Below are 116,001 nucleotides of genomic sequence, written 5' to 3'. Positions count from 1 at the left end.
ACACACACACACACAAGCATGCACATCAGCCCGACCATGTGCTCTGACATGCCATGAACTCATGTGCAACGTGGATCTGCTCTGCGTGACGAACCGGGGACGATTGTTGTTGTGCCAAAGCAAAGATGGTCGGCTCATCTCTGCAGCGCAGTAACGCGATCGTTCTGAGAGACTCCGAGCGGGAGACATGCAACACAAGGCTCCGTGTGGAGATCTGGTTTCCATGAAACAAGTGTGTGTGCGACAGAGAGACACAGAGGCAGCGAGTCTCTGGATGTGATTAATTGTTGTTTTCCAGCACGGTGGCTTAAGTGTCTCCATGCTCTCTGGATCAGGTGGCTTGTTGTTCTGCAGAAAGAAGAAGGAAACAGGAGCGTATCGTTCCACAGCAGCTCCACTGAGCTCACTGTGATTCACGTAGAAAGGATTTGCTTGAAGGAAGCAGTTGATCAGGACGGTCTCATACCAAAACATAAGACGCCGTAATTCATAGATATCCCACCAAATGATTTAGTATTGTGAATGGATCATGAAGGAGGAAGTGTAGAGATCACTGAAGCTCACAAAGGGCGAGCGGGAGGTGAGGATGGATGAGTCCAACACCAGAGATCTTTCTGCTGTTTGTCCGAGTGAAGCGAGAGGTCAAAGGTTTATTCGTTTCCGTACTTCAGTAACGCCACGATGCAGTTATCTTCACCCGAACGACGATCTCTTCCTGAACCTAACCAAGTGTTTCATGATCTGTTTCTACACCAAACCAAGTAGTTCTGTTTCCTAAACCTAACTGAGTTCCCTGTGACGTTTATTTAAAGCAAAGTCTGCGTGTCACGATTGCTGCCGGCTTTCGTAGGAAAACGCACAAACAGAAACTTCTCTTGGCTCTTAAATGTTTTTGATTGTATTTCTATCTCTTGATGTTTTATGTGAAGCGCTTTGAATTCCCTTGTTGCTGAAATGTACGATAGAAATAAACTTTGTAAAATCAGCAGAGTTACCCTTTAAAGACAGCTCAGCAAATACTGTTTGGAAATTCAATCGTAAGCATTGATTCAATCTGAATGGATTTTTAAAATCAAAATGTCTGAGATGTGCTTTACTTGACGTCCCTCTCTTGTGTAAGTGGACACCAGTGTGTGTGGCACATGCAGTGATTCTGTAAAAGCTCTTCTGAGATGGGAGGAGATAGGCGTCTGGCCCTCGGGTGTGGATTTCAGGCAGGTGCACTGGCCTGTCCCGCGGCTCCTCAGGGGACAGGAGGAGGAGGAGGAGGAGGAGGAGGAGGAGGAGGAGGAGGAGGAGGAGGAGGAGGAGGAGATCTGTGCTCTCTGCAGTCGCACACACACAAACCCAAGATCCCCAAACTCAAAAGACTGGTCTCCACCCGTCTCGGCACCCCCAACCCCAGCACCCCCCCCCCCCCCCCCCCTCACTCCCTGCCATATCCCTCATTGACTGGAATGCGTCGGGACAATAGAACTGTCCTGGTCCTTTTCGGCTGGCGTCCCCCCCCCCCCCCCGGGCCCACACAGGCCCTGACAGGAGGACAAAAGTGCACCTTGCACCTCTCAGCACCACCAGCAGAACCCCGGGGGTGAATACCTGAATACCTGTGGTAAATAAGAGGGGGGGGGGGGGGGAGAGAGTGAAGTGCAACACATTTACAGGTCCGAGATCAACACCAAAGATCCCCTCATGGTATAAGTCACCATGTCTCCCTCTCCGCTCCAACGTCTCCTCATACCATTCATACCATTCATACCATATCTCACGGGAAGTTGCTCCTCGATTTACTCTGAAAGGCCAGCAACACGCGTCACCGTACGCTCGTTACATTAATACGTATTTTCAAAATGAACGTCCGTCTTCACAACTCAGTTCAGTTTAAAGAGATCATCGTTCAGTCACTGACTTCTCATCTTTATACGTCGTACAACGGTTGTTATTCTTCCTCGTTCATGATTATGTGCACAACATACGAAATGATTTTGTGGGATATCTATGAATGATGTGTTTTTTGTTTTTTTCCTGGTAAGGCAAGAAACGGCTTTATTGGAATGAAATTAAATAAAAATAATGTTACCAAAGCATCAACACTAAAACACAGTAATATTAATATGAATATCAACACAACATGATGATTGTTATCCGGTGTTACAATTACATTACAAACCAACATCTTGAGCTGATTAAACTCTTTGATAACAGAGCATCTGTGCTCCTTCATGTCAGGAGGAGGTGCATCTCTGTCAGTTCTCTCTGGACTCCTTCATGTCGGGAGGAGGTGCATCTCTGTCAGTTCTCTCTGGACTCCTTCATGTCGGGAGGAGGTGCATCTCTGTCAGTTCTCTCTGGACTCCTTCATGTCAGGAGGAGGTGCATCTCTGTCAGTTCTCTCTGACTCCTTCATGTCAGGAGGAGGTGCATCTCTGTCAGTTCTCTCTGACTCCTTCATGTCAGGAGGAGGTGCATCTCTGTCAGTTCTCTCTGACTCCTTCATGTCAGGAGGAGGTGCATCTCTGTCAGTTCTCTCTGACTCCTTCATGTCAGGAGGAGGTGCATCTCTGTCAGTTCTCTCTGACTCCTTCATGTCAGGAGGAGGTGCATCTCTGTCAGTTCTCTCTGACTCCTTCATGTCAGGAGGAGGTGCATCTCTGTCAGTTCTCTCTGGACTCCTTCATGTCAGGAGGAGGTGCATCTCTGTCAGTTCTCTCTGACTCCTTCATGTCAGGAGGAGGTGCATCTCTGTCAGTTCTCTCTGGACTCCTTCATGTCAAGAGGAGGTGCATCTCTGTCAGTTCTCTCTGACTCCTTCATGTCAGGAGGAGGTGCATCTCTGTCAGTTCTCTCTGACTCCTTCATGTCATGAGGAGGTGCATCTCTGTCAGTTCTCTCTGACTCCTTCATTGTCATGAGGAGGTGCATCTCTGTCAGTTCTCTCTGACTCCTTCATGTCATGAGGAGGTGCATCTCTGTCAGTTCTCTCTGACTCCTTCATGTCAGGAGGAGGTGCATCTCTGTCAGTTCTCTCTGACTCCTTCATGTCAGGAGGAGGTGCATCTCTGTCAGTTCTCTCTGACTCCTTCATGTCAGGAGGAGGTGCATCTCTGTCAGTTCTCTCTGGACTCCTTCATGTCAGGAGGAGGTGCATCTCTGTCAGTTCTCTCTGACTCCTTCATGTCAGGAGGAGGTGCATCTCTGTCAGTTCTCTCTGGACTCCATGTCAGGAGGAGGTGCATCTCTGTCAGTTCTCTCTGGACTCCTTCATGTCAAGAGGAGGTGCATCTCTGTCAGTTCTCTCTGACTCCTTCATGTCAGGAGGAGGTGCATCTCTGTCAGTTCTCTCTGACTCCTTCATGTCATGAGGAGGTGCATCTCTGTCAGTTCTCTCTGACTCCTTCATTGTCATGAGGAGGTGCATCTCTGTCAGTTCTCTCTGACTCCTTCATGTCATGAGGAGGTGCATCTCTGTCAGTTCTCTCTGACTCCTTCATGTCAGGAGGAGGTGCATCTCTGTCAGTTCTCTCTGACTCCTTCATGTCAGGAGGAGGTGCATCTCTGTCAGTTCTCTCTGGCTCCTTCATTGTCAGGAGGAGGTGCATCTCTGTCAGTTCTCTCTGACTCCTTCATGTCAGGAGGAGGTGCATCTCTGTCAGTTCTCTCTGACTCCTTCATGTCAGGAGGAGGTGCATCTCTGTCAGTTCTCTCTGACTCCTTCATGTCAGGAGGAGGTGCATCTCTGTCAGTTCTCTCTGGACTCCTTCATGTCAGGAGGAGGTGCATCTCTGTCAGTTCTCTCTGACTCCTTCATGTCAGGAGGAGGTGCATCTCTGTCAGTTCTCTCTGACTCCTTCATTGTCATGAGGAGGTGCATCTCTGTCAGTTGTCTCTGGACTCCTTCATGTCAGGAGGAGGTGCATCTCTGTCAGTTCTCTCTGGACTCCTTCATGTCAGGAGGAGGTGCATCTCTGTCAGTTCTCTCTGACTCCTTCATGTCAGGAGGAGGTGCATCTCTGTCAGTTCTCTCTGACTCCTTCATGTCAGGAGGAGGTGCATCTCTGTCAGTTCTCTCTGACTCCTTCATGTCAGGAGGAGGTGCATCTCTGTCAGTTCTCTCTGACTCCTTCATGTCAGGAGGAGGTACATCTCTGTCAGTTCTCTCTGACTCCTTCATGTCAGGAGGAGGTGCATCTCTGTCAGTTCTCTCTGACTCCTACATTGTCATGAGGAGGTGCATCTCTGTCAGTTCTCTCTGACTCCTTCATGTCATGAGGAGGTGCATCTATGTCAGTTCTCTCTGACTCCTTCATGTCGGGACTTGCCGGTCGCTGACTAGCTCGCGCCTCTTTCTCGCTCCGCCCTTTAGCCTTGTCGGCTCACGGCTGAAATAAATCAGAGTTGCTGTTGTCCACTTATTGCGTATGAACCGACGACTCTCAGGAAATCAAAATGGTTTGTTTCCAAGAAGTTCCTGTATTTCACTGACTGCCCCCCTGTCCTCTCTCTCTGGGTGAAGCTGGGCTAATCAGTGGAATGAAGTGTGTTAAGCCGCGGTCACATTACCGCCGATGCAACCACAATCACTTCGCTCCGCGCAACAAACGTGGGGCCGTGAGGTCACGCTACTGGAACAAGGGCTCTGGAGTGGAAACAACTTCTAACCTCCCACCATTGGAAAACACCAAACGCTCAACAGACGCAGTTCTAATAAAAAGAAGTTCACGGAGCACACGTCTCCTCCTCGTGGAGCAAACCACGCCGTCTCCTTTGTCCGTTGCATTACATAACATCAATCAGATAACGTGCGATCGTACCAGATGGCGGCAGCCTCCGAGATCGGACTCAGAGATGTGTGACATTCAACCCCCGAGGCCGCTGTGACACGGAGTCCCTCGATGTGTCGTCCTTGTGTGTGCTGTTAAGAAATAGCAGGCAGCAACTCAACTACTCCGTTACAAGTAACTGATTAAACAGCAAGTTTGCTGTTTATGGTTTTGCATACATCTGGATTCTTTATTTAAAAGGAATAGTCATGAAAATTGATATCAATACCTGATAGAAGACTTCATCCATGAAGACTTTTGCAGCCGACGTCGTGATTACGTCGTCAGCTGGAGGACAAAACAAAGGAAAGACAGAAGTCAAACATCAGTGGACTAAAGTTACAGATCAAAGAAGTCATCGTCATGTGTTGTTAGCTTCACACACACACGTGTAGAGTACCGAGAGCGCCACCGCCACCGCCGGTGTGTGTCCGTCAACAACTCAAACTACAGTGAAAGACAGATGTGATCATTTCCAAAATTCGAAACTAAAATATTGTGTGTATGAACACCGGATCTTTCCTCACACTGAACAGTTAGCAGGCCGTGAGGAGATGTTGACATAAAAAGGTTACAGGATTATAATCACAGACTCCGCCTTCAAATGCATCTTTAGCCTTTATTCATTATTATAATTTAAAACATTTAAATGACGGGTTATAATAGATTATGACGGGAATTTTTCCAACCCTGTACGTCAAAATGTCGAACAACGAGAAAGTCGAACGCAACTGTGCTTTGGACGATTTGGGTGCGATGGAAAAAGCTGCATGTCGGCACAACGTTGGAAACGTCAGTTTCACACAAACGCATCTCGTCTGTTCACCGTCCCTTTACGGCTCATCCTCTCGACCCTCTGACCTGTGGGACACAGAGGCTCTGTGTTTGGCAGGAAACACAGCACCAGCCACATAACACACACATAAACACACACCATTGAACGAGGTGGGGGGGGGGGGGCGGGCAGGAAACAGCGTGTACCCCCTACTAGAGACCATATCCTGTCCTTGGGTAGAAACGGGTTCATTTGTCCAGAGATGTCAGCTCTTTGTGTGCAGAAGCATGCGTGTCGGTGAGCGTGTTCAGGACGTTGAGGTCCTGAAAGCCTCCAGTGAGCGTATCTCTCGGCCCTCACAGCACAAGTCATTGATCAAGTCCACATTGCAACATGTGGCATTCCTCAACAAATGCAACTCCCTACTGATTTGATAAACGGGCCGCGAACAGAAACATTCATTCTTCACCAGACACCCCCCCCTCCCCTCCCTCCCCCAATGTCCCGATCTCTTCTCTCTCGTTTCTTCGTCTTCTCCTCCTCCCATTATCGTCTTCTTATCCCCAGTTCACCCTTTCCTTCAGACCTCCTGCCATCAGTTTCCCTACATCGCCGTTATTTCACACAGGCTGGAGAAATGTCGTCAGCCCGTAAAGATCTCGGTGCTGAAGCTTTGGACTGTGACGTTGGGCAATTTGCACTCGTTCAACGGTTCATTTCATCATCTTACCAAAAAGTTACTCCCCATTTTTCATGCATTTTCTCACAAAATTCCAGCGATTTCCACTCGTTACATCCACAAAACCTTTTCATTGTGAAGTTCCGTTTTTACAGGAAACAACTGAGTTAAGTTTAGACAATAAAACTACGAAGTTAGGTTTGAGAAAACATCGTGATATATTGAGGTTTTGGAAAAGATCGTGGTATATTGAGGTTTTGGAAAAGATCGTGATATATTGAGGTTTTGGAAAAGATCGTGATATATTGAGGTGTTGGAAAAGATCGTGATATATTGAGGTGTTGGAAAAGATCGTGATATATTGAGGTGTTGGAAAAGATCGTGATATATTGAGGTGTTGGAAAAGATCGTGATATATTGAGGTTTTGGAAAAGATCGTGATATATTGAGGTGTTGGAAAAGATCGTGATATATTGAGGTGTTGGAAAAGATCGTGATATATTGAGGTTTTGGAAAAGATCGTGATATATTGAGGTTTTGGAAAAGATCGTGGTTTATGTTACAATAACTCGTCGTTGCTGAAGTCACGTGAGAAATGAATCAACATCGTCTTCTTGTTCCACACGGAGCACAAACAGCTGTCTCCTGAGTGCCAGACCTGTTTTACTTCGGCTCATCCATCCTTTTTGCGGTTGTGCACGTGAACACGTTGATTCCACACAAATTGCTTTTGTGGGGTCGATGAATCACAGCACATTATTTTACCGAAGGTGAAGCTCCGCGCGCTGGATGAGCGCAGCCTGCGTTGAGGAAGATCTCTGCAGCTTGTAAGAGGGTTTGCAACTTTAACCCAGTGACTGAACCTCCTTGGCTCGGATTTGATCCTCCGGTGATTCAGCTCTGCAACCTCTGCCAGCTCTGATTTCAGCAACATACTGTGCCCTCCCTCTCCTCGCAACCCCCCAGCTGCACCCACCGACACATTCATACATCCGTGTGCACACAAACGGCTGTAGCAGCGTACAGATGCTTCATATCAGCAGTTCTCTGGAAGAGCTGTGTTTGTACAACACTGACAGGCCACTTCCTGCGACCCAAACATCACCGCAAACACATACACTCAGAGCTGAAGGAGAAAACTGCAATTTCAGCTTCCAAAAATGTTTGTGTCTTCAGTTGCATGCAACGCTGCTTCCCATTGCTCAGATCAACAGAGTGGATCTCATGCAGCCCTGGAATCTCTTCTGCTGCACACGTGCGAAGAAGCTCAGCTACGATTCTCCGCGAGTCGATTGTTTAGAGTGACGCATATATTTAGTTTTTCCAGGAAGACGGAACTCTAACAAAATAAAAGTCATCCGGCTGCGAACGGTCAAACATCGGCTTTTGTGTACACAAGTCCAAGTCGAGCTCGTGAAGCAACAGGCTTCCAATTTACTGGTATCTGTGAAAAGAAGCAACTGCATTTATTTGGTTTTAATTTATTAATATGAATCATATTGATAAAGTTAAATCATGTATTGGCTTTCATACAGGGGGAGTAGTTCAAAGTGCTTTACCACAAAGTGAAGAAACAAGTGATGGATAGAAACAGATTCAACTTGTAAAATATGACACAGATTTCAATTTTTGTTTTAAAATGTTCACCAAGCCTCTCTATATCCTTCTCCAGGAATTTCATAGTTTTGCCCCGAGACGCCGTTGTAGAGTAAAGCATCCCCTGCTTTATGGTCTGTGTGACTCTAAATGGACCATAATGTACTAAATGAACATCATGCTGTATTGAAGAAGACTTGAAACTAGAGATTGAGACATAAACTCATGTTTACAATGTTTACTGAGGGAATAAATCAAGAGAGAAGTAGAGTCATTTTCTATAGACTTCTATACAACCAGAGGAGTCGCCCCCTGGTGGACACTAGAGAGAATGCAGCTCTAAGACGCTTAAGGCTTCAGTTCTCTGAACCCGAGGTTGCCGCCTGGTTTTGGCGCAGAGTTTAAAAGAAGACTGAGCTTCTGATATTCTTATTTGTGTTATATTTTGAATTTAAAACAAAAAAACAGCTTCAGATTATCTAAGAGGCCGTGAATGATGATTAAACGACAAAGAATAGAGCGAGGCAACAATGCCTGTCTGTGGGAATAACACACGTGAGAAATTGAAACGAGCGGCAATCCCCTTTTCTTCATAATTAGGTCAGCATAACATTATTTCCCGTTACTGGAAAATCCAATTATTGACTTTGACTCCAGAGCCGACTGCAGGGCCGGCAGACAGAGCAGCCCTCTTCTTCTGTTCGATGGTCGTATTGTATGTCTGTCACTAATGGCTCAGGAATGTCACATTAGTCAAGGGCCGCATGCGTGACGCCGCAAACATTAAAACACTTTGAGGAGACCAATATGATATGACGCTCGCTGGAAAAGAACGGTGCCAGGTCCGGTGATCTCATTGCCTCAGAGCTACAGAGTGACAGGCGGCCTCCTACACACTGCAAAGCAGAAAAATGTCCCTCTAGCAAGGTGTCAAGAGTTAGATTTCAAAAAGGCCGAAACATATCAGAAATGACAGCGTTTGGTGCAATGTGGAGAAAAAACATCATCGAGCAGTATTTAACGCATTGTGTGGCTCCATCTTTGAACTTAATCGGACAAATGAAATTACTTGTCATGCTATTATTTATCGGTCTGATTGTTTTGGTGTGAGATGCAGAGCGACTCCTCTGGTTGTATAGAAGTCTATAGAAAATGACTCTACTTCTCTCTTGATTTATTCCCTCAGTAAACATTGTAAACATGAGTTTATGTCTCAATCTCTAGTTTCAAGTCTTCTTCAATACAGCATGATGTTCATTTAGTACATTATGGTCCATTTAGAGTCACACAGACCATAAAGCAGGGGATGCTTTAGGGCGGGGCTACACAGTGATTGACAGGTCTCTACCACAGTGTTGTCCAGTCCGGGAGTTGTCCGTGTTTTCGTCTTTCACCTTTAACCCTTTCACGGTGCTTTTTCACTTCATGAAAGTTGATTGTAACATTTTGGTAGCCTTTAAAATGTCTCATAGCGCTCCGTTGTATTTAGCTCCGCCCTCTTGTGTCACTTCTGAATGCAAAAAGCAAAAAAGACAGCAACATTCCAAAACCAAGATGGCGACAGCCGAAGTGCTAAAATCAAAGCTTCGTAACATCAGTCCACAAACCGACGGGTGACGTCACTTCTTCTTATCTACATTCTACAGGACAAATGTGCTGTTGGTGTTTTGGGGTGGACTGTCCCTTTAAGGCTTAAAGGGACAGTTTAAGCCATCAGACCCCGCTGCAGCGTCTCTGTGGCAGTTCAGGCTGAGTTCAGTCCCTGTGGCTGCTGCTGCCTCTCTGCCTCTCTGACTCTCTGACTCACTACCTGCGTAGGTGTGCAGCAGCTAAATGACTCTCGCGTCAAAACAGCCCATCGGCAGACAAACGAAAAACCCCCTCCATCAAAGTAAAGCTCTTTATTCAATATGCCTGTGTGTGTGTGTGTGTGTGTGTGTGTGTGTGTGTGTGTGTGTGTGTGTGTGTGTGTGTGTGTGTGTGTGCGTGTGCGTGTGTGTGTGTCACATAGCCTTTTCGGGGTGCTGTTTACATTTGGGCAAGCTAAGTCATGCAATCTGATCCTGAGCCTCTTCAAACCCCCCCCCCCCCCCCCTCACACACACACACACACACACACACACACATATGTGCATCCACCTCTCAACACAGAGCTATCGGAGGAAACGCGTTGTTACCTCACTAAGACATGCTGGCGTCGATGTGTGTGTGTGTGTGCGTGTGTGTGCGTGCGTGTGCGTGTGTGTGTGTGTGTGTGTGCGTGTGTGTGTGTGTTGGGGGGGTCAGGAGGGCAGTGGGGATTGCAGACACATTGCTGCCATATGTGCACCCTGGATGTTCCCTCTCAGCTGAGCAGACTTCCTGCAGAGGTTCCTCTCAGGTAACCAGAGTGTTACGGAGCAGATGGATCTGTGTCGGTCCGGAGGTTCTGCTGGAGTCGGACTCTCTGGGATTTCTTTGCTTCCATCTGTGGTCGCTCCTGCAGCAGCAAGTGGGTCAGTGGGATTCCCACACTCCGCTAATTTCACACTGTTCCAATCCCAAATCTGCACTGACTTTGAGGTGCCCCCCCCCCCCCCCAAAGTTTGTGAGGGTTTAGTTCTGTCTTCTGTCTCATGGTGTTTGAGGTCTCTCTCGCAGGCTTTTTGAGTCCTTTATGAACAGTCCGCTTTTCTGCAGACTTTGCCTAAGGGAATTACCCACAATTCATAGCGTTGTGACGTTAACACCGGGTTACCAGTTGAAGTTGGACACGTAAAAAACCAGACTGGAATATTAAATGTACACAAACACTCGGGATTATAGATGGAACATAAAATCAGAAGAGATAGGGACTATATTACAAACCTGCTTCTGACAAAGAGATCATTTGACCATTACCTCGTCTTCTGAGGCAAACGCCTGGAAGACGTTGCATCATGACAATGACCCTCAATCCTGGAATCATTGGGTTGTTTCTTTAAAACAACCCAAAATTGTTCATAAGATATGTTGTCAAAGTAGCGTTATGTGTCGCAACCGTTCACAACTTAATGTCACATTTTTATTTTTACCATTTCCAGCTCTCGCAGCCTCTCACGCTGATCGCTGAGGGTTCAGGGTCCGAGGCCTCAGAGGGGACATTTGGATCGGGCCACAGAATTTTACTCTGCCAACTCTTGCTCAGCATCGTCTTTAAAACCACAAATGATTCCTCCCACCTGCAGTCGCACCGTGCCCCCCCGTCTCTTTAGCATGAGCTCCTCTCTGTGTGTGTGCTGACAGCCGGGCAGGTGTGTGCAGGTGTTCCCCCCCCCCATCACTCAACATCACACAAACCTCTCCCGCTCCTCCGAACGCACACACGCAGCACCGTCTGCCACGTCTGTCCTGATGAACTCATTTAGAGTCGGCAGTTCATACGACACCCGTTGAAATACTAATCCATCTTCAAGCACAAAAGTTCTTTCTTTTTTTAAACAAAGCTTTTATTTACATGTTGCAGAAAAGAAAGGCACAGTCTTCCATTTGAATTCAACAGAACGGATCATTAAAACGGCAGGTCACAGCATTCCCAGAAGAACACGTCTAAATAAAGACAGTTTAGACTGTAAAACCACAATATTGGTGCCGGTGTTCTGGTCAGGTTGAAGTGGTCCTTTAGTGTGTGTGAGCGGGCGGGTCACCTGTTGACGAGGTCACAGCTAACACGTCTCTCAGCGCCCTGCCTCTGCAGTGCACCATTCACAGACAGCTGTCCCAACACACACACACACATGCCATGTATGTATAGTATGAGTGAGGAATGACATCCCCACACACACACACACACACACACACACACACACACACACACACAAGCAGCTGCAACATGGCCCGAGTCCCGGACCGGCCGGCACCGATGGAGCTTCCTGGGAATTAACTGGATGTCCAGCTGCCCTCAAATCACACAAACAGAGTCCGACAGGACGCGGCACAGATGAGCCGACACGACCGCAAACAACACCGACCTACAGCGTCCTGCAGAAAGGCACTGAAGGAGTCATTTCATAAAAGCAACAGAACTCCAGTTGTCTCATCATGGCTCACTGCGCTCTGGGTATAATGTCTCTTCTTAGGAGGGAAACTGGCTCACGAGAAGAACAGTTTCGGGGAATGTGAACGTCTACGAGGCGGGGCAGCATCCGGAGGCGCTGTGCTTGTGCAGCAGCGACATGCGGCTGAAGGTCCGCGAGCAGGAGCCACACTGGTACTTCTTCACCTCGGAGTGGGTCTGCAGGTGGGCGCGCAGGTTGGAGCGGTCGGCGAAGGCCCGGTTACAGTGCTGACAAGCGAAGGGCCGCTCACCTGGTTGGAAGAGACAAGAGACGTTCAGGAGTATGCACTTTGTTAACAGGCCAGGGAACAGAGAAGGGCCCTCGGGTCATTGTTTTTCAAATGATCTGCAGATAAACTAACAAAAGGGCAGGAACGACCTAACTCACTTCTTTTCATGCGTAGCCATTGTGAGGCCCAGATTAGATTGTGCCACACTGAGCAATAACATTTGCTCACACGTCAGGAGACGTCAATGAATATCAATGAGCGCGACCCGCTGTTACATTTACAAGCCAACAGAGCTTGTAAGTCAATGGGATTGCTCCCTTTGACATGTGAATTAAAGCTGCTTTCTGGTTGCATACCTGTGTGTGTGCGAATGTGTCCTCTGAGCAGCCACGGTCTGGAGAAGGCCTTGCCGCAGGTGGGGCACACGCAGGGCAGAGTGTGCGAGCGGATGTGCATCTTCAGGGCGCCCAGGCTGGTGTACTCCTTGGGGCAGTGTTTGCAGTGGAAGGCCGGACGTGCGGAGACCTCTGCGGGCAGGGACGGAGTCTGCTGCTGCGGAGCGCAGTGGGACGGCTGGTGATGGGACAGTGCAGAGAGGCTGGTGTAACTGTTGGTGCAGTGCAGGCAGTGGTATATGTGCTGGATGATGTCCGGGCTGGGGGGATCCGAGGTGCGCCCGCCGTCCTCCTCTTCCTCGCTGCTGCTGGACGGAGAGCTGCTGAGGTCCAGAGGGCCGAGCGGCGAGGGGGACGGAGACACGGGCGTGATTGGGGAGAGAGGTGCAGGCAGGGTGTCCATACTGCTGGAGAACGCTTTGGTCGGGGAGCAGGTCAGGGCGATGCTGTTGTTCTGCGTTGGGAGCTCGGCTTGTGCAAAGCTTTCTGGGACAAAAGCTGTGAGACACAGAGAGAAGGGAAGTCAGGTGAGTTGGAACGGACTGATAATCGAATGAAGCACTAAACTTGTTTTCATTCTTGGGTGTCCTCTTACAGCCTGCTTTCAATATACCCTGATCCATCTGGCTTTTCCATTAGCAGATTATCAAGGTGACCAGAAACCCAGGAGAGCTACATGCAAGGTAAGAAAGCGGCCACATGGGTCTAAAGGGAACTTCTATCTGTTCTGTCTGACTGGGATTCAATCAACATTCCAAATATTATCACAGATGCATCCAATTATCCAATCCACTCAATCAAAGAGCAAATAAAACCCACCAGTTTGGCTCTCCAGCTGGCTCTCCCTGTAGACGGGCTTCTTGCTGGAAAAATACTTCTTGACAAGGAATGACCGAGGCATGTTGAGGTCTGGCTTCACCGATCAATTCAAGAAAAGAATGATAATTCCCGAGTTTCTCCTCTTCGGGCTGCTGCAGGTTGTAGCTGAACGGAGAGAACCGCTGACCGGGTTGAATGTATCTCGTCTCAAAGTTGCCTCCTCATATAGTAACCAGAGGGGAGAAGCAGCGGGGTGGGGGTGGGCGTGTCTCCGCCCCAAAGACACGCCCCGCGCGTCGGGGCGCTCGCCACAGGTGACCGATGTGCCAAAAGCTGTGAGCGCTGATCTAATGGTGCATTTCGCGGCTCTGATGGCTCACTTCACCTGCAGACAGACACCTATTGTCATTAAATGTGATCAGATGGTGCAACTCCAAGGAGAGTTCGGCAAACATGAGTTTCCTTTTGTTTTACTAAAACGATGCACAAGAATGCTTTTCTCCACCGTAGAAGAAGGAGAAGGCAGCCAGGAGTATCTTGTGTTTAACTTCCTTCCACCTTGCATTGCTCCACTGTGTCCATTCCTTCACTAAACGTGCAAAGCAACCTGAAGCTGGAGCGTCCTCTGTCGGCTCGTACGTTACGTGTGAGGTGGCAGACTGCTGTTTATTTCTGCACACCTCTGTAGAATAATGCTGAAAATAAATGCAAATAAAGTAATTTGCGGAAAAGTGTGAAAATGGAACGAGATAATCCAACAAAACGTAGCTGTCAACAACGAACTCTCTAATGTTCTCTTAGTATTTGAACCGGTGTACTTGTATGTGATTGAAATCCCTTGAACTTGTCACGATGTGTCCATTGTGCGCCTGCGCCTCGAGGCTTTGGCGCACCCCTGGTGAGGTGGAGACGTTTTATTTCAGAAGGTGCAGGAGACAAACGCTCTGTTGTCTTCACTCAACACTCAGGACAGAAGGTCCATCCGACCCCGTCTCTCTTTCTCTGCCTCTCTGCGGGAAATAAGTCCGCTCATCGAAGAGAGAGGCGCTGTCCCGCAGCCCGCAGCCTGCTCACAGCACGAGCTCTGGTGAAATGAACCGAGCTCACAGGAACAATATGTAGCTTTAACCCACCTCGTGCCTTCAGGTGGCATGAAATGCAGCAAACCCCGTGATGGAAAGAGGGTTCACTTAATGTTGCGTCCTTTTTTCTTTTCATCGAATGCGTAAACGTGCGTAAAGTTTGTGCGTAATTGAAACCACACTCCTAAATCAAACTTGTACCCTCATTATCTGCATAACTAAGATGTGCAATGGTTAACAGAATGTATTAGAAAGTAATACAAATGAAAACAAGGAAAGAGGATGTTGTTGATTTCTCTTTTTTTTTACTTGATCTCGTCCAGAATTATTTAATATTGTCCAAATGTTCTCCAATATTTTATTTTACAGTTCAGATGATTTGCTTTATGTTTCTATTGTGTTACTTCTTTCAACATCGTGCAGTAACATTTCAATATCATGTGCAACATTATTTTCATAACTTTTTACTACTTTGTAAAACCCTTCAAAATATGATGCTGAATATTACTTTTCTATTTGAATGTATATTATATAGTTACCAGTATTACTTCTTATACACTTCATCTTTTTACTCTTGTATTAAATCTGTGTTGTTGTAATTTACTTTGACCTATTTCAGTTGATTCATGTATCCACTCTTACTGCTGGCTTATTCTATTTTGCAACGGTGTCAGTATTATTCATTTTACACTTTAAAATTGTTCTTTTATGGTTCATGTTTGTAATTGTATTCTCTTGTTTTTGTGTTTCTTTGTGTTTTTAATCTCTGGCACAACAATTTCTTTCGGGATTAAAAAGTTCTATTTCATGTTCTTGACTTTTGTGTAAAGTCGTTTGTTTTGTGTGATTAGATCAATGAAAGTAGGTTGTACACAGGCCCTGGTAACTGTTTACACCGACGGACTGGTGGGTGATTCAGTCACGTGATCGGAGGATATGAGGCCTGTTGTTTTTCTAACAGTCTGAGAATCAGGTGCCAGCCATTAGACAGGAATGTCTCCGTCCTCATTTGTCCTCTTTAGCATCGCAAAGAGCCTCAGCGCTCACAGAGTGAGTGGTGTGTGTGTGTGTGTGTGTGTGTGTGCGTGTGTGTGTGTGTGGGGGGGGGGGGGGGGTAAATGTATGCACCTGTCCAAAAGGCGCCATTCTCGCGGCATGCCCAAAAGTTCACACGTCGTTGGAGCGCTCGTTGACGCCGACGCCACGTAGACTGGAGGTCACGAGGGCAGAGCAGCAGTGAAAACACTCAGAGACGCACGCACGTGAAAGTAATCCGAGGTGTGCGCGCTGCTGCTCGAGGACGATGTTGGAGAGCTTAAAGAGGTACTGAACTTATCAACATGCTTTTTAAAGTGACACATTCACGCTGGTGGAACATTTGTTTTGATATGAAAATCATTATTTCTTGGTTGAAAATGGCTCAAAACACCATCTGCTGCTTTAGATCTTTCATGGTCAGTTCTGAAATGGAGTGGACCGCTTGGCACAGATCTACGTCATGAAATAAAAGAATGTTAACGTCCTCTCATCAGAACAACTGTCTGTTTCACTGTCTGTTTCACTTGTTCAGTAACACTACAAAACAAAAGCTTGAGGATCAAAATCAATGTTGGGCTTAAAATAACGAGTTAGATAATTCACATTAGTGGTGTGTGTGTGTGTGTGTGTGTGTGTGTTCTTATGATGTTGTGTGCTTTTGTAATTCTCACTCACATAAACAGAAAAATAATGAAACATCCACCTGACCTGACACACGCTCACACACACGCTCACACACACACACACACACACACACACACCTACACACACACACACACAGTGTAGGAGGCTGTAAACAGAAAACAGCTGATTACACAGTGTGTGAATGTGTTCTCCCCGAGGAGACGATCTGTGTTACAACAGGGCCGAGTGACCTCGTGACACTCGGAGGAGCAGAGGAGACATGAGCTCAGAGCAGATGTTCGCTGCTCAGAGCAGATGTTCGCTGCTCAGAGCAGATGTTCTCTGCTCAGAGCAGATGTTCTCTGCTCAGAGCAGATGTTCTCTGCTCAGAGCAGATGTTCTCTGCTCGCCGGCCTCGGGATGAAGCTGTTCAGACAGAAACAGAATGAAACCTTCCAGTCTGATCTCAGGGAGGTTTACCACGAAATACACACAGCAACAAGGTGGCAGTCAGGTCAGGATGACTGTAACAGTGGACGCCTTTTAAAACAAAGCAAGAATCGTTTTACTGAACAGAGGAAAACAAGAAGAGCCGGGTAGCTCCTCCTGCAGCCATTGATAGAGTTTGTAACGTCTTTCTATTTTATTTTTAACAGATCAAGTTGAAAACCAGAGTTTCTCAAAAGATTTGTTGAATTGATTTGCCGTCGAGGTTTGAGAGTGTCTCTGAACGTGTTGCTGATTGTTGCTGGTTGTTGTTTTTGATCACACTGGAACACGTGTTGTGTAACATGGCTGTCGATGACGTTTGGTTGGTTCTGTTTGTTGTTTTGTGATGATGAAATGATTGTATGTATGAAATGGATCCACCGTGCTCTCAATGGATCGTCCCTGGCTTAAAGTTTGCTGTTTTTTAAAAAGTAGATCCCCAGAAAATGTATTTTGGGAAAAGCTACAGAAACCCAAATCTTGTGCAGAAAATGTCTTCGTCTCGTCGCACAGACAGTAAAGATTTCACTCACTTCTATTTCAAATTGAAGCAACGTTTTGTTTTGACAAATCTGGACTCGTTCAGCAGAAAAGATCTGCAGAAGAACGTTCTTCTGGGGAACATGTGCCCGAAAAAAACAGCCACATTTCCTGAAGGACCACCTTCACATGAACAACAATCAACACGGGACTCAGATGAAGCACTTTAAATGAAGGCGTTCTGCAGAGGACGATGAAACATGCTGAACAAGATGTGTGACATGAAGGTAATGGCTCCATGTCACGCTGCATCGGCGTGTGCATGTTGTGCATTATTGTGCAGACGAGCACCGTGTTGTGTGTATTCATGTGTCGGTTTGATTTATCGAATATAAAGTTGTTGCAGGATCTCTCATCACATGGAAGAGGAAACTGCTGAGCTGGTGACTGTTGATGGCAGAAAATTGATCTTGCAAAAGAGAAACAGAACTTCAACCAAAGTAAGAGAAAGATACAAGCTGCTGTGACAGAGGACTCCCCGACGGTTCCTGTCTGAAGATGCAACAGGACGAGAAAATACAAACTAAATCTCACAGCATCGTTGAAGATTCATGTGTTGTCTTTCTTTGTCTGAGAGGATTCTTTTGGAATTGTCTGCAGAAACAATTTCCTCTTTCATGTCACTGAAGTTGGAGTGCTCTGATTGAAGGTGGCGGAGTGGTGACCGTACTCCGGTCTCCTTTCATGTGGATGAGTTGAAGCCAACTCCCAAACACCTTCTCCTGCTCGTACACATGTTGCTTTTGTTGTTGCAGCTTGAAACCACGTTTTGCATTTCAAACAGTCAGGTGCACTGTTACCGCTCAGACGACAGGTAACGGCCACTCCAGGGCATTTACATCTGATCTGTTGTGCGTGTGGTGAGTCAAAGGAAGCCACAGATCTCCCAGCATGCCCGTCGGTGGGAGGAAGTGACGACGCGGTGATGCTGCAGTTGAATCTGAACGATGTCGTCATTGTCAGACAGTTTCCAATGTGCATACATCGCTTTGTACTCTTTCACCTTCATCTCAGCTTGTTGATAGATGCATGTGAACTGGACTGTGTGTGTGTGTGTGTGTGTGTGTGTGTGTGTGTGTGTGTGTGTGTGTGTGTGTGTTGCCCTACAGTTCAGAGGTCCGTAAACTCAGCAGGAGGGAGATAAGATTATCCCACTGGAATGCAGCGCTGCTTGTGTGGACAACACACACACACACACACACACACACACACACACACACACACACACACAGGCTTCTGTACACTCTAACATGTTTTTAGGTTAAAAATCCATCTTGCTGACGGACACGTTGAGAGGTGCTGCACACGTGACCTGCAGACTGCGTCTCCATCTGCTTCACACAGCAGATTAGATATTTGTGCTCAGCAGCTACGTGACAGACGATGGTGATCACTGTTGGAATAATTCAGAATGAGTTCATCTCCTGTTTATATCTCCTCCCAGCATTCACTGGTTCCCATAGAGAGCTGCAGGGATGACGTATTTCTGGAGGCCGAACAGGAAGTTAGCGTCGCACTGGTTCCCTCCACATGAATCCAATGAGATTCTTCTCTTCGATTTTAGATTCAAACGTTTATGATGCTGAAACGTTTTGTTCATCATCACCTATAAAGCCTATATTTCTGTTTATTTCTAACATTTCTGTATTTGTTTATTTGTGATCCTCCTCAACTTGAAACAATCCTGTAAGTTGAGATGTGAATGAAGCCTTTTTTATATTAACAAATGAAAAAATAAAGAATATTTCAGGCATCTGACCAAAAGCTATTTGACTTCAAGAAGAGGGAAGCGGAGGAGTAGAACGACTGACTCATTTCCTGGTTTGAGGACTCGATCCTTGCAGCACCGTAATGTCCAGAAAATATCAATTCAGGCAACAACCAATAATCTGTCCGAAGGTGAAAGACTGAGCAACAGATTGTGTTTACATTATTTCGTGCAGTCAGTCAGGATCTCAACAAAACATGAGTACCTTGATGATACTTTCAAGGATCATTTCAGGAGCCACTGAGGCTTCGACGTTTGAAATCTCTTCTCTACTTTGGAAGAGAAAACAATCTGTCGCGTCACATCTCAGCTCTCAGAAACAGGAGGTGAGTTCAGACGCGCTGTAAACACACGGCCGCTGCATGTTTCCTGAAGAGTTGATCGCCTGTGGTTCGAATGAATCCGTCAACACCACATCATTAAAACCACGTGACTGGATGATGAACAAACATTTGACAAAACAAATGATGATGAATCGTATTTCTCTCACATGGAAACATTTTCTATTGTTATAAGAGGTGGTGATTGTGTGTGTGTGCGTGCGCGTTCATTATTTAGAATAAGTCGATATTTTTGTGATATGAAGTCATTATTTTCACATTGTTTCTCATTGTTCTGAAGGGCTTTGTCATTATTTTAAGATAGTTTCTTATTATAATGACTTACAGGATCTTTTTGTCCATCACAGTGTCAGTAATGGACCTCCACAGTCTCCACATCTCCCTCAGGATCACTTTTGGGGTCAAGAAAGAAAGAAACTATGAAGTGGCGCCACCTACCGGTCACACGGTGAACTGAGCACAGAGAGACAGTTCTGAGCTGAGCCACAAGGGGGCAGTCGAAGACCAACGAAGACTGTCATCGGGCTTTCACAAGGTTAGTTCACAAATCAGAAGTCACACCCAGTGCATTGTGGGTAGCACCGATACACAGCAGGTCCGTGAGGGAGCAGTGATCTCACTCAGAGGACTAGAGTTTCACTCTGTCACAAACAACTATGACCTCACAGGTGGCGCGCTGTTAAATCCTAAAACCTGCACGTCATGGAATAATTAAAGACGAGACACTGAGGGGTGTGTGCGTGTGTGTGCGTGCGTGTGTGTTCTGCCAAGCCCTCAAGCTCCAACAGTTTTCACATACACATCACATGGAACTATGCACACAATTCTGAAAGATAGCCTGTAAGTTAATGTTGTGTTAATATTCACATTGATATTATTGTGTACTTTCTTATTTTCAATATTTATTTTCTTCTGAGACTTTCATGACATTAAAACTACATGAAATTGAATTATTAGTGTAGCACTTCAGACTCCAGACTCTTAAATTGTCATTAAAAAGTCATTATTTTGAAATACTAAGTCATTATTTTGAGATATGAACTCATTATTTTGATATAATAAAGGATTATTTTGAGATTCTGAGTCATTATCTAGAGATGTGAAGTAAAATATAAACAATCAAATCTTACTAAAAATAGATTTGATTCGGTGTAACGTTTACTAAAAACAGAATTCTTTCACATAAACATACTCTGATATTTCAGAGCAGTGCATTGAGATCAGAAGGTTGTTAAAGATTAAGGAAAAGACCAAAATCTGTGGAGATGCCGGGGATTGAACCCGGGGCCTCATACATGCAAAGCATGCGCTCTACCACTGAGCTACATCCCCAGTCTGGTCACGAGCCATAACATAGTGCATATAAACACTCTATGAGCAACAGATGGCAGACTTGTGTCACGTGACGGTTGTTGAGTGAGATATTTTTGCACTGACTGTGGCCAAGTTATGTAATACATCAACATGTAGGCTATTTATTCTGCGTGTGTGTGTGTGTGTGTGTGTGTGTGTGTGTGTGTGTGTGTGTGTGTGTGTGTGTGTGTGTGTGTGTGTGTGTGTGTGTGTGCGTGTGTGTGTGTGTGTGTGTGTGTGTGTGTGTGTGTGTGTGCGTGCGTGGGTATGTGGGAAAGTGAAGTAATTCTTGAATGGGTTAAAAAATAAATCCTGCTGCGTGTCAAGAGACTGCGCTGTTTTTAGCTGTGGTTTGTAATTGTTGTGTTTGGAGCTCTTTTTTCTTTTTCATCCGTTGCTCTGTGCTATCTTTAGTCTGCAGGTCATGTTTGGGTTTCAGTTCGGGGATTAGGGGACACATCTGATGAAGGGGCTCCTCTTCCTCACACACTAACTCATTGAGGAAGAAGACAAAATGTCCTTCAGCTTTAAACTCAGTGAGACACAAGTGGGCCCCTGAATTAGTTCTTTCTCATCACCCAATGCACCTTAATCCCTTGGGGGGGGGGGGGGTTAAAATAGCCTCCCCCCGTTCTGTTTCATAACATGCTGGAGGGGAGCCTCTGGAGAGCACAGACTGTCCTCACTCATACTCTGTTTATTTGCACACCCCCCTTTGCCAAGGACAGCACTTCCATCTCTGGACTGCAGGGTCCTCTGAGGGCAGGAAGTGCAGACATGAAATATGAGCTGCAGAGAGAAATTCTTTATCTGAGGCCACAGACCTGCAGACGTTACAGTAGACAGATCCAAACGGGACCGGTGAGGGTAGAAATACATAACACAGTAACGCAAATGGCGCTTTTATTATGTTGATTGCATAAGAAAAATATATATATGAAAGTACTGTTTATGCAGAAAGATGGCCCCTGTAAGTGATAATGACATATTATTTCACTGCTGCTGGTCGAGATGGAAGTTTGAACAACTTTACGTTCATTGCGCTGCACGCAATCAACCATACGCTGCCGCAGTTCTGCAATTACTCGCACACAAACCACGTCTGGAAAAGATCTCTGCCGATCTGCGTTTCATAGTGTACGCCTTGCACGAACTCGGTCCCGGAGGAAATGGCGACATATTGTGCAGTCCTTTTAAAACCATTAAAAGCATCAAAACATAAGGCAAAAGAAAAGGAGATTTAACAGCAATTAAGAACAGTGTTAGAAATAAAATGCAGTAGTAAAATGCAGAAATGCAGGAAATTGATTAATATATGAATTGAACGTGGTTCAATTAAAGGCAGCAGCAAACAGAAAAGTCTTCAATCTTGATTTAAATGAGCTGAGGGTCTCAGCAGACCTGCAGCTTTCTGGGACTTTGTTCCAGATATGTGGAGCAGAACAACTGAACGCTGCTTCTCCATGTTTAGTTCTGACTCTGGGAACAGAAAGTAGACCGGTCCCAGACGACCTGAGGGGTCGGGATGGTTCGTAAGGTAGCAGCGGATCAGAGATGTATTTTGGCCCTAAACCATTCAGTGCTTTGTAAACCAACAGCAGGATTTTAAAGTCAATTCTTTGTTGGACAGGAAGCCAGTGCAAAGACCTCAGAACTGGAGTGATGTGATCCACCCTCCTGGTCTTAGTGAGGACTCGAGCTGCAGCGTTCTGAATCAGCTGCAGCTTTCTGACGACTTTTTACAGAGACCTGTAAACACACCGTTACAGTAGTCCAGTCTGCTGAAGACAAATGCGTGGACAAGTTTTACCTGTTGAGCCATAAGTCCTCTAATCCTTGATGTATTCTTCAGGTGATAGGAGGCTGATTTTGTAATTGTCTTGATATGGCTGTTCAGGTTGAGGTCTGAATCCATAACTACACCTAGATTTCTGGCTTTTATGGCGATGCTGTGTGGTTATCTCTTGTTTAGACTCCTCTTGTGTCTCGTCCTTGGCAGTAGTGACAGACGGGTGACGCAGGAAAAATAAATGGAAGTATCTCAAAGTTGTACTCATGAACAGATAAACACACTTGGAACAAACATCGAGGGCCTGCAGCAGTAAAGACTCATATTCTGCATCAGTCGAATCGACTGTTGAACTTTTTTACAGGTTTAGTTTTTTCCATATTCCCCTCTGAGATTTATAAATCTTGATATTTTGCATGTTCAGGTTTGTCGTTGTCTTTTGCAGAAGGCCTAAACATGGATTTTGGAGATCTTGATGTCGATGCAGATAGAGATCTCTTTGCCAGTGTTTTAGGAATAGTCTGACATTCAGGGAAATATTGTTATGTGTTGAATAAGTTAGATAAGAAGACTGACCGCCCTCTCACATTCGTGCAACAACTCTGGAGTAAGAGCCGTAACTCCTTTAGCTCATGGACACGGCGAACTCTCTGAAAAGTTTACAAATACGTCCAGCAGCTCTTCTAACGTCCTGGTTCATCGGCACGCAGACCAAAATGTGGTCGCTAACAGGTCTGGCAGGTCTGACCTCGTCTCTTCTGGAAGTTGCTGTCTTATCATCTGCCAGCAGCCAGCGGAGAGAAGAGGCACCAAGGCTGCAGAGGAAAGGAGTCACAGTGTGATAAAGAGATGAAGTCTCGTCCTTTCTGGTTTCCTCTTTGGAACTTTCATTTTTCTTTTTAAACATAGACTGTGTATGAGAAGTGAACGGAGTCACAGTCTGTCTGTGCACTGGTGTTTTGAAGCCTCGAGTTCGGCATTTTGGCCGTCGCCATTTTGACTTTTTGAAGCCAAAAGTTACACGAGAGGGTGGAGCTACAGTAAGTACAACCGAACACAGAGTAAGACTTTCATGGAGTGAAAACACACTGTGAAAGGGTTAAAGTTGTAACACGAAAAACACAGACAACAAACAGGACAAGAGAGACTCATCAATCACAAAGTAGTATTTGACTCTAAATGGACCATAATGTACTAAATGAACATCATGCTGTATTGAAGAAGACTTGAAACTAGAGATTGAGACCATAAACTCATGTTTACAATGTTTACTGAGGGAATAAATCAAGAGAGAAGTAGAGTCATTTTCTATAGACTTCTATACAACCAGAGGAGTCGCCCCCTGGTGGACACTAGAGAGAATGCAGCTTTAACGCATGAAGCTTTGGCTTCAATGGCGAGATATTATGTTTGTTCGCTGACATAAAGTGAAGCCCGAAGAAGGCCGATGAGTGGACAAACCCTCACTATTTACTTTTCCTTTGCATATTTTCACACTTTCTCTTCTTCATGCAGTTTTTCCTTGTTTGCCTTTACTTCGACACAGAAATTTAAGAAAACAGAAAACTGTTAAAAAACTTTCGAGTGTGAGTACTGACTTCTACGGACACAGCGTCCCCTCGCAAGCTTCTTTGTCCACACTCAAGGAAGGAAACATTTGCAGAATCAATGAGTCATCACAAACAAGTTACTTTACTGTCTGTTCCAAGTGTCAACACACTCACACGCGACAAGCCAGACTTCTGAGTCATCTCGTCCAATCGACACACCTTCTGTCCTTACCCACAGACAGAATACAATGTCGTACAATACGTGTTTGCAATGCACGGTTTGATTTGTTTGAAGGCTTCGGCATTGACACGCCTGCAGTCAGCTGCGGCCAAGGACTGGCATGCTGTTAAACAAGAGCTGCATGTCACATTCATGAACATAGAGAGAGAGGGGGGGGGGGAGAGAGACAGAGAGAGGGGGGGGGAGAGAGAGGCATCGCTGTGACCTTTCACTTATTTCTCCAAGCAGCTTTGGGAAACTGTGGGAATCCTGTGAAGTCGGGCAACTTCAGTGAAAGCTCAAAGAGAGGGAGAGACAACGGAAAACCCTAACTACAAATATCTCCTACATTGTGCATCACCGATATGTTTGCCGAAAGAACAAGTTCCACCAGGCCTGTGACATCTTCTGACCATAGTTTGAGAACACAAACATTAACACAGATGCACAAACTGTTCTGTGTTTGCCGTGTTACCGGAGGGGGGGGGGGGGGGGGGTTGGATATCACCGTCGCTGCAGGTCGATGGTGTGCGAGTGTGAGTTGCTTAGCACCTGGTAACCGTATAGCCTGAAACCTTATCGTCCTGCGTTTTAAAGAGATCGTGCTGTGCTGGACTCTCTCTCGCTCTCGTCTCTCACTCGCTGTGATAATAACGTGACAAAGGTCAGAGAGGAGCAGCTGGATAAGCTATGACATCACATGCTGTAGAGTGAGTGTGATGTGTGGTCCTGAGACACAGGGTTAGGGTTCACTGCAGGATGCTAAAGAGTGCTGCATCCTTCACTCTAAAATGACACAGAAAGCATCATTTTTGAAAATGACCTTTGAGAGTAAAACCTCAGCTCAAGTCTCCAAAACTCCAAACACATTTTCCTTTGCACTTTAAAAATGCATTGATGTGTTGATTGATTTTGCAATGCGGAGAGAAATACATACTGTGTACTTTCATCAGTGTGCAGTATCTGGTGTTGTGTTTTGGTCAATATATTCACTTCACTCTAACAACATCGCTGACAATCAATTTTAAAAACAGGGCTTTCAGATTGAAACAATTCTACTTTTCGAATGATAAAGTCCGGGTTTGATTTGGCAGCGATATTGTTCGAGTGAAGTACATGAATATATTGACCAAAACACAACACACACTCAAAAAACAATGCTTTAAGCAAGCTTAATAAAGTCATGGAAAGTATCTCCACGCGATTGAACTGCTTTCGTTAAGCATTAGGCAGTTATGTTGGATCAACTTAATTTAATAGGGTTGGTTTAACTTATTCACTCGGGTTTGGTCCGACTTAACTTAATAGGATTGTTCAAACTAATTTTACAGTTTAAAATTACAGTCGTAAATTAAGTTGGGCCAACAGAATCGCTTCATGCTTAAAGAAAGCTGTTTAATTGTGTGGAAACACTTCACATGATTTTATTAAGTCTGTTGAAATCGTTTTTTTTGAGTGCACAAGATCAGCGCTGCACACGGAGGAAAGTACTTATTTCTCTCCTGACTTCCAGTCAGGGTGCTTTCTGCTGCTCCTCTGATAACATTAACAACACTTGGCACAGAAGTGTGCATGAACACAGGCAAGCTATAGCTTAAAAACACAGTGAAGTGCACTTGAGGATTCCGCATCATACTCTATAGACTTCATACAAACACGAGACACGGTGATCCCTCACCTAGAGAGACACACACATGCATGAACACACACACACATATACACACTAATGTCAACAGTCATCAGTTTGCACAATCTGCAACAATAAAAGGCAGTGAGTATTCTCAAAGCTTTACAGACTGCAGACTTTAAAGTGACCACCAGGGGGTTTCAAAACCTCTCCGCGGCTCATTGGTTGCTCAAATGCTGCATTCGGAAAGAGCACCTCTGATTGGCTGATGCAGATTGAGTGGCACATGGAGGTCCCGCCCCAAGCCAGGGCGGAGTGAAAAGATGGACAAATGAAAATGTAAAGTAACATCACCAGTATCACAATGAAAGCGTGAAAAGTTTGTGAACTGTTGCGGTTTAATAATTTTAATATTTAAGGTTGACTTGAGCATTAAGTTTCTGCACAAGAGGAGAATATGGAAGAGGTCAGAGGTCAATATTCAGCACGCTAAAGTAAAATGATGCATGAAGATCTTAAAATAAACAGTGACACAATGCGGCACAAAGATAAGTGCTCTGTCTAATATTATACACAGCAGGTTAGTTGCAACTAACTTCTTTTCCAGCATCAATTTGACAATTCAGTCACTTTCCTCTCAGCAGATCATCTTTCCCTGTTATATTATCGAGCACAGACTCAGGATCAGTGCACCATCCCCTGGGCGTGACCTCAAACAGCAGGGGCGGTGAGAGCAGCAGCTGATCGCGGATCAGTCTCTGAGTGAAGTGAAGTCACCGTTTCCATCTGGGCTGCAGGTTCACAGCCCCCCCCCCCCCCCCCCCCCCCCCCTGTTACATAGAGGCCCGGCTTGTGGCTCTGTGTAATATTCTGATTGGCCGGTTTATTTTCTGTGGGCGGGGGAGGGGCGTGGCCAAACGTATTGCGATCTCACGATCAGCTGTTTTGTACGTTCTACATTCTGATCCGAGGATCAGCTGGCAGCAGCAATAAACAGAAGGAAAACATAGAAAATCTGCAGCGGACACAATATATATAAATATATAGAGAGGAGGCGAGAAAAAAAAGCTGCAGATGTTTTGATCTGAAAGAAACAAACGTGTAAAAAACATTTTTTTACACGAAGCCCTTCTTCTGAGAAGAAAGCCTTTTATTTTTGTGGCTATAATGGTGTTTTAACTACCTCACTTACAGGCTATCTAAAGCTATGCTTTAAAGAATTGTTGTCGTTTCTACTGTGTGTGAGATCTCGTTTACAACTCGAATAACACTGCAAAGGCAGGTAAGCCATTCCTTACTCTTCTTTTCTGTGTGTTTTGTGCTTCAAGTGTTCTGACCGTGTCAGTGTGTGTGTGATCCGAAGAGGTATCGGTTGTCTCTGCAGTCCTCTTTATTTGTTTTAGCCTGCAGAGGATCAGCCGTCATGACATTATGTAGAACAGGTTACAATTCTCATTAAGAGGCTATCTGTGACCGCTGCGCGTTATAAATGACCTATTATTAGGCCACGGGTGGATTTGAGAACACCAGACTGTTTAATCAGGTCGATTCGACGTCATTTAACACCCCAAAAAATGAAAAATGACACCATCCTGCATCCGTGTATCGAGGCTTTTCCAGGACAGCAGCAGCCGTGGTTTGGTAAATTGCACCAAATGCTGATGTGGAGTCGATGGCGGATGTTGATGTGTGTGTGTGTGTGTGTGTGTGTGTGTGGGGGGGGGGGGGGCGGAGGATTTAATTTATTTCATATTTATCATGTAAAATAACAGTTTCATTGGATTGTCAGCTGCATAACCCGTCGATGTGTTTCGTGCACTGAGCCACAAGCTGTCATTGCTGTGACCCTTCAGCTGGAGAGCTTACGCGGATAATTCATGTTGAGCTGGATTCTCTCTGCAGAACAGCTCTCCCACAGCCCGAGCCCGAGGTTTTATTCTCGCTTTATTAATTATCTTTCTATATCTTTGAACGTTGTTGCTGTGTGCAGCCTTTATTTATTTTCATTTTTTCCCAACGATGACCGTCGACACTCATAAACAGCCATTTAAACAAACGAGTTGTTTTGCAAAAACATGCAGATGGGACAAAGCGACACGTATAAAGGTCATAATATCGTTTATTTCCGTGTATGTCCTCAGATGTCTTGTTGTTCTCCGGTCGCCTAAAATAAAAAAAAAGCTGGAGCCTCTCTGGCAGCTTCAGTGACGTTTGCGTGACGTCACGGGCGTCTTGTTTTTATTTGGTGAGTCTCCTCCCATCCGGCTCCGCTCCACCTCCTTGTTAAAAGGACCAGTGTCGAAAGACAGATCCATCATTCAATGGCCCTTTTTTGTGTTTTAGGATTTGCAAATGTTCCTGTGAAATGTTATTCATCTTGAATTACCGAACCATAACCCAGGACGGTGAATATCCACCTGCTGAGCCAGATGTTAAAAATACATCCAGTTTATGACCTATTTTGTCAATTTGAGCATTTCTTTTTTTTTTGCATTTAGGAGGATCTATTGGCAGAAATTAAATGTCGTATTAATATGTATGTTTTCTTTAGTTTTAATCGTCTGAAAACAAGGATTGTTGTGTTTTTGTTGGCTTAGAATGAGCCGTTCATATCTACATACAGAGCGGGTTCCCGTCACTGAGTCGGCCATGTTACTACGGTAGCCCAGAGCGGACAAACCAAACACTGGCTCTAGATGTCGCCATTCGTAGTTTCCCTTCACGTTTGGCACACGGGAGAAGTTTCAGTTGTAACCTCACCACTAGATGTCGCCAGATCCCACACACTGCACATTTAAAAAGGCATCCTAAAAATACGGGTTTAATGACCTGTCTTATCAATTTAATTTAACAACATATGCACAAGATGGTTTGGTAAACATTCACCATTAATTATTACCACAGTGGAGTTACCGTACTACAGCTGCAATCTATTTTAATCAGGACAAATAAGGACAAAAAGACCACCATTAAAAACACAATAGGACTGACCAAGACAGAAAAGACAAAAGAGGACAGCCAGACGAACATTATCTTCACTGAAAGTGTTCAAAGAAATACTTTTTACCCTCTGCTTTCTCACATGTAAAACATTCAGCCTCAAAGGATATTTATCAGTGTTAATGGGTGGTAGCTGTCAGATAATACGTGTAAACAAGCCATATATTTAGGAGCTGTCTCCTCCAGGATATAAGTCAAATCAGTGGTGGTTATCTGCAGTATCAATGGCTATATTTACACTCGTCAGATAGTCCTGAAAGAGCTGGTACAGCAACCCAACTGATAAAGCTCATTTATCAGGGACGTGCTGCGTGTACTCAGTGTTGAGTGTGTTTTGTGGATGTTCGCTGCACCTTATGCAAAGCCGCCCTCAGGCCTTGTCACCGAAATGTTGTTTATCTGGATGTGTCATGGTTCACATGACTTTCTGTTCGTTCAGGAATGCATTCAAACCTTGTCAGTGTTGAGGACGGACTCCGTTCAGACACAGTTTGTTGTTGTTTTTTTGGTTTTCCTTTGCAAAATATCCCAACAACCTTTGCGTGCGACTGGAATCGTGTTTTTAACACGTGACCTAGAAATTGAGTCCAAATGAAGGAGCATTAAAAAAACATTTTGCAGCGTTTGACCCAATTTTCTCCCCTAAATTCATCTCAAATGTTCTCTTATTTTAAACCCATGCAACAGTGACAGTGACTTGTTCAAATTATTATGGACGAGCATGTGTCTTCCCTCTTTTTGTTACTGGTGTCCATGGTAATTCTCCAAATAAGGACAGAAAGTGTCCGCTTCCCAACAAAGCAGCCATGCATATCACCTTCCACGTCTCTGCAGATGAATGTCTCTGTCGCACGCACTCCGTTTCACCTTTTAATCTGCGCTCCTTCGTTAATACCAGCCTCCGTCGTGAAGAAAAAGAAAAGAATATGGGAAGAAACCAATTTAACCTCAAATTCAAGCGATATCTTTGAGTATTGACAGAAGTTTTCTCTCTTCAGTCATTCCAGTGAATAGAACTCTGAACATGAAAGGGTTTGTCTTGTGAGCTGTGGTTGTTCAAACATCTGCTCAACATTACATCAGCGTTCATATTTAGATCAGACACTTGTCATCTGCCTCAGTGCACAGACATCGTGCACACTCACTTTGTTTGACGTTGAGAGAGTCCAGGTCTGTGGATCACTTCCTCCTCTTCTTCTCTGGCCTGTCCATCTGTCCTGAGTCTGTGCTGAGTGCTGATCTAAAGTTCTCGGGGGAAGGGGGTGCAGACATTGTCCACCATCTTCTTGCTTGATGATTCATTTAAATAATCATTTTTACGGAAAACACATTATTTATTACAAGCCAGCTCAGCTCTGCTGATCCCTCTCACAGTTAAGGTCACTATCAGGTGGAGGTTTCATGATTGTTTTTCCTCTTTAGTCGGGGATCTAAATATTCCTGTCTGGGTTGAGATTCAATATGAACAATGTGAGACGGTGCATATAAAGCGTAGTTCACCATTTACACGTCTGAGGATTTTGCAAAGAACGCCAAATTGTTTTTAGATGCTTTAGAAATCTTAAAAATCTACATTTGATTAAGTCTTTTGCAGTCAAATCAAATAGTTTACAGAAGTATTTGTCAGTAGGTCAGAAACACTAAAAGTGTTGCTTATCCGAGCTGATCTTAAGAGTCCCACCTCATCTATGATGCACGTTACCGAAATAAACAGCTTCTGTACTTAATGGCACATTGTTTTGTGTCAACATGTCATTAGAATACAGGTCAGAACGCTTCGAGGTTTGAGCCCAAACAACAGTTACAACTTGTTGTAATGTGTCTTGAAATAACTCTTGCCACACACATTGCTCATTGTGATTATCTGATGTACCCTGACTAAGCAGTGCAGTGCATTAACCCAATAAGGGACTTCTCTTTTTTAAGATGTCTTGTCAAAGAAAATATGTTGACCTTTTCTTCTGATTACCACTAACCCCGCTCCTCCTTCTCCCTCTCCAGGCCTTTGCTCCGAACCAAGTGAAACCTTATATTTGCACTACTGACGCCTGTCCACTCCTGTTTGTCAAAACCGAGATCCAGCAAAGGGCTTCAAAAAAAAAAGAGATTCAAAAAATCTGATAAAGAATTACTGCAAACCGCAACAAGCGACGACCTAAACACAAATAGGAAATTCAAAACGGCAGCTACAGCTTTTTCTTTGTGGACGACGAAAAGCACCTGAGCCACCGACACTTTGACAACACAAGCGGTCATGTTCCAGCGTCTGAGCAACCTGCTGTTTGGGGAGGTGGAGGAGGTGGCGGCTGACCTGAAGGGACCCAACCCCTGTGTGACGGAGGCCGACGAGGAGGGATGGATGCTCGTCAACCTGCCTGGTGAGTCTCTTTAGAGCCAAACTTTACCGAACTGGGAAGGAATTGTGTTTTATGTTCAAAGATTGAGGTGGCTGAGAAGTACTTCTGTTCCCCTTTGCATGACTATAATACTGACTGACGCCTGAAGTAATGACGGGGATGATGGGGTGAGGTGACGAGTCAGTCGGGGTGTGGGCGCAACCGCACCGGTGCTCTCCCACATGGCTGCCGTACCAAAAAGAAACATAATTCTCTGTGAACATGCATCTCCTCTTCCTCTTTGTTTATGATCTCAATCATGACGAAAGGCAATTATTGAGTCTGAAAATGTGCCAAAACAGCAAAAGCGACATCAAATTCAGAATCAAGGCAAAACATTATGTCGCTGACATAATCGCAACCTTAGAGGGTCAACACAACTAATGATGTGACTCTTTTATGTTCTGTTTCCTTACCCCCCTCTTCTTCCCCTCCTTATTTTTTTTTAAACACCCTTGCATTCCCCCCCACACTGGTATGTGTGCGCGTGCGTATGTGATCCCTTAAAAAAAATTGCCCCCTTTCAACCCACATATTTTTTTTAAATTTTTTATTTTTTTAAATCTACCACATTTGCATTATTATTATTTTCTGCAACATCCACATCTGTCTTTATTGGCCGTCTCATCCCCGATCCTCCTCGCTGCCATGTGCCCAGAAGATTCTGACTGCATGACGTGGGCGGAGGATTTCATGGGATCCCCACTGATTGCACAATCACTCCCAGACACTAACCAATCAAATCATCAAGTCACACATGCGAGGACTGAATGCCCGGCCCCGATTTCCCACCCACCTCACAAGCGCCGTAGGATGCACAAAGGTCGGGCAAGGGGTGCCGTAGCACCATCGGACCCCCTGTTTTGTCCGAGCGCTAGCACGTCACACTCTGGTGCCACCACACCCGTGACCCTGCCGAGACGGGCCAGACTGTCCACGCCCTCCTCCACCCCGTCGGTGTCCCCCGGCTCTGGAAGTGAGTGCGGGGGCCGCGGGGGTAGCAGTAGGGCAGGCCCAGAGAGAGGCTGCATGGATGAGAGCTGGTTTGTCACCCCTCCCCCCTGTTTCACTGCAGAGGGAGCCACAGCGGAGGCCAGCCCGATGGAGGACCTGCTCATCGAGCACCCCAGCATGTCTGTGTACGTCTCCCAGAGTAGCTTCTCCATGGTCTCCAACCTGTCTGTGGTGGGAGAGGAGAGCATTGTCAGCCTGGCGAGCAGCGTGAGGTGAGATCATGAGCCCGCTTTTATGACGGCTGTACTTGACCGTTACCTGCTTCTTTTTTCCAGCACCAATCACAATAATCACACCTTTTTATTACCTTTACAGCAGAGTGGCAGAACCAGCTGCCGTCCCCGCCACCCGCAGCACGATGCCCACCAGGGTGAGCCGCGGAGCAGCTGCCCAGGCCGGAGCTCTGGCTAAGGTCACCCAAGTGGCCCGGGTCCAGCGCGGCAAAGCCCGCATCGAGCGGCGCCATCTGGGCCGCAACCGCATCCAACGCCAAAACCGCACCAGGGAGCAGCAGGTCCCTCGCCACGCCAACCACGCCAGAAACACCTTCCTTCACCAGCCCAGCAAGCGTAACATCTGCCACTGAACTCCCCCGAAAACCATGGGGGGGGGGCGTCGTTTACTCTGAGGGCATTCGTAGAGCATAGTCAACTCCAAGACACACAAGATAAATGTATTCACCCACGGCAATTTTTGCTTTCATTTCTGCACATGATATCAAAATTACACTCAGATACCGGTAGGCCGGTAGCTTTTCTTTTGTTTTGGTCCAATCATAAACTGACCTGGTAGATTTATGCCCCATTCTGCTGTTGTGAACCAAGCCCTCTGAGTAGATCCGTGTAGACATTTATACTATTTGTTGTCCTTTGCAGTATCCAAACAACAACAAAAATATTTATACAGGTTAAAAAATGTCTGAAAAACAACAAAAAGTTTAGCATTCTTAGTCACATATAATTTTTTTCTTTCACTCTTCCCCAAGGCATGTTTTTTATTGATTCATTCAATCATTAAGTTTTAACTTTGGAGATTTTAAATTTAAATAACCACTTTAAGACGATTCTGGTGGAAACCATGCAGACAAGACAGAGACAAGTTCATCCTTCGTATCTTTGCAGAGAAAACAACTCATCGCGTCTTCGAAGCTTCTACTTACTTTGGGTTTTTTCAGAAAAAGGGGGGACGGATATACAGAGTGTGAGAGGAAAAATCACCACACATTTAACTTCTCTCCAGTTTGATCCGTCAACATGTAAAGTAAAAGACGGAGGCGAGGAAATGTGGGGCAAGCCCGTTTCATCACAGGAAACAAATGTGGTGGCATTTCTCTCTTCTCGCTTCGTGGAGGATGAGAGCAAGTAGAAGATGGAGAGTATGAGCAAAACAGACTAAAGAGTAAAAAGTAATGTCACGACGGATTAGAACGAGACTTTATTAAAAAGGATGTGACAGTCATAGGAATGTGTTATGTAACCCTCTGAGCATTTAGGAATGTTTGGAATATTTCATCAAATTTCATTGGTGATATGAGCAACCATAAAGATTGAAATATTGACAAGGAGTGTAAATGCAGGGCTTGTCTTTGGGTTACAGGGTGTGACAGGTTATAGTCGGTGTAAAGCGGTATCGATGGCAACTCTTTATTTTGTTTTGTGACATTGTTTTCTGCTCATTTAGTCTCAAAAGCGTAGAAACGGAACAGGAGTAGAACGGACATTTGAAACTGTTTTGACTTGCACAGAAGACAAATGGCGATTGTTGTTCTGTCGTTGACAACACATGTCAGCGGACGCAGCTACACAGACGGATGGCTGGCTAGCTAGCTAGTTAGCTCGGTAGCTTCTCCTTGTCCGTAGCGCCAGTGAGTTAGACCTCCAGCCCGCTGTGATTTCCCCTGAAACCAGAGTAGCATTAAAGCATGGTGGAATCAGCAAGCAGACAGGTGGCTATTTAGCTAGCTAGCTAGCTGGCTACTTCCACCATGGCATTGGCAACAATACGCATAAAAACTGGCCATCCAACTACGTTGATTTGAACGGGAATGTCCGTTACATTATTTTAAAGTCTCTCCTTCTCCCTGCACGGTTCCACCAGAAGAAAGAAAATAAAGCTTGTTCCTTTCAGACAAAGAGAAAGTACACTTCTGGCTTCTAAAGCCAACGAATAGAAAAAGGAACCGCTCACTCAGCATGATGATCATTACACGTGTGGTCTGTAAAACTAAAGTAAAGTGCCCGGCACACATCCGCCATTTTCCATCCACAGTGTGTGTGTGCTGTGATCTTACGTTATCCATGTTCAACACCAAAAGTAGAAAAAGTATGACCTTTTTTTACACACCAGTCACTTTCATTGAAAAGTCACGGAGGATAACTTTGGAGAAAGGGGAAGAAACGTCTGCTTAAAGTCTGACAAACATCTTCCCCCTTCAACACATTCAAAGCCGTCCTCTTGCATAAGATCGTGCAAGTGCAACCCGTCGCTCTCTAACATGTACTCCACTACCGCCCCTCCCTAGCACATCCAGCTCTAACAGTTTCCACTTAAAGATCTCGCTTACTGATATTCTACAACAATAGTAAACAATGGTGCTGAAGTGTATACTAATGTTTGTAAATTATTTGAAACATGGATATAAGTTTGCACTGTCACACATTTTGTGAGTCAAAGTTTTAGCGGTGTGCTGTGTGCTTGTTTTGTTTTTTTTCTTCTTCTTTTGTGATGTTTTGTTTTGAGTCAAATTGTGTGGGAGAACGGTGTACGTTAAAACGCTAGAAACTCTTTAAAAAAACATGAATAACGATCATTTATTTCTCTTGTAAATATTACAAAAAAATATTTTATAACTGCTCCGTTAGATGTCAAAGCCTCTCAGGACTTGAGTCCGCAGCGTAATGAGAATCCTCTCCGCCTCACCTCTGAGCTCGTTATCAAATCAAGAGGGCATTTAGTGGCCAAAAGTGGTGTCTTTGCCTTCAACTGCTGTTGTATCTCTTTGAGATGCACCATATAAAAACCAGTGCTAGGCTCAGAGTTGATGTGCCATAGAAGAACACTGCCCTCCAGAGGTTTCACTATAGCACAGCTGTATGGATGCTGGAGATGATACAGAACACAACGACATGGTTTTAAACATCTGTTGTGTGCAAAAGGCCTGTCTGTCTGGGATTCATGTCACATTGTTTGGAAAATGGAAATATCTTGCCTCATTTAGATCATCGAGATAAGAGAAATACATTATTTTCCCTTGATTCACATACCACTAAGTTTTCATTTCTGCCAACAGTCATGTACTCTGTTTTATTCAAAATCTGTTAAAGGGACATGACCAAAAATACACATTTTTCCTTTAGTGCTGTTTTTCAATCTGGAGCTGTTGTTTTTGTGTGAAATCATGGCCTTGTTACGCAAGAGAATTCACAGACCTTGATGGGAGCAGGTTCATGTCGTGATTTCTGGAAAGAGACATTGCTGTTGATTTTTGTATTTTATTATTTTTTTGCCGCTTTGAGCACCACAAGCATGAGTGACATATAGTCCATTATATTGGCGAGGAGGCAGACATCTCTTCCCCCAAAACAATTGAGATTGATATATGTAGCGCTACAGGTCAGAGCAAATTTTTTAGATTTTTGGTTGAACTGTCCCCTTTAATATCTGTTAATTTATTACATAATTATGCATTTTATCTTTTATTCTGTTTAAAGGGGACTATTATGTGTCCTGTTAATTTCTCTGTGCGGGAGATGGATCTGAGGTGATGAGTCAAACATGCACAGACACACTGCAAGTCACACACAAAATCACAGACACACACACACACAACCTCTTCTGTTTAGACTTCCTCACTCTTGAGGTTTTACAACTGATTGTGTGTGATGTTTGTATTCTGTTGTAAAATCGTACATATAGTGTGAAAACAGGCTGATACTGAGAGATCACAGCTGAATGTGTGTGTGTGTGTGTGTGTGTGTGTGCGTGCGTGCGTGCACGCTCGTGCGTGCGTGCACAAAATGTAAAGACCACCACAAACCCGTCCTGTTTGCCTCAGTTTTATTTCTTCCTTTCTCACCCGTGTCATGTAAAAAAGAAAAAGGAAATGTGTTGTCAGTATGTTGTGTGTGATTTTTGAACGGTGTGGTTTCACGGTGGAAGTCATCCAACAATGGGGAGAGGAAGCCTATATGATGTGGACAGGGAAAGGATGAGGCAGGAGATAGTTATATATATATATCTATAAAAAAAAAATAAAAAAGAATGAAATATATCCTAAAAAAAATACAATAGAAAATGCTTGTATTTTCCCGTATAGTCATGAGAGGCGCTGAATGTCTGGAGTTGCATATGTCTTATGTTGTGCCCTGAAATGATGGCAGTTTAAAAACACTTCGGGTTTCGCCTACGTCACATCTCGATGCGTAAACCCGTCCCTTCATAAAAAATGAAATACATAGACATATAAAATTTGGTGTATCTGATATCTACAGTATGGCGTGTGCCTTTCACTATTTCTGCATGGTTTTTGTGATGTACAGATTTTTCCATCCCCAAAGTGGACAGTCGTCCACTGACAGGCAAGACCTATGCAAAAATCAATGGATGGGTTTTTTTCCAGCGTCCATTCAGAAAAACACACAGGTACCCCGCCAAAAAAAAGAGAAAAAAAGAAACAACAAATAAATACTCAGGTTAACACCTGAATCTTGTGTCATTATTTTCATGTTGGAGAGCAGGAGGGAATGGGAGTAGAATGTGGATCCTTTACTTCAGTAAAAACCGCAGTACCAGTGTAAAAACACACATTTCAAGTAAAAGTAAAAGCATTCCAAACGTAAAAGAAAGGAATAATTATGAGGAAATGTGGTTCAAGTATCAACAGTTAACAGTTAAAATACTGTCAGTGTGATATGATTATATTATTTGATAATTATTACCGATGCATTAACATGTAAGCAGCATTTTAAACCTGGTCAAGAGAGAGAAACATTTAACATGCATTTGGGTAGTTTAAGTTTTTTACCAATGCATCATAACAGATCAGAAGTATTTTTTAAATTTACAGTTGTTACATTTTTGAATAAAAATATATACGAACATTAAGAATGTACGAAAAACTGAATTATTTTAAAAATATGTGCATTGTACTATATATATAGCAACAATTAATATGAAAAATATTGGTATAATATGTCATAATAATATTATGACATATTATAACATATAAATAATATGGCATAATAATATTGGTATAATATTGGTAAAATATGATATCAAATGGGATCTATTGTTTAAGTTCAAAATACAGGAATTGTCTAAATTTGCCGTATACATACACATTATTAATGCCAGCATAAATCAGAGTATTGCACAGTTAAGTCAGCATTGCACAGTTTAGACATAAATAAATATAATGATGGGGTTCTAGCTGCTGACAGGGTTGAAATAAACTGAAGAACGACTTCCTGAGGTGCTCTGTGCTGCATCTCGGTGGAATGACGCTTGCGAGTCGTCTATCTTGCGGGGCATGCATACTGTAAACTTTACAGTATGCATGCCCCGGAACTGGAAGACTGCTCGGCCCATTTTCTGTATCCAGTGTAGCATTAAAGCATGGGGGAATTAGCAAACCAGCTAACTAGCCAGCTGTCCGCTAGTTAACGTGATAATCCCACCATGTTTTGATGCTACACTGGTTACAGAAAATAAGCCAAACTAAGTTGTCGATCATGTGGCGATAGCATTGTGCTCTCCTACGCTTTACAAATAGTGTGTAGATGAAGCATTAAATCGTAATTTTACTAATTGAACAGCTGTCGAGTCCGCTAATGCCGAGGTTGCTAATTCCGCCATGCTGTCATGCTACACAAACTGAAGTCCGACACTTATTGTGTGCTTTCCTACACTATGAAAAGAGTGTGTGGATGAAACAGTAAATTGTTAAAGTTCCACTCATTTATTCTATGCTTCTAAAATAAATAATTACTACACTCCTCATTTCAGTCTTTATGTCAAAGTTAGCCCGCTACAACGGTCGCAATGGCAACACATATGGCCGCCGCTGTGACCATCCTGCTACATTGATCTGAATAGGAATGTCCATTCTACTTCTTTCTGTCAACTGTATATGTTAATGATCTTCTAATACTGGAAGAAAAGAAAAGGCTTCAAGGAAGGACCTGAGGGTGTGTAATTGGATCAGGTGAAGTTCTTGAAGTGGATTGACAGGAAAAGAAAACATGGGAGGGACCTCGTGTGTAATTGGAGCAGGTATTCTGCAGACCTGCCATAACCTGTCCAGCCGCTTTACTAGTTAGACTTGGAAGGCACCTGGTGGAGTTTTATCGTCATTAAAATAGCGCACTGAAGAGGAAATGCACCTGTGCTGGTGGCAGTGATTTAACCGTCAATGGCTCTACGACAACTACTGTGAAGCAAGTCTGATATTGGTAATATGCAGCCATTAGCTGTATCTCCAACTGCTAACATGTGTTTTGTAAGAATTTTGTCTTTCGTGGGTTGTACATTTAAATCGTTTCCGGTTGTATATGTGCTGTGCTGTCCAACTGTCAGTTGACGCGACAAGTCTTACCGGTTTCTCTGACGTACAACATGAAGCTAACTTCCCTATAACCGTGTGGCGGTGTCGTGATTCAGGTCATTTCTGTTGTCTTGGTGACTGGGCGGAGAGAGCTGCGCACGCCTCACCTGCCATGTTAACAGAAAAACCCCCAATATAATACCAACAACAATGTAACGCCGTGGAGGATGCTCTTTTATGTGACTACACGTATTTCAACATAGCGGTGAGCAAAATAAACTATCGTGGCTTTGAACCGTTTGTTTCGGAATGAGCTGTGCTAGCTTGTGACTGACGGGACAACGCTCGCGCTCCGACGGCTCTGTGTTTTATGTTTGAAACGGTAATAATGCTTTTTTTTTTTTTTAGACAGCACACGTAGGTTAAAACGCTCGCGCTCCGGCGGTTGGCGCTGTGTTTTGTGTGTGATTGACAGCACCACGTAGGATAAAACGCTCGCGCTCCGGCGGTTGGCGCTGTGTTTGTGTGTGATTGACAGCACCACGTAGGATAAAACGCTCGCGCTCCGGTGGTTGGCGCTGTGTGTTGTGTGTGTGACTGACAGGATAAAACGCTCGCACACCGGCGGTTGGCTCCGTGTTATAATTGAAAACGGTAATAATGCTTCACATTAACATAAAATGAATTCGCCCGCTTTTCTGCGCCATAGAAAGACGGACGCAGCTGACGTGTCGTCTCTTGTCAATGTTTGCGGCATAAGTGACACACAGTGGAATTAAGCAAATCTTTAATGTTTGTCGAAGGACGTCCACAACATGACCGCCGGGAAACGACATCATCATCATCAGAGCTAACGTTAAGTACCGTGTCTTGGCCTATCAAAATAAAAACATGTCACCCTGCGAGGAGAAACTGCAGTGATCTTGGAGTGATTTAAGCAAGATTAGCTTTATATAATACAAGAAACTCTACTCCTGTGGGAAGGGGTTTGTGGTTTACTGGGATATTAAATAAGAAGGGATTCTTCACCAACACCAGTGGTCCTTTACAGGCCCATTACAAGGAGTTCTCATCCGGTGTGTGACTGATCATCGCTGACTGCATCTATGGATACCCTGCCCTGACTCCCTTATACCTTCCTTAGGCTTCAACAGTAGTCATGCACAGCAGCCCCGCGGCTGAAATGGTGGCCACCGGCTACCCGGGTGGATGCGTGGCGGCGGACAAAGATGCCAATCCGGAGACGACCCTGGGTAGCAGCGCCTACTCTCCCGTGGACTACATGAGCATCACCAGCTTCCCAAGGCTGCCGGACGACGACGCCAACACCACGTCTGGGGAAAACACTCTGAAGTTACGCAAAGAGGACGACAACGTCCTGAGTGAGCAAGATACAGGTGAGTCAGAGCGGAGGAGGGGGGGTACTTCTGGCCTCCTTGCTCGGACTGCACCCACCTTCAAACCCGGTCTTTATTTTGATTTTCAACGACACACCTGTAGAGGTTTGTGACTGCATTTTATGCAAAAGGTGTGGTGAGATAAAAGTAGTTTGAAGGAAACAGGTGTGGTTAGAACAAGGACACAGAATACACGCACGCACACACACACACACACACACACACAGAGACACACACCCGTAACACCTCTGGCCGGATTTGGTGTCACAAGACTTTGGGTGTTGTCTGAGCAGGTAGGAAGTGGGGAAGTACTACTCACTTTACACCACTGGCGAGATTGTTATGGTGTGATACCCAGAACAAGATGGTCTCTACTTATATTAAATATATTCAGTTGAGAAAAGCAGCAAATCCTCACATTAGTTGGAGCCAGAATTATTGACTTATCGATCATCAAAATAAGTGTTAATTTGTGGATTTCACGCATGCAGAATCCAGATTTGTTTCGTTTGTCGTCCAGTAAGCATGGCCACTTTGAATTTACACATTTATTAATGGAGTTTGATGTGAGAGAACAGAGATTTTACTCTTTCCTGTTCAATCCGACCCCTTTTTTCCGTGTTGCGTTGGTACGACCCACCCAGACCCCGATGGGTTTCTGAAGTCGGCTCGCCTCCAGCGCCTCCCCTCCTCGGCCTCGGACCTGGCCAGCCACGAGATCGCGTCCCTGCGAGAGACCTCCAGAGACCCTTTCACAGAAGACTGCGCCTGTCAGCGAGACGGACTGACGGTCATCATCACAGCCTGTCTCACCTTCGCCACAGGAGTCACAGTAGCTCTCATCATGCAGATCTACTTTGGAGACCCCCAGGTAAGGGTGTGTGTGCGTTATCCTGTTACTTTATGTGGAATAAAGTAGCTTTCACATACAGGTGATTATAAGCACTACTTCCCCTTTGCTCAAAGGCGTATTGACAATCTCCAGCTCCCTGCTTTGTTCTCCTGTTTCTTCCAAGATCTTTAACCAAGGAGCCGTGGTGACAGATGTGGCCCAGTGTACGTCCCTCGGCTTTGACGTTCTGGAGAAACAGGGGTCCAGCGTGGACGCTGCCATCTCTGCTGCGCTGTGTTTGGGGATCGTCCACCCTCACACTTCTGGTATCGGAGGGTGAGTGACGGAAACATGTTATATCTCTTCTCAACAGGACGTTGAATACAAAGCCTGTTGAACACTTTGTGCTCTGCTAATGTTTAGCGGTGGCGTTATGTTGGTGCACAACATCCGTAAGAACGAGACGAGGGTCATCGACTTCAGAGAGACGGCGCCGTCTGCCATCCACGAGGACATGCTGCGGACCAACCTCCACCTGAATGTAAGGTGTTGTTTTTACTTAGATATCTGGCTGATACGGACTCAAATAGCTGGATGATCGATGTATTGATGTATTTTAGTGCTGCCCTCTCTAAAGTAGATTATTGTTATTTATTTCCATGAAACTTCGTGAGCACGTCCCCAGTAAACACCAGATGTGAAGTGGTGCTTTCTTTTTGTGTGATTCTTTGTGGAGAAACTATGCAGATCTGTCGACTCAGTATGAGCTTTAGTCGGCTCAGAATGTCTTTGGTCGAGCACAGCTCTACCGTATTTATTTAGTTGCAAAGCGAGGTATCAGGACTGACACAAGTCATATCGGTGCATCTATAATCTCTTTTCTAACAGTTAAATGTGAGCAGAGACAGTCTCCTGCTCATTGTTGGGTACTGGGGTTGAACTTACTGCTGTTGTGTTTCAGCCTGGCCTGCTGGTGGGAGTACCGGGCATGCTCAGTGGGCTGCATCAGGCACACCAGCTCTATGGCAGGTATACGCTAATACCTATTATGTAAATTATATTTGTAATCCATCCAGTCTTTCCTCATGCCAACAACATATTATAATGGACGTCTTCTGGTTTAACGGATGCTCCACGTTCTTCCCTTTTGATATGTTTTGTTTCACTCCTGCTGTTATAAACGTTCGTTATTCGTTCACAGTGAAGCATTCTTTCATGACTTTTCAATTCCCCAGAATGGCGTGGAAGGATGTGGTTACCATGGCAGCAGAAGTGGCCAGAAATGGATTTAATGTCACTCATGACCTCGGTAGGTGTGATGACACTGTGATGACACCAGAAATATCAGCTGACCTCAGTCATATTGACAATAGGTGTGATCTCATCTGACTTTATTTTCTCTCTCCCTCCCTCCCTCGCTCTCTCTCCCTCCCTCCCTCCCTCCCTCCCTCCAGCTGAAGCTCTGGCTAAGGTGAAGAACCAGAACATGTCTGATGCTTTCCTGGATTTGTTCCTCCCCAGCGGCGAGGCTCCCCTCTCCGGGCTGCTCACCAGACGGCTTGATCTAGCGGCCATCTTGGACTCAGTAGCATTAAAGGGGATGTCTGAGTTCTACAGTGGAAACCTGACGCAGGAAATGGCCGCAGCAGTAAGAATACGTTTAGGGTTTCTTGGTAAAATTGTAAACTTTGTGAGTTTAGTAGATGAACTTTTGGATATAGTAAAATACTAGATGACCGACATGTTTTCGACAATACAATTTCATCTTGTGCAGGACAAAGATTACAATTTTAAACTCTGCATATTTTTAATAGGCGCAAGCGAGAGGCGGGGTGCTCTCAGAGGACGACTTTGGAAACTACAGCACAGTGTTACAGCAGCCAGCAGAGATCATCTATCAAGGTAAAACACTCCGTCTCAACCTGAAGCTGAAGAATAAATAAAGTTAATGTCCACAGTTAAGAGTGGGAGGCATCGCTGTTAAATTCCTTCCTTTTTACTCCCACAATAGAGTTTTCACTCTCCACATATATATTCATCAAAACATTAAAAAACTTGCCCTCTTTGGTAAATCTAACGTAGAATCAGTTTATAGATATTACATCTGTAGAAACGACTGCAGTGACTTCTGTTATTTTGCCACTGAAATCCTCACATGTTTTCAATGGTTGTGTCTGAAGGACACCATGTGATGGCGGCCCCGGCTCCACATGCAGGTATTGCCTTGATCGCCGCTCTCAACATCCTGGAAGGCTACAACATAACCAGCCAGGTGCCCAGAAACAGCACCTACCACTGGATAGCAGAGGTAACGCTACGAGCCGCTTCCCCACGACACGGCGTGCAACAGTGAGCAAAGGGCAGTAATCCGTACGACTGTGACTGAACTGTTAATTCTGCATTCCTCTCCCAGGCGCTGAAGATATCTCTTGCCCTTGCTAGTGGACTGGGAGACCCCATGTATGACACTTCTATCTCAGAGGTTGTCACCAAGATGCTGAGGTAGAGATCCTCCGTATCATCTTTAAACATACAACGTATCCGTCCAGCTTAGTTCTATAAGGCATCGTCATTGATCCCTGCCTCTTTGTTGTTCCCATCTCAAAGTAAATCACAGGCCTCCCTACTCCGCCAGATGATCAACGACTCTCAGGCCTTCCCCGTCAGCCATTACGCTCCATCTTTCACCTTGGAGACGGGTGCGGCTGCCGCCCAAGTCATGGTCATGGGCCCGGATGACCACATCGTGTCCGTCATGAGGTACGTCCTGCTTTAGTTGAACTGCACATTTAGGAAACAAATCCCACTGACGGTTAAGGCCCCAAATCTCTCTTGAGACGCGTCGCCACAGGTCAAATCTAATAACGCCGAAAAATGGATACAAGCAGAAATGAAAGAGGGAAAGCGTTGTGTTCGGCTATTTTGCCCTCGCCATCTTTGATTACCATCTTCGTCGCCATGTTGTTTTTTACCCAACCAATGTATGGAAGAGACCATATTTGGACTGAGGAGGAGTGACGTAGAGACGCCGTCTACGTCTCTGATAGAGACCTGTCAATCACTGTGTAGCCCCGCCCTAAAGCATCCCCTGCTTTATGGTCTGTGTGACTCTAAATGGACCATAATGTACTAAATGAACATCATGCTGTATTGAAGAAGACTTGAAACTAGAGATTGAGACATAAACTCATGTTTACAATGTTTACTGAGGTAATAAATCAAGAGAGAAGTAGAGTCATTTTCTCATAGACTTCTATACAACCAGAGGAGTCGCCCCCTGGTGGACACTAGAGAGAATGCAGCTTTAACACATGAAGCATCGGCTTCACTCTGCGGAACCGGAGGTTGCCGCCTGTTCTCTACCACATCTACCGGCATCAAAACAGGAAGTCAGTGGCACCAATCACCAAGCTGGTTTTGCGTGGTTGACGTGTTTCTGGCGATGCGTCTCGGTGGGATCAGGCCTTAAAAGTAGTGGGTTAATGTAAAACTTAAACTAAGACCAGTTCTCTCTTTACTTGTGGCGGTTTCTTTTAGCTCTCTCAACAAACCGTTTGGCAGCGGGATAGTGACTCCTTCAGGAATCCTCTTGAATAGTCAGATCCTGGATTTCTCCTGGCCTAACAAAACACAGGACTCATCACCTAACCCGGTAATCCTGCATTCTGTCTCTTTATTTAATTATTAACAGCATTCATTTATTGAAAGAGTTGTCGTAGCTGCTCTCAGTCCTCATGTGTTTTGTTTTGTTTCGCTGCAGCATAACAGCCTCCAGCCTGGGAAGAGGCCCATGTCCTTCCTGATGCCCACAGCAGTGAGGCCCGCCCTGGGGCTGTGTGGCACTTATGTAGCCGTTGGATCTTCTGATGGAGAGAAAGCTCTCAGTGGCATCACACAGGTCTCTCTTTCTCTCTCTCGCTCTGTGGAAATACGTTGTATCTTCTCCATATATAACTCTCTGTTATTCTACATCTGTATATTCTGTTTTATGATCCTTCACAGGTGCTGATGAACGTTCTGTCTTCGCGTAAGAACATGAGTGACAGCTTAGCATACGGGAGACTCCACCCTCGTCTGCAGCCCAACACCCTCCTGGTGGACTGTGAGTTCGTCCTGTCGATCCTTCTATTGCCCAAATATAACTGAGTCACCTGTGATTGTAGTATTTGGGGTAGATTGGCTTCATTTCCAAATACAGTTGTCACTTCCTGCTATAAACATGCAATATGCAACAGGATATTCCTTTAAGATAGAGAACAATGCAGTAGTTCCCTTGTGCCAGTGTTTACGTTGTCACTGGATCACATGTTTGTTTAGGTAGATGAGTAGCTCGGGGGAGGGGGGGCAGGTGTAGGGTTTCAATGTCACAGTAAAATGCCTTCTTGACTTCCTGTGCTGTGGAAAGATTAATCTCCTGCGTGTCTTAAAGCTGCATTCTCTCTCAGGGGCCGACTCCTCTGGTTGTATAACCCTAGCCCTTTCACAGTGTTTTCACTTCAGGAAAGTTAATAGTAACATTTTTGATCGTCTAACAATGTCTTGTTATTCAGCGTTTTGTTGTACTTGGCTCCGCCCTCTTGTGTCACTTCTGGTAGAAAAAAAACAAGATGGCGACGGCCAAAATGCAGAAGACGTCACGGCGACTACGTCCACTTTTAATGTACAGTCTGTGATCCACTTTCTCTCTCGCAGCCGAGTTTGAAGACGAAGACGTGGAGCTGCTGCAGGCCAAGGGTCACAAGGTGGAGAGGAGAGATGTTCTCTCATTGGTGGAGGGCACCCGGAGAACCAATGACCTCATCATAGGGGTGAAAGACCCCCGCAGTGCCGATGCCTCCGCCCTCACCATGTCCAACATGCCCTAGTGCACCCCTCCCCCCACCCTCCTCTATTGCCCCATAATCACACATAATGAAGTAGAGGTAAGAGTAACACTGTCGACATAGGAGTCCGATCCTCCGGTAGATTCTTTTAGAGGATCAGCGTCTCACACAGCGATGCCCTCACGCCGACACACAACACACTCCGTAGTGTTTCAAAGTGTTCGTCCATCGCTTAACGGCTGCAGTCAACATCTTTATCACGCAGAGCAGAACTTCATGAAGTCAGATTCAACGGCACTTCAGGCCCACGTAAAAGAAAGAGATGCGCTCTCTGTCTCTGTCTTGCTCTCTCTCGATACACTCGAGAGGTTTAGAGTGGATTCGCCCAGTGGATGTGAGAGATGCTGGTTTTTGGCCGTTGAGATACTGAGAGTAGTGTCGCTTTTATGAATATAGGATCAAAGGAAATTTAACGACTAACAAATTGTTTCTTTGCACGAAATGGGTAAAAACAGTCATGAAGCCACAACACGTGCATGCTTTGCGATTCTTCCACTGCAATTCGCCATCATTTGAAGTGACACGTGAGATCACATGGGATGGTGGCGGTGATGATATTTACACTAGTGATTCAAGCCTTTGCATTGTCACACCTGAACTAGGCCGTTCTACACTAAACCATTCTGTGTCCTGCTCTTTGTGTGGCGTGTAACTGTGATTAGATGTCGTTTGGTGCAGCTGCTGGAGTTTTAACCCATTAATCCAATGGCTCCTCAGGACCATGTTCAGAATCATCCACTGCTTTTTCTTAAACGACAGGATTTGTTGTATTTTCACAGGTTAAATGGCACTGAATATGTGTATTTAAATATATAATTTATTTAGCTGTTGCATGATTTTGTTCGCATTTTAAAGTTCTCGCTTACATTTGTATTTCGAGCAGGGATACTTGTTTTTAGAACAGGAATAAATCAGATTATTTACTGATGGATTGAATGTAATCTGTCTTGTTTTTATATGAACATTTGTTGGGCTGTATAAATAATTTCTGCTGTTTTTAACAATGCATTCAATCAGCTCACTTTAGACAAGGCTGTCGTGTTTTTTTCCGTCCACTTATTTTAGGCAGTGTGTTTTGAAGTAAGAACAGCCTTTTGTAAAGCATTGCATTCTTCCGGTATGGCTCATGCTGACGAATCAAATGAGCCTGTTGTTTGGGCACTCGTGCAATATGATGCTTGTTTCCTGTACCGTAGAGAACCAGAGCCTTAAGGGACACATTGGCACACCTGATGTTTGTTTTCACGTGCATTTGTATCTGATTTTAATTTAAAAAATCAGCACCATCCAAACTCAAGAAATAAAATGTTTGCACACATCCCAGCGTTGAAGTGTCGCCCCTTTTTGTGCACATTTGGTGCATCTGACCTGGCTTTTTATAACCTGTTATTAATAAATGATAGTGTCCAATGACTGTGCACACAAATCAGGATTCTGTTGCAAACATTTATTTAGAGGTATCGCAGCAATTAAACTCAAGTGTTTTAGATGGATTCAGAGAGAGAGACACACAGGGGCCAAATCCCAATGTCCCCCCTTACGGACTCACGGACTTTGAGGCGCGCTCCCGCGAAGTCCGTGAGGGTTTAGGGCTGTCCCACTGTCACATCGTCAAGTGTTTGAGGCTCTCTGGCAGACATTTTGAGCCCTTTATGAACCCTTACTGTAAGTCAGCATGGTATGCTAACTTAGCCCAAGGGAATTACCCACAAATCATTGCAATGTGACGTTAAACACGGGGTAACCAGTGGACACATGGAGACGTAAACAAAGAGGACGGCTCACTTGTGTTCAGCCTGTCATATTAAATTTACTCAAACATTAAGGGTTAAAGATGGAACAAAAAATAAACATGAAATCAGAAGATATTTATTTATTTATTCATCAAATATTTGATTTTGTCATTGAAGCTGTTTTGACAAAAACGAGTAAATAGATTATATGAAGTTACCTCATCTTGTGAGGAAAGAGCCTGGAAGACTTTCAAATCAGGGAGTACAAAGTATAAAATAAATACCCACAAGTATACATCATATTTATTGTCGTTTTCATGGTGACGTGATATGTTGTAGCAAAGTGCTGTCCCGTTCCTATTTACACCATCTCAAGCCCTCACAGTCTCTCACACTCAACCACTTACCAGGTGACGTCAGTAAGTCCTTGAGGGTTTAGGGGGACATTGGGATTTGGCCAGAGACAGAGGACCGTAGAAAACTGTAAACTTTGAATTCACTTAAGAAAACAAGTCATTTCAAGATATTAACACACATTAAACATTTTTATATAAATATGAAAACATGCTTTAAACTTTACTTGATTTGTGTCTTAACTACTTAATATTACTTATTTTTTTATTTCACTGCTGAAATGTTTTGTTTTACTTAAAAGGGACGTTGCTTCGTCTTCTGGGATTTTATTTTGAAAAGCAACACCGGAAACAGTTTTCTTCCCGCTAGCTTGACGTCGCTTCTGACGTTGCCTGTGTTTCATGTTTTGTTAGCTAATCTGAGCTAGCTAGATCTCGACTGGACGAACTTAATCAACAGATGAATATATGCGGTAAGTAGTTTGCAAATGCATGAATCTTACCGCGAGCGTTGTGTAGCAAGTTACGGTAAAAACAACAGAGAAGCTAATACGTTGTGTTTCAATGCATTCACGATGAATTAACTGCAGTGGCTACTTAGCTTAGCTAACGCTAGCATTTAGCTAACTGGAGCTTTCGGAGACGCCAGCAGGAACCGCCTTTGACATTCATTTTATAAATCCTCTTTCATAGTAAGATGACTGATAGAAACGTAGTTATTAGTGGTGCTTGTTCGTATCAGAACAATTACATGAGAATAGTGGACACATTGTGTTCTTGATTTCTTTACGTTAGCCGACTTCTACGCTGAGGCCCAATGCTAATCATGCTATAACCAAGCTAACCAACGGTTGATTTAACGTTATCCAACGTAACGTCAACTGACGTTAATTAATTAATCTATTTATCTCTGTCTCTGTATGTCTCTCGCCCTGTCTCTGTCTCTTTCAGCATGAAACGGTTGAAACCCCACTCCTAGTCAGAGGGGGAGGATGGCTCATCGATGTTCCCCACCTTTGCCTTCTTCGTCCCAGAGGACCGAGCACCTGGAGCCGGATAACGACTCCGACGGGGACTCTGGTGTCGGGGAGGATGCTGACAGTTGCCATGGAGGAGCAGGAGCAGCAGAAGAAGAAGAGGAAGTCAACAAGCGAAGGGAGGGAGAGGGTTATGCCGTTTTTATCGCCTTCCAGGGGAATATGGAGGATGAGGACTTCTCTCAAAAACTCGAGTCTATCCTCAGTGGCATACCAAACATGCTTGATATGGGTTCGTTCAAACTTATTTACTCAAATTTGGCACTGAAGATGCAACTTCTATCCATTCATTGTCCCCTTTTTTTAGGCTCTGAGAGGCTGCAGCCACAGCATGTGGAGCCGTGGAACAGCGTGCGGGTTACCTTCAACATTCCTCGGGATGCTGCGGAGCGACTCAGGCTGTTGGCCCAGAACAACCAGCAGCAGCTCAGAGACCTGGGGATCCTCTCTGTGCAGATAGAAGGTAACAGCGCAGCCTTCAGTCTCCAGCTCACTTCAGAACAGGATGTGTGTGTCTCAAGAATAAAGCATACAAACAAGACCCTTGTAGATGTCAGTTATACGTGTCCCCTCTGTCTTTCAGGAGAAGGGGCCATCAACGTGGCTGTGGGACCAAATCGGGGACAGGAAGTCAGAGTGAACGGACCAATTGGAGCACCTGGCCAGATGAGAATGGATGTTGGCTTTCCAGGTCAGCCTGGTCCAGGTATTAGTTTACTGGATTGATTACACATGAGCTCTGGTATAAACTAACTGAATCTGTGCCTGCATGTTGGACAGTAGTTATTTTGGTAGTAGGTTAAAACAATGTAATATGCACATATTTCCATTAGGAGTGGTGAGGATGGCTAACCCGCCGATGGTTCCCCCTGGACCCGGCATGGCGGGTCAGGCGATGGTACCAGGCAGCAGTGGACAGATGCATCCTCGTGTTCAGAGACCTTCTTCACAGACAGGTTCAGGTCTTTATTTCTTGTACGTCAAGTGATGCATGTTGTAATTTTGAATATCTCACAGCATGGACAGTACAAGAATGGGTAAAAACAATCCTCTCCAACAGATGTTATGGATCCGATGATGCCGGGTATGTCAGTTCAGCAGCAACAGCAACTTCAGCACCAACAGGCTGGTCCCCCCCACGTCTCAGGCCCAATGCCCCCTCAGGCTGCCCATCACATGCAGGCTCTGCAGGGCGGGAGACCCCTCAACCCCGCCGCCCTGCAGCAGCTTCAGCAGCAGCAACACCACCAACAACAGCAGCAGCAGCAACAGGCCCAGCAGCAAGCTCAGCTGTCTCAGCTTGGACCTAGACCTCCGTTCAACCCATCGGGTCAGATGGCTGTGCCTCCTGGCTGGAACCAGTTGCCCTCTGGGGTCCTCCAGCCACCAGCCCCCCAAGGAGGCCCTGCCTGGAGAAAGCCGCCACCGCAAGCCCAAATGGTTCCACGTCCTCCCTCTCTTGCTACGGTTCAGACTCCCAGCCACCCTCCGCCCCCTTACCCATTTGGCAGCCAGCAGGCTGGGCAGGTGTTCAACGCCATGGGTCAGGGACAATTACAGCAGCAACAGCAGCCGGGAGTGGGTCAGTTTGCCGCCCCCCAGCCTAAAGGCCTACAGGCCGGCCCTGGTGGTGTCGCGGGACCGCCCAGACCCCCTCCGCCCCTTCCACCAACTTCTGGACCGCAGGGCAACCTCACTGCCAAGTCCCCTGGTTCCTCTTCGTCTCCTTTTCAGCAGGGTTCACCAGGGACTCCTCCCATGATGGTTCAGAGACCGACAACTCCACAGGGTTTCCCCCAGGGCGTCGGATCACCGGGAAGAGCCGCCCTCGGGCAACCGGGTAACATGCAACAAGGTTTCATGGGAATGCCCCAGCATGGACAGCCTGGGGCCCAAGTTCACCCAGGTGGGTTATTGTTGGTAATCGTCTCTCGGTAGACTGAAATCCAATCAAAAGTTGTGTTTTCCCTCCTTATGTGTGCTTTAGTATGTTATGTTGAAGTACTCTGATGTCTGGAGTAACAAACGAACACTGATTGCAGGCATGCCGAAGCGTCCTATGGGCTTTCCAAACCCAAACTTTGTCCAAGGTCAGGTGAGTGCCAGCACCCCAGGAGCCGCTGTTGGAGGAGCCAATCAGCAGCTACAGAGCAGCCAAGCGATGACTCACACAGGTAAAACATTCACCGTTTACCCAATCACAAAGACCTCATGTGGAAATGACAACTACTGAGGCTCGATATCTTACATTTGAAGAATATACTTTGACTGAAAACTAAAACACAAGACTCCTGAATAATAAACACTGCTACATTCCCTATGTGTGAATCACTACTACACGACTAAATATGAACTACTTAAATACGTAAAACGTTATTTTTTCCCTCAGATAGAAGCAATTATAGCACCACGCTTAACATTCATTTATAAGCTCATTTCTGAGATGGTAGTGACACAATGAATAGCTGTAGCCTGAAGTTCATCAACAGCACAGCTAGTGGACTAATTAAGAATTATGGACTGAACTGGCTTTTCTGTTTACCGGCCACATCAACCACCGACATCAGGAACATTCATTACAGCTTCATCCAGTGTTCTTTAGATTGGACTTCAAGCCTCACAGCGATGAAGATCTTAATTTAGAATATGTTAAAATAACAATGTAAAATATTACTAATGCTTGTTTCTTGGTAATGCATGAATCAAACTTGAACACTGTCAGAGGAACACAAATGTCCAAGATTGCAGAATTGTTCTATGGAACTCAACGACTGTACTTGGAAGATTTGGTCCTAATGTTAGATTTAGTTGCTAAAAACTTTGCAATGAATCATTTGTCCTTGTGTGTTTTTCATAAATTAAAATCTATATATCAAACATGGAAACAAAACAATTCTTATTTTCAGGTCATTATACACCAATGAAACATAGTTATGAATATTATATTCCATTTCTGACAATTAATCCCCCTAAATGTCCCTTTAATGAACTGCTTTGGTGCGTAAACAGCCTCATTTGAGACGTTATGGCTTAACCTGCGGTTAGCAGAGCACATCTTATTACCGGTGTTTTCTTTCCTCTTCGTTTTACAACAGGAGCTCCGCCGTCAGCCTCCGCACCAAACTCGATGCAGGGTCCACCCCACGCCCAGCCCAGTGTTATGGGTGTACAAAGTGGCATGGCCGGTCTGCCCCCTGGTACAACCGCTGGGCCCGGTATGGGCCAGCAGCAGCCTGGCCTCCAGACCCAGATGATGGGCCTCCAGCATCAGGTCCAGCCCGTGTCTTCCTCCCCCAGCCAGAAGGTTCAAGGCCAGGGTGGAGGTCAGACTGTCCTCTCAAGGCCCCTCAGTCAAGGGCAGAGAGGAGGGATGACCCCACCCAAGCAAATGATGCCTCAGCAAGGCCAGGGGGTGATGCATGGGCAGGGTCAGATGGTTGGAGGCCAAGGGCACCAGGCCATGCTCCTGCAGCAGCAGCAGCAACAACAACAGCAACAAAACTCCATGATGGAACAAATGGTTGCCAACCAGATGCAAGGCAACAAGCAGGCATTTGGAGGCAAGATTCCAGCTGGAGTGATGCCCGGCCAGATGATGCGTGGGCCTGCTCCAAACGTTCCAGGTAACATGGTTCAGTTCCAGGGCCAGGTTGGCACTCAGCAGATGACTCCGCAACAGCAGCAGCAAATGGCTCAACTCCAACAACAGCAGTTACAACAGCAGCAGCAGCACCAGTTGCAGCAACAGCAGCTACAGCAACAGCAACAACACCAGCAGATGAACCAGCAACAGCCCCAGCAGGTTCCTATTGCTGGCAACCCTAATCAGGCAATGGGCATGCATGGGCAACAGATGAGGCTCCCTGCTGGTCATCCTCTCATCCAACAGCAGCAGCTACAGCAGCAGCTACAGCAGCAGCAGAAACAACAGCAACAGGCCATGTTACAGCAGCAGCAGCAGCAGCAACAACAACAGGCAGCTCAACAGCACCCTCATCCTTTGGGAGATCCTAATAGTGGGACAGGGGACTTGGGGGTCCAACAGATGGTCCCTGATATGCAGGCGCAGCAGCAAGGCATGATCGGGGGCCCTCAGCACATGCAGATGGGAAATGGCCACTTTGCAGGTCATGGCATGAACTTTAACCCTCAGTTCCAAGGTCAGATGCCGATGGCGGGAGCCTGCGTACAGCCAGGAGGCTTTCCCGTCAGCAAGGATGTAACGCTGACGAGCCCACTGCTGGTCAACCTGCTGCAGAGCGATATCTCAGCCAGCCAGTTTGGACCAGGAGGAAAACAGGGAGCAGGTGCGGGCAATCAGGCCAAACCCAAAAAGAAGAAACCGGCACGAAAGAAGAAGCCCAAAGAGGGAGAGGGACAACAGCAAGTCGAGGGACTTGGGTAATCATTTATATTTCTTACAGGTTTGTTTTTGCCATGGTGGACAGATGAAGAAAGGTGTTTCTCTGTTCCGTTAATTCATTGATTCAGAACCATCTCTTTGTTCTCTTAGTGGTCTTGATGCGGCTGCTGGCATGGAGGATTCCGAACTGCCAAATCTGGGTGGCGAACAGAGTTTGGGTTTAGACAACTCTGGCCAGAAACTCCCCGAGTTTGCCAACAGGCCTGCAGGTAAATAACATCGCATTAATCTATTTTGGCAATTATTTTGAATCTGCATTCAGTTGCTGATCGTTGTAGTTGTAGCAGCTTGACAGTACGCTCTCTACAGTTCTCCCTCTACACTTTATCTAGGCTTTCCTGGCCAGCCTGGAGACCAGAGAGTATTACAGCAGGTACCAATGCAATTTATGCAGCAGCAGCAACAACAACAACAGCAGCAGCATCAACAACAACAACAAATGCAGCACATGCAACAGCAACAGATACAACAACAACAACAACAAATGCAGCAACAGCAACAAATACAACAACAAATGCAACAGCAGCAAATACAGCAACAGCAGCAGCAGCAGCAGCAGCAGCAGATACAACAGATGCAGATGCAGGGTCTCCAGAATACTCAGGGGCAGCAGGTGATGATGGGGCCGCAGACTTCAGGTCAAGGCCAGCCTCAGATGCACCCTCACCAGCTGCAGCAGCAACAACAACAACAACAAACTCAGCAGCCACACCTGCTACAACAGGTATTCTTATTCTCATTGTGTACCGTAATGACAGTGTTTGGTATCAACACAATTGTATGCAGTTTATCTATTCATACTTCAGTCATTCATTCATACTTAAAGGTGCAAAATTCGAAATGCAGAGCATGTCTATGATTTGGGGGATTGCCCAACATGGCTCTCAACCTGAGCTAGCAGCTAACTGTGCTAACAGCACGAACCTATAACGGCAACGCTGCTGACAGAAATAACCGTTTTAACGTGGGCCTATGCTGTATAATCCCGAGGCATTTAGATAGTGCTTTTATCAGTGAACTATTTGTGAAGTTACAAAAATTCAGAGATGCACGACCACTTGCACCACGGCCGTGATTATGTAATTTTCTGCCGCGTGGCGGCTTCACTAGCACGAGTAAAAACGTAGCTTTATACTTCCACGACTCCGTTGTGGGTTTGGAAGGCATTATCAGTGGTAACCGTCATATGAACACACACACACACACCGGCTACATAACCAAACCACAGAACAGCTCTAATATCAACGCACACACAAAGAAAGAGCGACTTCATTCTCTGCTCAGGACGCCGCTACTCTTCTATATCTTTACATAACAAACAGTTTACTTTTTAATCCTCTGTTTCTAATGTAGCACCTTTTTTAATGGTGATCCCCATTTTGCATTTTAGCAACAACAGCAGCAGCAGATGATGATGATGCTGAAGATGCAGCAGGAGCAGGCAAAGAATCGCATGTCCATCCCTCCCGGGGGGCAGATCCCTCCTCGGGGCATGGGCAATCCCCCGGAGGTGCAGAGGCTTCCTGTCTCACAGCAAAGCAACATGCCTGTAATGATCAGCCTTCCAGGACATGGAGGGGTACCGCCGTCACCTGACAAAGCAAGAGGGATGCCCCTGATGGTGAACCCACAGGTGAGGGCCGTGTGCTGCAGCATGTGTAAACACAATATTACTTGTGAGCGCACTGTTGTGTATTTTCTTGGGAGTGACATTGTATGTTTTGTTTTCCATTCTAGCTTGCAGGAGCTGCGCGAAGAATGTCCCATCCTGATGGAGGGCAGGGTCCTCAAGGCACTGGATCTGAAGAAGCCATAGCAGGGGCTCACCCGAAGCAGCCTGGTGGCCCAGAAGTTGGGGTGCAGCATCCTGGCAATGGAACCCAACAAATGATGGCCAATCAGGGCTCCAACGCTCACATGATGAAGCAAGGCCCTGGTCCATCACCAATGCCCCAGCACACCGGAGCCAGTCCCCAGCAGCAGTTACCTAGTCAGCCTCAGCAAGGAGGCCCCATGTCGGGCCTTCATTTCCCCAATGTCCCCACCACCTCACAGAGCTCCAGGCCCAAAACCCCCAACAGAGCCAGCCCCAGGCCGTACCACCATCCCCTCACCCCGACTAATCGTCCACCCAGTACCGAACCCTCCGAAATCAACCTTTCACCTGAGAGGCTTAATGCCTCTATTGCAGGGCTGTTTCCTCCCAAAATCAACATTCCTCTACCTCCCAGGCAGCCAAACTTAAACAGGGGATTTGATCAGCAAGGTCTGAACCCGACAACTCTGAAAGCCATTGGGCAGGCCCCTCCTACCTTAAATTTACCGGGCAACAACAACGGCAGTGTGGGTGGAAATAACAGTCAACAGCCGTTCTCTGCTGGCGCTGGAGTAGGAGGTGTAGGCGCTAAACAGGACAAGCAGCCTGGAGGGCAGGCTAAGAGGGCGAGTCCCAGCAATAGCCGGCGGTCCAGTCCAGCCTCGAGCCGTAAGTCGGCCACCCCAAGTCCAGGGAGACAAAAGGGGACAAAGATGGCCATCAACTGCCCTCCGCCCCAGCAGCAGATGGTTAACCCTCAGGGGCAAACCATGATGCTAAGCCCTACCTCAGTACCCCTAAATCCAGTATCTATGCCGTCTCAAGTGAGTGGGGCCGTGGAGGCACAGCAGACCCAGAGCCCCTTCCACGGGATGCAAGGTAACACCGCTGAGGGAATCAGGCAAAGTCAGGGAATGATGACAGCAGAGCAGCGACAGATGCCTCAGCCTTTGAGGGAGTTATCAGCTCCCAAAATGGCAAGTCCTCGTTTCCCGTTGCCTCAGCAGCCGAAACCTGACTTGGAACCGAAGGCCGGCGCAGTTGACAGGCTCCCGGCGCAAACGGCACCTTTGCAGGACTCAGTGGCCTCGCCTACTCTCAGGGCCGCGCCAACCTCCCTCAACCAGTTGCTGGATAACTCGGGGATGGCAAACATGCCTCCTCGGCCCGCACAGCTTAGTACTGTTAGGGATGTTGTGGGAAAGGACAGCCCCAAGTCTGCTTTGGATCCAGAGAGACCGCTCCACAGTAATACCCAGAGCACAGATGTGCCAGCTGCTGTCGCTATAAATGTATCGCAAGCTAAACCCAAAACTGCTGTCCCGATCCCTACCAGCAGTCCGAAGTTGCATCCCGCCTCAATTTCCAGCTCGCACCCGAGCACCAACGCAACCTCTAATACTACCCCCAGCCTGAGCCAGAACCCCATCTCAAGTCTCGGTGTCCATCCCAGTCCAAACGTAAACCCAACACCTACCATCTGCACCACCCTCAGTACTAACGCGAATGCCACCACGAGTGGAAGCCCCAACCCAGTCACTTCCAGTCAAAGCAGTCCCGCCTTGACTGTCAGCACCAGTTCTAACTCCAGCTCAGCTCCGAAACCTAGTCCTAAAGCGGTGACCAGTGTTCACTCGGTCATACAGATCCCTGCCTCTTCTAGTGCAATTTCCCCCAATCAGATCACTGTGTTTGTCACCTCTAACCCCATAACCCTTCCCCCTCCTCCCCAGGCACCCACATCTATGGCCTCCACCATGGTGGCTGTCCCCAACAAGAACATTAGACCTCAGGACATCCGGCAGCAGGCCCCCGGCCCCCGCCCTCCTCAGTTTATCACCGCCACCCCTGTATTTATCAACTCAAGTTTCCAGGTCCCAGGTGCACCTGTGGCTCCCAATACCACAATGGTGTCGCAGTCGGTCACCGTGGTGGGGCCCATCCAAGTGTCCGCTGCGAACATCCAACTTTCTCCTGCCCCGAGCTCCACCCAGTCCTCGGGGGCTAGCGTGACCGGCACTCAGCCTACCAGGAGTGCTGTTGGACAGGTCCAGATTGCCATCAGTGTGTCCTCATCAGTCCCAGTTGGTACTCCGCCAGCACCTCAGCAAATTAACCCAGGGGCTCCCAAAACAGCAAATCTAGGCGAGGCAGTTTCTGCTCAGAAAGCTACCGGTAGTCCCCCAGTACGGCAGCCGTCTCCTCATCCCAGGCCTTCGGCATCATCTCCCTTCCAGGCACCCCTGGCTTCTCCTCCTCTCTGCTCCAGTCCCGGGGCTGCTAACGCCATCCGGAAGAGCCCCATGTCGCCACCACCCGCTGCCCAGGTGAAAGGTAAACCTGCACAGGCGGTTGTGTCTGGTACAGCTGACTCCCAGCAGAGTCCTGTAGAAAGGCCCGCGCAGAGTCCCACCGGAGCGGTGCCACCGCAGGCCTTTCATCCTCCTGCTAGTCCTGCCATCCAGATTGAAGTACTGGCTCCCCATACTAGTGCTGCTGCTTCGAACAACATTACTCCGCCTGCTGTCTCCTCTCCATCCCCAGCTCCTGGCCAGGTGGCTGTTCCCATTCAGATTATCACCCAGGCTCCAGTGTCCGCACCAGCTTCAGTCTCAACCCAGGCCCAGGTTGGACCTTCTCAAGCTCCTACAGTCACTGTAGTCTGTGCCACCGCGGGTGTCTCGTCTGCTGCTTTGCTCTCTACGGTTGCTTCCGTACAAAGTCCCGTACCGTCCATTGTTCCAATTGTCGCTGGACCTGGACCTGCTCTGGAGGCTGCCCCCACCACATCCTCTCCAATTGCAAACCCCAGCGGAGTTCCACCAGCTCAGCCTAACCCCCCAGCTGTGGAGCCCCCCACGCTGCCAGCTGCTGCATCTGTAGAAACCACTCAGACCACCCCAGGTAAGCGCACGACTATCAAGTTCACAGGATAAGGACCACTTTATGGCTGCACTCCTTGGTCAGGTCAATCAGCTTTCATGTTGCTTTGTTTCATGTAAAGCTAGGGTTGGTAATCTGGAGGGTACATATATGCTCGATTCAAAAAATGATCCAACGGCGAACAACCGAGCCCAGTGTTGCCAACTCTAGTCCAATGACAGCAGCTCGCAGCACTAGCTCCACAAGTGGCTAAATCTAGCAAGAAAGTCTCCTAGTTGTCAACACTTCCCCCAAAGTAATCATTATGACCGTAAGCAACCAACATGGCTGTTGTTGGTACCAGGTGGCAACCGAAGAGTTTCTTAAAACGTGCATTCTCTCTACTGACCAGCAGGGGGCGAGTCCTCTGGTTGCAAAAAGAAGATTCTTCTCGTTTAAAAGGGAGAAACCGTTGCAAACTGGAGGAGACGGTTGTGCAAGCCTTATGCTCTACACCGTCTACACATTAACGTATTCACTGTGTGTGTGGTTTTAGTTGAGGAGTCACTGATGCAGATTCCTTGCTGATCATTTGTTACACGATCAGATAAACTATTTAACCCCCCCCCCCCCCCCAGCAGCTATTCAACAAGTCCCACCGTCCCTGGAACCTGCCGCCAGTGAGAAGACGGGTGAGTCTTTGTTTTAAGAGGTTGTTAAGAAAAGCTTGAATCTCATTTTAGTCACTTGGGACCCGGTGGCGTAGAACTGACTCTTGTTTTTGTCCCGTTCAGGTGAAGAGGTCTCGACAGGTTCTGAGCAGGGGTAAGATTCCTTAACATTTGTGTTCTTTTTAACCGCGGTACTGTTGATTAGCTTTGTGATGCTTCATGTGCTGGGGTCTATTAAAGGATCCCTTACTGTTATTGATCCGTGACAAGTTGGCCGAGTCTTAAGAACCCTGCGCTCTTGACGGAGAAATGCTGAGACATTTCTAACCCAACTGAGAGACTCAGGGAGTTAATTTGGTGAAACCAATGAGCCAGCACTCGGTATGTATGATTGGCATGCACCAATATAATTACGCTAATGCACGTGAGAAGCTTAAAGGAACCGTGTGGGACATTCAGGGGTTAATTGGCAGATATTGGATATGATATTCATAACTATGTTTTAATCAGTTTATAATCACCCGAAACTCAGAATCGTTATGTTTTCATTTTTTTAGTTGACTTCACTGCCGTCAAGGAGGACAGAGGGAGGGAGGAGCGATAAAGAGAGGACAGAGGGAGGAGCACAATAGGACAGGGGAAGGAGGACAGAGGGAGGACAGGGGGAGGGAGGAGGGATGAAGGAGGACAGGGGGAGGACAGGGGGAGGGATAAAGAGAGGACAGAGGGAGGACAGAAGGAGGACAGAGGGATGACAGGGGGAGGGATAAAGAGAGGACAGAGGGAGGGAGGAGGGATGAAGGAGGACAGAGGGAGGACAGAGGGAGGACAGGGGGAGGGATAAAGAGAGGACAGAGGACAGGGGGAGGGATAAAGAGAGGACAGAGGGAGGACAGAAGGAGGACAGAGGGATGACAGGGGGAGGGATAAAGAGAGGACAGAGGGAGGGAGGAGGGATGAAGGACAGAGGGAGGACAGGGGGATAAAGAGAGGACAGAGGGAGGAGCACAATAGGACAGGGGAAGGAGGACAGAGGGAGGAGGAATGACTGATACAGACGAATGTCTGTCAGTTAAATCGAAATAAACGTCACTCATAAATGTTATTGATTTTATTGACATGTTTGTTTCCAGTGAGATATTAATGCCTTTCTTCAGAGACTTTGCTGATGTAAACATTACTGTTGCTGCTCTGGAAACAGTATTTAGACATATCTAAATTATAAATAACTTCAATTCTGTTATGAATTTATTAATTTTCTTCAAAATCGTATACATCTTTTTAAAAAACAAATATTGTTGAAGCCATGTCTGTTCAGCACAGTTCATAGTTCACTGCTGTTTTTCTACTTCTATCACAGATGGGCAAAGAAAAGAAAGACGCCCATCAACTTGGTCCCACGGTATGTATTTTAACACGCTTTGCACCGCAAAGACTCGATGCAGCGCTTTCATGTCGACGTAGTGGAAGCAGTCGGGACGGAAGATGGACGAGGACAAACAGCCGAGTCCTGAGTGGTACTGTGTCTCTCACTGAGTGGAGCAGAGGTAACTCGCACCCTTTGGTCTTCAGTAACACGCCCTCGCGTTGTCCTTCCCTCCCTGGTGTCCTTCCTTTGTCCCGTCTGGTCCTCCCAGGGCCGCGGTGGAGAAGCCTAAGGGCCCGAGCAGACGCAGCTCCCGGGCAGAGAAGGAGGTGGAGGAGGAGCCGGTCGCAGACAGCGGCGTCAGGAAGCGATCGGCCAGGCCGGGAACCAGCGCTGCTGTTAAAGGTGACTAACACACAAGCACCGTGTAAAGGGAAAGGTAGATTGTCTGTCACTGCACGTGGCGAGGGATGGGCAACATATCGATACATGGATTTAGTGATGTCAATGTCTGAAGATAGTCACGTTCTTTTGGTTCTGATATTTGTCTTTACCCACTTGGTAGTTATATCCACAGTACTGATGATTATTAATAAACAATCTGTGAAAGCTACAATAATCAACCGCCCAATAGAGCTGCAGGAATGAGTCCTAAAACCAGGAAGTGACTCAGCATTTTTACAATTCCTGTTCCTTCGTCTCCAAGTCGATGTGTGTTTTTAATGGTTTTGTTAGACGTCTGAAATAAAGTCTTCAACACAAGCTGAAGAGATTCTAACGTTTAGTGCTCTGATATAAAACATGTCGGTGAATCTTAAAAAGAGTCTAAATGAGACGACTAAACGAAGTCAAAGCTTCATGTCTTTAACCTGCATTCTCTCTAGTGTCCACCAGGGGGCGACTCCTCTGGTTGTATAGAAGTCTATAGAAAATGACTCTACTTCTCTCTTGATTTATTCCCTCAGTAAACATTGTAAACATGAGTTTATGTCTCAATCTCTAGTTTCAAGTCTTCTTCAATACAGCATGATGTTCATTTAGTACATTATGGTCCATTTAGAGTCACACAGACCATAAAGCAGGGGATGCTTTAGGGCGGGGCTACACGCTGATTGACAGGTCTCCACCAGAGACGTATACGGCGTCTCTACGTCACTCCTCTGAAGTCCAAACATGGTCACTTCCTGTTCACCGGTTGCAAAAAACACCAACATGGTGACGGCCGTATTCCAAGATGGCTGAACTCGAGGCTTCTAAACATCAGTCCACCAACCAATTGATGATGTCACAACGACTACGTCGACTTCGTATATACAGTCTAAGGTAGCGAGGGAGACCCTGTGTCTTCTCACATGTCGAGCACAGGCCCCGCCCTGTTCCTCTGACACGTTTCTCTTCTCAACAGAAACTGGAGCGAGCCCCACGCAGGCCAAGCGAAGGAAGTCTAAATAGACACAACCAGCGTTGTGACGCCTGTGAACTGTACTGTAAATGTTTCTCTGTGAATCCGTTCCTCTGCCCCTAGATTATGAACTCTTCAGTGGAGGAAGAAACCAATGTACAGATTGTGTTTTAAAATAATTATTGTCCACGCTTATCATGTGAGTGTAGTTAGAATGTGTGCAATACGGTATGTGTTGTTGTTTTCTGTTTGTTTTTCTATATATATTGAATGCTGGATTAATCACGTGAAGACTGACGATGGAGCTTGTCATGATTGTATAATTATGTTGTAAAACTGAATTAAATTTTCTACTGCTTTTTGTCCTGTGACTGTTGAACTGAGTCTAATTCTTGTAAGAACTGAATTAAAGTACAATTAATGAGCATAAATAGTGTTCAATGAAGAAGCAGGAAGAACGATGCTGCAGGTGATGTCCTTTATGGATGTAATATATAAAATATATGAAAAGTAGTGTAACTAACGCAGAGTATCCACACTTGACTTGGTATTTTGCTTCAGGTAGGCACCACGCAGAGTATTTTCCTCTCAGTGTGAGCATGCGCAGTGTGCAGACGCTGGGACTCCATTCGGCAGAGGTTTCCCTGAGCCTCTGCATCCCGAACAGCTGTCCGCTGTGATAATAACTTCACCGGCTCTGCACACAAACACCCCGACCATGAGCGCAGATCATGCACACGGGAACTCGCAGGTAACCATGCAGTCAATAAATCATATTTATGTTAATCAGCTTTTTGTTCATTCCTTTGTAATAACTGGCTGAGTGAATTGTAATTATGGTGGATTATTATGTGGATAACGCTACAGCTAATATAATAAGTTCCTATTTGTATAAACTTTAGATTTATGTATCGTGTAATGTAGTTTATTTTTGGCAAAAAAATTAATTTCTGTATTTCCAGGGTTCATTTTGTGTGCCTATTGAAACTTGAACAATCGAGCTTACCGGCATTTCCAAAATTTCAATTTTGAAATCGTCTTTTTTCATAATTTCCAGGTCACTTGTGGATCCAAAGGAAGCGGTAGGTCCTCTGAAGAGGCTTCATTGTATCTCTCTTGTCTCTGATGTGCAGCGGACCCGCGATCTGTCTGCTGTTTAGTTCTTTAAAAGGACAGAAATGGCGTCCCAGAGACTAAGTCCCTTCTCCGCCACTCTGTTGCGGCTATTGTTCAAAAAGAGGGTCTGGAATGCACACTTGCGAGCCTCTGATTGTGAGTCTGTTTGTGTGCACCGACGGGGCCTGGCGTCGTGTTTATTTTGCATGCGCGGTTTTGACAATATGCGCGTGCAATAACGGTGAATTTTGGAGCCGAAAGTGGCCGATTTGGGGCTGAGGACTTAGTCTCTGCGCCATTTTCTTTTTCTGCGTGCGGCGGCCGAACTGTGTGCCGTGATATGGAGGCGAGCGCTGGGCGTTGATCGGCTCCCCTCGGCCCCCGTACCTCAGCAGCAGCAGCAGACACCCGGCCTCCATCCCCGTGCTGCAGGCCTTCATACCCGCACACACCTGGGCGTGAAAACTTCCAAGTCACACAGAGGAGAAAGTTGCATTGTTATTAAAAGCATATATCTGCATTAGCAGTGCATCATCTGCACGAACCACAGAGTACCCGTTACTCCTGCAAAGTTCAGAGCACTTTCTGTTTTTCTTGGAGGTTTAATTGGTGCCTGGTGTGAAGCGGAACACTGTGTGTGAATTGATTTGGTTTTATTATTATTTGGGGATGTGCGTTACTGTTTCATAGAGCAGATAATAACCAGTTTATTAAAACTGCCATGACAACAGGGCGCCACGAGGTGATGATCAAGCCAAAACGGGTCTTTCTCTCAGCGGGGAACATTTTAATGATTGTGAGTAATCATGTGAATAGCTGCACTGAGAGAAGCCGAAGGCTTCATCAGCGTACAGGTGTGTGGCCACAGAGGATGAAGATGGAGGAGTGTAGGTCAGCGTGTATATAAACATGGAGGAAATAGATTTGTTTTTATGTCTGCTGACAGTATTTTGTGATTTCTGACGTGATATAAAGAGATATCTATCATCCTCTCTGTAAAAACCTTTGACTTTAATATCTCAACAACATGAAACATGAACCTGGCTTTATTTAATGTTCATGTTCAATGTTCACATTAAATCATAACATTTTAGAAAACATGTAATTCAAAAAACAACCCGTTCACTTGCAGACAGATGCTTTTTAAAAGTTGTCTGCTTGTGTTCTTACACTTCTCAGCTCAAGTGAACACAAAGTGACGTCCACAGTCATTCTCAGAGACATGTTTGGCAAAAGAAAGACGTAATGCCGTGAAACAGGTTTCTCTCTCGTTTGTGTCGCAGACGCCCACAAACATAAAGACAAGCACAAAGAACACCGACACAAAGACCACAAGAAAGACAAGGAGCGAGAGAAGATCAAGCACAGCAACAGGTAGGAGCTCTGCTGCCGTCATCGTGGACTGAACTCCAGTTGCAGGTTTCCTGCAGCTCCTGCTGATCATCTGCTTGCGTGCCGGCTTCATATCCTGTCATGAGCTGCAGCTTTTAGCTGTCGAGTCTGAATCTTTAGTGACAGAAGTCTGTGCATGTGGGAACAAACACACACTTGAGAGAACCTCCCAGGGTGCACTCTGAGGAACAACTAGAACCATGTGAGCCATGGGAACCACGTCCGGCAGCGCTGGGCCTCATGAGCTTCCTAAAGGACCGGCTGATGTGGTGCAGACAAAACCCACAACAATCCCGGTTCAGTTCCTGTGAGGGGGCTTTAACTGTTAAACTGCTTTAACAAACCTTCAAGAACTCTTTCTTCCAAAGAGGGTTTCTTTGGGGGGGGGGGGGGGGGATTGACAAAGTCTCTTAATGGAACCCTTAGTTTCACAAAGGAACCTTCAGTTCTTCAGTTCTTCGGTGGAACCTCATCCCTTCAGGAAGAACCCTGAACATTAAGAGCGTAGTGCTGACTTCATTGACGTTAATAGAACCCTGTTATGTTGAATCAGACAACAGTCATCTCAACGAGTCCATGAAAGACATCTGCAGAGCATTTGTCATGTGGGTGTTTGTGGGACGCTGTCCCGTCCTGTCTTTGTCCCGTCCTGTCTTTGTCCCGTCCTCTCTTTGTCCCGTCCTCTCTTTGTCCCGTGTAAATACTTTTCGGCTGAAGGATGTTTGTCTGCGTTCTTATTCTCATTCTTTGGTAAAAGTAGTTTCAATTGAATACGTCTGGTGGTCGGTGTTTTGTCAACGACGTCTTTTTTGTGTCTGACCTTCTCACACTTGACCTCTGACCTCTCAGCGAGCACAAGGAGCACTCTGAGAAGAAGCACAGAGACAAAGAGAAGCTGAAGCACAGCAACGGCAGCTCAGACAAGCACAGGGAGAAACACCGAGAGAAGAGGAGAGAAGACAAGGTTCGTCAACGGGAAGTCTCATTTAAGGCCTTCAAGTCTCAATCTGTTCTTTGTTTCCATCAGGACATCATTTCTACTTTGTAACATCAACTTAAAAAGTCGTCAGTTCAAGTTTAGTACATTTGACTTCGTATTTTCCCCGTTTTCCCGCAGATCAAAACATCCCAAGTAGAAAAGCCAAAGAAGGAGAAAGAGAACGGATACGTGAGGTAAAGAGCGTAGCTTTGTCCTGTCCGATGTGATGAGGAAGACATGTTGGACAGAAGTGCTTCGTCATTGTTTGGTCATGATCATCGAGATGCTTCGTCGCTAATATTCAGCTCGATGTCTTCGGTGTTTGACGCAGAGAAAGAAGTCCGGCCGCCATTAAGAGTGAACCCGAAGAAGACAACGGCTTCTCCTCGTCTCCGCAACACAACAAGACGTCCAAACGAGAGGACCACGATGAAGGGTGCGCGTCCAAACAAGGTTTATTGAAACAGATCGTCATGCTTCCTGTTCTGTCATCTGAGGCGCAGTTTCGACCAATCGATACGTTTGCTTTTCAGATTTGAATACAAGCCCAAAAAAGTGAAGACGGAGCACGACAAGAAGGCCAAGAAGAGGAAACAAGAGGACGAAGAGGACGAGGAGGACGAGGTGCGTCACGTTTCTTTGTTTACGCTGATGATTACGTTCTCGTGTTCCCCACATTCATTCTGTCCTCTTCACTCGCTTTCAGGACATCAAGCCCAAGAAGAAGACAAAAGACAAGAAGGCCACGGAGGGAAAGAAAGGCAAAAAAGAGGAGGAGGAGAAGTGGAAATGGTGAGATGACGTTCAGGGACTAAGATCAGATGAGATAGAAGTTCATTAATCCTGAAGGAAATGCTTGTGCCAGCGTTTCATTGAGATTACAAGAGAAGAATAGAATAACAACTATTAGGTGTACAATAAATAATTCAAATAGAATACAATGAGAGTAAGATAAACAAAGACAGAAAAATAATTCAACTAAAATAGAAAAAGTAAAACACAACATCACAGATAGTGAAATACAAAGTGTGTAAGAAGTGACACCAACACTGGAGCCGAATAGAAACGACAATATAAAAGTGATATTCAGCATCATCTTCAGGGTGATACAGTAGAAAGTTATATCGCACATCGATGAATGAAAATATCATTTCACATCCAATGAAATGTGATACAGCACACGGTGTGGTTATTGTTGTTGTTAGAGATCATTTGTCAGTTGTCCCTCCTGTAGAAGGGGGAGGGGTTATCTAGTTCTATAGGTCTCAGGTAGAAAAGACTTCCTGTGGTGGTCTGTGGTGGTCCGTGGTGGTCTGTGGTGGTCTGTGGTGGTCCGTGGTGATCCGTGGTGGTCTGTGGTGGTCCTCGGTGGTCTCAGTCCACGTCTGAAGAGACTCTGAAGTGATTTCAGTGAGGCGTTCAGGGTACGAGAGCCGTTGCCCAGAATACTGAGTAGTTTCCTCATCAAAATAGTTTCCTTTCCTCAGGAAGTGACGCAGCAATTACAGTTAGCTGATGTAAACAGCCACTGAGGAGCAGGGCGGCCATGTTGTCGTCCTTTCTCTCACGGCTGTGTGTTCCACGTCGTCAGGTGGGAGGAGGAACGAGCCACCGACGGATCCAAATGGCGCTTCCTTGAGCACAAGGGTCCAGTGTTTGCTCCGCCGTATGAAGCCATGCCTGACAAAGTCAAGTTCTACTATGATGGTGAGTCCGTCACACATACATATGTATATCACATTATTAAAAAACACAGAAATGTGTGTCTCTACGGGTTAAGAGCAATTACTACAATCTGATTTCTTTCCTGTATTCGTAGGTAAGCCCATGAAACTGAATGCTCCTGCCGAGGAGGTTGCTACGTTTTTCTCCAAGATGTTGGATCACGAGTACACCACCAAGGACATCTTCAGGAAGAACTTCTTCAAGGACTGGAGGAAGGTGAGGACGCTGATCTCCAGCCGCTGGGACCTGTTTGAGTCCGTGCACGCCTCATCGGTCTTCTCTGTCACCTTTTAGGAAATGACACCGGAGGAGAAATCAAAGCTCAGCGACCTGAACAAGTGCGACTTCGGTGAGATGAGCGAGTACTTCAAGGCCCAATCAGAAGCCAGGAAACAGATGTCCAAAGCGGAGAAACAGGTCGGCCTGCATCCACGCAGACTCTCCCAAACCCCTGAAAGCATGACATCACCGTCGTGGTATTTTTTGTTGTGATTGTATTTTCATGCGCTTTTGCAGAAAATCAAAGAGGAGAACGAGAGACTCCTCCAGGAGTACGGCTTCTGCATCATGGACAACCACAAGGAGCGGATCGGAAACTTCCGCATCGAGCCGCCGGGACTGTTCCGAGGACGAGGAGATCACCCGAAGATGGGGATGCTGAAACGCCGCATCAGACCCCAAGACATCATCATTAACTGTAGCAAGTGGGTAACATCACCGTCACCGGTATCACCGGTATCACCGCCACGGATATTTATCCTTCTTCTACACAGCGTCTGTTTCTGGCAACAATGTCTTGATGTCACCGCTCGAACCACCGTTTGATAGACGAGCGTCGCTCATTTATGTTTATTATCTGTTTGTTTGACAGCAGACTTGATCTCATAGTTTGTGTAGATGAGCTCGTCGCCGCTCAGTCTGACGGCCGTGACGTTCGAGGACGACCACGTTTTCACTTGGGGCTGCACGGTGGTGTGGTGTAGTGCACTGGTTTCCCCACACAAGCAACAGGGGCCGGGGTTCGATTCCCGGGTTGGACGGTGTGACCCCCCCTACTCGATGTGGACCCTGAGTTTATTTCTGTGGATGCACAGGAAGACTTGATGCTCTTCATCTCCTCCCGTCCATCTTCTAACGGCCATGTTGTGATTTATAGACAGCGGGAAGACTTTCCTTTTTGTGTCCGTCACTCCGTACCTAACGGGAAGTGTGTGTGTGTGTGTGTGTGTGTGTGTGTGTGTGTGTGTGTGTGTGTGTGTGTGTGTGTGTGTGTGTGTGTGCGTGTGTGTGAGAACAATAACATGACCCAGGGAGGGCAAGTGGAGCCCCACATACTGGTTATAAAGGAGTTTGTTGTACATTTTGCTCCCATAGCTGTGTTTTTACAATATAATGTTAATCTTAGACTGACCCATTGCCATGAAAAGAAAGTCCAAATATTTTTTAGAGGCACATTTCTTTTTTCAGGTCTGAAATAAATCAGGCGGCAACCTCCGCTGCATTCTCTCTAGTGTCCACCAGGGGGCGACTCCTCTGGTTGTATAGAAGTCTATAGAAAATGACTCTACTTCTCTCTTGATTTATTACCTCAGTAAACATTGTAAACATGAGTTTATGTCTCAATCTCTAGTTTCAAGTCTTCTTCAATACAGCATGATGTTCATTTAGTACATTATGGTCCATTTAGAGTCACACAGACCATAAAGCAGGGGATGCTTTAGGGGCGGGGCTACACGCTGATTGACAGGTCTCTACCACGTTGATGTCCGGTCTTAAAGTTGTCCGTGTTTTTGTCTTGCAACTTTAACCCTTTCAGTGTGTTTTCACTTCATGAAAGTTAATCGTAACATTTTGGTTGTTATTCTGTGTCACTACTGCCAAGATGGCGACGGGCGGATCTGCTCACTTTGAGCCTCAATACGACTCTTCAGAAACCTCTGTTGTGACGTCACGGAGACGACGGCGAAAAACATACGTAGGGGAAAGATTCCACGCTTATTTCTGGTAAACCTGCCTTTCTTCTGCAGGGACTCCAAGCAGCCGAAACCGCCCCCGGGGACAAAGTGGAAGGAGCTTCGACATGACAACAAGGTGACCTGGCTGGCCTCTTGGACGGAGAACATCCAGGGATCCATCAAGTACATCATGTTGAATCCAAGCTCCAGGATCAAGGTACCCTCAGCTTCAACTCTCAAATAACAGACTTAATCCTAAATGTCAATTTCTCCAGTTATTCATTGATGGAAACAAAAAATCCAGCGTTTCTCTGTTAAATGAACTGGTTTTGTGTGTGTGTGTGTGTGTGTGTGTGTGTGTGTGTGTGTGTGTGTGTGTGTGTGTGTGTGTGTGTGTGTGTGTGTGTGTGTGTGTGCGTGCAGGGGGAGAAGGACTGGCAGAAATATGAAACTGCTCGTCGGTTGAAGAAGTGTGTGGATCGCATCCGTACCCAGTATAGAGAGGACTGGAAGTCAAAAGAGATGAGGATCCGGCAGAGAGCGGTGGCTCTTTATTTCATAGACAAGGTGAGGAGAAGTACAAAAAACGAAAAAACAACCTGCTTTATTACAACCACCATCTAATCTTTGTGATTCATCTGCAGCACTGGATGGAGAATGAAATGTACCATCATAGTAAAGCTGACCCTCAACGTCACAATGAAATGCTGGAATTTTAAATTCGCTACATGTAGCGTCCAAAACTAGCAGCAGAGTTTAAAAAAAGGGTTTTTATTTCATTCAATTTCCCTCGAACATGTTGGTTGAAAACTAAATCTTTTTCTTCCCGAACATTCTGCGGTTTATCTCGACACGCTCTAGAACGGTTGATGCACAACTCGTTCCACAACATAATCCACACAACACGCTCTGCTCCCCTCAGGGGTCTCATGGAAGAAATAGAATATAATCATGGAGGTGCAGTGTGAAGGATGTGGCGCCATCTAGTGGTGAGGTGGCAGATCGCAACCAGGAACACATACTTATTAATAGTATATTCCTTTTCTGCCAAAAGATCCCCATAAATGCGACACACTGTTCTTAATAAATATGTTTTCTTTAGTTTATAATCTCCTGAGAATTAGAATGGTTGCATTTTCTTTAGCTAAAACAGAATAGTTTATATCTTTACACATCCCGAACAAAGAGGGTTTATTTGAACCGAAACCCAACAAACAAATGTAAATTCAGCCACAAAGCCCTGAACACAAAACACTGGCATGCGTTTTCATGTTTTTGTTCAGCCTACTGTAGTTCTACACGTTTGGCACACGGCAGAAGTTTCAGTTGGTTGCAATCTACAACCTCACCACTAGATGCCGCCAAAACCCACACACTTTAACCACAAGGGCTTTTTACTGTCGGTAAGTTCAGAGAACAAATCCTGAGACAACTCAAGTCTTGATGATGCTCACGATGTGTGATCACGTTACTTCTGTAGCTTGCACTGAGGGCGGGTAACGAAAAGGAGGAAGGTGAGACGGCGGACACCGTCGGCTGCTGCTCGCTGCGGGTGGAGCACATCAAGCTGTACCCCAAGATGGACGACCAGGAGTACGTGGTGGAGTTTGACTTCTTGGGAAAGGACTCCATCCGCTACTACAACAAGATCCCCGTGGAGAAGAGGGTGAGAAGGAGAAGTTAAAGCACAAGACTGTGGTTTTCATGAGGGTGGTGTTGGGTGTGTATTCGACAGATGTGTGAATGAAGTGTGAATGAGATAAGAAGTCGCCTCCCTGAGGAGGATCTTTGCACAGACAGGTGATCAGGCACGAAAAGCTTTCCGTCAGCGCTGCCTCGGGGTGGTCTGCTTCCTGCTGTTACCAGAGTACACACACACACACACACACACACACACACACACACACACACACACACACACACACAGACATGCACGACACATGTTCTGTTTTCAGTCACAAATCCTTCAACACGCCTGGGCACCGTCTGTCTGTCTACGCGTCCTCTCTGCAGCCCCACTCACCCAGAGACGTTCATACAAGACAGAAACCTGGAAGGAACCAGCTGCAGGTGTCCTCATGAACAGACATGATGTAGCGCCCCCATCTGGCAGACATGTGATTGTACACGCAACACTGTCAGTCTGACGTGTTACACGTGAGTGATTTCATCAGTAGAGTACAGATCTCCACCAGGTGTGTCTGCAATGACCACTGATGACTGACTGAACGAATACAACCCACAAAAACACACTTCATTCAAACGTAAAAACACACAAACGTGTAAGACACAGAACTAAACTCACCAGGATGGCTGCCGGCGTAGCAGCGATGTACTCAGCAGCATGTTTAGTGAATGAGAGATGAGCCGTGGACGGACTCAGAGGTCACATGATCCTCTGGCAGAGATAACAATGAATCTCTGCTGCTGTTCCGATCAGGTGTTTAAGAACCTCCAGCTGTTCCTGGAGAACAAGCAGCCTGAAGACGACCTCTTCGACAGACTGAACGTAAGAAACGCACACGCGTGAATATCTGCTGCGAAGCTTCGGTCTTAAGTGAACTGTTTAAATCTCTCGGCTTTTTTAACTGCACCCTCTTCTCTCCCTCTCTTCTGTTCTCGGCGTCTCTGCAGACGTCTATCCTGAATAAGCACCTTCAGGAGCTGATGGACGGCCTGACGGCGAAGGTCTTTCGCACCTACAACGCCTCCATCACCCTGCAGCAGCAGCTCAAGGAACTGGCCTGCCGTGAGTTACAGCAGCTTCACTTGAATGACTCGCAACACGGTTAAAACTCGGAATCGCTCTTTACAGTTCATCACTATTTTTACACATGAAATATGCTTGTTCTTGCACTTTCTATGAGCTGAAAATGGCGATAAGATTTGAAACAATGTGCTGCATAATTCTCAATATATACATATATATATATTCTTATTATTTTTAAACTACCTGATGTTATCACATGCATGACAGACACATCAGCATGCATAAAAGCCAACACCAACAGAACAGTGTCTATTCAAGAAGTGTAGAATAGATGAAAGGAATCTGGTGTTATCAATAATCATTCTTAAATATACATTATCAATGGAAAGTATCAGTTTGTAGCTAATATCTGACAAGGACAGAAACGACAGCAAATCTTGATCTTCTCCCACAAAGGCTTTGTGGTGAAATATTCAACATCGAACATAAACGGATGTTTTGCAACAATGTACCAGAAAGGGACAAATATTAAATCAGAACCTGCGTGTAAATACAAACCGCCTCGTCATCTTCACAAATTAAATAAATACCGGGCGAGCTGTTATGCGGCTGTTGGTGGTTCGAGAATGACATCAGCGATAACGGTGTCTGGTCTTAGAGGCCGCGATGTGTTCCTGATACTCCATCGAGTGGTTTGAGTGGTTCTAAAGGAACAAAACATTAACGTTAGCCAACCGAAACCTCTCAACTCTCCACAACTACAGGAGATAAACGGCGCTAAACGGACACAAAAGTTGAAAAACTACAACGGGAATATTGCTCGAGTGGCTCCAGATAAATGACATTTACAGGCTGCTGGTAAACGCAGACATTACCGTATAAATATAAACGAACTTTACAACACAAATATAGTACGTAGTCACGATCGCACACAAACACCAACTGAAACTTTTCTTTTCTTTTGACCTTTTTTTTAAAAGAATTGATTGAGTTTCAGTTTTTAAAACAACAAACATGACAGCTACAGTAACTCATTAACTCTGAGACAGTCGACGTGTTTTCAGACATTTTCAACCATGAAATCTGTGGAAATCTGGCAAGAAATGTCAACATTAACACCAGCATTGATGTGTTTCATCACAATACAGTCAAATCAGTTTACAGCTTCAAATACGAAACCAAACGTGCAGCTGTTGATCTGCAAACCAGTGAGAGCTGTAACAAGAACAAAGGTGTTGCCTAGCAAGCCTTGAGCCCCCCAAGACGGGGTCCCCACAGGAACCTGGACATCAACCATTGCCTACATTTCTACGTAACTGCGTATATATTGTTCAACACGATTCTCAAACACAGTCACCGCAACTGTTGCTCATCTTTCCTTCACCTTATGGCCTCATGGCAAAACTTGAGTGAGTTATTTCAAAAAATGTTGTTCATTTTGAACTACTTCTCCCACCTTGTTGTGTAATTGTTGGGTGTCCAGCTGAGGACAGCCTCCCAGCTAAAGTCCTGTCTTACAACCGGGCCAACCGGGCGGTGGCCATCCTCTGCAACCACCAGAGAGCTCCACCCAAAACATTTGAGAAGTCCATGCAGAACCTTCAGACCAAGGTAAGACAAGTGATGTGGTTCAGGGTACGGTGTGAAGACATTCCCTCTCTAAGTGGTGCAGGTTCTCTACTTCACTCACTTTATTTGCTGTGATTGCAGATTGATGAGAAACAGAACCAGCTGTCTGCAGCCAGGAAGCAGCTGAAGGCTGCCAAGGCTGAACACAAGGCTTCCCATGACGACAAGAGCAAAAGGTAAGAAAGCCGGACCGGACCGCCGTCGCCAAGGCAACAAAACGGAGCGCGGCCGTTGACGTGGTTATGTCGTTGAATCGCACTAGCAACTGGCTAACAGCCGTCGCTAGGTGGAACGGAACAGCGTCAAACTAAAACACGATTGGTTGACGCGTCACTGGAGCGCTGAGAAAAGAAGTGGAGACTCTTTGAACTTTAATTTGTAGAGCGTCACACATGTCACACACAGCAACAGCGGACGTCAGTTTGTGGAGCAGGAAAGCATGGTGGCATTAACGAGCTAGCTAGCTGACTCCACAACTTAATCCTTCATCTGTCCCAGTGTAGGAAAGCACATTGCTATCGCCATATGAGTGACAACTTTGTTCAGCTCATTTTCTATAACCAGTGTAGCATTAAAGCATGGGATTAGCAAGCTAGCTAAGTAGTCAATCAGTGTGTAGCCCCGCCCTAAAGCATCCCCTGCTTTATGGTCTGTGTGACTCTAAATGGACCATAATGTACTAAATGAACATCATGCTGTGTTGAAGAAGACTTGAAACTAGAGATTGAGACATAAACTCATGTTTACAATGTTTACTGAGGTAATAAATCAAGAGAGAAGTAGAGTCATTTTCTATAGACTTCTATACAACCAGAGGAGTCGCCCCCTGGTGGACACTAGAGAGAATGCAGCTTTAACACGTGAAGCTTTGGCTTCACTCTGCAGAACCAGAGGTTGCCGCCGGGTGTAAACATCGCATTAGTTTTATCTGTACAGACATCAGCCTCACAATGTCAATGACGTGTGTTTCACTCACTTTAACTCTTCTTCTGGCTGTCGCTGCGTCTCCCAGGGTTGTGGAGTTGAAGCGTAAAGCTGTCCAGAGGATAGAGGAGCAGCTGATGAAGCTCCAGGTTCAGGCCACCGACCGAGAGGAGAACAAGCAGATCGCTCTGGGCACCTCCAAGCTCAACTACCTGGATCCCCGGATCTCTGTCGCATGGTATTTATGTGGCTACAGTGGAAGCCGTTCATTCACTGCTAACTATTATTTGATTACAGGTGTTACGGTGACATTAAACGAGTAAGCCGCCTACTGTTTAATAGGCCAGCTGTCTCTGGGGTGGGGGGTGGGGGGGGTGCACATCTACCTTGATGACAGAAAGGCAGGAAATGCTCTTGCATTGTAGGAAAAGGAGCAGCGCAAGCGAAAAAAAAAGAAAAGCTCACGGCTGCAGAAGGAAAATAAGAGGAAGAAAAGCATGTGAGCGAGAGGAACAATGGGGTTTGTTTCTGAAAAACCAGGGAGCGTCCCCGAACAGCACTCCTTCCTCCATGTGGGAAGTCAATGAGGAGCTGTCTGTGGCTCAATGGAGGGGCCACGCCACAGCCAAAGGGGAGCAGGGCTCGGCCCTCCCTCTTTACTCGTGCCCCCGTGGCTATTTATGGATAGATCCTCCTCCTCAAAGCACAATGGATTCAGGAATGCTCCGTGTGTTTTGCCCTGATTGTAAGAGTGTAAGGGATGGGGGGTCCCGGCTCGTAGGGCGGTGCATGGGAACATGTACATGCACACTGCAGTGCTATGTGTCAATATGTGTGAATATGTGTGAATATGTGTGACAGGGATGAAACCATCGAGGTCCAATCGTGTTATTTCTGTCCTGCAGAGGTTTTCTGTTGTTAGCTGCTAGCGAGCTACTGTTTACGTTAATATGGGACGAAGTCTATTACGTATATCTGCTATGCACTGTCATCATTATGTATTCGGGGAGTTCGCTGTAGAATCATTTATTGTATTTGTTTAATTGATTGAATGAATACAACCCATTTGGCTATAAATAGTTCACTGATTAAAACACGATTCACAAGTCTTAAAAATCTACATTTGAGTAAATATTTAGCAGCCAAATCAAATTCTTTATACGATATTAAACCGGTTTCTTTATAATACTTTTAATACTTGACTTGTTTCTTTACAGGGCTTCTATGAACGTCATAAAGTAGTGAATGAATGTGAGATATGAGTTCATAGATAATAACAATCCCTCCTGGTCATGGTGGAGGTTTATGGTGTTTTAGACCTACAGTCTATGTTCATGTCTCTGAGTTACGCTCGTCGTCTTTTTGACTCCTCACAGCTCTCACAGTTTGTTCGTCCTCTGGTGTTTCAGAGAACAATGCAACGAACAGCACAGAGAGGATCAACGCCTCCGTTCATGCTCGGAGTACTGTCTGCGGAGGCTCACGCGACTTTAAACAAATCCTAAGGCGTCGTGAAAGACATTTCATTCAAATTCAAAAACAAGCGGTGACGTCATCGTCGAGGGTAAAAAACATTTCGTACAATCTCGTAGCCAAAAACCAAATTAAACTGCAGCGGCTGAGCGGCGGCGAGGTGCTCAGCAGCGTGTTTACTGGTGGTTAGACTCACAGAGCAACACATGGTGGACTCTTCACCAGTTCAACAATAACAAGTCGTTTGAGGTTTTCTGTCTCTTCTTCCTTGAACTGCCTGAATAGTGACCAGTGAGCAGATGAGTTGTTTTTTTTCGTCCCTCCTCTCCAGGTGCAAGAAATGGGTCGTTCCCATTGAGAAGATCTACAACAAGACCCAGAGGGAGAAGTTTGCCTGGGCGATAGACATGGCAGAGAAGGACTACGAGTTTTAAACACACTTTGACGTTTTATCTTTTCAAAACACGCCTTTGATTGTCGAGGTTTGTCGTCGATGTCAAATGACCCCACAGTGTGTGGTCACGGCAGGGCTGTTGGAGCTGTGACATCAGTATATATAGATAAATATATGTGTGTATATATATATGTGTATATATACACACATATGGATTGGCTGTGAATATAGGAACTCCTGAACCATGTGACGAAGCTGCCAAAGGGCGACTCTCTTAAAATAAATGACAGTAGTGTGTATGTAGCTGCGGCTACCTGCCCACATTAAAACACCGATGAACACGTTCGTATTATCTTTAGTCGCGACACGACTGTACTGAGATGTGTAAGCCATCAGACTTTGCTGAGACGTTCTATATTCTCATAGAATAATGAATTCATAAATGTTTGTACGGGGAGCAACACGAGAGAGATAATAGGATGAATTTCAATTTGTGGAATTGTGTGAACGATTGGTACAATAAAATGACAGACTGGTGGCCGTGTGAAGTATAGAAAACCCCACTAGCACTAAGTTCATGTAATTATTAGCACACAGAATGTCATCTTTTTCATTGAGTTTGGTTTGCTCTTTTATTTCAGGGATGTACATATTTATTTATCATTTTTACGTAACTATGATTCTGCGTTTTATAAAGAAATGTGTGCTGTATGCATCGTCAACAAGAAGCTCTTCATTGCTTATATGCAACTAGTGTGTGCGTGTGTGTGTGCGCGTGTGTGTGTGTGTGTGTGTGTGTGTCCGTGTCCACAGATTCACAGTCGTAACAATCCTCTCATGTTTTACTTGAAACAGCTCAAGTACGACATCGTGTTGTCGTGTTTTCGTGTACCGCGCTGAGAGAGACTGTTCCTTCACATGGTTTTCTAAGAGGGACGTGGATTTAAAAGCAGAAGGATCACAGAGGAGGTCCATCATTGTAGTGTTTGTATCGCTGTGATTAAGCAGAAAAGTGTGCTTCTTAAGTTTTTCCAAATGTGAATGGATATTATAACTTTTGTCATTAATATTTTGTGCTATTTGATCATTTATCACAAAACTCTGGATTGGTTGAATGCTTGTTGTTTTGAGCTTTGTAGTTTTCAGAATAAAACATTGATCTTTTCCTTTTTGTTGTTATTATATGTGTGTAAAAAGGGATTAAATCAAGCCGATCCACTGAGTATACAAAGAGAAACACAATCCTGTCAGAGATGTAATCAACTGATAGGTCAGGTCAGAGGTCATAGTTCAATTTCCAATAATCAAGAACAATTGATTTCCTAGTATAGTTTCTATTGTCATTGTTTTTGCTGACAGAATAGATGTTTGTCAATTATAAGAACAAAACTTGGGCTTTTATTGGTAATTATAATAATAATACAGCTAATTATGAAGTACAGTATCAGGTCTGTCTCTTTAAGAGGCCGGTAACAGGCGCTCCTACTGGAGGCACAAGCTGCGTCAAGCTAACGAGAGAACCGCAGCATTACCGGAAGTAGGGGAATTATGCCAAAATAAATCAAATAAATGTTTAAAGGTAAATAATGGCGTATTTTAAAGGCCAATCCAAGGTATATATATATATATATGACGTCGATATTGAATAACCCAGAATATGATTATTGTTTCTGTTAAATGATAAAACGCATCAAACTCGACAATCAGGGATGAACAGCCTTACGTGACTGAAGGAAACATTTATTTTAACCAGATGTTGAATCAGAAAACGAATCAAATGTAAAGCTTGAGTTTAATCTGTGATCCGTCTTCACTGTTTACATGTTGAAAAAAAGGAGGGGGCGTGTCAGCCGTTAAAACACTTCCTGGAAGTCTGTTCTCCGGGGTCCTCAGAGATCTTCCTCGTTCCCTCCTTTAGCAGGACGTCTGATGTACCCCAACACCCGTTTGAGAGGAGAACTTTGAGAAGAAACTTCAGGCCAAAGAGCTGATATCAGATCAGCCTGACCTCACAATCAGACAGCAGACGAGCGGGAAAGAGGGACATGAAGCACCTGCTGAGAAACGATATATAGTTATGAATAAATAATTATATATATATATGTATGTGTGTGTGTGTTTCATATTATAGTGAATATTATTATATGATATATATATATTATTATATGATATACATTATTATATTATACAGAATATTATTATATGATATATATATATATTATTATATTATACTGATTTTTGTCATGTTGGAATAAAGGTTAAATATTTAACTGCAAAGTAGTAATGCGTGTTTGATAATTTCTTTTATTTTTTGCATTAAATCATTCTGGGATGTTTGCTGAAATTGATTGGATGTGGTACAGCCCTACAGAGAACATGTTCCACCAGCCAACACTGCCAACAATACTTGTTTTTTATATTATACACCAAAGAAAACACATATTCATATCATATTAAATCGCTGCCAAATTAAATACTACATATTATTCCCCTTTAAGCAGCAGAAAATGGAAATACTAATAAGTCAAGTGTCTCAAATTATATTCTGCAGAGAGTTCTTGGTTTACTTCATATTTGTCCCCACCACCATCTGCGTCTCCTCCAAAAAAAACAGTGCAACAAGTTCTTTGACTTCGAATTTTATTGTGAAAAACCGCAGCGGAAGTGTGTTTTTTCTGACTCTGGCACACGATTGATACTGATGGAGGTCGGCTGTGTGAAGGGGGGGGGAAGGGGGGAAGGGCCTACTCGAGCTGGAGCCGAGAGAGCGGACAAACTTGCGTAGTCTTCACCACGGTTGTCTCTGCCTGTCTGTCTCTCTCTCTATGGACGGCCAGAGGACAGGGGAGGAAACGGGGATCCTCGGGACCGGAGCGTTTTTCCAGGACCTAGCGATGATTTAATCACAGAGGAGGAGACAAAAACCCGGGGGTTTGTGGGAAAAAAAGGGAGAAAGGGGAGCGCGAGAGGAGAGCCGTTGGAGCAGCAGCCGTTGGAGATGTGCGGTCGAGGCCGAGATTGCGGCGGTAGGTAACGAACAGAACAGCCGACGTGTTGTCTTTTCTTACCCCCCCCCGAGTTGAATCCTTCTCCGGACGTTAGGCCGAAAAGAGACAGAGAGAGAAAAGAGGCAGAGTATATCTACCGATACCTGAGCGTTATAGTCACCCCTTCTTTCTTTCTTTCTCAGGAGTTAAAACCAGCTCCTGGTTCTTGCTTTTTTGGCCCAGCGACATGCTAACACACACACATACACACATTAAAACACCGACGCACGCACACACTCTCCTGTCCTTCGTTTTCCCAATAACGTGACGCCTCTAAGTATCCACACTTCGTGTATTTAACTGTGGGATGAAGGGCAGCAGGTTACAGGCCTGTTCACATCAGATGAAACTCGATTTAAAGGTAAAAACCTTCATCAACATGTCGTCGTCTTCTTCTTCTTCGTCTCCAGACGCTTCTCTGCTGCAGCATCACAGCCTGATGAATAATATCAGTTTGTGCTCAATACCGAGAGTAACATGACCCACGGAGACAAATCAATATCTCACATGAGAAGCTGAAGTGTTTTATCATAAGTGTTTGTGATTGATTATAATGGAGCATTCTGCATTGTATAGTATGTATAAGTACCACATTATGTAGGTTCTGTGACATACATTTGATATGAAATCAGTCCATATTTCTGCAAAATATAATATTCAAACTTATGTCCATAAACAAAGCATACAATATTTTTTGCAATATTTAGTTACTTTTTTTTAATGTAACAACGGTGTTTTATTCCTCTTAGAATTCAGGGATTAGTGTAAAATGTTGCTGCTGTTTAACTAAAACAAAGTAAAGTTTACTAAAATTAATTTTTGGTTGAATAAGAGTTCATAAATGGCTTTAATACGTCAACATATGGGTAGAGTAAATATAAATATTTGAACAAAATGTGTTTAAACAGGAAGATTAGAGCCGTTCATAGATTTCTTTGATGCTGAAGAAGAAACTATTTTGAACGTATCTGCGTGAATCTCAACGTGTAGAACACATGGACACACAGCGACACACTAGAAGTTGCTGAGTTGTTGTTTCATGCCCCCCCCCTCCTCTGTAGGTATCCCTGTCTAGGCCTGCACTGAGCAGATTGTTCTGAGAGGAAACGGACAACAAACAGGGGAAGTGAACATGGCCGGGACCTCGAGCTTCTTTTCCAACGGGCCCGTCCCGTGGACGGACAACGACGCGGAGATGAACAACCTGTACCGGGACCTGGAGCTGGGGACGGTGCTCACGCTCTTCTACTCCAAGAAGTCCCAGCGGCCCGAGAGACGGACCTTTCAAGTCAAGCTGGAGACCAGGACTATTATCTGGACCCGGGGCACGGATAAGATCGAGGGAGAGAGTGAGTAGAGCGCAGTCGGTTCTGGTTTAAAGTGTGGTCGGCTACCTGAACGCCAAATTACACGAGGGTGTTGTGAGTTTGTTTAAGATTGAAGAAGTCAATCCTAAATACTTTCAGATCCTGAAGACAGTCTTAGTGAAACTACATATTAAGATATCATTCACTAAACGCGGTAATATTGGACATTGGACGATATTTACATGCAAGAAAATCTACAGAAACAAGGATTAGTGGCAGTGAAAGGGAAACGGGTTCATGTTTCATTTTATTCAGATTAAAACACACTTTTTCTACATATTACTACAAAGGAAGTCCAGAGTCAATATTCCATCTGTTTCTTCAGCTCTGGTGAGTTCCGTCTCGGTCTGTTCTGAGACTTTGAGGGACATAAAAGCTTCATTATCTTTAATGAAACGTACGAAGTCTCTGTGGATATTCGGGAACAAGCGTCCGATAAAATCCAGAGTGGACGACAGGAACAACGTGGCATTCCTGGGTCTCTCTTGTTGCGTTCTTTTTGTTGTAGTTCAGCAGGAAGCTGGAGATTCAGGTGAATGTTTTCCACAGACCGGCCTTCGGCGAGCCGTTGCGTGTGTCTGCTAGCAGGATGCCGTGTGCACAGCTGCACTCTGCTCCGGATGCAGCGAGAAGCGCGCACAGAAAACAAGAAGACGCTGCAGCTTTGTCTTTGTTGTGTTTCTGTATCAGACGTGAGCTCATAGCTGACATCTGATGCTCCTGGTGAGGGGGAATTGTCCGAGACGCCTCATTAACGTACAGAAATAGAACACCAGGGCTTGAATGTGTTTTACTGGAAGCGTGTGGTTGTTTGGCCTCGTCGATGGCGGCGAGATGTCCATTATCTGTGCAAACAGCACTCTGCTTTGATGCTAAATATAAAACCATGAGAAGCGTACATTTTCTTTTGGTGATCTTGTCTTTAATATTGCTGTGGTCGGTGCACATGAAACACAAACGTGATGCGGGTCTGGGTAGAGGCAGCAGGATGTGGTCTCGATGAAGCAGACTGGCTCCATGTGTAGGCACGTTGTAACAGCATCTTAAAGGTTTAGATGCTCCACATGAACAATCGGTCTCAAGTGAAACTCTGCGATACGCTGCAGGTTGAGTGAGAAGTCTGTTTCCATGCTGTAGAGATGTCACATGTAATCAGAGTGTCTTTACAAATCATCAAACGCACAACTTTGTTACTGATAACAAGGCGACAGCATCAACGTACTGATCACTTCATGTGTTAAAGCTGCATTCTCTCTAGTGTCCACCAGGGGGCGACTCCTCTGGGTGTATAGAAGTCTATAGAAAATGACTCTACTTCTCTCTTGATTTATTCCCTCAGTAAACATTGTAAACATGAGTTTATGTCTCAATCTCTAGTTTCAAGTCTTCTTCAATACAGCATGATGTTCATTTAGTACATTATGGTCCATTTAGAGTCACACAGACCATAAAGCAGGGGATGCTTTAGGGCGGGGCTACACGCTGATTGACAGGTCTCTATGTCACTCCTCGTCTAATTTGACTTGATAGTTTTGTTATAATTTGTGATGACGTTAGTCTCCATAGTAGCCATTTTATTCTAAAACCTGATGTCGCTGTATAAAATGACATGTTGTGAAACTTTACAACTAGAGACTGAGTCAGCGGCTGTACTATGTTTATGAACTATAAAGAGGTTTCTGAGCAGTTAACACAACAGAAGGGCTCACCACCCAATCCCACAAACATGACGGTCTTGCAGAAATCTCAGTATCGGTGTATATGTCGGCTGATTTTAAAGGTATTGTGACACATAAGTGTTAGAATCGGTGTGATCTGTGACACTTCGTGCACTCGAGAGCGCTGACGAGTGTTTTATTCTTCTATAACATGTCCCGCTCAGGACATACGTTCTAAGGACGGTGCGAACGCACATCATAACCCTAATGCTTGATAGTTGTGTTGATTTGTCGGTCGATAGCTCGGTAATTTTTAATAATCATATCTTCTCAGTTGTGAGTATTTGCTGCGTTTCTGTGTTTCTTATGGTTGTAAACTGAACATCTTTCTGTGTGTTTCACAACGAGACTTTTGAATCTGTTGGTTTGAACGTTCACCCCACTGCCAACCTCTCTGTGGACTAAATGACCATCAATAAGTCCTCTAGACGGAGATGATCGTCAGCTGCACAGAGGGTGTTTAAGTTCAGAGAATCTGCGTCGTTGCAGAATTAGTTCCCCGTTTATTAATATGTTGAATATCGTCGGCTGTTTCCTGGAAAACCTATTTTAGAGGATGAACGAACCGAAACAATGAAGAAAATCTTCACGTAGTTTCTCTCTTCAGTAAAGTCGATGTGGATGGAATCACCTGCACACATCTGTCATCTCTCTGAGCGGCTTTTTCCACACACACACACACACACGCTGCTCTCTCTTCAGTCACGTGTTTATGTGTGAGAAACGTATCAATGTAAAATACAGAAAAGCAGCAAATCTTCACATTTTAGGCACATACTACTGAGTAATATCAATATTCTACATGGCAGCATTAACATTTATCTTCTATAACTCGTCTTCTTTCAGACTAGTCAATAGAGTCATTTATTATACTTCTTTCTCTGTTTACATCTGTAGATTTCTACTGAAATCACCAAAAGTTACCTTTACATAATGCCTCATTTACATATTTAAACATCACATTTCAGAAAACTTGTAACTCAAATAATAATGGTCTTAATGAGGTGGTGACGTTTCATGTGGATATCGATGAGTTCATTATGTTTCCTTGTTCACCTGTAGAGTCTCCCTTTAGATGAAAGTGTTTGTAGAAAAGCTCCTCAAAGTACGGCATCAATGAGTCTGAGTCCTGTGATTGGATACGAGGTATTATTTGACGAGGTGAGAGGAGGGATAGAAGGAGGACGTGTGTGAGGACGCCTCCTCTCCTCTGGCCATCGCTGCGTTTCCTGCATCTGTCCGAGGCCGCCTCCCAAATATTGTGACAAGAAGATCAACCTGTCGGAGTCGGACATGCAGTCCGACTTCTCGACGTGATGTACGGTCAGAGAGCGCAGCGTGGTGACCGACCACTTCTTTTTAACGGTTTCTTTGTTCTTACACTTGAGAACCAGAACACGCTCACCGATACGTGAGCACAGATGTGGCGTGTAGGAGACAAAAAAAAGAGCACAGGATGTGTGGGGCAGGAAGAGGGGCAGGAGCTGTGTGTGTATGTGTGTGTGTGTGTGTGTGTGTGTGTGTGTGTGCTGTTTAACTGCTGCTCACACAATGCTAGGACAAACAGTATATTGCTGTGAGACAGGTTGGAGCTCAGTAGGCAGTGTTGTTGAGTCACGGATCACTTGTTATATTCCCCGTGTCCTGCCCTTTGTACTCTGCTGATTACAACCGCTCCAAGTGTTCTTAAAGTCACACAGGTACACACACACAACTCATGCACCGTGTGTTTAGCTCTCCGTCGTACAGACCCGACCCGTCCCACCACAAACCGGTCTGTGCCTCCGTCTCCCAGTCTGAGATTAGCAGTCGGTGGTTTTGGTTGATTTCGGTGGTGAAAGACAAATGAAGGTTCATTTGTGGGCAGTGACGTTCACCATCGTCTACATTTTTAATATCTATATCTGACTGTGTGTGTTGTCTTCAGCTGAAGTGTACTTGTGTGTGTGGTTCAGGCCTCAGCGCCACTGTTTCATGTGGTCGGGGGGGTTTGGAGTACGTGCTGTGTGTTTGTCTCTCCGCTGGAAGGTCAAATAAATCACATTTATTAAATCAAATTATGAAACACTTTCCACAAGCACTTGAAGCTAATTTTGTGGTGTTATTTACAGATTTAGAGGATATTTTGGGTTATTTTTGCTAAATTCTGTCTCCCAAATAAATGTTTCTGATTGTGACAAAAGTGTCACAAAAGCAGAATTATTATTCTGTGTATTGAACATACTTTAGATTAGTTTTTACGTTGGATTTTGCATACTGGGACATGAAGTCCTACTGTCGTGATTGTTAATTAAATCCCCATTAACGTGTGTGTGTGTGTGTGTGTGTGTCCGTGTCCCCCGTCCAGTTGACATCCGTGAGATCAAAGAGATCCGTCCTGGACAGAAGTCACGTGACTTCGAGCGTTACGTGGAGGACTCTGCGACGAGGCTGGAGCAGGCGCACTGCTTCGTCATCCTGTACGGCACCGAGTTTCGCCTCAAGTCCCTCAGCCTGGCAGGTAACCGCAGACACGCTCAGATACAAGGAGTGGCTGTTGTTCTTCACGTGTACATATATGACAGTCAATTACATATATTCAGCTTGGCCATTCCTTCACTGTTATTTAACATCTCATAACATCACCACGTGTCCTTCAGACCACTGATACAAAAAGCCAAAGCAGAGAGAACATCTGTGTTGTGTTGGTTCCTCCTCAGCGACGTCCGATGAGGAGATGACCATGTGGGTGAAAGGGTTAAACTCTCTGGTGGCCGACACGCTGAAGTCTCCGACGCCGCTCCAGATAGAGAGGTAAACATGACATCATCACAATGATACCTTTTTAAATGCATACCATCTCTGAACTCTCTCTTTTATGCCGTCAGGTGGTTGCGTAAGCAGTTCTACGCCGTTGATCGCAACAGAGAAGACCGGTGAGCTGAGATCAGCCTCACAGGAAGTCCTGTCATTCCGTTGTTCTGGGTGCACCAGTTTGTGTAACATCCAGGCTGCTAGAGAGCTCTAGTTGAGGTGTAGTGGAGGAACTAACCTCTCAGACACACACACTCACTCACACACACTCACACACTCTCTCTCTCACACACACACACACACACACACACACACACACCAGCACCCTCTTCCTGCAGCAGGAAACAGACTGCAGAGGATGGAGGAGACGTACAGCGATGTTTGTCTGTGACATCCAGAGAGTGAGAGAGTGAGACACAGAGAGTGAGAGAGGGAGACACAGAGACACAGAGAGTGAGACAGGGAGAGAGAGGGAGTGAGACACAGAGGGAGAGAGAGGGAGAGAGGGAGAGAGAGAGAGAGAGAGACACAGAGGGAGAGAGAGAGAGAGGGGGAGAGAGAGAGGGAGAGAGAGGAAGAGAGAGAGAGGGAGGGAGAGAGAGAGAGGGAGAGAGAGAGGGAGAGAGAGAGAGGGGGAGGGAGAGAGAGAGAGGGAGACACAGACGGAGACACAGACGGAGACACAGACACAGACGGAGAGAGTGAGAGACACAGAGGGAGAGAGAGAGTGAGAGACACAGAGGGAGAGAGAGACACAGAGAGGGTGAGACACAGAGAGAGAGAGAGAGGGTGAGACACAGAGAGAGAGAGAGGGGGTGAGACACAGAGAGAGAGAGAGGGTGAGACACAGAGAGGGTGAGACACAGAGAGGGTGAGACACAGAGAGAGAGGGGGTGAGACACAGAGAGAGAGACACAGAGAGGGTGAGACACAGAGAGGGTGAGACACAGAGAGGGTGAGACACAGAGAGAGAGGGGGTGAGACACAGAGAGGGTGAGACACAGAGAGGGTGAGACACAGAGAGTGAGACACAGAGAGGGTGAGACACAGAGAGGGTGAGACACAGAGAGAGAGAGAGTGAGAGAGAGAGAGAGAGAGGGTGAGACACGCAGAGAGAGAGGGTGAGACACGCAGAGAGAGAGAGAGAGGGTGAGAGACAGAGAGAGAGAGAGAGGGTGAGAGACAGAGAGAGAGAGTGAGACACAGAGAGAGAGAGAGAGTGAGACACGGAGAGAGTGAGACACAGAGAGAGAGAGAGAGTGAGACACAGAGAGAGAGAGAGAGTGAGACACGGAGAGAGTGAGACACAGAGAGAGAGAGAGAGTGAGACACAGAGAGAGAGAGAGAGTGAGACACAGAGGGAGTGAGAGGGAGAGAGAGAGAGGGTGAGACACGCAGAGAGAGAGGGTGAGACACACACAGAGAGAGAGAGAGACACACAGAGAGAGGGTGAGAGAGAGAGAGAGTTTGTTACGCTGTGTTGTAACAAAGAGCTCACGTGTGGGTGACTGTGGCTAGGTGGATAGCAGGGCCGTCTTTCAATCAGAGGGTCGGTGGTTCGATCCCCGGCTCTGCTCGTCTCATGTCGATGTGCCCTTGAGCAAGACACTTAACCCCAAAATGTCTCCCGTAGTTGAGCCTGCGGTGTAGAAATGTGACTCTGAATTGTAAGTGGCTTTGGATAAAAGCGTCTGCTAAATGACTGTAATGTGTGTTTGAGGGTTTTTTTAGGTTGTATGTAGATTATTAAAAACTCACCAGAACTGTATTCATGAGAAGCTTTTATTCACGTTTGAATGTGTTTTAGGATATCCTGCAAGGATCTGAAGAGCATGCTGAGCCAGGTCAACTACAGGGTGCCCAACATGAGGTTCCTCCGAGAGAAACTTCCGGTAAACCTCCTCCGACTCATCTCCCCCCCCACACACACACACACACACACACACACACACACACACACACACACACACACACACGTGAGGAGAGCTAACGTCTGTGATTGTTTTGTAGGAGTCAGAGTTGAGGAACGGAGACGTGTCCTTCAGTCAGTTCGCTCAGCTCTACCGCAGCCTCATGTTTGACGCTCAGAAGAACGTACGTGCAAATCATATTTCGTGTATCCCAGCAAATGAATGACCTCAGTGCCCCCCCCCCCCCACAGGACGTCTCTCTACATCTACAAACTGAAAAGAGAGCGCTTTCATTAAGTAACTCAAATGTTTCCCTTTCTTTCAGATGGAGATCCCGTTAATTCAGAGGTACGTTAAAACACAACACACACACACACACAGTGAATCTCTCTGCAGTCAGATTTACACACGACCTTTCACCCAAAACTATTTCCATGGAAAATGTGAACGTTCTCGGCATAAATCACAGGACAGAATAAAGATGCCGCGACAGAAAGACGTACATTCTCACTCCCCAAGAGTCTAGAATCCGTCTCAATGTAATAGAATGACTTTGAAAACACCAAATTATCTGCTTTAACAAATTCCATTTGCTTATAAAATGAGGAGATCACGAGTGTAACCCAGAGAGACTCTCTGAACTCATATTCATGGACCACTTTATTACCTTTGTGCAAGTGTTAAAGTATTAAATGTATTATGAAGAGACAAAGGTTGAATGCATTTTGTTGAACCAGACAAATTCTTCTTGACAATGACGCCGTTCCTTTGTCTTAATAATAATGAATAGCATCAAACAAAACACCCGGTTTCTGCTTATTTCTCCGTAATGTTCACAATGTGTTTTAACTGGAGCTGGAGTTGCACTTTAAACAGAAATCCCCCCTCTGTGTGCGTCACACATGCGTCTACTGAGATGAAACGTTACTTTCAGGTTCATTGACAGACCAGAGCAGAGGATCTCCCTCGACGACTTCAAGGGCTTCCTCCTGGAGTCCCAGCAGGTAACACCTCCGGCTCTCTGGACAGATGTTCTGCTGCACATCTGGTTCATTCTCACAACCTCACACACATCTGTGTCTGTATGCAAACCCAGGAGTTGTGGGCCACCGACAACGACAAAGTTCAGGAGTTTATGTTCGGGTACCTGAAAGACCCGCTGAGAGAAGTGGAGCAGCCTTATTTCCACCAGGACGAGGTACTCTCTCACTCTCACTCTCTCTCTCTCTGTCTCTCTCACTCTCACTCTCTCTCTCTCTGTCTCTCTCTCTCTCTCTGTCTCTCGCTCACTTCCTTCTCGCTCTCTTTTTCTGGGTCTTTTGCTCACCAATGGAAAAAGACAAAGGTGTTGTTTTCCGATGTGCCCCCCGTCTTGTTGCCGTGGGTGGCAGATGCTCAGAAATTGACCCGGATCGCTGAGATCTGGGCCTGAAGCGCCTCCTCCCACACGGAGAGGAAAGGTTACCGGCGCTGAGAGTTCCTCAGACGGTGAGGGGATGCTCTTTGTGGTCGCCATGAAGCTGCGGTTCACTGCAGAGAAGAGGAAGCTGGTGCCGTAGGTTATGTATTGGTCACACTGAGAGTAACACCTGAAGAAGAAAAACAGTTCGTAAGAGGAATATTATTTTATTGTTGACCCACTTTGGGAAGTCTGTTAAAGGGCAGAGTTCAGGGTGAAGTACAAAGCCGAGCTGCCGGGGATCCAGTCCTGCATGTGTCCACCAGACACCTGACATCTTATCACGTGCTTCTCCTGGTATTTAGCGCTTGCATGTGTAAAATTGTTTGCGATCTCTGCTGTGATATCGTGTTACAGTTCAGGTGGATTCACGTGATGTTAAAGTCAAGACCACCTACACCGAGACCAAGTCATGACCGAGACTAACACAAGACCAGACCAGCCTACATGATGATAAAATATGGAACGTGTAAAAATAATCTCTCCCCAAATTGATCTGAAAGATCCACATAATCCATAAAAACACGCACAGAATGCTGGGAGCTCGTTAGACTCTGTGAACGTGTGCAGGAGCTGAATTTGTCAAAATCAATGTTCCTTATTTCTCAGAATGTTTCTACACTGAATCTCCTGTCTGAGTAATAATCAAAAGGCGTGGGGGAAGTTTACCACGAGCCCTCATGACGTTAATAAAAGGGAATATAAATAAGTCAGACGATGCACGGGCCAGTTTAGTGACAGAATGATTCATTGAGAACATGTTTGGTGCAGAAACAGACTCGATGGTCTGCGTAGTCCAAGGCTGGACCAGGTCCTGGCTCAGGATCACTCATAGCGATACGTCTTTAGTCCAAGCGGACTCCCTGGAAGTCAGGACGGTTTGCTCGAGGCTTTTGCTGACTTGATGAATTGTGGATTTGGAGAGACTTCCTGTGCGAGTGAGGGATGGTCCAGGCATTTCATCCATTCATTCGTCTCTCCTCCCTCCTGTTGCAGTACCTGACGTACCTGTTCTCCAAAGAGAACACCGTCTGGGAATCCTCCCTGGACCAGGTGTGTCCTGACAACATGAGCAACCCTCTGTCCCACTACTGGATCTCCTCTTCGCACAACACGTAAGGACCGAAGCCTTCACGCACACAATTACAGTTCAGCCACTTGTGACGAGAGCTCTGTGAACGCTGGAGTCCTCCAACCAGAGAGGGCGTCTAGACTGACTGCACACATCACACACAAGTCCATTATTGAACAATCAAGTTCCAGAATGAGACCCAGGCGTGTTTGGTTTGTTTTTTCAGCAGGAAAATGTGTTTTTCCTCCCATTGAAATGTGTGAAAGGCAGTTCAGAGGAGAATCCGCGTGTCCTGGATGTGAAACAATACTCAGTGGAGCAGCGGAATGAAAGCTTCCCATGATGCTTCCATTAGGTTTGAAGTGACCGACTGAATGAGTAACAAGTGTTTCCTCCAGTCGACAAAAGAAGGAGAGTGTTTCTGATGCAGCAGATATCAGTGTGTGTGTGTGTGTGTGCGTGTGAATCCTTTTGTAAAACTGGTTGGATGCGAGTGTGTTTTGTGTGCGTGCTTTGACGTTCTGTGCTTATTTTTAGCTACCTGACGGGAGACCAGTTTTCCAGCGAATCGTCTCTGGAGGCGTACGCTCGCTGTCTGAGGATGGGCTGCCGCTGTATCGAACGTGGGTAAACACACACACACCCTTGCCCACACACACACACACACACACATACCCTTACACACACACTCACCCTTACCCACACACACCCTTACACACACACACCCTTACACACACACTCACCCTTACACACACACTCACCCTTACCCACACACACCCTTACACACACACACCCTTACACACACACACCCTTACCCACACACACCCTTACCCACACACACACTAGCTGTTACATAACAGTGCTGTATATGGCCTTTACACAAAAACCTTGTCGAGCAGGTTCCCATGGCTTCTAGCGGGTGAAAGGGTCGCTCTGCCTGACACACGAGTCAACAATTATGATGTCAGCTTTGAGCTAAATGGTCTTAAAACTCCTCTGGAGCTTTGTAACTCTGTGTGTGTGTTTACAGTGGACTGCTGGGATGGTCCAGACGGAATGCCAGTCATCTACCACGGACACACCCTCACGACGAAAATCAAGTTTTGCGACGTGTTGACCACCATCAAAGAGCACGCCTTCGTCACCTCCGAGTGAGTCTGCACGAGCTCAACACCTTCCTGTGCTCAGTGATTAGATAGGAAGATGAGCGACGACGGAGATAAGGAAACGGCACTTTGAAACACAAATATCAGAGGATGTGGAGCGCGACGTGGCGGCAGCGTGTTCTTGTTGTGTGTGAGGAAGTAAGAGCAGGATTTCTGTGGATGTCCTCCTGCAGATATCCCATCATCCTGTCCATTGAGGACCACTGTAGTATTGTGCAGCAGAGGAACATGGCCACTTACTTTAAGAAGGTGTTTGGAGACATGCTACTCACCAAGGCGGTGGACATCGCGGCGGACGGCCTGCCGTCGCCCAACCAGCTGAAGAAGAAGATCCTCATCAAGGTCAGCGGCCACAACGAGATCTTTTTGTGCACATGATCGATTATGAAGGAAAAGTCTGACTGGATGCTTTGTGTACAGCGTTTGTCCTCATCGTATCTTCTTCTTCTGCTGCAGCATAAGAAGCTCGCAGAAGGCAGCGCCTACGAGGAGGTGTCCACCTCCACTCCCTACTCGGAGAACGATATCAGCAACTCCATCAAAAACGGCATCCTGTACCTGGAGGACCCCATTAATCATGTAAGTGCGTGTGTGCTGCATCAGCGCTGAGGCTCCGCTTGAAATATGAGAACACGAGTCCGCTTTGTTTGCATTGTCACGATTAATAAGCGTTCGGATCTCTAGCAAAGACACGGCATCACGTTATGGCTTGGTGCTCGTTTCTTTTTCTTTTCTTTAACGTTCATTTTGTATTTGTGTCCCGCTTGTTTTTGGCTTCATGAACTTCTTTTCTTGGTCTTTTAGAAGATTAAAGTCTTCATTAAGAGGGCAGCTTCTTGCTTACTTGGCCACTTTCCAGTGTGACACATGGATGCTCTAAATATTTCTCCTAACTGTTCATCCTCCCCCTCTCCCCCCCCCCCCCCCCCCCCCCCATAGGAGTGGTACTCTCATTTCTTTGTCCTGACCAGCAGCAAGATCTACTACTCGGAGGAGACCTCCAGTAACCAGGGAAACGATGATGAGGAGGAGCACCGAGAGGTTAGTCGGCCTGATCTGCTGCTGATATACGTAGAGATGAGAATCGCAACAGGATCCGTGCAGCACCAGACATGGCACTTAATCTACATGCAGTACGAGTGATAAGAAGTAAGGGCTGTAACCATGCACAGAATTCAACGGTGCAGTCGGGAAAACAAAAACAATTTCTTTGATAATTCTAAACATTCAACAGTTGCTCATTGGCCACGATCCTTTTTTACAGTTAAGACATTATGTTGTGCTGCGTTATGTTGCGTTATGTTATGTTATGTTGCGTTATGGTGCGCTATGTTATGTTGCGTTATGTTATGTTGCGTTATGTTATGTTGCGTTATGTTATGTTATGTTGCGTTATGTTATGTTATGTTATGTTGCGTTATGTTATGTTATGTTGCGTTATGTTATGTTATGTTGCGTTATGTTATGTTGCGTTATGTTATGTTGCGTTATGTTATGTTGCGTTATGTTATGTTGCGTTATGTTATGTTGCGTTATGTTATGTTGCGTTATGTTATGTTGCGTTATGTTGCGTTATGTTATGTTATGTTGCGTTATGTTATGTTATGTTATGTTGCGTTATGTTATGTTATGTTGCGTTATGTTATGTTATGTTGCGTTATGTTATGTTGCGTTATGTTATGTTGCGTTATGTTATGTTGCGTTATGTTATGTTGCGTTATGTTATGTTGCGTTATGTTATGTTGCGTTATGTTATGTTGCGTTATGTTGCGTTATGTTATGTTGCGTTATGTTATGTTGCGTTATGTTGCGTTATGTTATGTTGCGTTATGTTATGTTGCGTTATGTTATGTTGCGTTATGTTATGTTGCGTTATGTTATGTTGCGTTATGTTATGTTGCGTTATGTTATGTTGCGTTATGTTATGTTATGTTGCGTTATGTTATGTTATGTTGCGTTATGTTGCGCTATGTTATGTTGCGCTATGTTATGTTGCGTTATGTTATGTTGCGTTATGTTATGTTGCGTTATGTTATGTTGCGTTATGTTATGTTGCGTTATGTTATGTTGCGTTATGTTATGTTGCGTTATGTTATGTTGCGTTATGTTATGTTGCGTTATGTTATGTTGCGTTATGTTGCGTTGCGTTATGTTATGTTATGTTGCGCTATGTTGCGTTATGTTATGTTGCGTTATGTTATGTTGCGTTATGTTGCGTTGCGTTATGTTATGTTGCGTTATGTTGCGTTGCGTTATGTTATGTTGCGTTATGTTATGTTATGTTGCGTTATGTTATGTTGCGTTATGCTATGTTGCGTTATGTTATGTTGCGTTATGTTATGTTGCGTTATGTTATGTTATGTTGCGTTATGTTATGTTGCGTTATGTTATGTTGCGTTATGTTATGTTATGTTGCGTTATGTTATGTTGCGTTATGTTGAGTTATGTTGCGTTATGTTATGTTGCGTTATGTTATGTTATGTTATGTTGCGTAACCCGGTTCTCCCACTAGAAAGCACATTCCTAACGCCGGATAATCTGCAACTGACAACACAGTAGTAATAGCCAGTACTAGCCAATCACAGCATAGTAGGGCGGGACTAGCCGTGACTCCATGCAGCTACCAGCAACTGGTGCGCTGCCAAAAGGTTTCAGGTACAAATTCCTGCTCCACGATGTCTGTTCCGCAGCTGTTTGGGTCACAAGGTTTACCGAACGTCATGTGCCGAACAAGACAAGTGCATGCACCGCTACACCCCTAAGAAATGCAGTCTTTACATAGAGAGGTTGTGGGCAGTTTGGGTTTTTAATACACAAAGACCTGTACCAGGATCAGACCCAGGAAGTGGTCAGCGAGGGAGCAACTTCAGGCTGGTGCAGCTAAACGGACGGACTTCTCCCTCTCCTCTCTGACCTTCCAGGTGTCCAACGGTATGGACCAGCATGTGACCGAGAAGTGGTTCCACGGGAAGCTGGGCGCCGGGCGAGACGGGCGGCAGATAGCCGAGAGGCTGCTGTCGGAGTACTGCCTGGAGACCGGAGCTCCAGACGGGTCCTTCCTGGTCCGAGAGAGCGAGACCTTTGTGGGCGACTACACGCTGTCCTTCTGGTACGATGCACATGATCACAGGAACGTGTTATTGTTTCATGATGATTGTCAGGCTGCAGCCTCATCTCTGGCATACTGTGTGTTCTGTCGTGCAGAACTCAGTGACACGCCCTCAGATCAGTAGATGGATCAAAGGGGTTGTTGTCACGGTCTGAGGTGTCACGCTAATGCGCTAAAACTCCACTTCTATGTGAAGTGGAGTTAACATCAACGCTAATCAATCTGCATGTATGGGATGTACTCTCGGTGGAAGGAAGCAGTGATCAGGAGGATCTTTGTTTGTTTGCTCTGCACCAGGCGTTCGGGGCGAGTGCAACACTGTCGCATCCACTCTCGCCAGGAGGCAGGAAGCCCCAAGTTCTACCTGACCGACAACCTGGTGTTCGACACGCTCTTCGCCCTGATCAACCACTACCAGCAGGTGGCGCTGCGCTGCAACGAGTTTGAGATGAAGCTGACCGAGCCGGTGCCTCAGACCAACGCTCACGAGAGCAAAGAGTGAGTCCCTGACTCTGAATGACGTTTTATAACTGCAGGGAACATTGTAGGAAGTTAGCCGTCGACCCTCATCTACAACGAGCGAGAGGCGTGAAGTGAAACGTCTCTAATTATCTAAAACTATCTGTTCCACCAGGTGGTACCATGCCAACCTTTCCAGGAGCCATGCAGAGAACATGCTGATGAGGGTTCCTCGTGACGGGGCTTTCCTGGTGAGGAAGAGGACGGAAGCCAATTCGTTTGCCATTTCCTTCAGGTAACTTCCTACGATCCTAGTGGTCATTTTCTCATAGACTTCTATACAACCAGAGGAGTCGCCCCCTGCTGGTCATGAGGGAGAATGCAGCTTTGAGACACTGACCATTGGCTTCACTCGGCAGATCAGCAGAACTGGGTCCTGCCTATTTTTTATATTGCACGGCTCCTTACGTCCTCACTCTTTCTATGTCTGAAACAAATAGAAACGACTGCATGCTATAAATCCTTCAACATTCACAGTTAAGTGATGCCAAACTGAATGTCAAGTCAGTTAATATGTGTTGTTTGGTCGCAGGGCGGAGGGAAAGATAAAGCACTGTCGTGTGCAGCAGGAGGGTCAGAACGTGGTGCTGGGCACCTCTGAGTTCGACAGCCTCGTGGATCTCATCAGCTACTACGAGAAGCACCCGCTGTACCGCAAGATGAAGCTGCGCTATCCCATCAACGAGGACACGCTGGAGAAGATAGGCACTGCGGTGAGTACCAACAAAAGGCTGCAGCCTGCATTGTGTTGTGAAAAAGAACACCGCCTGCAGCCTCGTGAAAGGGCTCGTTGACACAAAACCTGTCGTCCAATAGGAGCCCGACTACGGGTCGCTGTACGAGGGCAGGAACCCAGGCTTCTACGTGGAGGCCAACCAAATGCCAACCTTTAAGGTGAGCGTCCAGAATGGAGACGTGTGACAGAGTGTGTGTGTGTGTGTGTGTGTGTGTGACAGTGTGTGTGACGACCTTCTGTCGTGTCTGTTCAGTGCACAGTGAGAGCCATGTACGAGTACAAAGCCCAGAGAGACGATGAGCTCTCCTTCATCAAGAACGCCGTCATCTCTAACGTGGACAAACAGGAAGGAGGATGGTGAGTACAGACTTTATTATCCAGAGAGACGGATCGTCTGTTCACTTGAATTATACATGATGGGATGAGTATCAACCCAGTGTATATTTGACATCATTTTAAAGCCGTCGTGTTTCTGTTCGTGTCTCAGGTGGAAGGGAGACTGCGGAGGGAAGAAGCAGCTGTGGTTTCCTGCTAACTACGTGGAGGAGATCAGCCCGTCAGCGGCGGAGCCCGATAGAACTGTGAGGACATTTAAAGTGACCTGCACACCCTCCACGGGACGTTTGGGTCCCATCACTCGTCTGTCAATCACACGCTGTGATGGAGACGCTTACCTTGTGTGGATGACGGCTTTAGAACTTCCACTCCTAATCCTCCTCGTCTCTTGTCACGCAGGAGATGACAGAGAACAGCCCGCTGGGAGATCTGCTGAGAGGAAGCGTGGACGTGTCTTCCTGTCAGATCGGTGAGAGGCCCCTCCCACTTCCTGTTCCACTCTGAGCTGCAGAGCAGGCCGTCACCTCCTTCTCTCACTGTCTCTGTCGTCCTTGTTGTCCATTATCCGCCTCTTCTATTATTCATTCTGTGGGTTTATCGTGACTCCTGCTTTTCTCACAGCTCGGTAGCTGATATTTTATTGACGTCCTCCAGTCCAGTCAGTACTGGCCCATTAGTGCTGGCACATGCTGTCATGCAGTGTTGTGGCCTCTGCTGTCCACAGTAAACACCTGAGCCTGTCTCTCTCTTGGCTCTTTGGCTCCATCTAGTGGTCGTATGGAGGAAGATCCAACTAGATCTTGAACACTTTGTTCCTCCACATCACCACTGGCAGCAGAGCAGGACATAGTTTTTCTATAGATGCTGCTGTTTGTGTATCATTCAGTTTGTCCCAATATATCGTAAGTTCACGGTGCAATGATGACGCAGCAGTTTACGCAGTAGGAAACCTCTTTGTCCTCCTCATTTCCCTGGAACTCTTTTCTTTGTTCCGCGTTCAGTTGTGCGTACTGAGGGGAAGGGCAGCCGGCCTTACGTCTTCTCCCTGGTGCCGAACGCCTCCATGAGGACGGGCCCGCTGCTGGACGTCGCCGCCAGCAGCCAAGAAGAGCTCAAGGAATGGGTTTTCAAGATCCGCGAGGTCACAATGACGTCGGAGGCCAAGGTGAATATGGATCTCGCACAGCGGCCGACGGGCCTCGGACTCATTCTGCGCTTGTGCCACATCGTGGGTTCACAATCTGTATTTAGGAAGCACGTGTGGTGTTAGTCAGGAGTGCCTTTCTGCAGACTCACACAGTGACACAGTGCTGTGGTGGGGGAGGCATGTTGTGATGTGAGGGCGTGTGTGCTCCCGATGGAGCTGCTGTATTTGAAACGCTCTGTGCCCTCTGTGCCCAGCTGGAGGAAGGGAAGATGATGGAGAGGAGGAAGAAGATTGCACTGGAATTGTCCGACCTGGTCATCTACTGTAGGCCGGTGCCGTTTGATGAAGACAGTAAGGACCACGCTCTCTTATTGGACTGTGCAGCTTGAGATGTTCCTCCTTTCATACCTATGACATGAGACAAATATGCAGAAGTCCAATATCAATACAGGACACGTCTGTCTTCTCTTTGTCCTGCAGAGATCGGCACAGAGCGGGCCTGTTTCCGGGACATGTCGTCCTTCCCCGAGACCAAGGCGGAGAAGTACGTCAACAAGATCAAGGGGAAGAAGTTCCTGCAGTACAACCGGCTGCAGCTGTCCAGGATCTACCCGAGAGGCCAGAGGCTCGACTCGTCCAACTACGACCCTCTGCCCATGTGGCTCTGCGGCTCCCAGCTGGTGGCGCTCAACTTCCAGACAGCAGGTGTCTACCTTTCTCCTCGGGGCAGATTACGAACAGTCATAGGAAGAGAAAAAGAAAGCAAACATATTCTCACACTTTGTTTTCTACTTTCCCCTCGTGCAGACAAGCCCATGCAAATGAACCAGGCTCTGTTCATGCTGAACGGAAGGAGCGGCTACGTCCTCCAGCCGCCCATCATGAGGGACGACAGCTTTGATCCCTTCGACCGGCACACGCTGCAAGGCCTCGAACAAGTCACTCTGGAGATAGAGGTACAGAGAGAGAGAGGGGGGGCCGTGTGCAGAGGGGTTACTGGGGGATGCTCCTCCCCAGGGGGGGTGAAGAGACGCGAGGCAAAGAAGTCTATAGAAAATGACTCTACTTCTCTCTTGATTTATTCCCTCAGTAAACATTGTAAACATGAGTTTATGTCTCAATCTCTAGTTTCAAGTCTTCTTCAATACAGCATGATGTTCATTTAGTACATTATGGTCCATTTAGAGTCACACAGACCATAAAGCAGGGGATGCTTTAGGGGCGGGGCTGCTGTGATTGACAGGTCTCTACGTCACTCCTCCTCAGTCCTAATATGGTCACTTCTGTTTATTAGCTTATTAGAAAATAACAATAAAAGGAGTTCCCGCCTCCGTGGTTGTGTTTCTGTGGGGGAACCAGTGAAGTGAGCAGATCTAAAGTAGTAACCTGCGTTGGCTCCTCTCACTCTGAAGGTTTTGGGCGCCCGACACCTCCCCAAACACGGACGCGGCATCGTGTGTCCTCTGATCGAGATCGAGGTGTGCGGGGCGGATTACGACAGTGCCAAGCAGAAGACCGACTCAGAAGGTGAGCGCCGCTCTACAGCGTCATTTCCTGTCTGGATCCAGAAAAACAGGAAGTTGTGGAAACAGCTCCACCATGTGTGGGAATACAGGTCTCAGCCAAAGAAGAAACATTTCAATACCACAACAATAGTTTCTTCTAACATAGATTTACTTACACCGTTGTGCTCTCACTCTTAAAATACAACGGAAGTTTATTTTGAAAAGTCTGGATACGTGTGATGAGTGGAACTGACTTTTGTAGGAAAACTCACGAAAAATGTGGAGTAACTTTTCATGAGATATACGAACCGTTGTACGAGGAAACGTTGACGAACCACAGCGCATTCTTTTATCTCTGAACTCTGTATGAGCCGTCTGAACACAGCGATGCATTGTTACTTCAGACGCCATTGTTGGAGACGCGTTGTTCACTTCCTCTCACTTCTCTCCGTCCTCTCCAGCCGATAACGGGCTGAACCCCACGTGGCCCCGGAAGGCCTTCCAGTTCGCGGTCTGCAACCCGGCCTTCGCCTACCTGCGCTTTGTGGTTTACGAGATCGACATGTTCAATGACCAGAACTTCCTGGCTCAGGCCACGTTCCCCATTCACAGCCTGAAGACAGGTACGCCCGACGACGTGCTCTCTGAGGACCGCCTGAAGGCGTCCTGCCAGTCAATAATAACGTCTCTGTGTGACTGCAGGGTACCGGTCGGTTCCTCTCAAGAACAGCTACAATGAGGATCTGGAGTTGGCCTCGCTGTTGGTCCACATGGACCTCATCAGAGGCAGGGTGAGCATGAACACAAGCTGACGAGATACAGCAGCTTCTTCAGCATTTAACACCTGAGATATAATCTGTTCATGTTAGAGGTGTTGGTAGGTAGTAGCCATGCTAGCTGTTTCCCTCTGTTTCCAGTCTTTATGCTAAGCTAAGCAGCTTTATGTTTTACTGTACTGACATAAGAGTGGTATCAATCTTCTCAATCAACGCTTTGCATGAAAGTGTATTTTCACACAATGTAAAGCAAGTTATTGTCTTTATAGTCTGTGTTTGAACGATATCAAGGGGAGCAGGTGAACAGAGCCGCAGCGGTGACTCTGGTTTGTGGCTCTTCTCTCAGGATGAGAACGGAGAGGTTCTGAGTCCGTTCCTCCCGGTCGGCTCCACGGTGCCGGCGGCGGTGGCGTCCACCCAAGCGGGTCGGGACCGTTCGGGGGACTTGAGCTCGGTGTCCTCGGCGTCCTCCGTCGCGTCCCCTGTGGTGCCCCCGGCGCCGGCCCAGGCTGTGGCCTTCGGGGGTCGAGAGGGCTCCTTCGAGTCCCGCTACCAGTCCCCTCTGGAGGACTTCAGGGTGTCCCAGGAGGCCCTGTTGGACCACATGGACCCGCAGAACAGACAGACCAGGTAAATGTGTGTGACGCCGTGTGTTTGGCTCGTGTGCGGTGAAGTTGTTGGTGGAAGATTCCAGACTTCTGTCTTTGTCTTCAGGATGTTGCGGAGGACCAGAGTGGGCGGAGAGAACCATTTCTAGGTCCAAGCCAATCAGGACGCGTTGACCCTCCCCCCCCCTGTACTGATGATGTCACTGACTGCTGTGAACACTGTTTCCATGGAAACGCCCACCACCGCTTTTGGCCTACATTTCAGACAGCTCTCCAAACTCCCCCCCCCCTCTCTCTCTCTCCCTCTCTGGCTCTCTCTCACTCATCTCTCTCTCTTTTTCTCTTAATCTCTCTCTCTTTTTCTCTCTCTCTCTTTTTCTCCGTCTCGCTCTCTGTTTCTCTCTCTCTCTCTCTCTCTCTGTTTCTCTCTCTTTCTCTCTCTCTTTTACCTCCCTGCCTCCTCACCGCTCGCCTGACAAGAAGGAGGGACTCTGACACGAAAAGAGAGAAACAAACAGACATTCCCAGAAGCAACACAAAGCTGGAAGAAGCTCTGGGCTGGTTGTGTTCAGGGCGGCTCTCTCCCCCCCCCCCCCCCCCCCCCCAGTTAGGTTCCCTCCCTCCTATTAGGCGTATATATGAATATATGTATTTATTCCTGCTGCGCTGTCGGCCGGAGAACAGCAGCAGCTGACCTGCTCTCAAAGAGCTCCTGTCTCCATGTTTTTAATTGTTATAATTATTTAAACATTCATAATGTGACTTATGTATATGTGTATAAACCTGAGGGCTCTGTACGGCTATTTTAACGCGTCTCTTCTCTGATCCAGTCAAACTCTCCTGAACCTGGAGGAACAGTGCTTTCTTCTTCTTCTGTTGTTGTTGAACGCATCATGAAGACGTCACCGCCTGTTTGTGTTGGAAGCAGCGAGAGCATCACATGTTAATATCTGCACACACACACACACACACGTGCTTTTTGTTTTTTCATGTCTTACATTCCAGATAACTGCACATCATTCCATGTTCCCGCCTCTTACAGCCAGTGTGACCCGTTCATCCTGCGATGCAGCAGGAACCTCTAAATGATAACTGTGTTGTCCTTTTTTATTTCTATTGTTTATCTTCCACCAACATGTTTATTTTATGAGGTTTTACGTCTCAAATGATTCTGGATACTTTGACACAAAGAGGAACAATCGTGTTTACTGTAACCGTGGAAATTAAGATCGTAACACAACTACGCCATTAACCTAGCAGCCATGTGTTCGTCCGTGAATTATGATTTATGATGGAACGTCTCCAACAGAAGTCCGTTGTCTTCAGCTCCTGAAATGACTTTGTTTTTGGATTTTATCCGTCTGTTTGTGTTCCTCGTGTTTAAAAAAGGAAACTCTGTGAGAAGGTTTTTCTTCTGTAAGACGTCAAAAGAAAACACGCCATCGACTCGTCGCTGGTGCGTTTTGCTGCCACCACAAAGACACGAGGACTTCATTTAGTGTTTCCTCTGCTCGTATGCGCCGATGTAAAGTCAGTGCGAGACGCACCTAAAGCCATACGGAGGGACGGCAGGTCTCCACTGAACTGTTCGCAGCTTCTCTTCCTCGTGCGGTCGGCCGACATCCTCCTGTCTCCACACGGGGAGACAACGAGCAGCGCTCACTCGTGTATTTTTATTCTCCGATGTTCGTTTCGTCAGACGGCCTCATTTACAATCGCCTTTTCTGTAATGTGCCTAAACTACGGAGAGGAAAAGTATTCAGTTAACGTTTTGCCTTTCATATGAAACATATTCAAGCCTGAAAAGTAAATAAAATACTTAAGAATTAATGCTACTGTTGTCTTATTTTCTTTGAATTAAAAGAGATTTAGATATTTCTGTTCATCGATTAAGTGCAAAAGTGTTCCTTAGATCTTATTTTCTTATCTGGTTCTTCACCTTGAGCTTTAGGAAAGTCTTCTGATGCTCCGGGAGCCTTTTGTGCCGTTACTACAGGAAGTGATGTGTACCGATATTTCATGTTCGTGGAGAAAACGAGCAGATTAACGACCGCTGGTAATCGTGAGTTGAAGCTTCTCGTTGGCTCCCGCGTGACCAAATCATCCTTTTGTTTAAAAACAGGCAGAAAGAAGAGACTCCTGAAGTTTGTTACATTCTGTTTATTCTGCAAATACCATCTGAAAAATTATACATCGATCCTAAAGTATGGAACTCTGGCGAGAGTTCACTTCTACAGTCAAAATGTATTTCATAAGAAAGTTCCATTAAAAACAAACGCAGGTTCACGTCGGTCACGTGAAGAAGCACTTTGATGCTACGACACAGATTCTACGATGTTTCTCTTCACACTGGGTGCTCGCCCTCTTTGGATCACACAACTCCAGACGTCCCCCCCCCCCCCCCCCCCTTCGAAAACTGGACAATTATTTAACCAAAAATATGTACAGATAAGAAATAAAGAGTGAGTAGAAAGCGATGATCGGATGAACGTCAGTGCTGCGTTTTTAAAGTAAGCTGCAAGCATGAAGTCAAAGTGTTTGAGTGCACGTCGGCGGGGGAGAAAAAAGGGGGAGTACGAAGATGGCACACGTCGTTTTATTTACTTTAAGGCCTTTTAAGGCAAAGCACCCCGGAGACAAAAGTGCTGTGCAGTTTTTCCGTACCCCAAAAAACAAACTGTCGACGCTCCGCCGATCCTCTTCGGAGGGTTCATTCGGTCGGTTAAAGTCCAAAAAAATCTCCCTTTTTCCTCCCTTTCTCCCGTCACAGCAGGCAGGCGGAACAGAAATGGTGTCACCCCTCCCTCCCTCCCTCCCTCCCTCCACCTCCTCAGCCTCCACTGGAACTTCCTTCTGAGGGGAAAATGGCGGACGGGAGGACGCTGGAGAAGGTCTGTGCAGCGAAGGGGTGGACACACCGGGGAGGGAGTGGGTGTGTAGGGGAGGGAGGGAGGTTAGTGGCTTTAGTGTCCATCTCACAAAGTGGGGGAGGTCATGCCTCCCTCTCTGGGTGAGAGAGATGTGGGTGAGGATGGTTTTGAGGTCCGTTTCCTTCCAGTGATCCGGTTACAACCACATCGGCCGTCTTTTCCTCAAACTGTCTCCTTCCTCGGACAAAAAGAAGTCCTTCAGTCGCTTCCTCTTCAGTCGCTTCCTCTTCAGTCGCTTCCTCTTCAGTCGCTTCCTGTAGTAATTAAAACAAATACATAAATAAAAGCGTCACCTTGAGAACAAATCTTTACCGGTGGGAGATGCAGAACTCATAATTATGGTTGTTTTCATGTTTCCACCAGAGACGATTATGATTCATCTCCTTTCAACGACTCGGCCTGAAAGTGACGTTTTATTTGGTCACATTGAGGATAAGTTGAGTAACTGAACCAACTGTTCTGATATCAGAGCATCACTGTTTGTGAATGGAATTTCTTTAAACAGATTAATCGAGAAGATAATCCGCAAATGAATCAATGATGGAAATAGTTAGAAACAACATGTTACAAACTGCTGAGTCACTGATTTATTACTGTTTGCGTCACATTAAAGAAAAGAAGATTACCTTCAGTGGGATTCACAGTTGTCAGTGTTGTTGGCCTCCTCGGCTTTTGTTGCGACGCCGCACACCTTCTCCTTGTCCTCCATCTTCACCTTCTCCACCGTCTTCTCCATCATCTCCTTTACCACCATCTCCTGCTCCTTCTCCATCATCTCCTTCTCCTCCACCACCGTCTCCTTCTCCATCTCCACCATCTCCACCATCTGCTCCTTCTCCACCATCTTCACCTTCTCCACCAGCTTCTCTTTCTCCACCATCTCCTTCTCCACCACCTTCTCCACCACCTTCTCCTCCCCCGTCCCTCCCCCTGTGCTCCGTGGCTCCGTCCCCTGTGCCGGTTGGGTCCGGGGAGCAGCAGCAGCGTGTTCGAGCCTCGGCAGCGACGCTTTGGTGGAGAACCAATGTCGCACCAAGTCCGCCGCTAAACCGCAGCTCTGAGCCAAATCCTGCAGCTGAGCACAAAGAACAGATCCGTGTTTGTGTTTGTGTGAGACCTGCAGAGGTTTGACTAAAAACACAGCGTTACAAAAACAAGTGCAAATCTTTGCTCTGTAGTTAAAAAGGTGTAAAACTAAAAGCAACCTAAACTGGTGAACTATTTGCTTTGAATTAGAGAAAATGAATCTAGAATCTAGAATCCATGACACGTGAAACTATCATCAGTAAAGCTTTATCTGCTCCTCGGGGTTCAGTTGTCTGAGGAGAATAAACGGTACTCGTCTGTGGATACCTGCGACTCCTCCGCGCTGCCGTGGGCGTCGTAGTGGGCCTGGAGGAGCTCCGTGTTCCCCGTCTGGAGGTCCTCCTCCAGGGCCGTGGTCTGGTGCTCCTCCAGCCACTTCAGCTGGCCGTTCTTCTGCACGTAGCGGCAGTCCCCGAACCAGCGCACCACCTCGGGCCGGGCCAGTCCGGTGGCCGAGAGCATCTCGTCGTACTGGGCGGCGCTGGGCCACTGCGTGCGGGCGTAGACCTGTTTGAGCGTCTGCAGCTGCTCCGCCGTCTTCTTCCCCCGGACGGTCGCGGGTTTCGGGGATTGGGACGGTTTGGGCGTCGGGGTGGAGGAGAGGGACGGTTTGGGGGTGGAGGACGGGGAGGACGCCGGCGTGCCGTCCAACGCCTCGCCCTCCGCCTTCCCGTTGGCCTCCGTCACCTTGAGCATCTTCAGGTTGATCTTGATGGGGTTCACTTTCAGTTCCCCCGAACTGTCCTTCTGCCTCTCCTCCCCGTCCACCTCCGTCTCCTCCACCCTCATGGCCCGCTGCGCCTCCTCTTTCTTCTTCTCAGCGGCCGCTTTCTTCCTCCTGTCGGAGAACCAGCCGTGGATCTCCCTTCTGGTCATCTTGGTCTCGGAGCGCAGTCGGTCCACTTCCTCTTCTGCCGGGTCCGGGTCCTGGACAAAACTGGCCTCTAGTGCCTTGACCTGGAGGAGAAACGGGAAAGGACGAGGTCAAAAACACCAACCTGAAGAACCGAGAGGACTAAAAAAAGAAATCAATCCTCTGTAAAAAAAAAAAACTACATTCAACTTCTTTCACACGATGCATGCCTTCCCCTAAATAACTTCAGTTGATCAATCCATGTTGTGATCACATGACAAACCGCTCCTCACCTGATGCGGTTCTCTCTCCTTGTAGCGGATCGCTGTGAAATCCGGAGAGGGAGGTCTGGGGAGCCGTCGGGACGGCGTGGTGGGAGAGGTGGGAGTCCGCGGTGCCGGCGGGCTCGGCGGCGCCGAGCCGTGCTGTGGCGTTTTCGGCCCCTCGGACAGATCGTTGCAGCCCCCCGCGCCGCTCGACCCGCCTCCGGACTTACCCGACCCGCCGGAGCGCACGCCTTTGAGGTTGCGTAGGTGGTAGCGCCGGTCGCTGAACCACTTGCGGACCTCCCGCACCGTGAGCCCCGTCAGCGAGATGAGGCGGTCCACCTCCTCCTGGTCGGGGAACTGGCTCGCCAGGAAGCTGTCCTTCAGCGAGTTGAGCTGCTCCTGAGACTTCTTGCCCTTGTAGAAGCTCGGGTCCAGGAACGCGTTGACGGGCGTCTGAGGATCGGACGTGCCGCTCGGAGGCGCCGCGGGAGACGGAGGAGAAGACTTGGAGGCCGGGGAGGACGCCTCCTCCATCTTGACGTCGGGCTCGACGTCCTCCGTGCTCTTCTTGTGGCCGTTATCTTTCCTCTTCTGCACGTCGCCGCCCGTCTTACATTTGCCGTCTGCGGTGTTTTTACTCTCTTTGTCGTCGCTCTTCACGGTGCCGCCGGTGCTCCTGACGTCGGCGCTCTTTGCGTTTACGTGGCTGCTGACGGTGCTGTCGCTCCTGTTGGCGTCTGCGTTACCGCCGCTGTGTTTACCGTTGCTAACCTTAGCATTAGACGGATTAGCGCTCCCGAGACTGAGGTTGATGACGCTGGCGTGGCTGCTGGTAATGATGGAGCTCATTCTCCCGCTCCGACTGCCGCCGCTGCCGATGACGCGGCTCCCGGTGCCGCTGCCCAGCGTCCCCACCACCACGCTGACGCCCTTGTCGGCCGCCAGCGCCGCAGCTGGCCGCGCCTGCATCGCGGGGCGGGCGGCCGCCTGGGGCTTCGGCGTGACGGCCAGGGCCACGGGGGAGCTGCTGACCTGGAAGCCGTTCGCCAACATGGGCTGCGTGACGATCACCCCTCCCTGGCTGACCAGGGAGCCATGTAGGATGTGAGGGATCCCGGCGGCCCCCAGCGACGCCGGCAGGACAGTGATGGTGTGCTGGAGCGGGCCGTGGTGACTACGGGTCTGGCTCAGCGAGTTCGAGGGTCCGGTCTGGATGATGGTGTTGAACATCTTCCTCCTGGCCTCCTCGATCTCCTCGGGGGACCAGCTGATGCCCTGCTTGAGCCTCTGGGCCGTGAACCAGATCTTGATCTGCTCCTCTGGGAACTTGGTGACCACGGTCAGGTAGCAGAGCTCCGCCTTCGTCGGGTACGGGAACTTACTGAAGGAGGTCTTCAAGAAGGAGGAGGAGTCCATGGAGGCACTGTAGGTAGGGATGCTGCTTAGAGGGATCATCACCTGGGAGGAGAAAGAGATTATGACTTCAATTCATCTTTAAATAAAAGTTCAAAAGCACTGAAACACAAAGAATAAATCAGATCAGTTACCTTGGGGAGGTTTTTGGAGGTGGAATACGAAGCGGAGGAGATATTTGAGGAGACTGTGATCGGTGTGGATTGATGAAGGCTCCTGTTTTGAACCACCGATACCACCTGGAGGGAACAGGAGTCAGAACAAAATAACTCATAAAGCTCCGATCACACGCAACACCAATGTCTTCCTCCTCTCTTGTGGGTCGCGTCACGTTTCTGAGACGAGCATAAAAGTGTAAACATTCAGCTCCATGCAGCCAATTGAATTGAGTAAGAGGCGGGTTTTACTTCTTCACCACTTCCTTCCTGTTCTGGTGCCGGCGGACATTGGCAGCATTTTATAATTACCATGAACTACATACTCCTTTCCCCTCTCCTCCTCATCCAACAGCAAGAGCTGGACGTCTGATTACACAAAGGAGGACAATTCCTTTATAAATGCTTTACAAACAGGAGTCTTAAAAATATACATTTTACGAAGTAGTTCACAGGAGATTCAACCTTTCTTTCTTCATCATGCATGTAATACTGGACTTGTTTCTTTACAGGACTTGTATAAAGGCAATAAAGTAGCCCACGAATGTGAGATATGGCGTTTTGCCGGTTACGCTTTCTTTGTCCGCCCTCTGGTGTTTTGGAGAATAAAGCAACGAAGAGCTCGCTACGGTGCCAAGCGAGGGCACGAACAAAGCTTCAGTCGAGTAGAAACAGACGGGATGAACCTCCACCCACCTGCGTGATGGGAGTCTTGAGCATCGGTAACGCTCCGGAGCCGTTGACGATCTGGATCGCCGAGGGCAGCGTGACTTTAGTCGTCCCGTTGTGGACGATGGTGGGGACGCGGGTGACCGTCACCGCCGCCTCTTTCCTCTCCGTCTCTCTGGAAGCAGAGACGGAGTGTCGGTCGGCTGCCGGCTCCTCTGAGGCCGCGTGAGACACCGCTATCCGCTTGGACTCCGATTTGCCCTTCAGCATCCTCATGATGGGGGTTTTGGTGATGGAGATCTCGCTGTCCTTCCCCGTCTCCGCCCCCGACAGCAGAGTCTGCTCCACCACCGCCCTCCTGTCCCTCCTCCTCAGCTGCAGGGACGTGTTCAGCGTGCTGGGGTGAACCCGGGCGTTGTGCAGCGCCAGCCCCTCGAACTTGAGAGCGGAAACCCCGCAGCTCACGCACAAGAAGCCGGGGTCCGCGCGGAAGTCCGGGTGCCCCGAGTACACGTGGTCCAAGAACAAGTTCAGGTCGTGGGTTTCAAACTCACAAGGCTTACAGGTGTAAGTGCCGGCGCCATCTTTGACGGCGTCCCCCGCCTCCGGTTTGGAGGACTCCCCCGAGTCCGGCGGGCTTTGCCTGCCCACTCCAGAGATCCTGGATTGACGGAGAAGACCCGGAGAGTCCCGTTCCACCTCAAGCGGCCGTATGATCTTGCTGGGGATCATGCAAGGAGTCGTGGACTTCCTCTTGCTGGCCATGGTGGGACCTGCAGGGCTGTGGGTCGAATGGCTGAGTGAGAACGAGGGTCGTTTCTGGTCCACTATAGACCAGACGTGGGGGGAGGAGGCCGGCGAGACATGTCCGAAGGTCCACTCCTAGTTCACGCTGCGATGTTTAAAAAGGGAGAACCTGGAGAAGAGAGAGAGATGTTCAGTACAAACGAGTGGGACGGGCTTCCTCTCAGCAGGAAGAACATCAACAGCACAGGTGACGGTAGTCGGACCTCGTGAGGAGATCCAGGTGAAGCCTTTAATTGAATGCGTTAATATGAGACACACTCAAGGCTCTCTATCATGCTCAGTTCTTCCTCACTGACGGCTCTTTGGGAGAGCTCCTCTCCTGCCCCCGTCTTTCCCCTCCCCCACACGACTCGGCCTCACTTCCTCGTTCAGACCCCCCCCCCCCCCCCCCACGGGGAGAGCACACGCTGAGATTTATTTTGGAATAAATCCAGCACCTCCGTAGCGTCACATAACTACTAGTTTGTTGAATGTGCAGCGTTAAGAGGTAGAAGTCTTCTTGTGTGACCGGCGCCCACCACAGAGAAACAGACCTGGATGAGAATGTGACTCTTACAATCCTCACCCCCGACTTTCTTTTGTGTCCACACAAAATGGTGAAGCTTCCTGTGGAGTCGTCGTCTCCCCCCCCCCGACAGAGGTGATGGTGCAGTGTTGGAGGACCGCTGTAGGGCAATTATCTCCCCAATCACTCTGCAACGACGTGACACCTCAACCACAGAGCAGCAGAGGCCTCGCAAAAAGTTCACGACTCAGAGAAGTTCACCAGGAAAACAGAAAACTAAAAAACAATCAAACTGAATGCAGCTTTTCTGCAGGCAGAACTAGAGTAACCTCACCGTTGCCGTGCACTAACAGAGCGGTCCAAACGTGCTACAGCACCGTCAGCTGACAAAAAAACAAAAACAAGACAATAATTCAGTATCTGTGGCCGAAAACAAGCCGTCCAATCGTTTCATTCAGTCTGAACGCAACGATCGGACGGCTACCTGCATGTTTACCTGCTCCTAGTCCGCCCGTTCGTCACCACACGCTGCCATGGTAACCGCTGAGAGTGCTAACAGCAGCCATGCTGGTTGTTTACTTTCATAATGATAATTTTGGGGGCGTGGCTTTGCAGGGAGGCCTGGAGGGACGATCTGTTGGCGTTGACGAGTTGGAGGCTTTCTGGATCGATTTAGGAACGTGTGGAGCTAATGCTGCTAGCTGCTAGCTGCTCCCACCGGGGAAGAGTTGGTCTTTAGGTTTAGATCACTTTTGAAAAAAAGACACTTAATCTACGCAGAGTACACTTTTGAAGTAAAGAGTACTCTGTAAAGTGAAGTGTGCTCTGCGTAGATCTCTTCCATCGGCCTGAGGTCTTTGATGCTTCCTCCACCTTTGTTTGGCTCTAGCGGTGGAGCGGTGGTTCTCCTGCATGTTGGATCTTTTACTCTCACTGGTTCCTACAGATCAGCTCCAGCTCTAAACGCTCTCTTGTCGCTTTGCAACATTAAAAAAAGGGTCATGCTCCATTAGCCCAGAACCCCCCCGGCCCTCACAGGACTGGTGTCTCTCCCTCTCTCTCTCTCTCACACACACACACACACACACACACACACACACACACACACACACACACACACACACACACACACACACACACACACACACACACACACACACACACACACACACACACACACACACACCTGAATGATATGAAAACCAAAAACCTTGAATAATAAGCAGACGATTCTTTATGACGCTTGTGATGAAGTTAAGAGGTCGTCTCTCTGTTTGGACCAGAGGGTGAGGGGTTAACAGGCTCAAATGAGGTTCTCTACGGTGGAGCGTGATGCCCTTGCCCCCCCCCCCCCCCCCCTTAGCTGGGGCTGTTGTGCACCCCTCCTGCTCTGCTGCCATTCAGTTCTGCATCGGGGGGCAACGCTCTGCCAAGGCAGGCCCGGTCACGTGACTCCACACAAAGGCTTATGGGTGGCCAGCCTCAGCCATCCATCACGTGGTTCTGTTGGGGTGGGCGAGAGAGAGAGGGAGGGAGGATGGTGGGGGATGGGCAGGCCGTTTTGGGGGTGAGGAGGAGGTGTGGTGGAGGAATCACTGAGGTGTTTCAGTGAGGAATTTTTTCCTCCCTGATATCCCCCCCCCTTCCCTAGCACCACCCCACCCTGCTAACCCCCGCTCTTCAACGCCCCCCCCCTCTTGCTCCAAACTACAATCACAGCCCCCCCCCCCCCCTCGCTGCACTGCAAAGCCTGGAATGTTCCAACCCGAAGCTCTTCAGCCAGTGGATATAACCTGAAGTTCAACACGCACACACACACACACACACTCTGATGAATCACAAAACCACACATCTGCAGATTTTTGGGCCCTGAACGAGGCCACAGACCCCCGCAGGTGAGGACTGCAACAAAGCACAGAAGGTGAAAGTCGAGTCGTTGTAAACGGCCGGCGAGCGTCTCCGGCGTCACGAGACCGAAGACGTGCGGCAGCAACGCCGGTCGACGGCGGCTGCTGTACGTGGAGTTATTTGCATGTGTGGGTTTCCTGTGTGACTGAGTGCAGAGCAGGGAGTCAGGGTGGGGGAGCGCGGCTCTGTGTGTGTGTGGCGTGCGGGGGTGGCTGCCTGCATGCCTGTGTGTGTGTGTGAGGCTTGTTTACTGAGGTGGTGAGGCTGCCATCTTTCCTGTGCATGAATTCATTTATCCTCCTCCTCCTCCTCCTCGGAGTGAACATCTCAGTCTATAATCTATAATAACCCCTCCAGCATGGCGGCGTAGCTTAGCCGCATGCTAGCTCAACTGCTCCTCACCTATATAGACGAAGAACTCAGGTGTGATAAGTGTGGAACAAACGCTCTACGGGGACTGCTCCCATTTTATTTTCTTGCTTCCACACTCTTCATCCCTCCTCCCTCCCTCCCTCCTCCTCCTCCTCCCTCCAGCAAGTTTGGCCCGGGGAGACAGGTCGGCAGCGCCACTGGTGTGTTACTGTCCCCATGGCAACCACCTCCTCCCCCCCTCTCTCCCACCATCTCACTTCCCTGAAGCACATGCGTGTGGGTAAACACACACTCACATCTCCGATGCCACCCCGTCCTAGCGGGGGCTGGTTTTGTTCCACCGAGCGGTATTTGGTATTTGAAGAGTCGACCGGCCCTGCTCCTATTTCAGTGCCTCCCTCGCGCGGTGTTGATGTCTCTAACCCCGGCTAAGGTGTGGCCCCACCAATGGCACGCCATAGGCCCGGGGAGCCGATGGCGTCTGTCTCTCTGTGTGTCTCCCTGTTCGACCCCAGTCCGGACATCTGCTGCCCCCTCACTTACTGCGTGGCTCTACAAAGAGGACAGCATCGAGGGACCTCCACCATACCCGGGAGCCACTTATCAAGTCTGCACCAAAACCTCCTTCGTCATCGATGGAGTCTCTGCTGTGAGAGAAGCAGAGAACCATGTTTACTCCCGCCTTAAAACAGCCTCCTGTCAATCAACGCCAGGGTGACACTCGCGCATCCTGCATGACAAAACACAACACGGCTCCTGCATGTTTGCTGTGCGCCTGAACTTCTTTCTCACAACAATACAAGGGCCACAGTGAGGAAACCTCAGAGGTTCTACGGTCTCATATTTTCCCCTCCTGAGGAGCCACACACACACACACACCCCCCCCCCCCCCCCCCCCCCCCGGGGGTCAGGGGCGCATGGGATGGCTGGCGTGGGTTTGCAGACGGCAGCACTGCTTCGGCCGCAGCCACAGTGCAAAAAAAAAGAAAAGTGGGTTGCTGAGAAGGGGAGGGAGAGCGAGAGAGAGAAAAATGGCGGAGCACCATGCTCTTGTGCTGTCCAACCTAAAATGGCTGACATCACAAGCTGTTAACCAGCCAACCAGAGGCTGCTGCTGCCGGACGACCCAAACGTGGGTCGCTGTGAGGCCGTTTAGAGAATAAATGAAAAGGAGCTCTGGAGTTTGCAGCTGACTTGAGATGTGGAAGTAATATTGTGATCACATGGGAGTCAACACGAGAGAGGAGACGCAAACCCAAAGACCGACGAAGAACCGCTCAGGGTCCATGAAGTCGTCGTTAGAAATCAGATGTGAAGAACGCAGGAAGTGTTTAACCGACTGATCAAGCTGTCAGATAACAAACCTATAAAAAGTGAGGGTGAGAAAGGGGGGGGGGGGGGGGGGGGCTATTGACGAGGCCATGACATCCTACCTGGAATATTAGGAACGTGTGAATACAGACTCGGTTAACTCGGTTCCTATCACCGGTGATGACGGGTCTGCCGTGACGGATCAGAGACGCACCGACTGGGAATGGAAGCGGTGGATTCAGTTGTTTGTCTCTGTTGGGACTCACGTGGACCTCAGGCACAAACTAGCTGTCTGGCTGGGAAAGCTCTGCTCTAATCCCACACACACACACACACACACACACGCACACACACACACACTCTCTAACACTGACATGATGAACAACTGAGACAACAGCTCGCAGACTGGACTAGAACGTGGACTTATTGTGTTTGTTTAGTGAATGTTAAAGGGTCCAAACTTGACTTTAAACCCAAATCTGTGAGGACAACAGCAGAACAAATCATAAATATATGCGTAATAATCAGCTGTACCTCATTGCACTGGTCTAAATAGAGCAGCTCTGACGAACAGTCACAACTGATGGGAGGTTCTAACTTCTTCATGCAGAACATCCTGCAGGTCTGACTGTGACACACAAAGACTCAACATTCTCATTGCTTCGTAGATATAAGACAGTTTATTAATAATAACACGTGAGCGAATCGCGGTATTTTAGTGAAACACACACACACACACACACGCACGGACCGTAACGTCGCTCTCAGAGCGCAGCGGCGTCAAACATTTCCGAAAACGCTGCGTGTTCATCTTCCGCTCAAGTTACGCGGAGTGTCCAACTTAATGGGCTCGTGTGCGCGTTATCGGGGTTTTTGGAAACATTGTAGCTAATTCAGAGCGGAGGATCAGACGAGCCCCCCAGACCTCCACACGCACGCATATAAATATAAATATATAAAAGCACCCCCCCTCCTCTACCCGCTGGCTGTCGCCATTTTAAGCAAAGCGACATGCAGCTGAGCCAACGCGCAGCAAAACAAGGTGTAAACTGGCTTCACCGTAGCTCGCGCAAGTTTGTGAACCCCTCGTGTAAAGGTGCAACGTTAAATCACACTCACCTGTGCGCGTGTCGGTGGACGCGGCGCCGCGTGGGTACATAGAGTTTACAATGATTCGGGGCTCCAGAGGAGGTGTTTCTTTTGGGGGGCTTCACTGATGGGAACTTGTAGGTGTAAAAAAAAAATAGTCCCCCCCCCCCCCCCCCGTGTCCGGCTGCTGGTGGACGTGACACTGGAGCCACGCCGGTTACCCCCCCACCCCACCCACCCCGTATTTCTTTCTTTTTTTGTTTTTGTGTGCGCTTGTTTATTTGGAGTGTCTCTCAGTGTAGAAGCAGGCAGTGGAGGGGAGGAGACGACACCACGGACGTACCGGGGGAAGAGGCGGACACGTGACGCACACGTCACTGACGGTGAAGAGACAAGCTCGAGCTGTGAGTCACGGACATCCCGGTGCGAGTTTGACCCAACGGTACATGAGGGAGGAGGGACCGTCCCGGTCCCGGTTGAACGGGATGTTACCGCTACACTCACACCTGTCCCGCTCCCAGGTGACCTCTCTCTTAAAGAGACAGTACATCACTAACAGAGAGGACTGCGTCCCAAAATCAAAACAAAGTACCTTCTGTTGCATGCAGTTGTTTTCGTAATATATATCTATATATCTATATATATATATATATATATATATATATATATATATATATATATATATATACAGATAAATATAAATGCATACATAAAGTAAAAAAATACGTAAAAATATATGTAACAATATAGGTAAAATATCAATTATTAAATTATTTTATTTATATGTATATAAATAAACACGACAGCTCATACCAGGGGTGCATGTATAAAGTAAAAAATACAAATATGTATAACAATATTAATACATAAATAATATATATATTACATATGTAAATAAATAATAAATATATATATATATATAAAGTTAGTAAATATGAATAATGATTGCATGATAAAAATGATCTATATAAAGAAAATGTATTTTAATTGTCTTCTTATTCTCTTCTTGTGAATGTGGAATTTTTCCCCAAAACACAATCAACTGTACAAAGAACAAATTGGTTGATTTTTTAATTTTACTTTAAATACTGCAGCTGCACTAACAAAGTCTGACCGTTGCATGCAGTATTTTTTATATTTAAGAAAACATAGATACGTTGTACAAAACTGCTCACAGGGTCACATGTATCGTGTTGAATTGGTTGCTCTGTTGGGTGACAGGATTACACAGGCACGTTTATTTTGCTCATACATAAATAATAAATGTTTATTATGTTGTTACTTGACCTGAAGTAAATGTTCAATAAAGTACCTAACAAACGAGCAGTAACAAAGTTACAGCCTAAAATCCCAGTGATAATAATGGATCCACACAAAAGATATCATTGAGACAGATGGATCAGCAAGATAAACACGATATAGTTCCTCTCTTTGATAAACGATTCATTGGTACAGATGTTCATTTCTGGTCTGACTTGTTCTCTCTTGCTTTGTTACCTTGGATACTGTAATAGTATTAAATATGAAACCCGAATAACACCATAAAAATACACAAATCTGAATGCCTTAAAAGTAAAATGACAAGGTTTTGTCAGACGTAGTAACAACAATTGAAAGCTGAAATTATGTTTCTCATGTAACATGCAAGAGGCATATTATGTTACACTTTTCCAAAAGAAGAGCACAATATTTCACAAAAGCAATCTACTTAAATGAAAGTAGCATCTTAGAATGAAGTGAAGACCTTTTAAAGGATACGTGTTGTTACAGTGGAAAGAGCACATGTGGTTCATGTTAATACCACAGATAAAGCTCTCCAGAGCCACTTCAGCTGTAAACGTACTGGCCTTCTGAGTATCACAAGCACATGAGACTGTTATTGATTTTCACAAAAAGCTGTTTATTGTGCATGCAATTAGACTAGCATCCCCCCCCCCCACACACACACACACACACACACACACACACTCTCCTGATTGACTCATTCAAGATGTTCAGTGGGTCATTTTTAAGACTGAAATACACTCAGTGTATCTCATATCCAGGAGGTTGAGAATACTCATAAGATTCCAACATATTACACCTGATATCACGACATCGTGAAGTAATGTCCTGAGAAATGTATTAAAACATCATCACATCATCACGCTGACATTTTATTCTGTTCACAATGTACAGAATATTTGATTCCTTTTGAAGTTACCATGGAACTTTCATTGAGTGTTGATTCTGTTGGTCCTTGTGGACATAAGTGGTCGTGTCTCAGAGCACCAGAGTCCCTTTAGAAAACCTCTCATTTTACTGAAGCAGGGTCTGACAGTCTTCTCCTCTCAGCGCCCTCTATTGACCAGCCGCCACTGGTCCTGGGTCTGTCCAAGGTGGACTGGTCTCTGCTGGAGGATCTGGGTCTGTCCACGGTGGACCGGTGTCTGCTGGAGGATCTGGGTCTGTCCACGGTGGACCGGTCTCTGCTGGAGGATCTGGGTCTGTCCACGGTGGACCGGTCTCTGATGGAGTCTGAGCTGAAGGAGGTTCTGGTGAACCTGCATGAGTTCATCTGGTTTCACCAGAATCCGACCCGGTGGCTCCGATGACGAGCATCAAGAATAACTCTATAGAAACAGACCATCTTCTCTCTGACGGTGTCTTTACTGATGGAGGTCTGATAGAGGATCAGGACTAAACTGAGACTGGTTCAGAACCAGTTAAAGGTTCCTCACAGTAACTCTAATCACATTTAGTTTTCGTTAAATGTTTCTCTTTCTGTTTCAAACACTGTCCTCATAGATTTTCTCTTCTTCCATCAAATTTAAACACTCAAAAGTGAATCATATCACATCGGTTCAACTGGTTTTAGGTCTGGCTCTATGTTAGAACCACATAGAGAGCCATTATTAGAAAAATCACTCCATTTACAGCAGGTTATTAAGACATTACTTTTGTCTTCCTTTTTAATTTGAAATGATTTCATTCTTATTCGTTTTATTTGGGTTTTTTCGCAGACTGTTAATCATATTACTTATCTCTTTTGTTGTTTTCTCCTGCGACTGATGATCACTTTATTGACCCGAATGTGAATTGCATTGAGTTGTAGCCAATAGACTTAAAACATGTTGCTTATTGTCATCTCTTTGAGATATGTTTATAATGTAGAGCTGCAACAATTAGTCGATTAATCAATTCATTTACAGAAAATGTACCCGCATCAGCAGTCATTGTTTTAAAGACAAATGTGAACGTTCTTCGGTCTCTGCTTTCTGATTTTCTTTGTCTTCTTTGATTATGAACGAAACCTCTCTGGGTTTGAACTGTTGTTTTGAAGAAAGAAAAACATTTTACAGACCAAAATAAAACTTGAATAATCAAGAAAATAACAGGGAAATAATCAATAGTTTGCAGCCCTGATATAATGTGGAAATGCTTTTATGACTGCATTGAATTCTACTAATTATCTTTGCTGTAACAAGGAAATAATGTTCTTTATTTTGATGAGTTGTTTGTGTTATAATGTCATATATCTGCTTTTTACCATG

General features: G+C 46.5%; 7 protein-coding genes across 15 annotated transcripts; 5 read left to right on the top strand and 2 right to left on the bottom strand.

Annotated features, from left to right (window-relative positions):
- Positions 1 to 11,398: 11,398 nt before the first annotated feature.
- On the bottom strand, positions 11,399 to 13,566 carry snai1b (snail family zinc finger 1b). The gene is made up of 3 exons (XM_079273370.1): positions 13,390 to 13,566; positions 12,532 to 13,068; positions 11,399 to 12,196 (listed from the first exon to the last, which is right to left on the bottom strand). The coding sequence occupies exons 1-3, from the start codon at positions 13,469 to 13,471 to the stop codon at positions 12,015 to 12,017; spliced, it is 801 nt and encodes a 266-aa protein (XP_079129496.1). The 5' UTR covers positions 13,472 to 13,566; the 3' UTR covers positions 11,399 to 12,014.
- A 13,249-nt stretch (positions 13,567 to 26,815) lies between these two features.
- tp53inp2b (tumor protein p53 inducible nuclear protein 2b) lies at positions 26,816 to 37,188 on the top strand. Of its 2 annotated transcripts, XM_079274170.1 has the most exons (5): positions 26,816 to 27,092; positions 30,812 to 31,188; positions 31,865 to 32,182; positions 32,282 to 32,432; positions 32,536 to 37,188. In XM_079274170.1, the coding sequence occupies exons 2-5, from the start codon at positions 31,065 to 31,067 to the stop codon at positions 32,804 to 32,806; spliced, it is 864 nt and encodes a 287-aa protein (XP_079130296.1). In that variant the 5' UTR covers positions 26,816 to 27,092; positions 30,812 to 31,064; the 3' UTR covers positions 32,807 to 37,188. The 2 variants fall into 2 exon arrangements, with proteins under 2 accessions (XP_079130296.1, XP_079130297.1); XM_079274171.1 differs by lacking the exon at positions 31,865 to 32,182.
- A 1,350-nt stretch (positions 37,189 to 38,538) lies between these two features.
- Positions 38,539 to 47,185, top strand: ggt7 (gamma-glutamyltransferase 7). 3 transcript variants are annotated; one of them, XM_079274147.1, is made up of 16 exons: positions 38,539 to 38,669; positions 39,906 to 40,158; positions 40,803 to 41,029; positions 41,175 to 41,326; positions 41,414 to 41,531; positions 41,952 to 42,019; positions 42,226 to 42,299; positions 42,445 to 42,638; positions 42,805 to 42,892; positions 43,171 to 43,298; positions 43,404 to 43,492; positions 43,598 to 43,750; positions 44,528 to 44,642; positions 44,751 to 44,888; positions 44,993 to 45,092; positions 45,683 to 47,185. In XM_079274147.1, the coding sequence occupies exons 2-16, from the start codon at positions 39,921 to 39,923 to the stop codon at positions 45,853 to 45,855; spliced, it is 2,055 nt and encodes a 684-aa protein (XP_079130273.1). In that variant the 5' UTR covers positions 38,539 to 38,669; positions 39,906 to 39,920; the 3' UTR covers positions 45,856 to 47,185. The 3 variants fall into 3 exon arrangements, with proteins under 3 accessions (XP_079130273.1, XP_079130272.1, XP_079130274.1); XM_079274146.1 differs by lacking the exon at positions 38,539 to 38,669 and adding an exon at positions 38,895 to 39,026; XM_079274148.1 differs by lacking the exon at positions 38,539 to 38,669 and adding an exon at positions 39,502 to 39,616.
- A 1,178-nt stretch (positions 47,186 to 48,363) lies between these two features.
- Positions 48,364 to 61,907, top strand: ncoa6 (nuclear receptor coactivator 6). Of its 3 annotated transcripts, none has more exons than XM_079274110.1 (17): positions 48,364 to 48,432; positions 48,911 to 49,228; positions 49,304 to 49,459; positions 49,580 to 49,702; positions 49,830 to 49,952; positions 50,057 to 50,902; positions 51,039 to 51,170; positions 52,092 to 53,397; positions 53,510 to 53,628; positions 53,752 to 54,143; positions 54,810 to 55,052; positions 55,157 to 58,139; positions 58,739 to 58,789; positions 58,892 to 58,922; positions 60,129 to 60,170; positions 60,406 to 60,539; positions 61,540 to 61,907. In XM_079274110.1, exons 2-17 carry the CDS (start codon positions 48,952 to 48,954, stop codon positions 61,584 to 61,586), a joined length of 7,005 nt encoding a protein of 2,334 aa, XP_079130236.1. In that variant the 5' UTR covers positions 48,364 to 48,432; positions 48,911 to 48,951; the 3' UTR covers positions 61,587 to 61,907. The 3 variants fall into 3 exon arrangements, 2 of the variants coding, with proteins under 2 accessions (XP_079130236.1, XP_079130235.1); XM_079274109.1 differs by having other exon boundaries at positions 58,736 to 58,789; XR_013772202.1 differs by having other exon boundaries at positions 58,736 to 58,789; positions 60,129 to 60,539; positions 61,540 to 61,555.
- A 347-nt stretch (positions 61,908 to 62,254) lies between these two features.
- On the top strand, positions 62,255 to 76,845 carry top1b (DNA topoisomerase Ib; the record flags this gene model as incomplete). Its single annotated transcript, XM_079273935.1, has 21 exons — positions 62,255 to 62,287; positions 62,594 to 62,618; positions 63,936 to 64,026; positions 64,894 to 65,008; positions 65,162 to 65,217; positions 65,355 to 65,459; positions 65,557 to 65,647; positions 65,730 to 65,815; positions 66,615 to 66,730; positions 66,843 to 66,964; positions 67,043 to 67,165; positions 67,265 to 67,452; positions 68,776 to 68,920; positions 69,127 to 69,270; positions 70,184 to 70,369; positions 71,144 to 71,212; positions 71,338 to 71,452; positions 72,897 to 73,024; positions 73,124 to 73,218; positions 74,055 to 74,204; positions 75,771 to 76,845. The coding sequence occupies 21 exons, from the start codon at positions 62,255 to 62,257 to the stop codon at positions 75,871 to 75,873; spliced, it is 2,286 nt and encodes a 761-aa protein (XP_079130061.1). The 3' UTR covers positions 75,874 to 76,845.
- A 1,829-nt stretch (positions 76,846 to 78,674) lies between these two features.
- Positions 78,675 to 100,905, top strand: plcg1 (phospholipase C, gamma 1). 2 transcript variants are annotated; one of them, XM_079274380.1, is made up of 33 exons: positions 78,675 to 78,859; positions 79,942 to 80,229; positions 84,313 to 84,465; positions 84,665 to 84,758; positions 84,833 to 84,880; positions 86,566 to 86,650; positions 86,769 to 86,852; positions 86,994 to 87,016; positions 87,603 to 87,672; positions 87,765 to 87,866; positions 89,124 to 89,242; positions 89,737 to 89,822; positions 90,230 to 90,350; positions 90,539 to 90,707; positions 90,822 to 90,944; positions 91,305 to 91,406; positions 93,287 to 93,474; positions 93,772 to 93,972; positions 94,109 to 94,228; positions 94,526 to 94,706; positions 94,810 to 94,887; positions 94,983 to 95,086; positions 95,217 to 95,310; positions 95,465 to 95,534; positions 96,067 to 96,230; positions 96,467 to 96,563; positions 96,693 to 96,917; positions 97,020 to 97,168; positions 97,625 to 97,739; positions 98,179 to 98,340; positions 98,420 to 98,508; positions 98,840 to 99,123; positions 99,208 to 100,905. In XM_079274380.1, exons 2-33 carry the CDS (start codon positions 80,013 to 80,015, stop codon positions 99,248 to 99,250), a joined length of 3,960 nt encoding a protein of 1,319 aa, XP_079130506.1. In that variant the 5' UTR covers positions 78,675 to 78,859; positions 79,942 to 80,012; the 3' UTR covers positions 99,251 to 100,905. The 2 variants fall into 2 exon arrangements, with proteins under 2 accessions (XP_079130506.1, XP_079130507.1); XM_079274381.1 differs by having other exon boundaries at positions 78,675 to 78,863.
- Positions 100,906 to 101,524: 619 nt separating this feature from the next.
- Positions 101,525 to 112,675, bottom strand: zhx3b (zinc fingers and homeoboxes 3b). 3 transcript variants are annotated; one of them, XM_079273340.1, is made up of 8 exons: positions 112,499 to 112,675; positions 106,504 to 107,392; positions 105,787 to 105,891; positions 104,264 to 105,697; positions 103,385 to 104,074; positions 102,783 to 103,106; positions 102,658 to 102,746; positions 101,525 to 102,285 (listed from the first exon to the last, which is right to left on the bottom strand). In XM_079273340.1, exons 2-7 carry the CDS (start codon positions 107,239 to 107,241, stop codon positions 102,660 to 102,662), a joined length of 3,378 nt encoding a protein of 1,125 aa, XP_079129466.1. In that variant the 5' UTR covers positions 107,242 to 107,392; positions 112,499 to 112,675; the 3' UTR covers positions 101,525 to 102,285; positions 102,658 to 102,659. The 3 variants fall into 3 exon arrangements, with proteins under 3 accessions (XP_079129466.1, XP_079129465.1, XP_079129464.1); XM_079273339.1 differs by having other exon boundaries at positions 102,658 to 102,785; positions 102,822 to 103,106; XM_079273338.1 differs by having other exon boundaries at positions 102,658 to 103,106.
- Positions 112,676 to 116,001: the final 3,326 nt, after the last annotated feature.

This window comes from Melanostigma gelatinosum (genome assembly GCF_949748355.1).
Source record: "Melanostigma gelatinosum genome assembly, chromosome: 8".
Classification (NCBI taxonomy): Eukaryota; Metazoa; Chordata; class Actinopteri; order Perciformes; family Zoarcidae; genus Melanostigma; species Melanostigma gelatinosum.
This window is presented reverse-complemented; position numbering and strand designations above follow the sequence as displayed.

What these genes read in the sequence shown, in the direction of transcription:
- snai1b (XM_079273370.1), bottom strand. Translation starts at nt 13,471, where the DNA reads ATGCCTCGGTCATTCCTTGTCAAGAAGTATTTTTCCAGCAAGAAGCCC. An exon ending in CCAGCTGGAGAGCCAAACTG is followed by an intron (nt 13,069 to 13,389) that starts GTGGGTTTTATT and finishes TGTGTCTCACAG; the next exon opens with CTTTTGTCCCAGAAAGCTTT. An exon ending in ACACATTCGCACACACACAG is followed by an intron (nt 12,197 to 12,531) that starts GTATGCAACCAG and finishes TCTTCCAACCAG; the next exon opens with GTGAGCGGCCCTTCGCTTGT.
- tp53inp2b (XM_079274170.1), top strand. Translation starts at nt 31,065, where the DNA reads ATGTTCCAGCGTCTGAGCAACCTGCTGTTTGGGGAGGTGGAGGAGGTG. An exon ending in GATGCTCGTCAACCTGCCTG is followed by an intron (nt 31,189 to 31,864) that starts GTGAGTCTCTTT and finishes CCATGTGCCCAG; the next exon opens with AAGATTCTGACTGCATGACG. An exon ending in GGTGTCCCCCGGCTCTGGAA is followed by an intron (nt 32,183 to 32,281) that starts GTGAGTGCGGGG and finishes GTTTCACTGCAG; the next exon opens with AGGGAGCCACAGCGGAGGCC.
- ggt7 (XM_079274147.1), top strand. Translation starts at nt 39,921, where the DNA reads ATGCACAGCAGCCCCGCGGCTGAAATGGTGGCCACCGGCTACCCGGGT. An exon ending in TCTACTTTGGAGACCCCCAG is followed by an intron (nt 41,030 to 41,174) that starts GTAAGGGTGTGT and finishes GTTTCTTCCAAG; the next exon opens with ATCTTTAACCAAGGAGCCGT. An exon ending in AGCAGAGATCATCTATCAAG is followed by an intron (nt 42,893 to 43,170) that starts GTAAAACACTCC and finishes TTGTGTCTGAAG; the next exon opens with GACACCATGTGATGGCGGCC.
- ncoa6 (XM_079274109.1), top strand. Translation starts at nt 48,952, where the DNA reads ATGGCTCATCGATGTTCCCCACCTTTGCCTTCTTCGTCCCAGAGGACC. An exon ending in TCCAGGTCAGCCTGGTCCAG is followed by an intron (nt 49,703 to 49,829) that starts GTATTAGTTTAC and finishes TATTTCCATTAG; the next exon opens with GAGTGGTGAGGATGGCTAAC. An exon ending in AGCCACACCTGCTACAACAG is followed by an intron (nt 54,144 to 54,809) that starts GTATTCTTATTC and finishes TTTGCATTTTAG; the next exon opens with CAACAACAGCAGCAGCAGAT.
- plcg1 (XM_079274380.1), top strand. Translation starts at nt 80,013, where the DNA reads ATGGCCGGGACCTCGAGCTTCTTTTCCAACGGGCCCGTCCCGTGGACG. An exon ending in CAAGTCCCTCAGCCTGGCAG is followed by an intron (nt 84,466 to 84,664) that starts GTAACCGCAGAC and finishes GTTCCTCCTCAG; the next exon opens with CGACGTCCGATGAGGAGATG. An exon ending in ATGAGGAGGAGCACCGAGAG is followed by an intron (nt 91,407 to 93,286) that starts GTTAGTCGGCCT and finishes CTGACCTTCCAG; the next exon opens with GTGTCCAACGGTATGGACCA.
- zhx3b (XM_079273338.1), bottom strand. Translation starts at nt 107,241, where the DNA reads ATGGCCAGCAAGAGGAAGTCCACGACTCCTTGCATGATCCCCAGCAAG. An exon ending in TCAAGACTCCCATCACGCAG is followed by an intron (nt 105,892 to 106,503) that starts GTGGGTGGAGGT and finishes TGTTCCCTCCAG; the next exon opens with GTGGTATCGGTGGTTCAAAA. An exon ending in GCAGCGCGGAGGAGTCGCAG is followed by an intron (nt 103,107 to 103,384) that starts GTATCCACAGAC and finishes CTTTGTGCTCAG; the next exon opens with CTGCAGGATTTGGCTCAGAG.